The following is a 103,625-nucleotide window of genomic DNA, read 5'->3' as shown; positions in this document are numbered from 1 at the left end:
ACTCAAAATTAAAGTGGAAAACAACACTACAGGCTGATCCAACTTTGACGTAATGTCCTTAAAACAAGTCAAAATGAGGCTCAGTAGTGTGTGTGGCCTCCACGTGCCTGTATGACCTCCCTACAACGCCTGGGCATGCTCCTGATGAGGTGGCGGATGGTCTCCTGAGGGATCTCCTCCCAGACCTGGACTAAAGCATCCGCCAACTCCTGGACAGTCTGTGGTGCAACGTGGCGTTGGTGGATGGAGCGAGACATGAGGTCCCAGATGTGCTCAATTGGATTCAGGTCTGGGGAACGGGCGGGCCAGTCCATAGCATCAATGCCTTCCTCTTGCAGGAACTACTGACACACTCCAGCCACATGAGGTCTAGCATTGTCTTGCATTAGGAGGAACCCAGGGCCAACCACACCAGCATATGGTCTCACAAGGGGTCTGAGGATCTCATCTCTGAACCTAATGGCAGTCAGGCTACCTCTGGCGAGCACATGAAGTGCTGTGCGGCCCCCCAAAGAAATGCCACGCCACACCATGACTGACCCACCGCCAAACTGGTAATGCTGGAGGATGTTGCAGGCAGCAGAACATTCTCCACGGCGTCTCCAGAATGTCACGTCTGTCACATGTGCTCAGTGTGAACCTGCTTTCATCTGTGAAGAGCAAAGGGCGCCAGTGGCGAATTTGCCAATCTTGGTGTTCTCTGGCAAATGCCAAACGTCCTGCACGGTGTTGGGCTGTAAGCACAACCCCCACCTGTGGACGTCGGGCCCTCATACCACCCTCATGGAGTCTGTTTCTGACCGTTTGAGCAGACACATGCACATTTGTGGCCTGCTGGAGGTCATTTTGCAGGGCTCTGGCAGTGCTCCTCCTGCTCCTCCTTGCACAAAGGCGGAGATAGCGGTCCTGCTGCTGGGTTGTTGCCCTCCTACGGCCTCCTCCACGTCTCCTGATGTACTGGCCTGTCTCGTGGTAGCGCCTCCATGCTCTGGACACTACGCTGACAGACACAGCAAACCTTCTTGCCACAGCTCGCATTGATGTGCCATCCTGGATGAGCTGCACTACCTGAGCCACCTGTGTGGGTTGTAGACTCCGTCTCATGCTACCACTAGAGTGAAAGCACCGCCAGCATTCAAAAGTGACCAAAACATCAGCCAGGAAGCATAGGAACTGAGAAGTGGTCTGTGGTCACCACCTGCAGAACCACTCCTTTATTGGGGGTGTCTTGCTAATTGCCTATAATTTCCACCTGTTGTCTATTCCATTTTCACAACAGCATGTGAAATGTATTGTCAATCAGTGTTGCTTCCGAAGTGGACAGTTTGATTTCACAGAAGTGTGATTGACTTGGAGTTACATTGTGTTGTTTAAGTGTTCCCTTTATTGTTTTGAGCAGTGTATATAAGGTCCCACAGTTGACAGTGCACGTCAGAGCAGAAACTATACCATGAAGTCCAAGGAACTATTTGTCCGTAGAGCTCCAAGATAGAATTGTAATGAGGCATATATCTGGGGAGGGATATAAAACCATTTCTAGAGTGTTGAAAGTTTACAAGAGTACAGTGGTTGCCATCATTCAGAAATGTAAAAAAAATATGGAACTACTCAGACTCTGCCTAGAGCTGGCCGTTCAACCAAACTGAGCAACCGGGCAAGAGTGACCTTGGTCAGAGAGGTGACCAAGAACCCAATGACCACAGACAGAACTACAGAGCTCCCTTGGCTAAGATGGGAGAACATTCTCTATAGCACTCTGGACTTTGCAAAAAGGCACGTGAAAGACGCAGAGCATTAGGCAAAATATTCTGTGGTCTGACGAGACAAAAATTTAACTATTTTGCCTGAATGCAAAGCGCTATGTCTAGAGAAACCAGGCACAGCTCATAACCCGTCTAACACCATCCCTACTGGGAAGCATGATGTTGGCAGCATCATTCTATGGGAACAAGAATATGAAAGTCCTTGAGTAGCCCAGCCAAAGCCCAGACTTGAATCCCATTCAAATCTGTGGAAAGACCTGAAGATTGCTGTTCACAGCGGCTCCCCATCTAACTTAACAGAGCTTGAGAATCTGCAAGGAAGAATGGGAGAAAATCCTAAAATACAGATGTGCAAAGCTGATAGACATACCCAAGATGACTAAAAGCTTTAATCGACACCAAATGTGCTTCTACAAAGTATTGACACAGGGGTGTGAATACTTACTTTACCGTTCAAAAGTTTGGGGTCACTTAGAAATGTCGTTGATTTTTAAAGTTTTTTATTTAATTTTTACCATTAACATCAAATTGATCAGAAATGCAGTGTAGACATTGCTAATGTTGTAAATGACTATTGTAGCTGGAAACGGCTGATTTTTTAAATGGAATATCTACATAGGCGTACAGGGGCCCTTTATCAGCAAACATCACTCTTGCGTTCCAATGGCACGTTGTGTTAGCTAATCCAAGTTTATCATTAAAAGGCTAATTGATCATTAGAAAACACTTTTGCAATTATGTTAGCACAGCTGAAAACTGTTTTTCTAATTAAAGAAGCAATACAACTGGCCTTCTTTAGACTAGTTGAGTATCTGGAGCATCAGTATTTGTGGGTTCGATTACAGGCTCAAATGGCCAAAAACAAATACCTTTCTTCTGAAACTCATCAGTATATTCTTGTTCTGAGAAATGAAGGCATGCAAGAAATTGCCAAGAAACTGAGTAAGTTTGGGGTTACTTAGAAATGTCCTTGTTTTTATATTTTTATTTTGTCCATTAAAATAACATCAAATTGGTCAGAAATACAGTGTAGACGTTGTTAATGTTGTAAATGACTATTGTAGCTGGAAATGGCTGATTTTTTATGGAATATCTACAGAGGCGTACAGAGGCCCATTATCAGCAACCATCACTTCTGTGTTCCAATGTCACATTGTGTTAGCTAATCCAAGTTCATCATTTTAAAAGGCTAATTGATCATTAGAAAACCCTTTTGCAATTATGTTAGCACAGCTGAAAATGTTTTTTTCTGATTAAAGAAGCAATAAAACTGGCCTTCTTTAGACTAGTTGAGTATCTGGAGCATCAGCATTTGTGGGTTCGATTACAGGCTCAAAATGGCCAGAAACAAATAGCTTCCTTCTGAAACTCGTCAGTCTATTCTTGTTCTGAGAAATGAAGGCTATTCCATGCTAGAAATTGCCAAGATACTGAAGATCTCGTACAACGCTGTGTAGTACTCCCTTCACAGACAGCGCAAACTGTCTCTAACCAGAATAGAAAGAGGAGTGGGAGGCCCCGGTGTACAACTGAGCAAGAGGACAAGTACATTAGAGTGTCTAGTTTGAGAAAGAGATGCCTCAAAAGTCCTCAACTGGCAGCATCATTAAATAGTACCCGCAAAACACCCGTCTCAACATCAACAGTGAAGAGATGACTCCGGGATGCTGGCCTTCTAGGCAGAGTTCCTCTGTCCAGTGTCTGTGTTATTTTGCCCATCTTAATCTTTTAATTGGCCAGTCTGAGATATGGCTTTTTCTTTGCAACTCTGCCTAGAAGGCCAGCATCCTGGAGTCGCCTCTTCACTGTTGACGTTGAGACAGGTGTTAAGTGATAAAAAAAGCTAATAGATGTTTAAGCTTTCAGTTAAATGTGTACAGCATATGACAGCACTCTTAAAGAGTCATGCAGAAAGAGTGGCTTCTGTGCAAGGCAGAGATCAAAAAGAACCAGAGAGGGAGGGACAACAAACAGATCCAAAAATAGAGGGACAACAAACAGATCCAGAGAGGGAGGGACAACAAACAGATCCAGAAAGAGAGGGACAACAAACAGATCCAGAAAGAGAGGGACAACAAACAGATCCAGAAAGAGAGGGACAACAAACAGATCCAGAGAGGGAGGGACAACAAACAGATCCAGAAAGAGAGGGACAACAAACAGATCCAGAAAGAGAGGGACAACAAACAGATCCAGAAAGAGAGGGACAACAAACAGATCCAGAGAGGGAGGGACAACAAATAGATCCAGAAAGAGAGGGACAACAAACTGATCCAGAGTGAGAGGGACAACAAACAGATCCAGAATGAGAGGGACAACAAACAGATCCAGAGAGGGAGGGACATCAAACCGATCCAGAGAGAGGGACAACAAACAGATCCAGAGAGGGAGGGACAACAAATAGATCCAGAAAGAGAGGAACAGTGAACAGATCCAGAAAGAGAGGGACAACAAACTGATCCAGAGTGAGAGGGAAAACAAACAGATCCAGCGAGGGAGGGACAACAAACAGATCCAGAGAGGGAGGGACAACAAACAGATCCAGAGAGAGAGGGACAACAAACAGATCCAGAGAGAGAGAGAGGGACAACAAACAGATCCAGAATGAGAGGGACAACAAACAGATCCAGAGAGGGAGGGACAACAAACAGATCCAGAAAGAGAGGGACAACAAACAGATCCAGAGAGGGAGGGACAACAAACAGATCCAGAAAGAGAGGGACAACAAACAGATCCAGACAGGGAGGGACAACAAACAGATTCAGACAGGGAGGGACAACAAACAGATCCAGAGAGGGAGGGACAACAAACAGATCCAGAGAGAGAGGGACAACAAACAGATCCAGAGAGAGAGAGAGGGACAACAAACAGATCCAGAATGAGAGGGACAACAAACAGATCCAGAGAGGGAGGGACAACAAACAGATCCAGAAAGAGAGGAACAGTGAACAGATCCAGAAAGAGAGGGACAACAAACAGATCCAGAGAGGGAGGGACAACAAACAGATCCAGAAAGAGAGGGACAACAAACAGATCCAGACAGGGAGGGACAACAAACAGATTCAGACAGGGAGGGACAACAAACAGATCCAGAGAGAGAGAGAGGGACAACAAACAGATCCAGAATGAGAGGGACAACAAACAGATCCAGAGAGGGAGGGACAACAAACAGATCCAGAAAGAGAGGAACAGTGAACAGATCCAGAGAGGGAGGGACAACAAACAGATCCAGAATGAGAGGGACAACAAACCGATCCAGAGAGGGAGGGACATCAAACCGATCCAGAGAGAGGGACAACAAACAGATCCAGAGAGGGAGGGACAACAAACAGATCCAGAGAGAGCGGGACAACAAACAGATCCAGAGAGGGAGGGACAACAAACAGATCCAGAGAGGGAGGAACAACAAACAGATCCAGAAAGAGAGGGACAACAAACAGATCCAGAGAGAGAGGGTCAACAAACAGATCCAGAGAGAGAGGGACAACAAACAGATCCAGAGAGAGAGGGACAACAAACAGATCCAGAGAGAGAGGGTCAACAAACAGATCCAGAGAGAGAGGGACAACAAACAGATCCAGAGAGAGAGGGACAACAAACAGATCCAGAGAGGGAGGAACAACAAACAGATCCAGAGAGGGAGGGACAACAAACAGATCCAGAGAGAGGGGGACAACAAACAGATCCAGAGAGAGAGGAACAACAAACAGATCCAGAGAGGGAGGAACAACAAACAGATCCAGAGAGAGAGGGTCAACAAACAGATTCAGAAAGAGGGGGACAACAAACAGATCCAGAGAGGGAGGGACAACAAACAGATCCAGAGAGAGGGGGACAACAAACAGATCCAGAGAGAGGGGGACAACAAACAGATCCAGAGGGGGAGGGACAACAAATAGATCCAGAAAGAGAGGGACAACAAACTGATCCAGAGTGAGAAGGACAACAAACAGATCCAGAGAGGGAGGGACAACAAATAGATCCAGAAAGAGAGGAACAGTGAACAGATTCAGAAAGAGGGGGACAACAAACAGATCCAGAGAGGGAGGGACAACAAACAGATCCAGAGAGAGGGGGACAACAAACAGATCCAGAGAGAGGGGGACAACAAACAGATCCAGAGGGGGAGGGACAACAAACAGATCCAGAGAGAGGGACAACAAACAGATCCAGAGAGGGAGGGACAACAAATAGATCCAGAAAGAGAGGGACAACAAACTGATCCAGAGTGAGAAGGACAACAAACAGATCCAGAGAGGGAGGGACAACAAATAGATCCAGAAAGAGAGGAACAGTGAACAGATACAGAAAGAGAGGGACAAACAAACAGATCCAGAGAGAGGGGGACAACAAACAGATCCAGAGAGAGGGGGACAACAAACAGATCCAGAGGGGGAGGGACAACAAACAGATCCAGAGAGAGGGACAACAAACAGATCCAGAGAGGGAGGGACAACAAATAGATCCAGAGAGAGAGGGACAACAAACAGATCCAGAGAAGGAGGGACAACAATCAGATCCAGAGAGGGAGGGACAACAAACAGATCCAGAGAGGGAGGGACAACACACAGATCCAGAGAGAGAGGGACAACAAACAGATCCAGAGAGGGAGGGACAACAAACAGATCCAGAGAGGGAGGGACAACAAACAGATCCAGAGAGAGGGACAACAAACAGATCCAGAGAGAGAGGGACAACAAATAGATCCAGAGAGAGAGGGACAACAAACAGATCCAGAGAGGGAGGGACAACAAACAGATCCAGAGAGAGGGACAACAAACAGATCCAGAGAGAGAGGGACAACAAATAGATCCAGAGAGAGAGGGACAACAAACAGATCCAGAGAGGGAGGGACAACAAACAGATCCAGAGAAAGAAAGTAATCAAGCCGCTGCAGCAACCCACACAAAAGTTTTGGGACACAGAAAAGGCCATTTCAACACGACTGGTTTGTGAAATACATTTGGTAGTGTACTCTGTCCACAAAAACGCAGCTTTCTGCTTTCATGTCCAGTTTTTGGTAAAAACATTAAATGTAATTGTTTTGTCAGTAATGGCTGTAAAAATTGGAAAAAAGCTTTGTTTATCTTTGGTAAACATGAGATGGCACAAACACACAGAGACAGTATTGTGGCATGGCAAAGCTACCAGGCAAATAGCAATCACGGGAACATTGCTCAGATTTTAACATCTGCCCATGCTAGTGATACTGCAGAGAGAAGGGAGTATCTGATGAGAATTGTTGCGGTCACCTCAATGTTAGGAAGACAGGGACTCTTTCCGTGCCAATGTTGAATCTAGTGAAAGGACAAATAGAGGGAACTTTCTTGAATGTACGGAGCTTTTGAAGGAGTTTTACCCTTTGCAGGAAAGGTACAATACTCCATCAAATGCGATGTCTCTCTCTCCAGAATCTCAGAATGACATGATCGAATGCTGTGCTCAAGAGATTATGGACACCATGGCCTCTGAGATGTCAATGTCTGGAATGCATGCCATTATGGAGGATGAGGCCAGGGATGGGCAGTCTGAACAGTTGGCTCTGTGTGTTAGGTATGTGACAGAGGGGAGAGTTAACTAGCACTAGCAGAAATCAATTCATTTGATGCCCAATCGATAGCAAATTAGTTGCAACAGCAGCTCCAAATGAGAGGGGTAGCAGGCCTAAAGTGCGTTGCACAGACCTATGATGGTGCAGCTGTCATGAGTGGGTCCAATGGAGGTGTGCAAGCACAATTCAGAGTGTTGCATCCGGAGGCAATTTATGTACATTGCTATGCTTGTGAGCTTAATTTGGTGTTGAGTCATACATGCAGGGCTATTCTGGAGGCTGCTGAGTTTTCAGTTTCTTGGAGAATGTTTATTCATTTTTCACTACATCCCTAGTTAACCACCACAAGTTCAAAGAATCTCAGTCCAAACTTGGAATAGCATCAGCTGAACTTGGACAGCTCTCAAACACTCTCTGGGCATGCCAGCTGCGGTCCTTAAAAGCAGTCCTGGACACTAACTGCTATTTGTGATTGTCTTTCTGCCATTGGATCCCCCATGGCTGTTGGTCTGAGAGCAAAGCTTCATATGTTCTCCACCGTGTATTTGCTACTGATGTTTCAGTCTCTTCTTTCTATAACTGAGGGACTTCATAAGTTCCTCCAGAAAGAGACTGTAGACCAGGCAGAAGCTTGTTTCGGCAAATAAGCTGTATGTGACACACTGATAGGCAAACGCACAGATGCATTTGCCACAGAATGTTATGACAGAACCAAAGCGCTCTGTGAAATTCACAGTATTCCAGAGGCAGATGCAGCAGCAAAATGCAACCAAAGGAAAATGGGAGATTTTGTAGTGGAGACCTCCTTGGGTTTAGGCAGAGAATTGTCATGTTCCCAAACAATGAAAACAGGGTTGTTGCTCCCCTGCTTGAACAGGATGGTTTGTGAGCTTGACCAGAAATTCTCAACTGTAGACACAAGTCTGCTCAAAGGCATACAGGCATGCAGCCCCAACTCAAAAAACTTCCAAGATACATCATGCTTAACTGAGTTTGCTACGGTATTGATGTTAAAACAGAAGAGATGTTGGTGGCCAGAAACTTACTTGCCCTGAAAAGAGAGGTTGGATGTCCTTCCAAACACATGCTTGCTGTGCATAACCTCCTGGATGATGATATGTTTCCTTCTTTGAAGGAAATCATTCAGGTTGCCCTCACAATTCCAGTGAGCAGCTGCTCCTGTGAAAGGTCCTTTAGTGCACTGCGCCGGCTGCACTCCTGGTTGAGTAAGACAATGGGTCAGAAAAGACTTCCAGCCATGTCCATTGAGGGTGAACTTCTTGGGCAACTAAGCCAGTGTCATTGACTGCTTTGCCACCTTAAAAATACACTTTGATGAATAACACAAAAAAAACACTACATGTGTTATTCACCAGCACTGAGAAAGTGTAACAGCATCAGCTCGAATAAAGTGTTAATTAAGTTGGAATTTGCAACATCCACAGTGTTAGGGACCCAAAATTCTGGGGGTGTTAGTTTATCAACACATTGAGAAGTGTTAGTTTTAAACAAATCAAAATGTTATTTGTCACATGCGCCAAATACAACAGGTGAAACCTTACAGTGAAATGCTTACCTACAAGCCCTTAACCAACAATGCAGTTAAGAAAATTCCAACAAAAAGAAGTAAGAGAGGAGAATAACAAATAATTAAAGAGTAGCAGTAAATAACAATAGCGGGGCTATAAAGAGGGGGTACTGGTACAGAGTCAATGTGCGGGGGCACGGGTGTTGAGGTAATTGAGGTAATATGTACATGTAGGTAGAGTTATTAAAGTGAGTATGCATATATAATAACAGAGAGTAGCAACAGTGTAGAAGAGGGTTGAGGGGAGGGGGGGGGGAAATGCAAATAGTCTGGGTAGCCATTTGATTAGATGTTCAGGAGTCTTATGGCTTTGGGGTAGAAGCTGTTTAGAAGCCTCTTGGACCTAGACTTGGCGCTCCTGTTCTGCTTGCCATGAGGTAGCAGAGAGAACAGTCTATGACTAGGGTGGCTGGAGTCTGACCATTTTTAGGACCTTCCTCTGACATTGCCTGGTATAGAGGTCCTGGATGGCAGGAAGCTTGGCCCCAGTGATGTACTGGGGCCGTACACACTACCGTCTGTAGTACCTTGCTGTCGGAAGCCGAGCAGTTGCCATACCAGGCAGTGATGCAACCCGTTAGGATGCTCTCGATGGTACAACTGTAGAACCTTTTGAGGATTTGAGGACCCCTGCCAAATCTTGTCTCCTGAGGGGGAATAGGTTTCATCGTGCCCTTTTCACGACTGTCTTGGTGTGCTTAGACCATGTTTGTTTTTGGTGATGTGGACGCCAAAGAACTTGAAGCTCTCAACCTGCTCCACTACAGCCCCATTGATGGGAATGGGGGCATGCTCCGTCCTCCTTTTTCTGTAGTCCACAATCATTTCATTTGTCTTGATCACGTTGAGGAAGAGGATGCAGTCCTTGCACCAAACGGTCAGGTCTCTGACCTCCTCCCTGTAGGCTGTATCATCATTGTCGGTGACACTGTTGTGTCATCAGCAAACTTAATGATGGTGTTGGTGTCGTGCCTGGCCGTGCAGTCATGAGTGAACAGGGAGTACAGGAGGGGACTGAGCACACACCTCTGAAGGGCCCCTGTGTTGAGGATCAGCGTGGTGGATGTGTTGTTACCTACTCTTACCACCTTGGGGCGGCCTGTCAAGAAGTCCAGGTTCCAGTTGCAGAGGGAGGTGTCCCAGGGTCCTTAGCTTAGTGATGAGCTTTGAGGGTAATATGGTGTTGAACGCTGAGCTGTAGTCAATGAACAGCATTCTGACATAGGTGTTCCTTTTGTCCAGGTGGGAAAAGGCAGTGTGGAGTGCAATAGAGATTGCATAATCTGTGGATCTGTTGGTGCGGTATTCAAATTGGAGTGGGTCTAGGGTTTCTGGGATGATGTTGTTGATGTGAGCCATGACCAGCCTTTCAAAGCATTTCATGGCTACAGACGTGAGTGCTACGGGTCGGTAGTCATTTAGGCAGGTTACCTTAGCGTTCTTGGGCACAGGGTCTATGGTGGTCTTCCTGAAACATGTTGGTATTACAGACTCAGACAGGGAGAGGTTGAAAATGTCAGTGAAGACACTTGCCAGTTGGTCAGTGCATGCTCAGAGTACACGTCTTGGTAATCTGTCTGGCCTTGCGGCCTTGTGAATGTTGACTTGTTTTAAGGTCTTACTCACATCGGCTGTGGAGAGCGTCATCACACAATTGTCCGGAGCAGCTGATGCTCTCATGCATGTTTCAGTGTTACTTGCCTCGAAGAGAGCAAGTTATTTGGCTCGTCCGGTTGGCTCGTGTCACTGGGCAGCTCTCGGCTGTGCTTCCCTTTGTAGTCTGTAATAGTTTGCAAGCCCTGCCACATCTGATGAGTGTCTGAGCCGGTGTAGTACGATGCCTTTTTGATGGTTCGTCAGAGGGAATAGCGGGATTTCTTATAGGCTTCCAGGTTAGAGTCCCGCTCCTTGAAAGTGGCAGCTCTACCCTTTAGCTCAGTGCAAATGTTGCCTGTAATCCATGGCTTCTGGTTGGGGTATGTACATACAGTCCCTGTGGGGATGACGTCCTCGATGCACTTATTGATAAAGCCAGTGACTGATGTGGTGTTGAATGCTATCGGAAGAATCTCAGGACATATTCCAGTCTGTGCTAGCAAAACAGTCCTGTAGTTTAGCATCTGCTTCATCTGACCACTTTTTCATAGACGAGTCCCTGGTGCTTCCTGCTTTAAATTGAGCTTGTAAGCAGGAATCAGGAGGATATAATTATGGTCAGATTTGCCAAATGGAGGAAGGGAGAGGGAGACCTTAGAACATGTCTCTGTGTGTGGAGTAAAGGTGGTCTAGAATTTTTTTCCTTTGGTTGCACATTTAACATGCTGATAGAAATTTAAGTTTCCCTGCATTAAAGTCCCCAGGGGCCTTCTGAGTGGCGCTGTGATCTAGGCACTGCATCGCAGTGTTAGCTGTGCTAGAGATTCTGGGTTGGAGTCCAGGCTCTGTCGCAGCCGGCTGCGACCGCGAGACTCATGGGTGGCACACAATTAGCCCAGCGTCGTCCGGGTTAGGGTAGGGTTTGGCCGGCAGGGATGTCCTTGTCCCATCACGCACTAGCGACTCCTGTGGCGGACCGGGCGCAGTGCAAGCTGACACGGTCGCCAGTTCCTCCGACACATTGGTGCGGCTGGCTTCCGGGTTAAGTGGGCATTGTGTCAAGAAGCAGTGCGGCTTGGTTGGGTTGTGTTTTAGAGGACGCATGGCTCTCGACCTTCATCTCTCCCGAGTCCGTACAGGAGTTTCAGCGATGAGACAAGACTGTAACTACCAATTGGATACCGCAAAATTGGAGAGAAAAAGGGTAATAAAAAAAAGTCCCGACCACTAGGAGCGCTGCCACTGGATGAGCATTTTCCTTTTTGCTTATGGTGGTATACAGCTCATTGAGTGCGGTTTTAGTGCCGGCATAGGTCTGTGGTGGTATGTAGACAGCTACAAAAATACAGATGAATACTCTCTAGGTAGATAGTGTATCTCATGATAAGCTGTAGACCACACTACCTCATCCGAGCAAAACCTTGAGAATTCCTTAGACATCTTGCACCAGCTGTTTACATATCTGCATAAGCCCCCGCCCTGTGTCTTACCAGAGGCTGCTGTTCTATCCTGCCGATAGTGTGTATAACCCGCCAGCTGTATGTTCTTAATGTCGTCGTTCAGCCACGATTTGGTTAATTATAATACTTTTTAATGTCCTGCTGGTAGGATATACGTGCTTTTAATTCGTCCCATTTATTTTCAAGTGAAAAGCAGGACGGAAGGTAAAGGCAGATTAGCCACTCGTCGCCTGATCCTCACAAGGCACCCTGATCTTTTTCTCAGTTTCCTTCTCCGTTTAACACGATTTCGGTGGGTCACTATTTATGTTAAAATTCTGATCTCAAATTTGCTGTGTGGTGGTACTGAGGGCCTTGAACTGCAAGGCATCGTGAAATCAGCAGATTATCAGGTGCTTTGGAGTCCAATATTCAACCCAGTGTCCAAAAACTCAGTCTCTATTGAATGTTGTGGGTCTTCCAACAGGACAACAACCCCAAACACACGTCAAAAGGCACCCAGGAACGGTTCAAGAAGAAACACTGGACTGTTCTAGAGTGGCCAACGAAGAGGCCAGATCTGAATCACATCCAAAACCTATGACGAGAGCTGAAAATAGCAGTTGGTGGTGGGCACCCCTCAAACATTGACCAATTAGAGCAGTTGGCTGCTAAAGAGTGAACCAAATTGACAGCAGAAAGGTGCAGCAAGCTCACTGATGGCTACAAGAACCGTGGGTCTGCAGTTCTTGGCCAATGGTTGTGCGACCAAATACTAGCTCTGGGATGCCAATAATTTAGTACTTCCATTTCCTTAAATTAAAATTGTAAACTTAAGTTGACAGAAATAAAATTGAATCTGCAATGTTTAAAGTCCAATAACAAGGTGTGGAGGAGAACAACCATTTTTTTGTATTATTTTAGAAGAAATAGAGAATTGTTTCAGTGCAAGGGTGCATATACAGTTGTGGCCAAAAGTTTTGAAAATGACACAAATATTAATTTCCACAAAGTTTGCTGCTTCAGTGTCTTTAGATATTTTTGTCAGATGTTAGTATGGAATACTGAAGTATAACTTCACTAGGGTAGGGGGCACTATTTTCACTTCCAGATGAAAAGCATGCCCAAAGTAAACTCCCTGCTACTCAGGCCCAGAAGCTAGGATATGCATATAATTGGCAGATTTGGATAGAAAACACGCAAAGTTTCCAAAACTGTTAAAATAATGTCTGTGAGTATAACAAAACTGTTTTGGCAGGCGAAAACCTGAGAAAAATCCATTCAGGAAGTGGGATTTTTTTATGTTTCTAGTTTTCTATTGAATGCCATTACAGTATCCATTGACTTAGGACTCAAAATGCACTTCCTATGTCTTCCACTAGATGTCAACAGTCTTTGAACATTTTTCAGGCTTGTATTCTGAAAAATGAGGGCGTAAGACCACTCTGAATGAGTGGACCCTACAGTGTCCCAGAGGTTTTTCATGCGCACGACCGAGAGCGAGCCTTTCTTGTTTACCTTTTATATTGACAACGTTATTGTCCGGTTTAAATATTATCGATTATTTAGGCTAAAAACAACCTGAGGATTGATTATAAACATCGTTTGACATGTTTCTACGAACTTTACGGATACTATTTGGATTTTTCGTTTGCCTGTTGTGACTGCGTTTGAGTCTGTGGATTACTGAACAAAACGCACAAACAAAATGGAGGTTTTTGGATATAAAAAGGGACTTTATTGAACAAAGTGCAGCCATATGAGGATCATCAAAGGTAAGTGATTATTTTTATCGCTATTTCTGACGTGTAACTCCTCTACTTGACTGGTAACTGTTGTAATGATTTGTCTGCTGGGCGCTGTTCTCAGAATATCGCATGGTATGCTTTCGACGTAAAGCCTTCTTGAAATCTGACAGAGTGGTTGGATTAACAAGAAGTTAATCATTAAACCGATGTATAACACTTGTATATTTTATGAATTTTCATAATGAGTATTTCTGTTTTTGGCGCACTGCAATTTCACTGGATGTTGGCCAGGTGGGACGCTAGCATCTGTACCCTGTGAAGATTATTACAAGCATTTCAAGGCTTTTATTGACAATTACATGAAGTTGATGCAAAGAGTCAATATTTGCAGTGTTGACCCTTCTTTTTCAAGACCTCTGCAATCCTCCCTGGCATGCTGTCAATTAACTTCTGGGCCACTGATGGCAGCCCATTCTTGCATAATCAATGCTTGGAGTTTGTAAGAATTTGTGGGGTTTTGTTTGTCCACCCGCCTCTTGAGGATTGACCACAAAGTCCTCAATGGGATTAAGGTCTGGGGAGTTTCCTGGCCATGGACCCAAAATATCGATGTTTTGTTCCCCGAGCCACTTAGTTATCACTTTTGCCTTATGGCAAGGTGCTCCATCATGCTGGAAAAGGCATTGCTCGTCACCAAACTGTTCCTGGATGGTTGGTAGAAGTTGCTCTCGGAGGATGTGTTAGTACCATTCTTTATTCATGGCTGTATTCTTAGGCAAAATTGTGAGTGAGCCCACTCCCTTGGCTGAGAAGCAACCCCACACATGAAGGGTCTCAGGATGCTTTACTGTTGGCATGACACAGGACTGATGGTAGCGCTCACTTTGTCTTCTCCAGACAAGCTTTTTTCCGGATGCCCTAACAATCGGAAAGGGGATTCGTCAGAGAAAATGACTTTACCTCAGTCCTCAGCAATCCAATCCCTGTACCTTTTGCAGAATATCAGTCTGTCCCTGATGTTTTTCCTGGAGAGAAGTGGCTTCTTTGCTGCCCTTCTTGACACCAGGCCATCCTCCAAAAGTCTTTGCCTCACTGTGCGTACAGATGTACTCACACCTGCCTGCTGCCATTCCCGAGCAAGCTCTGTACTGGTGGTGCCCTGATCCCGCAGCTGAATCAACTTTAGGAGATGGTCCTGGCGCTTGCTGGACTTTCCTGGGCGCCCTGAAGCCTTCTTCACAACAATTGAACCGCAGCAATATTCTTGCCTGTGAAGCCCTTTTTGTGCAAAGCAATGATGACGGCACATGTTTCCTTGTAGGTAACAATGGCTGACAGTGGAAGAGCAATGATTCCAAGCACCACCCTCCTTTTGAAGCTTCCAGTCTGTTATTCGAACTCAATCAGCATGACAGAGTGATCTCCACCCTTGTCCTCGTCAACACTCACACCTGTGTTAACGAGAGAATCACTGACATGATGTCAGCTGGTCCTTTTGTGGCAGGGCTAAAATGCAGTGGAAATGATTTTGGGGGGGTTCAGTTCATTTGCATGGCAAAGAGGGACTTTGCAATTAATTGCAATTCATCTGATCACTGTTCATATCATTCTGGAGTATATGCAAATTGCCATCATACAAACTGAGGCAGCAGACTTTGTGAAAATTTATATTTGTGTCATTCTCAAAACTTTCGGCCACGACTGTACGTTTGGCTGCAACAGTACACAGAAACAATCCATGTGAACACATTTTTGCATGGTTTATATTCAAAATACTTGTTTCCATTAACCACAATCACATTAAGATATGTCAGCTGGATGGAATTGGGTTAGAGAGGCCCTCTACATGTTACTGTGGCCATCTCTCTCGCTCCACAGAACAATGCAAACAAACCAGCCTCATGGAGCATTAGGTAAATGCTTGTGAAGTGGCCACTTACTGTACCAACTGATCGTGTGTATGTGTGTGTCTATAGGGGAGAGAGGAGGCTTCATCAATAGAACAAATAGCAAAAGGATTATGTAAATGTGAGGAAGAGAGTCTGAAGTGTCTGGGTATGTAGTTACATCCGTTCCTTTCTATTGCTTTCATGACTCGCATCAAATAACCCTGAAAGGAAACAATTATTGACCACTTCAATATTGGAATAGTCTTTTTTTTTGAGTAACATCAAGTGCTACGATGATCAGAGCAGTAGCCACTAGTTTTACATCGGAGTGTCTGAAGTCAATGGAGAGAAATAATGAGACGCATGAAGTCGGGCAGGTTGGCTAGAATGTTCCAAAATTCATTTGAAGTAAATTACACCATTTTTCTTGAGATGGTAGAGGGAGAGTGGGCCTATTGTTGGTGCTGCTGCTGCCAAAAGCATCATCTTCTCTGTGTGCCTATGTAATGGCTCATTTCCTTGGCCCCCTCAGCCCCCTACAGCTGGGTGCCATTCCCTGGCCCTCTCCCACCCCCTGGCAGGCCAAAGAAGGATGGGCTCCAGCTGGCAGGACAGGACCGGCTGGGGGACAATTAGAGGAGTGTGGGTGAGACAACCATACCTTATGCCAATTAGCGTGCCTTGAGCCAGTCAGACATGTCATCCATAATGACCTCCAACACTGTGGAGCCAGGTGGGATTGTGTGTGCATGCACACATGTCTATGTTGAATGGGGAATAAAGTCACTCAAAAAGGTTGATAATCATATGATTTATTTTTGCTTATTAATATGAATATCAGTTGAAAGTATAGTCCAGAAGCAGTCACTGCAATAGAAAAGTAGGCATTTTCTTGTGTGGTGTTGCAAGCCATATACACAAACATGTGTAACAAAGCACAAGTGACTGCAGCCAGGTATTTACATAGTGTGGGACAACATAGCATTTCCTATCCCAAAAGTCAATCTAGAGGAGTGACCTAACCAAAAGGCGTGTACCTGCAGCAGTAACCATGACATCATCAGACTGATGCAACACTGTGTACCCATTTTTTTTAGCACAGTCAATTCCCTGTTTGAATATCCATCCTTTCTGCCTTTCTCCCTTCCATGAAATGACCACTAATCTGCCATAACTGGACAAGCTATGTGGTGGAACTTTCTATTTCACGTGCACAATCAACTTAGATGGGGATTATTAGGGAGAAGGGAAGGATGCAAGTTAATAGTATTGGAATAGGTCAAACAACAGTCTTGCCCATCACAGCAGTCCAGCCCATCAGGATGCTCTGTTGTTGTTTGACCTTGCCTTCCTGTGGCAGTGGTGGCAGACCCCTGTCTGCCCGGTCACCCTCGTACAGGAGCTGCTCGATGTAGCAGGAGCAGCCCAGGAGGACGTGGCCTGTGGCCTGCATGGAGAACAGGGTCCATCTCAGAGCCTCCCTACAGGAACAGGGAAACAGATGCAAGACAGACAGATACTAATACCTGGACTGTAGATCAGTGATCAGACAGGTGAGGGGCAAACCGATAGACATAAGCATATAGTAAGGCAAATGGAGAAACACCAACAAATTAGTGGCCTCCAGAGTCAGACAGATGGGAATCACAGTGGGATTAACGGTGCAGGGATGGAACCCGCATCTCCTTGATCTCTCCTAGATTAGATAAAACTTCCATTCTCTTTCCACTGACTTTTTATAGAGAACAATACAAGCAGAAAATAAAGGAGCCTAGAAAACATTATTTGTCGATTTTGCACAATTTAAATCCTCACTGTCACAACCACTCAGCTAAAACCGAAAATCGGCAGCGCTCAGTATGGATGACATAATCCTCCAAAATTAATCTGAACATATCAATAACCTCCTCCTACGTCTAACCGCCACACCTCTGTGTACACACATAAACAGACAGTGACACACACTTACAGATCACTCACTTTCAGCATCTTCTTGGCAGCGTAGCAGCGCACGTCGTAGGAGACAGAATAGATGCCATAAAGGGTGGCCTTCACATTCAGACAGCCAAAGAAATCCTGAGGGTTGTTCTTGTACAGGTCAAAGGTTATTTTAGCCACATCTTTCCTTGCCTGGGGTTTGAGCTCATTTCGCATTCTGCGAAGAGTGTTCTGGGAGCAGAAATATTGAGATGGGGAGAGAAAGAGAAACAAAAGCAAATCAATTTCCCCCAGGAATTAAGTCTGGTCTCCAACAGCTTATTTTCGATGGGAAACTCAAATTGAGTGTGAAGGAAAACTGCATTGATAACCTCTTATACTGGCTGTCAAACTAAGATAAATGAATGCAAGACTAGTTAGATCCTACATGCACACACCCCTCCACCCAAGGGCTTCAGTCATCTGCAAAAGAACATAACGAGCATTAGAATACAGATTAATTCATTCTGAACAGTGGATGGACAACGGGAGATTAAATGGCATTATGTTAATGAGAGACGCTCAGCATGACAGGAGCCAAGTAAACACACAGGGTGATGCCATTCAGGTGGCAGCTCATCATTTAATGAATATGAAAATTACCTGCTTTGGATAAACAAACACCACTCAACTCTTGCTCAAATGGTACTTTTATTATACCCAAAATTGTAGAGGTAACTAAATGAGGGGTTTATGATTTATCATATACACTGACTAGCCAGTTTATTAGTTACACCCATCTAAACTCAGCAAAAAAAGAAACGTCCCTTTTTCAGGACCCTGTCTTTCAAAGATAATTCGTAAAAATCCAAATAACTTCACAGATCTTCATTGTAAAGTGTTTAAACACGGTTTCCCATGCTTGTTCAATGAACCATAAACAATTAATGAACATGAAACTGTGGACGGTAGGCAACTAAGGTCACAGTTATGAAAACTTAGGACACTAACGAGACCTTTCTACTGAGTCTGAAAAACACCAAAAGAAAGATGCCCAGGGTCCCTGCTCATCTGTGTGAACGTGCCTTAGGCATGCTGCAAGGAGGCATGAGGACTGCAGATGTGGCCAGGGCAATAAATTGCAATGTCCGTACTGTGAGACGCCTAACACAGCGCTACAGGGAGACAGGATGGACAGCTGATCGTCCTCGCAGTGGCAGACCACATGTAACAACACCTGCACAGAATCGGTACATCACACCTGCGGGGCAGGTACAGGATGACAACTGCCCGAGTTACACCAGGAACGCACAATCCCTCCATCAGTGCTCAGACTCTCAGGCTATTGCGGACAGAGGCTGGACTGAGGGCTTGTAGGCCTGTTATAAGGCAGGTCTCCCCCCGACATCACTGGCAACAACGTCGCCTATGGGCACAAACCCACTGTCACTGGACCAGACAGGACTGGCAAAAAGTGCTCTTCACTGACGAGTCGCAGTTTTGTCTCACCAGGGGTGATGGTCGGATTTGCGTTTATCGTCGAAGGAATGAGCATTACACCAAGGCCTTTACTCCGCAACAGGATCGATTTGGAGGTGGAGGGTCTGTCATGGTCTGGGGCGGTGTATCACAGCATCATCGGACTGAGCTTGTTGTCAATGCAGGATATCTCAACGCTGTGCGTTACAGGGAAGACATCCTCCTCCCTCATGTGGTACCCTTCCTGCAGCCTCATCCTGACATTACCCTCCAGCATGACAATGCCACCAGCCATACTGCTCGTTCTGTGCTTGATTTCCTGCAAGACAGGAATGTCAGTGTTTGCCATGGCCAACGAAGAGCCCGGATCTCAATCCCATTGAGCACGTCTGGGACCTGTTGGATCGGAGGGCTAGGGCTAGGGCCATTCCCCCCAGGAATGTCAGAGAACATGCAGGTGCCACGTGCTTCTACACCTGCATTGCTTGCTGTTTGGGGTTTTAGGCTGGGTTTCTGTACAGCACTTTGAGATATCAGCTGATGTACGAAGGGCTATATAAATAAATTTGATTTGATTTGATTTGGGTAACATCTCACAGCAAGAACTGGCAAATCTGGTGCAGTCCATGAGGAGGAAATGCACTGCAGTACTTAATGCAGCTGGTGGCCACACCAGATACCGACTGTTACTTTTGATTTTGACACCCCCGGGATTCGTCAGACCAGGCAATGTTTTTCCACTCCTCAATTGTACAGTGTTGATGATTGCATGCCTACTTAAGCCACTTCTTATTGTTTTTAGCTGACGGGAATGGAACCCGGTGTTTATCTACTGCAATAGCCCATCCATGACAAGGATCTTCGCCGTTATTTGTCTGTTTGTGGCCCGCCTGTTAGCTTGCACAATTCGTGACATTTTCCTTCGACCTCTCATCAAAGAGCGGTTTTGCCCACAGGACTGCGCTGACTGGATGTTTTTAGATTGTCTCGCCATTTTTGGTAAACCCTAGAAACTGTCGTGTGTGAAAAGCCCAGGAGGGTGACCGTTTCTGAGACACTGGATCCGGCGCGCCTGGCACCGACAAAACATACCAAGCTCAAGTCGCATAGGTTACTAGTTTCGCGCATTCTAACATTCAATCTAACAGTAACAATGCCTTGGTGCCTGTCTGCATGCTTTATACAGCAAGTCATGGCCACGAGACTCACTGTCTGCAGGAGCAATCCATTTTCGTGAACGGGGTGGTGTACCTAATAAACTGACGGGTGAGTATGTCAGACAATTTCCCTCAACTCTTCGCCCAGAATAAGAATGCTTTTGCATTTATCTGAACGGAATACTTTCTGATATGCAATATGGGAGTAGATTCTCTCTTTTGTTCCATCTTATCTAAACGACTGGTTATACAACTGCATCTTCATCTGAGAACACATCAGCATTGATAGGTCTTACTGAAATATGTCTGGATGATAATGCTTATGCTGCGGCTGCTATGCACATAGTACTGGCAGATTTTCCATGCCGTGGCAGGATCGGACTGCGACGTCGGGAAATTCTAAAGGTGGAGTGTGTTTTTTCATAAATAACAACTGGTGTGCTGCTTCAAGTGTGAAGATAATCTGATCTAGAATACCTCATGGTAAACTGCAGACCCTTTTCTCTACCAAGACAGTTCTCATCACGTCTGCCTACATCCCTCCACATGCCAAGACCACTCTGTAGCTCAACGAACTGTATGGGGCCATAAACAAACAACAAACTGCTCACCCAGATGCAGCATTTCTGGTGGGTGGAGACTAACGCGGGGAGACTTAAAATTGTCCTACAGTGCATTTGGAAAGTATTCAGACCCATTTACTTTTTCAACATTTTGTTACGTTACAGCCTTATTCGGAGATATTTTTTCCTCAGCAATCTACACATAATACCCCATAATGCCAAAGCAAAAACAGGTGAAAAATAAACAGAAATACCTTATTTACATAAGTATTCAGACCTCTCTGACCAACAGGCTCAGAGAATCATGGTTCTCACCCTCTTCCATAGACTTGCACATAGACTTGCACAGTAATTATGATGACTTCCGGAGGACATCCTCCATCCTATCAGAGCTCTTGCAGCATGAACTGACATGTTGTCCACTCAATCAAAGGATCAGAGAATGAATCTAGTACTGAAAGCATAAGCAGTAGTTGAGTCTAAGAGAGTGAAAAACAGTTGGGACAGTTTTGAACAAATTTATTCAAAAATGAAGGAGAAGCAGCAGAGAGAGAGAGAGAGAGAGAGTGAGCTAGTTATATTTTTCTCACGTTCACAGCTAACTAACTAATGCAGCTTGCTAATTTAGCCTACTCAAAACACCCAGCTCAAACAAAGAGGAATGCCATTTATGTTAGCTAGCTGGCTACAGCTATCACAGGAACTCAAGGTAAGCTTTTGGTTTTATGAATTTATTGCCACCGGGTGTAACTACTAAACTGCACTGCATAATTGTAGCAGTTTACTAGCGCCTTAGTTCTAGTAGCAATGTTGACTATGACGTTAGGCCATATGGTGAAATTGACAACAATGTAGGCTGTGTGTAGTGGTTAGTGGTTATGGTATGAAGGATTGACTTGGAAAGGATTTTTTTCTCGTCTGGTCACAGACAGCTGTTGTGTTGTGCACTGAAGTCCATAATCGAAGGGAAAAGGTAAGTGGAGGAGAGTGCATAGATGTGAGAAGGAATTATATAATGAGCAAAGTGATGATGCTGTTTATATGTGGCTGCTATGAAAGTGAACTGTATGTGTGATTGATTCATTATTTTTCAGTTGAAAATAGTTTCTTAAACGGAAACAAAAGGAACAAAAACAGGGATAAACCTACTTAAATGTGTCCAATAGAAACTCTGGTCTGCAACTGTTAGGACTAATGTCTACACCCTAGATCAGCTAGACGCAGGCAAGATTGTATTGAAAGTGTCACTGTTTGTCATCTTGATTACTCCAATTTGTCTCTCAACCTGTGCTCATGTCTCCATCCTAACAATGGGAGTTTTGGTACCAAGGGCGGGGAAGCAGGTGACAAGTTTAACTCTGCATATTATGCCCATCGAAACACATAGGGCTCATTCTGGACAGATTCTCTATGTTATGAACTTTAAATTCGTAGGGTATGTTGTAGCAACCTCATGATGGGTATTTACATAGGGAACATTTGAGTATGTAATAGGCTAAACCTGTCAATGTTACATTGAGCTGGGTGAATGGAATATAAATGACAGTCATCCAATATGCTGTAATATAAATAAGGCCATATAATAAAAAATGTCCTATCTAATCTCAAAATGGTGCCAACCGCCACAGATATACACACACTACAAACCGCCATCAATAAAAGACAATACTGTGGAATCATCTTCATCGACCTGGCCAAGGCTTTCGACTCTGTCAATCATTGCATTCTTACCGGCAAACTCAACAGCCTTGGTTTCTCAATTGACCGCCTCGCCTGGTTCACCAACTACTTCTCAGAGTTCAGTGTGTCAAATCGGAGGGCCTGTTGTCCGGACCTCTGGCAGTCTCTATGGGGGTGCCGCAGGTTTCAATTCATGGGCCGACTCTCTGTACATATCAATGAGGTCGCTCTTGCTGCTGGTGATTCTCTGATCCCCCTCTACGCAGACGACACCATTCTGTATAGTACTGGCCCTTCTTTGGACACTGTGTTAACAACTCTCCAGGCGAGCTTCAATGCCATACAACACTCCTTCCATGGCCTCGAATTGGTCTTAAATGCTAGTAAAACTAAATGCATGCTTTTCAACCAATCGCTGCCCGCACCCGCCCGCCCGACTAGCATCACTACTCTCGAAGGTTCTGACTTAGAATATGTGGACAAAAACAAATACCTAGGTGTCTGGTTAGACTGTTAACTCTCCTTCCAGATCCAATTCAAAATTAAATCTAGAATCCGCTTCCTATTTCGCAATAAAGCATCCTTCACTCACGCTGCTAAACATACCCTTGTAAAACTGACCATCCTACCGATCCTTGACTTCGGCGATGTAATTTACAAAATAGCCTCCAACACTCTACTCAGCAAATTGGATGGAGTCTATCACAGTGCCATCCGTTTTGTCACCAAAGCCCCATATACTACCCACCACTGCGACCTGTATGCTCTCATTGGCTGGCCCTCGCTTCATATTCGTCACCAAACCCACTGGCTCCAGGTCATCTATAAGTCTTTGCTAGGTAAAGCCCCACCTTATCTCAGCTCACTGGTCACCATAACAACACCCACCAGATGCACACGCTCCAGCAGGTATATTTCACTGGTCACCCCCAAAGCCAACTCCACCTTCGGCCGCCTTTCCTTCAAGTTCTCTGCTGCCAATGACTGGAACAAATTGCAAAAATCACTGAAGCTGGAGACTCATATCTCCCTCACTAACTTTAAGCATCAGCTGTCAGAGCAGCTTACCGATCATTGCACCTGTACATAACCCATCTGTAAAATGCCCACCCAACTACCTCATCCCTATATTGTTATTTATTTTTGCACCCCAGTATCTCTACATGCTCATCATCATCTGCACATTTATCACTCCAGTGTAAATGCTAAATTGTAATTATTTCGCCAATATGGCCTATTTATTGCCTTATCTTACGACATTTGCACACACTGTATATAGATTTTTCTATTGTGTTATTGACTGTACGTTTGTTTATCCCATGTGTAACTCTGTGTTGTTTGTGTCGCACTACTTTGCTTTATCTTGGCCAGGTCGCAGTTGTAAATGAGAACTTGTTCTCAACTGGCCTACCTGGTTAAATAAAGGTGAAAAAAAAAAAAAAAACATTGACACTCCCACACACATTCACTACAGACGCACGAGCATACTGACAAAATATTACACACACACACTTTTATTTTCTGCCGCTACTCTGTTCTTTATTTGACTACTATTATTCATCCTGATGCCTAGTCACTTTACCTTGCCTTCATATACACATCTACCTCAGATACCTTGTACCTCTACCCATTGACCTGGTATTAGTACTCCCTGTATAGATCTCCATTCTTGGGTATTTTATTTTATTCCTTTATTCCTCCGTCACTTCATTTTTAAACTTTGCATCGTTGGGAAGGGCTTGTAAGCAAGCATTTCACAGTAATGTCTACACCAGTTGTATTCGGTGAATGTGACAAATAAAATGTGATGATAATACACAGAAGTGAGGCCTCTTCTCCATTCTACCTGGGTGACCCAGTGTAATGGCACCACCTAGTGGACTCTGTGAAGAAGGCTAAGAGGTTATATATACTGTACAGTGTCTTTGGAAAGTATTCAGACCTTCACTTTTTCACATTTTCTTAGGTTACAGCCTTATTCTAATAATTTATTAAATTGTTCTCTTCCCTCAATAATCTACACACAATGTAGAAAATAGTAAAAATAAAGAAAAACCCTGGAATGAGTAGGTGTGTCCAAACATTTGACTGGTACTGTATACACACACAGTGCCATCAGAAAGTATTCAGACCCCTTGACTTTTCCACATTGTTACGTTACAGCCTCATGCTAAATAAAATAAAAAATATAAAAAATTCTTAGCAATCTACACACAATACCCCATCATGACAAAGCTAAATGGGATTTTTAGACATTTTAGCAAACGTATTAAACATAACAGAAATACCTTATTTACATAAGTATTCAGAACCTTTGCTATGAGAATCAAAATTGAGCTTAGGTGCATCCTGTTTCCATTGATCACACTGATGTTTCTACAACTTGATTGGATTCCACCTATGGTAAATTCAATTGATTGGACATGATTTGGAAAGGAACACACGTCTATATAAGGTCCCACAGTTGACAGTGCATGTCAGAGCAAAATCCAAGCCATGAGGTCAAAGGAATTGTCCGTAGAGCTCCGAGACAGGATTGTGGGAGACTAGTCTGCATCGAGGCAAAGTTGAACGGAGCACAGAGAGATCCTTGATGAAAACCTGCTCCAGAGCACTCAGGACCTCAGACTGGGACGAAGGTTCACCTTCCAACAGGACAACAACCCTAAGCACACACCCAAGACAATGCAGGAGTAGCTTCAGGACAAGTCTCTGAATGTCCTTGAGTGTCCCAGCCAGAGCCCAGACTTGAACATCTCTGGAGAGACCTGAAGAGCTGTGCAGCGACGCTCCCCATCCAACCTGACAGAGCTTGAGGATCTGCAGAGAATGGGAGAAATTCCCCAAATGCAGGTGTTATTTATTTTTTATACATCTTTTACATTTGCAAACATTTCTACAAACGTGTTTTTGCTTTGTCATTATGGGGTATTGTGTGTAGATCGAGGAAAAAAAGTATTTAATTTTAGAATAAGGCTGTAACGTAACAAAATAAGCTATTTGTCAGATGCCTCTGGACGTTCAAGGCCATCTTACATCAAATCTAGTACTGTACATAAAAACTATTTCATTTAGGCCTATTATTTACCCCCCACCCCCCCAAAAAGCGTTAAAAAACAAACAAACATTGAACTTCAATCAATTTCAAAATAATGGGTGGTTCTGGCATGTGTCACTTCGCACAGATACCATATGCAGTAAACAGTAGCTATCGCTGTGTAGGCTAGGCTATGCAGTGTAGGCTACTCACCATTAACTAGCCAAGACTCAATAGCCAAAAATAAGTCCAATTGCCATTTTCAAGAGACTGTGCATAAAAGAGGATGTTAGCATGTTTGCCAAGTTAAATGATATCAGTGATTTTCACTGATTGCATTGATCTAATGGAGGGCCTTAAAGACAGTTTCAATACATGCAGAGACAAATACAGCGTTGTAGTGCTGATCATTTTTTCAACACGTTTTGAAATCATGAAACATGCTTCTCCACTTCAACTCGTACTCTCTTCCTCACTCCGCTGAAACATAACCATCAGTCTATTACCAGTGTCATCATATAGCCTAGCCTCAAGATTTGAGTCCATGTTATTTTTAATAAGAGGTAGGCCTACAAGGAGAAAATCAGACCTCTCTGCATGAAACAATATTTCCAGTCAATGTAAATTTCCTATCACACTTGATCTCCCGCGACCGACTGGGAATTGCACCCCCCTTGCATTTTGACTCAAAGTGATCTCGACTAAGTAAAGGTTGGTGACCACTGTTCTAGTCTATATAGGCTATGGCTGCCTATTGTGATTATTACTGATATAGCAGGGCATTATGTTCTAGTCCCATAGTCTATTAACTATAGGCCTATGGTTTATTATGTGTAGGTCTATGTGAGTCGCATGTTAACTGCAAGAGTCATTGATTTACAAGACTATTTGGTCTGTAATGTGAAATCACGTTAGATGGTTTGTTGTGTGCAATCGACTACATTAGTGTATAGGGTAGGTTTTTATGATAATTGAATGAATATTTTGAGTGCTCAAATTTTTGCCACACCAACATTTTTGCTGGCCCTGCCATCAGCGGATTTCTGCCTACACCACTGGCACGTACTGCAGCATACAAGCCTATGAGTTCTCTGCCAGTTCTCTGCTTCCATTCGAAAGTCTCTGACTCACCCATCCTTTCAGTCCTCCATTCTTTTAACCATCTGAGTCACATTGTTCCGTGGCTTAAATTTATGATGAAGAGGTAGTAACCTGACTCTTTCCTTCTCCTCCCTTACTGTCCATCACTCCACTCTTGCTCCATGGGAGGTTTCTGTCCTCCCTGAGCTCGCCTTAGGACACCTGCGTTACCGTTTGACAGGTGTACCACCCCAGTCAAACTCCCTACCTACCACTCTTCTCTCTTATTAAATGTGTACTCGTTCTCAAGCACCCTCTTCCTTCTCTTTCATCCCTTCCACATTTCTTCCTTTGTTCTCCTTACCTTGTTGAGTAGGTCTCGTAGCCCGTTAGCCATGATTCCCTTTCAACGTTGCGGTCAGCGCTGGTGACCCGGAAGGGCTTAGGACGACGAGACCTGACAGGACATGGCTCTCTCGGGATATGTTGTCGGAATCGGTCCAGCCACAGGGCTTCTCCATGCATCGTGACGACAGAGATAAACACCTCTCAGCGAAAAGGAAGGGCGGGTGTGTATGCTTTACGATTAACAACTCATGGTGTGATCATAACAACACCCAGGAACTCAAGTCCTTCTGCTCACCCGACCTAGAATTCCTCACAATCAAATGCCGGCCATTCTACCAACAAAGAGAATTCTCGTCAGCTGTGTACATCCCCCCCTCAAGCAAACACCAAGTACTTCACTCAACTTTATGTAAACTGGAAACTATATACCCCGAGGCTGCATTTATTGTAGCTGGGCATTTTAACAAAGCAAATTTGAGCTCAATGTTACCTCAATGTTATCATCATATTGATTTAGCGACACGTATTGGCTAATACTCTCGACCACTGCTACTCTAACTTCCGCGATGTATGCAAAGCCCTCCCCCGCCCTCCCTTCGGCAAATCCGAACACAACGCTCATGCCGGCTTATAGGCAGAAACTCAAACAGGATGTACCAGTGACGAGAACCATTCAACGCTGGACTGACAAATCAGAAGCCACACTCCAAGATTGTTTTGATCACGCGGACTGGAATATGTTCCAGAGAATGATATTGATCTATACGCTGACTCGGTGAGTGAGTTTATAAATAAGTGCATTGGAGATGTTGTAACCACTGTGACTATTAAAACCTACCCTAACCAGAAACTGTGTATGGATGTCAGCATTCGCAAAAAAACTGAAATCGGGATCCTCCGCATTTAACCATGGGAAGAGATCTGGCATTATGGCTGAATATAAACAGTCTACTTATTCCCTCCACAAGGCAATCAAACAAGCGAAATGCCGGTACAGGGACAAGGTGGAGTCGCAATTCAACGGCTCAGACATGAGAACGATGTGGCAGGGTCTAAAGGAAATCCCGGACTACAAAAACAGCCACATCATGGATGCCGACGTTACGCTTTCAGACAAACTAAACACCTTCTTTGCCCACTTTGAGGATAATACAGTGCCACCGTCGCGGCTCGCTAACAAAGTCTGCGGCCCCCCCTCTTCTTCTCAGTGGCTGACGTGAGTAAAACATTTAAACATGTTAACCCTCGCAAGGCTGCTGGCCCAGACGTCATCCTTAGCCGCCTCATCAGAGCATGTGCAGACCAGCTGGCTGGTGTGTTTACGGACATATTTAAAACGCTCCCTATCACAGTCTGTTGTCCTCAGATGCTTCAAGATGGCTACCATTGTTCCTGTACCCAAGAAGGCAAAGATACCTGAACTAAATGACTACCGCCCTGTAGCCCTCACTTCCATCACCATGGTGCTTTGAGGAGGCTAGTCAAAGATCATATCACCGTCACCTTACCGGCCACCCTAGACCCACTTCAGTTTGCATACCACCCCAACAGGTCCACAGATGATGCAATCGCCATCGCACTGCTCACTGCCCTATCCCATCTGCGGCATCAGGCACTTACTTGGAGAGAAAAGCAGAGGACAGGAGACTGAGGGACTTCATGGCATTATCCATCCTTTGGATCCACTGCTACCAGGATCCACCGCTAACAGCACCTGGGGATGAACAGGGAACAATTCACCAATGTAGTCTTTACACTGCAGTTACAACAACATCAGCAGCAGTGAAGGCTACCATCACACTGACTGAACACAATACTGGGGATCTTTTTACAAATATTTAAAACATTTGTATGAGAGAAACATGACTGACAAAGACAAGCAAACCATAATTACAGCTCCAATCAGCAATATTTCTGGATAGAAAAGGCAACCCTTGACAGCCCACTAACAGACAGAATACTTCTTGTCACATTCAATAGACACTTGAAATATCAGTATCCTAATGTCTCCGACCACAGACAACACTTCATTATAATAGTCTCGTGACTGTCTGTCCAAAAGGAATACATTTTTACAAAAATAATGTATGGTAATTATTCACTATATACACACAATTAAATAAAAATGGTGCTATTGAAAGCCATTTAACATTCATACATTCACAGCTATAAAGTTCTGTCATTAAATCTCCTGTCTACAGTCGTGGCCAAAAGTTTTGAGAATTACACAAATATTAATTTTCACAAAGTCTGCTGCCTCAGTTTGTATGATGGCAATTTGCATATACTCCAGAATGTTATGAAGAGTGATCAGATGAAGTCCCTCTTTGCCTTGAAAATGAACTGAACCCCGAAAAAACATTTCCACTGCATTTCAGCCCTGCCACAAAAGGACCAGCTGACATCATGTCACTGATTCTCTCATTAACACAAGGCTGGAGATCACTCTGTCATGTTGATTGAGTTCAAATAACAGACTGGAAGCTTCAAAAGGAGGGTGGTGCTTGGAATCATTGTTCTTCCTCTGTCAACCATGGTTACCTGCAAGGAAACATGTGCCATCACCATTGCTTTGCACAAAAAAAGGCTTCACATATTGCTGGAGTAAGATTGCACCTAAATCAACCATTTATCAGATCATCAAGAACTTCAAGGAGAGCTGTTCAATTGTTGTGAAGAAGGCTTCAGGGCGCCTAAGAAAGTCCAGCAAGCACCAGGACCGTCTCTTAAAGTTGATTCAGCTGCGGGATCGGGGCACCAACAGTACAGAGCTTGCTCAGGAATGGCAGCAGGCAGGTGTGAGAGTGAGGCGAAGACTTTTGGAGGATGGCCTGGTGTCAAGAAGGGCAGCAAAGAAGCCACTTCTCTCCAGGAAAAACATCAGGGACAGACTGATATTCTGCAAAAGGTACAGGGATTGGACTGCTGAGGACTGGGAAAAAGTCATTTTCTCTGATGAATCCCCTTTACGATTGTTTGGGGCATCCGGAAAAAAGCTTGTCCCGAGAAGACAAGGTGAGCACTACCATCAGTCCTGTGTCATGCCAACAGTAAAGCATCCTGAGACCATTCATGTGTGGGGTTGCTTCTCAGCCAAGGGAGTGGGCTCACTCACAATTTTGCCTAAGAACACAGCCATGAATAAAGAATGGTACTAACACATCCTCCGAGAGCAATTTCTCCCAACTATCCAGGAACAGTTTGGTGACAAACAATGCCTTTTCCAGCATGATGGCGCACCTTGCCATAAGGCAAGTGATAACTAAGTGGCTCGGGGAACAAAACACCAATATTTTGGGTCCATGGTCAGGAAACTCCCCAGACCTTAACCCCATTGAGAACTTGTGGTCAATCCTCAAAGAGGCGGGTGGACAAACAAAACCCCACAAATTCTGACAAACTCCAAGCATTGATTAAGCAAGAATGGGCTGCCATCTGTCAGGATGTGGCCCAGAAGTTAATTGACAGCGTGTCAGGGCGGATTGCAGAGGTCTTGAAAAAGAAGGCTCAACACTGCAAATATTGACTCTTTGCATCAACTTCATGTAATTGTCAATAAAAGCCTTTGACACTTATGAAACGCTTGTAATTATACCTCAGTATTCCATAGTAACATCTGACAAAAATATCTAAAGACGCTGAAGCAGCAAACTTTGTGGAAATTAATATTTGTGTCATTCTCAAATCTTTTGGCCACGACTGTATATTGAGTTTTGGTTACCTTTTTTGCCACGCTTCTCTGTCTCTGTGAAACACAGGTCCAATTTCTGATAATTTAATAATCGACGGATCCTTGATTTCACTGTCTCTTTTTTGCTCCCTCTCTTTCCTACATCACTGGTTCTTTTACTTTGGTTTTAATCTGTCGACTGTATACAGTCAGTTATATTCAGCAACTCTCTCAAACTACCAAAAATAAAATGTAACAAATCCCAGTGCTAAATCAATAGATGGCAATAGTAGTGGGCCTACTGATGTCAGTCCAACCGTGGTGTTGTTATCTGACCGATGTCTCATACACATCCCTTTAATAACACATCATAGAGTGGGAGTGCCTTTTAGCTTCTATCAGACGATCCACATTGCACAACCAGGATTATATTCACACCCTGATCATTGGTCTGTCCAGGCCTGAGCAAAAAATGTATCATCTTCAACTGAGAATAGCAGCACACTAGACACGGCCACCTTGGCTTTCACGTGTTACAGAATTGAAAAAATACATTTCACAGAGCACAGTGTCAAAACCTCCTGCAGTCCTTTAGTTTGGTGAGAATTTACTCTTTCACAATTTATTCTCTGTTGCCAGTTATTTCACACACCGTCTGTGACCCTCTAGCTTTGACACACATAAATGCCCCACAGCAATACAGAGCATTGACAAGCTCTCTGGACCACAGGAACATTAACAACATACACACTCAAATGAAAAACACAATTCAACTGCATCTCAAATCTAAAAGACAAGCAAACCACCCACCCACCCACACCCACCTCATCACGCAAGATTGAGGCGCATTATTAAGTGGCATTACAGGATCATCTTCACTATTAACCCTGACTCAGTAATACTGCTAGGGTAAATCGGATCAACCTCACAGTACCAGGTTACCACTTGCCTTCTTGCAGAGGGTCAAAAATAGGTCAAGTGCCAGGGTCAGGACAAGTCAGAGCTCGACAATGTAAGCTACAGTACATTAGAACGTGTGCAAATGGCATCATGGTTGTGTGCAGATGCACAATAAGACACATTTAATTATATACACACAAGGTCAAACTCAGGACAATGTCCAGTAGATTCATGTTTCAACTCACACCGTGTCCTAGTCACATAAAGTGGCAATGCCTTCAGTCGAGTAGGCAAAGCCACGCACATTTATTTACACAGAATAAACTAAACATCCCTTGTTTGTCACAAATGTTGAATACAATTATATTTGAACTTACTCTGTCGATTGATTGTCTGTGGTGTTGGTCAATCAGCTGTCACGAACCCCGCTTCCTGAGTCTGTGTTTGCCTGTGTTTCTGTCCTGGAGTGTGTTTCCGTCCTGGAGTGTGTTTCCGGTGTCCTGGAACGCACCCTGTCTGGTTGCCGGGCAGATTAGCTTGTTGGGAGATCGATGTTCACCCGCACCTGTATCCCATCAGTAATCTGCACACCTGTCCTGATCATCACCTCTCCCCTTCAAAAGCTCTGACCTGACATCCATTCCCTGCCGGATCGTTAGCCATGAACAGTATGTTGTGCCATAGTATCAGCCTCAAGTTGGATAGAATTTGTTTTGTTGTTTTGTACGTCTTGCTTGCCTTCAACTTACCTCCGTTTGTTCTGTCTTCAGTTACTCACCCGGATCATTTACCCCATTCCCGCCTGGTCATCGGAGGATTCCGCTTCCCCATTGGATCCACCTATTTACTCCCATCAACTCACCACCGCTGCCCGCTACGCCACCTGGATGTATCTACCCACTCACATTCACTTGTAAATAAATACTCACCTTCTTCCTACTCTCTGTCCTGGTCTGCTTCTGGGTTCGATTTTGAAGAAACGTGACATCAGCTGGTTGAACATTTTGTCAAACTATGCGCAGAAATGTATTAAACGGACTTCAAAACGCGGGTCTATGTGTGTGGCAATCAAAATGTTTGCTCATGACCGAAGGCACTTGGACAAGACTCGGAGTACACGCAAGCATACTAACAGGTGTTTACATGGTTTTGCTCATGTGCCAGGTCAACGTCAGTAGCAGCATTCTAAAAAGTCGGGTCAACAATAATTTTCGGTGTATATTTTGTCTTACATTTTGAGATTCTGAGGTGACCAAGCAAACAGACAATCGGTAGAGTAATTTTATTCAACATTTTGGCTTATAAAAAAGGTACAATTGCACGGTTTTGTAGTGGTTTGTTTCAGACTGTATACCAGTCAAAGTCTGATTTCTTAACTGGTGAAGTTAGCTTTATATTAAAGATTCGGATTTTGCTCTTCAATACCTCAACTGAACATGACAGGATGATGGAAATGTCATATTCTAAATCAGCTGACGATAACGAACAAGTTATACCCCTTGTTTTTCCAATTCCGTGCTATATTTACTTTTTGGAGGGGAAATGTAGCTTACACGTTGCGCTCCTAGTGTTTAATTAAAGGGCCATCTTAAAACTGCAACGCCTACTACCTGTTGGAGGTTACAAGGTTCAGCCATTGGAGATCTGGACATAGTTTGTGGAACTCCAGTGTAAGGAGTGGAGCTCCAGAAAGGGTGAGGCAGCAGTGAGGGCCAGACAGGGGTGGCTTGACTGGGGGAATAGGTCACCTGGTCAGTGGGGGACTTTCTGGTCCTCCAGAGAGGACCAAGGAGGGTGAGGCAGGACTGAGGCCCAGACAGTGGTGCCTCGAGTCACAGAGAGGTCACCAGGTCAGTGGGGGCCTGACTGGAGGTCAGGTAGGCCCCAAGGAGAAGGCTCATTTGAGAAGGTGTTATGAGTGACACTGTCCTTCCGGGGCAGCCTGGCGGCATTAAATTCTTCCGCTGCTTGGTCATTCGCTAGTTACTTTAGTCTGAGACTGCCATCATTGAAGTCAGTTGTGGTGACGTGGGGCATGAGGGATGTTGTACAAAACAAAGTCATCAGCGATTGGATAATCTCTAACCAATTAGAGTATCAAAGCCAATGACATTTTCAGAGTACAGATTTACCCATGTGTGTTCTGGCTCTGGCCCAACCCATCAGTTCCTGAACCAATCAGATGACCTTGAATGTGTTCGCATTCAGTGAAGGGTCAGGGAGATACTCCGAACCAGACTCATTGCGGAGAAAAAAACGAACGTCCTTGGGCATGGCATAGCGTTTGGCCGGAGCAAGGAGTCTGGGTAGCCAGGCAAGTGTGAAAGGGCTGGCTGAGGCCTACGGTAGGTGACGGACACTGTCCTTCTCGGGTGCAGAGCAGGGTTCCTTGGGTGGTCCCCCAGTGCTCCCTGGCACTTTCCCTGGGGCAGGGAGCTGGCTGGAATAGTGACCCTGGCATCCTTGGCTGTGAGTCGTCCCCTCCCCTCCCTGGGTGGCCCCAGCCCTCCCTGGCTCTCTCAATTTTTTTCATGTAAATTCAATTAAAATTCATTTTAAAAAATTGACAAAGTAAAAAAACACTCAAGTAATTGCCATTGATTAGCGATATGGTTGTATCCATGAAAGTATTATGGGGTTTAAGCTATTGAAGTTAAGTAAGTATTTTTCCTATTTAAAGTCAATTAAAATGATTGGCGTTGATTGGAGAGGACAGGTCCTTGAACTTATTAAAGTTGGTTTGAGAGTTCTCTCATGAGATTTCAAAACTGTTGAAATTTCAGTTAACAGTGGGTTCAAATTGCACCTTTAAGATGGTCCCTAAACTGTAGTACAAGGAGAATCTGCCATTGAAATGACTTTGAAGATCACTTTTTGTAAACAGAACTTGACTACTGGTGTAGCTTCTTCGCTATCGTCAGCCGATTCAAAATGTAATTTATACCATCCTGGCATGTTCTGTTGAAGAGGTATTGATGAGCAAAGTCTGAATCTTTATTATAAAGGTAACTTTACCATAGTGATTTACAGGGCAAACGAGGTCCCAGCTCCATTAGGCCTACTACTTAGAAATCTTCATTGAATGTCAGGGGCAAACGTAAATCTACCAATTTACAATGAAAACAAACTTACTTGTTGGTATACCTTTGAGTCAAAAAGCCTCTCCTTATGGCTGTCTGCTGAGTGTCATCCACCAAGCCATCATTGGCAGCACCTTTTTAAATCACGTAATAAAACATCATTCCTGTTCTGAACGCTATAAATGCTGAAATTCACTAAAGGTGTTCTTAGTATTTTTATAATCATGGTATTTTTGCATGGTTTATAAATTGCTTCAATGCTTCATCCATCTTTGTGTGAATAACGACATCATGTGGAAAAATGATGAATGACCTTGAGACACCCGTGAGGCTGCTGTCGGTCGGGCACTGCATCATCTGGGCAACGAATGAATCCCGCGGCGGTCAAGTATGACCTGTCACAGCACAGAAATTGCTCAATTCACTACTGCTCTGATGCACCTCAGACCCCTTTGGGGTAGTATACAAATGGTAGACCACATGATAAGCTGTCAACTGCGGCTTCGGTTATGCAGGAAAGTGCCCTAGAATTTGGCCCCAGGGTTCAGTGACTCATCTGTATTTTCTTTTCAAATATACATTTCTATTTCTTAAAATAGCTGTTAACTAACTTATGTTGTCTATGTTGGTGGTGTAGTAGTAGTAGACTACACATGACAACAGAAGCCAAATGGGGGAGTGAGACCTTAAATAGTTGGTTCATTAAAGGCATTTATTTTATTCTTCAGAAATGTATGATATGGGCCTGGCCAAAAGTAATCATACAGATTGTGCTGACACTATTTCTGTATAGCCTATGGTAGGCTATTATAGAAATAAATACACATATATACACTACCGATGTAAATGACTATTGTAGCTGGAAATGGCTGATTTTTAATGGAATATCTACCTAGGCATAAAGAGGCCCATTATCAGCAACCATCATTCCTGTGTTCCAATGTCGCGTTGTGTTAATTTTCAAAGGCTAATTGATCAGTAGAAAACACTTTTGCAATTATGTTAGCACAGCTGAAAACTGTTTTTCTAATTAAAGAAGCAATACAACTGGCCTTCTTTAGACTAGTTGAGTATCTGGAGCATCAGTATTTGTGGGTTCGATTACAGGCTCAAATGGCCAAAAACAAATACCTTTCTTCTGAAACTCATCAGTATATTCTTGTTCTGAGAAATGAAGGCATGCAAGAAATTGCCAAGAAACTGAGTAAGTTTGGGGTTACTTAGAAATGTCCTTGTTTTTATATTTTTATTTTGTCCATTAAAATAACATCAAATTGGTCAGAAATACAGTGTAGACGTTGTTAATGTTGTAAATGACTATTGTAGCTGGAAATGGCTGATTTTTAATGGAATATCTACAGAGGCCCATTATCAGCAACCATCACTTCTGTGTTCCAATGTCACGTTGTGTTAGCTAATCCAAGTTCATCATTTTCAAAGGCTAATTGATCAGTAGAAAACACTTTTGCAATTATGTTAGCACAGCTGAAAACTGTTTTTCTAATTAAAGAAGCAATACAACTGGCCTTCTTTAGACTAGTTGAGTATCTGGAGCATCAGTATTTGTGGGTTCGATTACAGGCTCAAATGGCCAAAAACAAATACCTTTCTTCTGAAACTCATCAGTATATTCTTGTTCTCAGAAATGAAGGCATGCAAGAAATTGCCAAGAAACTGAAGATCTCGTACAACGTTGTGTACTACCCCCTTCACAGAACAGCACAAACTGTCTCTAACCAGAATAGAAAGAGGAGTGGGAGGCCCCGGTGCACAACTGAGCAAGAGGACAAGTACATTAGAGTGTCTAGTTTGAGAAACAGACGCCTCATAGGTCCTCAACTGGCAGCCTCATTAAATAGTGAACAGGCGACTCCGGGGATGCTGGCCTTCTAGGCAGAGTTCCTCTGTCCAGTGTCTGTGTTCTTTTGCCCATCTTAATCTTTACTTTTTATTGGCCAGTCTGAGATATGGCTTTTTCTTCGCAACTCTGCCTAGAGTTGCAAAGGTTAGAGTCAGTTTGATCTGTTCTGTGAAGGGAGTAGTACACAACATTGTACGAGATCTTCAGTTTCTTGGCAATTTCTCACATGGATTTGATGTTATTTTAATGGACAAATGTGCTTTTCTTTCAACAACAAGGACATTTCTAAGTGACACCAAACTTTTGAATGGTTGTGTGTATGTGTTGTTGGATCCGGGCTAAACTTTGAACCTCTTTGGGCTAGGGGGCAGTATTGTGACTTCCGGATGAAAAGCGTACCCAAAGTAAACTGTCTGTTACTCAGGCCCAGAAGCTAGGATATGCATATAATTGGTAGATTTGGATAGAAAACACTCTACAGTTTCTACAACTGTTTCTAGATAATGTATGTGAGTATAACAGCACTGATATGGCAGGTGAAACCCAGAGGAAAAAACATTTTTTTTAAAATTCGGCCTACCACTGTTTCCATCGGCTGTCATGTTTATTATGAGGTGAAATCCTCCCAGATTGCAGTTCCTAGGGCTTCCACTAGATGTCAACAGTCGTTAGAAAGAGTTTCAGGCTTTTTTTTTGAAAAATTTGCTAGAATTTGTAGTTTTTCTAAGTGGCTCCCATTTTGGCTGTAGTGTTTTCATGTGCGTGGATGAGAGCTCGTTATTTGTTGTTTTGGTAAAGACAATAACGATTCTCCGTCTTACATTTTATCGTTTATTTACATTTTAGGGTACCTGAGGTTTGATTATAAACGTTGTTTGACTTATTTGGAGAAATTTATTGATAACGTTTGGGATTCATTTTGTATGCATTTTGAGGAGGGAAACCGGTGGATTATTGAATGAAGCGCGCCACCTAAACTGAGTTTTTGGGGTTATAAAGAAGGACTTTATTGAACAAAAGAACCATTTGTGATGTAGCTGGGACCTTTTGGAGTGCCATCAGAAGAAGATCTTCAAAGGTAACGCTTTTATTATACCACTATTTCTGACTTTCGTGGCGCACCTGCTTGGTTGAAAAATGTTTTTCACGCTTTTGTATGCGGGGCGCTGTCCTCAGATAAGGACAGCGCTTTCGGCGTAAAGCCTTTTTGAAATCTGACACAGCGACTGGATTAACAAGAAGTTAAGCTTTATTTTGATGTATGACACTTCTATTTCTGTCATTTGAATTTCGCGCTCTGCGATTTCACCAGATGTTGTCGAGGTGGGTTCCTAGCGGAATGCCTGCGCCAGAAAGGTTAAAGACATGATAGGTCAGACGCATAGTATATAAAGGAGAGATCTGTAGAAAGACAGATTGGCTATGGAATGTGCTGGGTGGACGGGAGAGAGTCACGGGAGTGCGATAGGTGATACGAGAGGACATCTGTGGATTAGGCAAAGGAGGGATTGAGGTCAGGAGGTCAGGTCAGATCCCCTGAAGGGAGAAATAATGGTTATACAGTATTATCCTGTTACCCTCTTCCTGTGGAACCATAAGATGTAAGGATTGGAGAGAAGGAGGAGTGTCCAAAGTGGGGCATACAGTTGATGTTGGAAGTTTATATACACCTTAGACAAATACATTTAAACAAATTTTTTCACAATTCCTGACATTTAATCCTAGTAAAAATTCCCTCTTTTTAGGTCAGTTAGGATCACCATCTTGTTTTAAGAATGTGAAATGTCAGAATAATAGTAGAGAGAGTGATTTATTTCAGCTTTTATTTCTTTTATTTTATTTCACATTCCCAGTGGATCAGAAGTTTACATACACTCAATTATTATTTGGTGACATTGCCTATAAATTGTTTAACTTGAGTCAAACATTTCAGGTAGCCTTCCACAAGCTTCCCACAATAAGTTGGGTGAATTTTGGCCCATTCCTCCTGACAGAGCTGGTGTAACTGAGTCAGGATTGTAGGCCTCCTTGCTCGCACACACTTTTTCAGTTCTGCCCACAAATTTTCTATAGGATTGAGGTCATATCTTTGTTTTGGCCACTCCAATACCTTGACTTTGTTGTCCTTATTAAGCCATTTTGCCACAACTTTGGAAGTATACTTGGGGTCATTGTCCATTTGGAAGACCCATTTGCGACCAAGCTTTAACTTCCTGCCTGACTGATGTCAGAGGACGTACTTTGGTGCAAAAAGTACAAAACAATCCTAGAACAACAACAAAGGACCTTGTGAAGATGCTGGAGGAAAGAGGTACAAAAGTATCTATATCCACAGAAAAACGAGTCCCTATATCGACATAACCTGAAAGGCCGCTCATCAAGGAATAAGCCACTGCTCCAAAACAGACCAAAAAAAGTCAGACTATGGTTTGCAAGCAACTGCACATATGGGGACAAAGATCGTACTTTTTGGAGAAATGTCGTCGCACCAAAGTACGTTAATCTCTAAGAGACAGAACGCGCCTCCTTCCTGAACGGTATGACGGCTGCATGGTCCCATGGTGTTTATACTTGCATACTATTGTTTGTACAGATGAACGTGGTCCCTTCAGGCGTTTGGAAATTGCTCCCAAGGATGAACCAGATTTATGGAGGTCTACAAAAATCTCTCTATATATATGTGTATATATATATGTATACCTTTATTGAACAATTGATAACAGGCTATATTTCCTTCATAAACATATTCTTTGATGAACATGATTGTTTTTGTACCATCATCTTAGGCATTTTGTAGGCCATATTACCTCACAAACTGCACCACCTGCACACCATCCAGTACTTCCAGGAGTCCAAACAAATGTTTATTTGTAATTTGCTTATGCATCTATCTGAGTTAAGTAATGGTCTGTGCTGTGACTAAAAATTACTCTCAGAATTGCTGCTTTAATTATCCAATTGACTTGGGATCAAGCATTAATCAACTAGATGGATGATCTCTAACAGGGACCTCTGTCTCGGGTCAATTTCCTCCCTGTGCCATAGTCCTGTTATCAGTCTTCTTGTTGGGAATGATGCAGGGTGATATTACTCATCCGTTAGTGCTTTATTGGTTACTGATGCTTGTATTTAATAAACGCCTCTGACGTCAATGCAGAAGAAATAAGCTGTACACAAAGAAATGAGGTTTTATTATCTGATTTTATTTTCCAACCTTTCCTTAGTTTGTTACACATATAAATAAAAGCAATAAACAGACTCCAAATGGTTCCCTGCCTATTACTATTTCAGAAGATTATCTGCCCACAAATTATACATTTTGCCCACTGTAGCGGAGACAAAAGACCAGCTTCATCTTATATTTGATGTGACATTTAATTAGCACAATTTGTTTTATCATTCTTTTTATAGAACGTTTCTGTACAGGCAGACAGTGCATCTTTATGGCATAAAATCAGGTAAGAATTATGCAATAGAAATATAAAACAGATAAAGGGCTAAACTAATTAAAGACTTCAAGATGTCTTTTCCTCTAATAACAACCCTTCCTTCCCATAACCTATCCATCCCTTAACCTGATTTTGAAAACCCACCCTGAGTTGAGGTGAGTTGAGAATTGCCCCCCTTAGCCTTTGCCCATACGACCCCATCCCTTATTTCCTTTTCCCAATGCGTGCCATCAGCTCTGCATTGGCAGCAGCCTTGGCTCTCATGTCGTGGTTCTTGGCAAGGTCTATGAGGACACTGAGGATGCTGGTGGGGACATCCAGGGACAGGGTGAAGCGGGACCCTTGCTGGGCTCTCTTGGATACCTGGGAGGCCGGATGTGGGGCTCTGGTCTGCCGGGGTGTTGGATGGAACTCTGGGGGGAGCAGAGGGCCCAGGATGCCACTGCGGTTTACGAGTTTGACAGCCAACAGGTCTCCTGTGTCTTCTTTTCCTAGCTTGGCACTGGTAGAGTCCGTTCTCTGGCACTGGTTGCACCATGGCAGCAGCAGAGCCAGACACAGACTTAGATGCATTCCTTGCATGGTAAGCACACTTGATCTGAGGGAGGAAAGGCAGAGAGGAAACTTTTTATAGTGAAAATCATACAATTTTGAAGCAGATTTGTTCATTTGCTCTAAATGTAGCATGGTTCCCTCATGGTCCTTGTAATGATGGCTTGGCACACCTTTAATGTTTCCTCATACGGTATTAAATTGCCATGACTAATGGTTACCCACTGTGATATATTTACATATCAGTGGTTCTAATAGATTACTTAACTCGCGAACATTCTTGACTTAGTACACTACTGGCCCAAAGTTTTAGAACACCTACTCATTCAAGAGTTTTTCTATTATTTCTACATTGTAGAATAATAGTGAAGACTTCAAAACTATGAAATAACACATATGGAATCATGTAGTAACCAAATCATAATATATTTTACCTTAATTTAACTAGGCAAGTCAATTAAGAACAAATTCTTATTTTCAATGACAGCCTAGGAGCAGTGGGTTACCTGACTTGTTCAGGGGCAGAATTACATATGTTTACTTTGTCAGCTCGGGTATTCAATCTTGGAACCTTTGGTTACTCGTCCAACGCTTTAACCACTAGGCTACCTGCCACCCCCAGATTCTTCAAATAGCCACCCTTTGCCTTGATGACAGCTTTGCACACTTTTGGCATTCTCTCAACCAGCTTCATGAGGTAGTCCCTTGGAATGCATTTCAATGAACTGAACAGGTGTGACTTCTTAAAAGTACATTTGTGGAATTTTCTTTCCATCTTAATGCGTTTGAGCCAATCAGTTGTGTTGTGACAAGGGGGGGGGATACAGAAGATGGCCCTATTTGGTAAAAGACCAAGTCCATATTATGGCAACAAGAGCTCAAATAAGCAAAGGGAAACGACAGTCCATCATTACTTTAAGACATGAAGGTCAGTCAATATGGAACATTTCAAGAACTTTTAAAGTTTCTTCAAGTGCAGTCGCAAAAAACCATCAAGCGCTATGATGAAAATGGCTCTCATGAGGACCGCCGCAGGAATGGGAGACCCAGAGTTACCTCTGCTGCAGAGGAGAAGTTCATTAGAGTTATCAGCCTCAGAGATTTCAGCCCAAATAAAAGCTTCACAGAGTTCAAGTGACACATCTCAACTTCAACTGTTCAGAGGAGACTGTGAATCAGGCCTTCATGGTTGAATTGCTGCAAAGAAACCACTACTAAAGGACATCAATAAGAAGAAGAGGGCCAAGAAACAAAAGCAATGGACATTAGACCGGTGGAAATTTGTCCTTTGGTATGGAGTCCAAATTTGAGATGTTTGGTTCCAACCACCGTGTCTTTGTGAGACGCGGTGAGGGTGAACGGATGATCTCCGCATGTGTATTTCCCCCCATAGAGCATGGAGGAGGGGGGGGTTATGGTGTGGGGGTGCTTTGCTGGTGACACTGTCTGTGATTTATTTAGAATTTAAGGCACACTTAACCAGCATGGCTACCACAACATTCTGCAGCGATACGCCATCCCATCTGGTTTGCCCTTAGTCCCACTATAATTGGTTTTTCCAACAGGACAATGACCCAACACACCTCCAGGCGGTGTAAAGGCAATTTGACCAAGAGGGAGAGTGATGAAGTGCTGCAACAGATGACCTGGCCTCCACAATCCCCCGACCCCAACCAAATTGAGATCGTTTGGGATGGTTAGAACGCAGAGTGAAGGAAAAGCAGCCAACAAGTGCTCAGCATATGTGGGAACTCCTTCAAGACTGTTGGAAAAGCATTCCAGGTGAAGCTGGTTGAGAGAATGCCAAGCGTATGCAAAGCTGTCATCAAGGCAAAGGATCGGTATTTGAAGAATCTCAAATATAAAACATTTTTTTCGTTACTACATGATTCCATTGTGCTATTTCATAGTTTTGACGTCTTCACTATTATTCTGCAATGTAGAAAATAGTAAAAACAAAGAAAACCCTTGAATGAGTAGGTGTTATACAACTTTTGACCTGTAGTGTATAAATGTTGCTTTGGTCTTCAAACTCTATTTCAGGCGTACATCTGACCATTCAACATTTGTGCAATTGATAATTAAAGACATTATGGTTCCTTAAAGTTTCTTTCACAATCACATTTACTATGAAAGTTGTGGATCATACTTGGTATAAAGTATAAAACATGTAATCATCAGTAATAAGGCCTTACCCAATGTCACAACTTAAGTAAGGTCCCCAAAAGGCACTTGTCCTGTTCCTCTTAGATGCAGGGTGGTGGCAAAGTATTTTTCTTCTGGTTCTCTCTGAATCTCTCAGTCAGTCTTTGCCTAGCAAGTAGAGAAGTGACCACTGTAATGCAAGCACAGATGTTCAACTGAACTTCTCTCTCGTTACCCAAGACTCTTATCGTCCTCCCTCTCTATCGTCCGAGTGTTACTGCACCGTCACATACAGCTCTCCCCTACTCTCTGTTTATCTTGTACATCTCTCCATCCCTTGCCCTCCCCTCTCATCTTGTCTCATTTCCCTTTCTGTCATTGTTTGCTATCACCCTCTTTGTCTAAAAATAACATGATGGTAAGTGCAATTTTGTCTCTGTCTAGATTGGATATTACCCCCATCTTCACTCACAAAGAGATAATAAATACATATTTTCCCATGCTTTAGACATGCTAGATTATTCACATGTATTTTGAGTTTTCTTGATCAGTATGAGAAAAACATAATGCAAAAAACATTAGGTCCACCTGTATCAAGTAACAACACTATGGTTGTGGTTGTAACATCTGGTTCAAATTGGTGTGCAGATCCCTATATCTGATTTTGAAGTTATCATGATTAACTTTTTGCCTATGTGATTGTCTAATTTTCAGAGTATTTATTATTTATTATACTCAGATCAGATTGACTTCACATGAAGGGCCATTCACCTGTCACAGCACTTTGCCTGCCACTCATGATCATCGTGTTGTTGAGTGCTGTGACCGCAAAGCCGTTCTATTGACAGATTCCGTCTGTCAGTCCTGCCAACAGTATACTGGAGGGTGTATGCAACTAGGGTTTCACTGTAGCTGAGTTAATCAATTTATCAATAAGATCAACTGAGCAATTACCAATGTCTTCGGTGTGTGTTCAGGACGTGTTGACCCATTTATCATCCTTGTCTTGAACTGCACCAGTACCGATAACACGTGAAGAAGAAAGAGGAGAAACAAAAAGGCAGTGGCTGCAAATACGAAGTTTTCATATTGTATTGGAGCAAAAATAATCAGTTTTATGTGATGAGTTAGTCTCATTTTTGTAGTTGCTACCATAGTGTAGCCATTAGCCAGAGTTGCTGAAAAGGAACATTATTACTTTGACTGCCTGTCTGCCTCCTGCTTAGCCATTGTGACGACTAGAAAATAACATTACATGGCTAATTAGACTGTCTTTGTCTTGTTTGTGTGTGATATGCTGCATGTAACTCCCCACTTGAGGTTTGTAATTAGGGTACGAACATGTTGATCATGTCTTTTGTGCACAACATATAAAATAAAGGTAACTGCCAAAATAATGGAAACGCTTGAAGTAAATGAGGGATAAAAAGTGTATAGAAAGCAGGTGCTTCCACACTGGTGTGGTTCCTGAGTTAATGAATCAATTAGCATCTCCTCATGCTTAGGGTCATGTATAGAAATGCTGGGCAGGCCATTATTTTGGCTCCACAGCTAAGCCCCCATAGGATGACAATGCCCCCATCCACAGGGCAGGAGTGGTCACTGAATGGTTTGATGAGCATTAAAACAATGTAAAACATATACTATGGCTATCTCAGTCACCAGATCTCAACCCAATTGAAGACTTATGGGAGATTCTGGAGTGGCGCCTGAGACAGTATCTTCCACGGCGGCACCACCATCGACAAAACACCAAATAATGGAATTTCTCGTGGAAGAATGGTGTCACATCCCTCCAACAGAGTTCCAGATGTGTAGAATCTTTGCCAAGGTGCATTGAAGCTATTCAGACTGATGGTGGCCCTATGCCCTATTAAGACACTTTATGTTGGTGTTTGCTTTATTTTGGCAGATACCTGTAACTGCATGTAACCTTTTTCCTGAAAAAAGAACATGAAATTGCGCTTATGCTTCATAGCCTACTGAGGTATAGAATGCAATAGTCTGAACATATCGTCCCTGTCCTTTGTGCACAGCATGAAGTTTGTAGGCTACACCAGACAAAGACGTTCATTGGCGAAGCAGCAGCAGCACCTGCATGCGCACATGAGCAGAAATCTATCTTTAGCCACGGCAAGTCGGTTTACAGAAAGTCCGGAACCACTCCAAACAAAAAAATAGGGATAGAGAGAAGAGCCGCTGGAGAGAAAGTCCTCAGGAAGAGGGAAAAGGGAAATTAGCTGTCTACCTCGGAAGGAAGAGAGGAAGACAAGCCTCTCTCGTTTCCTTTGTGACGTCTAGCCCATCAACCCATTATCCTCATCTGACTAATGATAACCATGGTCTTACTTACACAGCCTGAGCCAAGGGACTGGACCCTGAGGGCCACAGAGACAAGACCCCGCCTCAGTCAGTGACCCCTGTATGGGGGTCATGTACGCATCATACACCGTAGTCAGATAAGTGGAGGCGGTACATAAGCTAGCCCCTAGTCTCTGTACCTACAGAAAGGGACAGCCTGAAATAGAGACGACATTAACCTAATTCTAACACCCAGAAAGAATATCTTGAGTTCCACCAGCAGACCTAGTCATAGATCAGCGGTTCCCCACCTGAATGTAGTCAATTTTATCAGTGACTAAAACAGATTAAAGGTGTTTTATTATTATTATTAATATAAACTATAGTATTTGCATTGTAAAAAGGAAGGTAAAATTGCTTACACCGTTAATACTAATACTCCCAACTGTTATTGTTTGAAGAGACAAATTCTTCAAAATAAAACATTTCTAAAATAAATGATGGAGCACCTGTCGAACTCCGGTTGACCACAGATTGAAAACCACGGTCGCAGATAAGAGCATACTTTATGTCGCCCTCATAAGGATGTGAGATTATGTCACAATGTCCATATCATCCAGGAGCAGATTTGTGTGTCCTTACACAGCTCGGGGTTTGACAATGATGCTTTAAATGGGCTTTATTCATGGATATGCCAAACAAGATAACCCCAATGAGCTGTTTGCCTGCAATTTGTCCACAACTCATCAGTAATGAATTAATTTCTCTGACTAACCATCCAGACATGTTCTGTTCCTGGAGATGACTGATTTGAAGAACATGCTCACAGATTACATGCTGATATTTTTTTCTTTCGTGCATGGAATGGTTAGGTTGCGTTAAGGGTTCATTAAGTCACATTCTGTTAAAGGTCCCCAAAGCACACACGTCCCTGGGTCGCTCCTATTTTCAGTTTGCTGCAGCTAGCGACTGGAATGAGACTCAATCATGGACACTGTTACTGATAGTTGTGGCTGCTTTGTGTGATGTATTGTTGTCTCTACCTTCTTGCCCTTTGTGCTGTTGTCTGTGCCCAATAATGTTTGACCATGTTTTGTGCTGCTACCATGCTATGTTGTCATGTGTTGCTGCCTTGCTAAGTTGTTGTCTTAGGTCTCTCGTTACATAGTGTTGTGTTGTCTTTCTTGTTGTGATGTGTGTTTTGTCCTATATTTATATGGTATTTATTTTTCCTTTTTTCACACCAATTTCGTGGTATCCATTGGTAGTAGTTACAGTCTTGTCTCATCGCTGCAACTCCCGTACGGACTTGGGAGAGGCGAAGGTCGAGAGCCATGTGTCCTCTGAAACACAACCCAACCAAGCCACACTGCTTCTTGATACAATGCCCATCCAACCCGGAAGCCAGCCGCACCAATGTGTTGGAGGAAACACCGTACACCTGGCGATGGTGTCAGCGTGCACTGCGCCCGACCCGCCACTGGAGTCGCTAGTACGCGATGAGACAAGGATATCCCTGCCGGCCAAACCCTCTCTAACCCGGAGGACGCTGGGCCATTTGTGCACCGCCCCATGGGCCTCCTGGTCACGGCCGGCTGCGACAGAGCCTGTACTCGAAACCAGAATCTCTAGTGGCACAGCTAACACTGCAATGCAGTGCCTTAGACCACTGCGCAACTCGGGAGACCCCTATTTTTCATTTTTAATCCCAGGCCCCTGTACCCGCAGGAGGCCTTTTGCCTTTTGGTAGGCCGTCATTGTAAATAAGAATTTGTTCTTAACTGACTTGCCTAGTTAAATAAAGGTTCAATTAAATTAAATTAAAATAAATAGGGTTCAGGTTTGGTTTAGCCATACAGCCAGTCATGTCTGGACAGTGAGAACAGTAGATTTACTGTCTCAGGAGCAGGTAAATCATGGTCCAATAATGTTGACCTTACCTAGTGGTATGTACAGTATAAGGAAAAAGGGGATAAGGGAGATACAGTTAGGGAGGGGGAGTTGAAGCACACAAAGGGAGAGGAGATGAGGTTAAGAGAGCGTGTTTGTGCATCTGCATTTCAGTTTCCTCTTTTGTTTCGCCAGTAGCAATTGTGTAAAAAAACTATTTATACTGCATCGGGGGACATATCAAGGGATGTCGACATAGCCAACAATGGTCCTCTGTAAAGAAGTGTTGTACAACAGAAACATCTCCGGTCCTGACATGTCTCCATCCATCTGATCCTGCCCAAGCTGATGGTATTTGGGTGTTAAGTATACAGTGCATTTGGAAAATATTCAGACCCCTTAGCTTTTTCCACGTTGTTACATTACAGCCTTATTCTAAAATGGATTAAATAATATTTTTTCCTCATCAATCTACACACAATACCCCATAATGACATTTATAGAAATCATTTTATTGAATCCATTTTAGAATAAGCCTGTAATGTAACAAAATGTAGAAAAAGTGAAGGGATAATTTCTGAATCATTTCCAAATGCACTGTATATCAGTGGAGGTCGGTGCTGTTTAAAACCTGTTTGGGATAGGGGGCAGTATTTTCACGTTCGGATGAAAAGCGTGCCCAGAGTAAACTGCCTGCTACTCAGGCCCAGAAGCTAATATATGCATATTATTAGTAGATTTGGATAGAAAACACTCTGTAGTTTCTAAACCTGTTTGAATGATGTCTGTGAGTATAACAGAATTCACATGGCAGGCGAAAACCTGAGAAAAATCCAACCAGGAAGTGGGAAATCTGAGGTTTGTAGTTTTTCAAGTAATTTCCTTTCGAGTATATAGCGCAAATGGGGTCATTTTGCACTTCCTAAGGCTTCAACTAGATGTCAACAGTCTTTAGAACCTTGCTTCAGGCTTCTACTGTGAAGGGGGAGCGAATAAGAGCTGTTTGAATCAGGTGTCTGGCAGAATGCCTTGAGTTAATTCACGCGCGTGGCCGTGAGAGCGAGCTACGTTCCTTTTCATTTCTAAAGACAAAGGAATTGTCCGGTTGAAATATTATTCAAGATGCTATGATAAAAACATCCTAAAGATTGATTCTATACATCGTTTGACATGTTTCTACGAACTGTAATAGAACTGTTTTGACTTTTCGTCTGGACTTTCGTCTGGACTTGGTGAACCAAATGCGCTAACAAAAAGGAGGTATTTGGACATAAAGATGAAATCTATCGAACAAAACAAACATTTATTGTAGAACTGGGATTCCTGGAAGTGTATTCTGATGAATATCATCAAAGGTAAGTGAATATTTATTATGCTATTTCTGACTTTTACTGACTCCACAACATGGCGGGTATCTGTATGGCTTGTTTTTGTGGTTTAGCGCTGTACTCAGATTACTGCATGGTGTGCTTTTTCTGTAAAGCTTTTTGAAATCTGACACAGCGGTTGCATTAAGTAGAACTATATCAGTAATTCTATGCATAACACTTGTATCTTTTATCAAAGTTTATGATGAGTACTTCTGTAAATTGACGTGGATCTCTGCAAATTCGCCAGATGTTTTCTAGGCACAACATTACTGAACATAACGCGCCAATGTAAACTGAGATTTTTGGATGTAAATATGAACTTTATCGAACAAATCATACATGTATTGTGTAACATGAAGTCCTATGAGTACCATCTGATGAAGATCATCAAAGGTTAGTGATTAATTTTCTCTCTATTTCTGCTTTATGTGACTCCTCTCTTTGGCTGGAAAATGGCTGTATGTTTTTCTGTGACTAGGTGCTGACCTAACATAATCGTATGGTGTGCTTTCACTGTAAAGCCTTTTTGTAATCGGAAACGATGGCTAGATTAACAATAAGTTAAGCTTTAATTTGGTGTATTGTACTTGTGAATGTGTGAAAGTTAAATATTAAAAATATATATCTTTGAATTTTGCGCTCTGCCATTTCAGCGGATGTTGTCGAGGGGTTCCGCTAGCCTTAAGAAGTTCTTAAGATGAGAGAGGATATCTTTTGTTTATGAACATGGCCTTATTTCTATTATTTAACTTTAATACAGTATATTGGATGACTGTCATTCATATTCCATTCATCCAGCTCAATGTAACATCAATAGATTTAGGCTATTACATGACATTAAAAATGTTCCTATACCCATCATGAGGTTGCTACTGTACAACCTAGCCTACAAATGAAAGTTTACAATGTAGGTGCACAGGTTGAGAGAAATGTGAATAGTCAAGGTGACATACACTGACACATTCAATACCGCCTTGCACACTCTTGCCTGCATCTTGCTGATTTAGGGTGTAATCATTCGTCCAACAGTTTGAAACAAGAGTTTCTATTGGACAAATTCAGGTATGTTTATTCCCGTTTTGTTCCGTTTGCTTCTGTTTAAGAAACGTTTTTCAACAGAATCGGCAAAATTATATATATATATATATATATATATATATATATATATATATTTTATTCTACAATGTAGAAAATAGTAAACATTTAGAAAATTCTTGAATGAGTAAGTGTGTCCAAACTTTTGACTGGCACTGTATATATATATGTATACATTTTATTATCTATCTCTCGCTTCTCCTTAATTTTTTTGCCTCTAGACCAACTGTAGGTGCTGTTATGTGGAAACGTCTAGGTACAACAACTGCTCAGCAGCGAAGTTGTAGGCCACACAAGTTCAATGAACTGGACCACCAGTTGTATGAAGCGCATACCACGTAATAATCGTCTGTCCTATGTTGCAACACTCACTGCCGAGTTCCAAACTGCCTCTGGAAGCAATATCAGCACAATAATTGTTCGTCGGGAGCTTCATGAAATAGTTTTTCATGGCAGAGCAGCCGCACAGAAGCCTAAGATCACCATGCAAAATGCTAAGCATTGGCTGGAATGGTGTAAAGCTCGCCTCCATTGGATTCTGGAGCAGTAAAAACTCTGGAGTGATGAATCACGCTTCACCATCTGGCAGTCCAACGGACAAATCTGGGTTTAGCGGATGCCAGGAGAATGTTGCCTGTCCTAATTCATAGTGCTAACTGTAAAGTTTGGTGGAGGAGGAGTAATGGTCTGGGGCTTTTTTTCATGGTTCGGGCTAGGCCCCTTAGTTCCAGTGAAGGGAAATCTTAATGCTACAGCATACAATGACATTCTAGACGATTCTGTGCTAACACCTTTGGGATGAATTTCAACATCAACTGCAAGCCATGCCTAATCACCCAACATCAGTGCCTGATCTCACTAATGTTCTTGTGGCTGAATGGAAGCAAGTCCCTGCAGTAATGTTCCAACCTCTAGTGGAAAGCCTTCCCAGAAGAGTGGAGGATGTTATAGCAGCAAAGAGAGGGACCAACTTCATATGCCCATGATTTTGGAATGAGATGTTCAACGAGCAGGTGTCCACATACAAAATGCATAATATAATAACTGAAATCACATTTACATAAGTATTCAGAACATTTACTCAGTAGTTTGTTGAAGAACATTTTTGCAGCGATTACAGCCTTGAGTCTTCTTGGGTATAACGCTACAAGCTTGGCACACCTGTATTTGGGGAGTTTCTCCCATTCTTTTCTGCAGATCCTCTCAAGCTCTGGCAGTTTGGATGGGGAGCGTCACTGCACAGCTATTTTCAGGTCTCTCCAGAGATGTTAGATAGGGTTCAAGTCCAGGCTCTGGCTGGGGCACTCTGACATTCAGAGACTCGTCCCGAAGCTACTCCTGCGGTGTCAGGTTTCCTCCAGATGTGACGCTTGGCATTCAGGCCAAAGAAGTCAATCTTGGTTTCATAAGACCAGAGCAGCTTGTTTCTCATGGTCTGAGAGCCCTTTAGGTGCCTTTTGGTAATCTCCAAACGGGAGGAGTGGCTTCCGTCTAGCCACTCTACCATAAAGGCCTGATTGGTGGAGTGCTGCAGAGGTGGTTGTCCTTCTGGTAGATTGTCCCATCTCCGGAGCTCTGTGACCATCAGGTTCTTGGTAAATGTAATACATTCTAGAATAAGGCTGTAACGTAACAAAATGTGAAAAAGGCAAAGGGTCTGAATACTTTCCAAAGGCACAGTATGGAGGTAGTTTTGTACCTACCCCCCCAAAAAAAGAGGTAAAATGTGTGTAAATATATAAACTCAGCAAAACAAAAATCCCTTTATTAGGACCCGGTCTTTCAAAGATAATTTGTAAAAATCCAAATAACTTCACAGATCTTCATTGGGTTTAAACACTGTTCCCCATGCTTGTCCAATGAACCATAAACAATTAATGAACATCCACCTGTGAAACGGTCGTTAAGACACTAACAGCTTACAGACGGTAGGCATTTAAGGTCACAGTTATGAAAACTTAGGACACTAAAGAGGCCTTTCTACTGACTCTGAAAAACACCAAAAGAAAGATGCCCAGGGTCCCTGCTCATCTGCATGAACGTGCCTTAGGAATGCTGCAAGGAGGCATGAGGACTGCAGATGTGGCCAGGGCAATAAATTGCAATGTCCGTCCTGTGAGACGCCTAAGACTGGGATACAGGGAGACAGGATGGACAGCTGATCGTACTCGCAGTGGCAGACCACATGTAACAACACTTGCACAGAATCGGTACATCCGAACATCACACCTGCGGGACAGGTACAGGATGACAACTGCCCGAGTTACACCAGGAACGCACAATCCCTCCATCAGTGCTCAGACTGTCCGCAATAAGCTGAGAGAGGCTGGACTGAGGGCTTGTAAGCCTGTTGTAAGGCAGGTCCTCACCAGACATCACCGGCAACAACATTGCCAATGGGCACAAACCCACCATCTCTGGACCAGACAGGACTGGCAAAAAGTGCTCTTCACTGACGAGTCGCGGTTTTGTCTCACCAGGGATGATGGTCGGATTTGCGTTTATCGCTGAAGGAATGAGCGTTACGCCGAGATCTGTACTATGGAGTGGGATCAATTTTGAAGTGGAGGGTCCGTCATGGTCTGGGGCGGTGTGTCACAGCATCATCGGACTGAGCTTGTCATTGCAGGCAATCTCAACGCTCCCCCTCATGTGGTACCCTTCCTGCAGGCTCATCCTGACATGACCCTCCAGCATGACAATGCCACCAGCCATACTGCTCATTCTGTGTGTGATTTCCTACAAGACAGGAATGTCAGTGTTCTGCCACGGCCAGCGAAGTACTCGGATCTCACTCCCATTGAGCACGTCTGGGACCTGTTGGATCGGAGGGTGAGGGCTAGGGCCATTCCCCCCAGAAATGTCCGGGAACTTGCAGGTTCCTTGGTGGAAGAGTGGGGTAATATCTCACAGCAAGAACTGGCAAATCTGGTGCAGTCCACGAGGAGATGTTCTGCCGTACTTAATGCAGCTGGTGGCCACACCAGATAGTTACTTTTAACCCCTCCCCCTTTGTTCAGGGACACATTATTCAATTTCTGTTAGTCACATGTCTGTGGAACTTGTTCAGTTTATGTCTGTTGTTGAATCTTATGTTCATACAAATATTTACATGTTAAGTTCGCTGAAAATAAATGCAGTTGAGAGGACATTTTTATTTTTGCTGAGTTAATATTTCCTGAGCTTTCTTATCTTTCTTTCACTTAAACCTTAATCAAAAAATAAAATGGTATTTTCATGTTATTCAATGCGTTTGAGGGATTTGGTTCAAAAGGCCAATTTCAATATTGTATCTGATGTTTCATATATTTTTTACACCAAAAGGGGTTGTAAAATGTAAAATCAAATAGCTAAATGATGCATGGTTTGACAATCTGAAAGCAATTCTGTCAGTTTATAATCCCTTCCCCCCCCTTTTTAAATGTAATGTTCCAAAGTGGCGCATTGGTGGCTTGTAGGCCTGGAGATGCTAAACATGTTTGTCAATTACAAAACAAGGATATAACATATTAAGTCTTACTAATCTAATTCTGTGTGTGGGACAATACCTCAAAAACAAAGTGTTTTACAATGTTTTATTTCAATTTGTCGGAATGAGAGCTTCTGTTATGTACAATAGGACAGAAACAAAATACTACATCAATTCATAAATACTTCTGCTCTACATTAACTGGTTGTACAGTGCCCTGATTTTACTGTATATGTATGTATCACTGAATGTCTTCAGGTGTTCCCCTCTTCCCCAGAACAGTACCAGGTGCATGAAAAGGCTCAGCGACATTAACAAAAATCTTCTGTTTTACAATCTTTCTCGATAAGTAATTATTGATAATTACAGGGAAACAGAACACTCAGAACTTATTCACCCCCTCAACAGTGGTTCTCTCCCTCATAACCAACTAAAACTAACATAGCAGGAATAGAGCGGTGAGAGCGAGAGATGGAGGGGGAACTTTGATGGAGCCGATACAGATCTGTGCTGATGAGCTGAGGCAGTCCTCAGTTCCTCAATCTTGCAGTGAGGGGAGAAGTAAGGGAGTGGAGGAGAGTGAAAGGAAGAGTAGACATTGGACACGCAGAGAGCAACACTATTGGGTTCTTAGAAGCGGAGCCAGTACATGGCACTGCGAATTCTGTTGTAGTCAGGCAGCTGCTCAACGGGGCCTGTGGAACAGAGAGAAAGACAGTAAGACGAGATGAGAGAAGGATTGAGGAATCAGAACATTATCAAGCTAGGTAGCCACTAGCTGGACTTTCAGACTATATGCTATCTTTATCCTGGACAAGAGGACTAAGGTGCAAAGGCTGCTTGGAAGGAATACTGATGTATGGTAACTTACCAACAGCAGACACAGCGGGACACTTGTCATAGATATATTTGGAGCAGACGTCACGCACCATCCTGGGCGTCACAGCCTGAGGGAGAGAGGTGGTGAGAAATGTGGGGTGAATGCAGTAAGGGGTGGGGGGGAGAACAACGAGTGAGATCAGAGAGAGACAGAAAAAGCACCCTCTAGATCAGTGGTATTCAAAGTCGGGTCTGGGGGAACTGTCTGTAATAAAGCCCTTTTTGGGGGGAAAACATATTCTTATTGGCTGTGTCTGGCTCTCCAGTGGGTGGGCCTATGCCCTCCCACGGCTGCGTCCCTGTCCAGTCATGTGAAATCCATAGATTAGGGCCAAACTGTTTTTCTTTGATTGATTGATTTCCTTCTATGAATTGTAACTCAGTAAAATCTTTGAAATTGTTGCATGTTGCGTTTATATTTTTGTTCAGAATCTGTTTTAATATAAAAATTAACCGTACAGACAATATACTAACGTTGAGAAAGATGATTATAAAAATAGCATTTTACTGAATATAAGTATTTATTTGTGAAAACACTTTTTTAAGAGATGAAAATGTAATGAATTAAAGGTTAATTGTTGTTAATTGGGGGGGTTGAATACCTCTGCTCTAGGTGGTAGAGGAGGGTGTAACAGCTGTATGTGTGGTGCATGGAAGGCGGTTGTACTCACATCGATGCGGGCGTCCCACTCAGCCAGGGGGATACGGCGGCCGTAGTTCAGGACGTGCCTGCCAATGTCATCACATATCGGTGTCGTTCCTACACAAGAGCAGTACGGCAGTGTTAGTGTTGAACAGGGAGGGGTATTTGTGTGTGTGTTTAAGTGTCTGACAGGCCACATGAGGAGATAGAGCTCTTACCGTCGAGCTGTCCCACCAAGCTGGCCTTGAGGGCGTTCTTGGCTCTGGCAACATCACTCTCTGTCACTGTGGTGCACAAGTTCATCCTTCAGGGAAAGAGAAAGAAAACGAGGGAGGTCAATACTATCAAATGAAATATGTAAAATGACACAGGCTGAGGATAAGTGTTGGACCAGGAGTGTATCAAGTGTATGTATTGGAAATTGGAAACTAACCATGCGTTCTGTGACCAGTGCATCATGTCATCGATGTGGTGTTTGTCGGTGACAAAGTAGATGCCAAGCAGACCAGTATCGCTATAAGATGAGTGGAAGGCCTGAAAGCTGTGGCACAGACTCTCCTCTGAGGCCAGACGAGCAAGGCGGCTGCTCAGGTGCTTTCCACCACCAAAAGTGATGTCATAGCTGCCAATGATGGAGTTGGCCACCATGAGAGGCACAATGTCTGGGCTGGTGGCACTGGCACCCTCCACTGCGATAGCAATATGTGCAAGGGGGATATCATCATCACGCATGCGGATCTACAGAAGTCGAGAGGAGACGACAACAGGGTTAACCATATTAACATTCCAAATAAAAAGAAAAGTTCTGATGTTCAAACATCTGTCAATTAGGACACACACTGAAACAGGGGCGCTCCTCACCTCGCTGCCAGAGAAGCGGCAGGGGGACAGAACAGGCACGGCATCATCCTCGTACTCAAAGGAAACTCCGCTAAAGTGCTGTTTGGCCAACCCAACCAGTTCCTCATGAGTCACACCTACACAGGAGACAGGTAGTGAGCCATTACAAACAGACAACAATTACACTCACATAAAATACAAAAAACATTCAGGGCCAGTTGGTATTGGCATGTAATACCTCTATATACAGCCTTAACATGCCAGTGCTAATGTACCTCCAGCAGCTGCCAGCACCATGCGGGGGGCCTTGTAGTGGCTCCTGATGAAATCTACCAGATCCTGTCGACTCAAAGTCCTGAAGGGAAGAGACAGACCTTTACTGCTCAACTAACTGGGAGTGCTGTGAAATGTAACAGGATTCTATAACATGTATGAGTTTCCCTGGTGTTTTGGTTTAGCCTAGCTTGCTCTGACCCAATAGGATTCCCTGGTAGGATCTGTGTGTGTGTGTGTGTGTGTACCTGGCGTTTTGGGATGGTCCCAGCACACTGTGTCCCAGGGGGGTACCCTGAAAAGCTGTGGCGTGCAGCAGGTCCAAACAGACGTCCTGTAGACTGCCCTCTACCTCCTCCAGCTCTCTCAGCACCACATTCCTCTGCTGCTCAATGTCAGCCTCGCTCAGGGCATTGCTCTGCACTACCTCTGACAACAGCTCCACCGCTGGAGAGCGTGAGAGGGGCACTTCAGTATACATAGCAATTGACAAGAACTACTGGAGACCATGGGAATGGAAGTTCAACAAAGGCATGAGAAACTAATTCACCAAAAGGAAACAGGAGCTTTACAACTAGATACATAAACACTCACTCAACCTCTGTGGAATTAGAAGGGCTTATTAGACCCCAACCCATTGTACACACACTTGAATTGTCATATCACCTTATAAACAGTCTCCATGCCTTATTCCTGCCTCATTGAAGTGTCTGCTATGCTGGGTAGGTGGTTTGGTTGGCTCACCTTTGGGCAGATCTTTGGCCAGGGTCTTCATGTAGTAGGCAGTGTGCTCCCGGGAAGTGTATGCACTCAGGTGAGCACCCATGGACTCCACCTGCTGCTCCAGGGCCATCTGGGTGTGCTTTTTTGTCCCCTGGGGAAAATAAACATGGGGAAAAAGGGGGGTGGAAGAGAAACCATGTTGGGCCAGTCTGGTGCAGTAGTAAAGTAAGTGTGAAGTCCTTTATGAGACTGAAGGTAGGTTGCATAGATGTCAGGGCTGTTGTGTACCTTGAAAGCCATGTGCTCCAGGAAGAACCCAGCTCCATTGTTCTTCTCAGTCTCATAGCGACTTCCACAGCCGATCCACAGCCCAACCTGAGAGACAGAGGTGGAACTTAGCAAGATACCATGACGCACCAAACAAAGTCAGGTTCATCTGAAATGTGACTAAGTGAAAGTCTGCACTAGGCAATTTTTCCCAAATCCATCAAGATGACTGCTTGGATTGTATGATCAATGACACAGCAGGTCCTTACAGTGCATGTGCTGTGTCCGGTCTCCTCCGATGCGATCCTCAGGCCATTGTCCAGGGCAGTGAGACGGGTCTCAGGAGCTCCCAGAAGGCTCTGGGCGTAGGTCACCGTAGCCTGACCACGCCGCAGAGACAGCAGGATGGGCTGGAGAGAGAGGGAGAGGATAGTTAGCCTACAACACTGTGACAACACTTGCACAGAATCGGTACATCCGAACATCACACCTGCGGGAAAGGTACAGGATGACAACTGCCCGAGTTACACCAGGAACGCACAATCCCTCCATCAGTGTTCAGACTGTCCGCAATAGGCTGAGAGAGGCTGAACTGAGGGCTTGTAAGCCGCCTGTTGTAAGGCAGGTCCTCACCAGACATCACCGGCAACAATGGGCACAAACCCACCGTCGCTGGACCAGACAGGACTGGCAAAAAGTGCTCTTCACTGATGAGTAGCGGTTGTGTCTCACCAGGGGTGATGGTCGGATTCGCGTTTATCGTCGAAGGAATGAGCGTTACACCAAGGCCTGTACTCTGGAGGGGGGTCGATTTGGAGTTGGAGGGTCCGTCATGGTCTGGGGCGGTGTATCACAGCATCATCGGACTGAGCTTGTCGTCATTGCAGGCAATCTCAACGCTGTGTGTTACAGGGAAGACATCCTCCTCCCTCATGTGGTACCATTCCTGCAGGCTCAACCTGACATGACCTTCCAGCATGACAATTAGAGGTCGACCGATTATGATTTTTCACCTCCGATACGATTATTGGAGGACCGAAAAAAGCCGATACTGATTAATCGGACGGTTTTTAAAAATGTATTAGTAATAATGACAATTACAACAATACTGAATGAACACTTATTTTAATTTAATATAATACATCAATAAATATCAATTTAGTCTCAAATAAATAATGAAACATTCAACGTTCAATTTGGTTTAAATAATGCAAAAACAAAAACAAAGTGTTTTTCTTACATGTGCCATGTAAAAAAGCTAACGTTCAAGTTCCTTGCTCAGAACATATGAAAGTTGGTGGTTCCTTTTAACATGAGACTTCAATATTCCAAGGTAAGAGGTTTGAGGTTGTAGTTAATATGGTATTTATAGGACTATTTCTCTCTATACCATTTGTATTTCATATACCTTTGACTATTGGATGTTCTTGTAGGCACTTTAGTATTGCCAGTGTAACAGTATAGCTTCCGTCCCTCTCCTCGCCTCTACCTGGGCTCGAACCAGGAACACATCGACAACAGCCACACTCGAAGCAGAGCTACCCATCGCTCCACAAAAGCCGCGGCCCTTGCAGAGCAAGGGGAATAACTACTCCAAGTCTCAGAGCGAGTGACGTTTGAAACTCTATTAGCGCGCACCCCGCTAACTAGCTAGCCATTTCACATCGGTTACACCAGCCATTAGGCTTGACGCCATAAACAGCGCTGTGCTTGCGAAGAGCTGCTGGCAAAACGCATGAAAGTGCTGTTTGAATGAATGCTTACGAGCCTGCTACTGCCTACCATCGCTCAGTCAGACTGCTCTATCAAATCATAGACTTGATTATAACATAACACACAGAAATACGAGCCTTTGGTCATTAATATGGTTGAATCCAGAAACTATCATTTCGAAAACAAAATGTTTATTATTTCAGTATAATACGGAACCGCTCTGTATTTTACGGGTGGCATAATTACATAAAATTCTGGCAAATTAGATCACAATGAGCCAGGCTGCCCAAACGGTTGCATATACCCTGACTCTGCGTGCAATGAACGCAAGAGAAATTACACAATTTCACCTGGTTAATATTGCCTGCTAACCTGGATTTCTCTTAGTTAAATATGCAGGTTTAATAATATATACTTCTGTGTATTGTCCAACGATTGTGCTTTTTTCGCAAAAGCGCTTTTGTTAAATCATCCCCCAGCGTTGCATCGATTATATGCAACGCAGGACACGCTAGATAAACTAGTAATATCATCAACCATATCATCAACCATGTGTAGTTATAACTAGTGATTGATTATTTTTTACAAGATAAGTTTAATGCTAGCTAGCAACTTACCTTGGCTTCTACTGCATTCGAGTAACAGGCAGGCTCCTTGTGGAGTGCAATGAGAGGCAGGTGGTTAGAGCGCTGGACTAGTTAACTGTAAGGTTGCAAGCTGACAAGGTGAAAATCTGTCATTCTGCCCCTGAACAAGGCAGTTAACCCACCGTTCCTAGGCCATCATTGAAAATAAGAATGTGTTCTTAAGTTTGCTGAAAATAACCATAGTTGACAGTGAGAGGACGTTTCTTTTTTTCTGAGTTTGGTTGATTTTGTTGTGTTGATAGTTCTGGTGTTAGGATATGTATGAAATTGACAAAATAATCTGTAGTAATGGAACGAAGAGACATTTAGCAAAATATTATGCATTTTAGCCATTTATGATCGCCTCAATGTCATTGTTAGGAGCTAGTATTTCACTGCATCCACTATATCATCTGTTAAACTGTGTACGTGGAAGCGAAAGAAAAGCCCACCTGTTTAGGCGAGGTGCTGGCTAGCAGAGTAAAATACTTGGAAAAGAAAAGGGAGAGCCGCACACTAGGAGCTCAGATACAATAATTGAATAACCTCATAACCAACGTTTCGACAGACAAGCTGTCTTCATCTGGGTATAATGACAAACACTGCGGGTCACTAGTTTATATACTGTCAAAGGACACACACAGGTGTCTAATCATGGCCAGGTGTGGCCTGATATCATTGGTTAATTCTCAGATATAAACAGAACACAGAAAAAACCTGAATGGATAGCATTTCATCATAGATACAATTTGGCTACATAGGTCTACAAACATCCTGAGTGGTGCAGCAGTCCAAGGCACTGCGTCGCAGAGCTAGAGGTGTCACTAATGACCGGGGTTCGAACCCAGGCTGTATCACAACCAGCCATGTTCGGGAGTCCCATAGGGCAATGCACAATTGGGCCAGCATCGTCCGGGTTAGGCCGTCATTGTAAATAAGAATTTGTTCTTAACTTCTTTGGGGCTGGGGGGGCAGTATTGAGTAGCTTGGATAAAAAGGTGCCCAGGGTAAATTGCCTGCAACTCAGGCCAAAAAGCAAGAATATGCATATAATTCATATATTTGGATAGAAAACACAAGTTTCTAAAACTGTTTGAATGATGTCTGTGAGTATAACAGAACTCATATGGCAGGCAAAGACCTGAGAAAAAAATCCACCAGGAAGTGGGAAATCTGAGGTTTGTAGTTTTTCAAGTCATTGCCTATCGAATATATAGAGTGCCTGTGGGGTCATATTGAACTTCCTACGGCTTCCACTAGATGTCAACAGTCTTTAGAACCTTGTTTGAGGCTTCTACTGTTAAGTGGGGGCGAATGAGAGCTGATTCAACCAGAGGTCTGCCAGAGTGGCATGAGCGCAGACATGACAACGACCTGCTTTCCATTGCATTTCTGATCATTCTCCGGTTGGAACATTCTTGAAGATTTATGTTAAAATTGGTTAAAAACATCCTATACATTGTTGACATGTTTCTACGGACTGTAACATAACTTTTTCACTTTGTCTGGACCTAATGCTCGCTCCTCATGAATTTGGATTACTGGGCTAAACGCGCAAACAAAAAGGAGGTATTTGGACAAAAATTGACTTTATCGAACAAAACAAACATTTATTGTGGAACTGGGATTCCTGGGAGTGCATTCTGATGAAGATCAAAGGTAAGTGAATATTTAAAATGCTATTTCTGACTTCTGTTGACTCCACCACATGGCGGATATCTGTATGGCTTGTTTTTGTGTCTGAGCTCTGTACTCAGATTATTGCATGGTGTGCTTTTTCCACAAAGTTTTTTTGAAATGTGGCACAGCGGTTGCATTAAGAAGAAGTGGATCTATGCATAACACTTGTATCTTTTAGCAATGTTCATTATGAGTATTTCTGTAAATTGCGGATGTTTTGGAACTACTGAACATAACGCACCAATGTAAACTGAGATTTTTGGATATAAATATGAACTTTATCAAACAAAACATACATGTATTATGTAACATGAAGTCCTATGAGTGTCATCTGATGAAGATCAAAGGTTAGTGATGAATTCTCTCTCTTTCTGCTTTTTGTGATTCCTCTCTTTGGCTGGAAAAATGGCTGTGTTTTTCTGTGACTAGATGCTGACCTAACAATCGTTTGGTGTGCTTTCGTCGTAAAGCCTTCTTGACATCGGACCCTGTGGTTGGATTTACAACAAGTTTATCTTTAAAATGGTGTAAAATACTTGTATGTTTGAGGAATTTTAATTATGGGATTTCTGTTGTTTTGAATTTGGCGCCCTGCAATTTCACTGGCTGTTGTCGAGGTGGTAAAATAACAATAGCGAGACTATATACAGAGGGTATCGGTACATAGTCAATGTGCGGGGGCACCGGTTAGTCGAGATAATATGTACATGTAGGTAGAGTGTCCAAGTACATCACTGGGGCCTAGCTTCCTCCCATCCATCTTACCCATTTGATAAGATGTTCAGCAGTCTTATGGCTTGGTGGTAGAAGCTGTTTAGAAGCCTCTTGGACCTAGACTTGGCGTTCCGGTACCGCTTGCCGTGCGGTAGCAGAGAGAACAGTCTATGACTAGGGTGGCTTGAGTCTTTGACCATTTTTAGGGCCTTCCTCTGACACCGCCTGGTGTAGAGGTCCTGGATGGGAGGAAGCTAGGCCCCAGTGATGTACTTGGACACTGTGCCAACCCGTCCGACGAGCTTCACTACTCTGGACGGTACCGACTTAAAATGTAATTATTTCACCTCCATGGCCTATTTATTGCCTTACCTCCCTACTCTTCTACATTTGCACACACTGTACATATATTTCTCTATTGTGTTATTGACTGTACGTTTGTTTATGTGTAACTCTGTTGTTTTGTCGCACTGCTTGCGTTATCTTGGCCAGGTCACAGTTGTAAATGAGAACTTGTTCTCAACTGGCCTACCTGGTTAATTAAAGGTGAAATAAAATAACATTTAAAAACTGGGCCGTACGCACTATCCTCTGTAGTCCGAGCAGTTGCCATACCAGACAGTGCTGCAACCCGTCATGATGCTCTCAACGGTAAAGCTGTTGACTTTGAGGATCTGAGGACCCATAAATCTTTTCAGTCTCCTGAGGGGGAAGAGGTTTTGTCGTGCCATCTTCACGACTATCTTGGTGTGCTTGGACCATGTTAGTTTGTTGGTGATGTGGACATCAAGGAACTTGAAGCTCTCAACCTGCTCCACTACAGCCCCGTCGATGAGAATGGGGGCGTACTTGGTCCTTTTCCTGTAGTCCACAATCATCTTTGTCTTGATCACATTGAGGGAGAGATTGTTCTCCTGGCACCACACAGCCAGGTGTCTGACCTCCTCCCTATAGGCTGGCTCGTTGTCGGTGATCAGGCCTACCACCGTTGTGTCATTGGCATTGGCCGTGCCATCATGAGTGATCAGGGAGTACAGGAGGAGACTGAGCACGCACCCCTGAAGGGCCCCTGTGTTGAGGATCAGCACGTTGAATGTGTTGTTACCTACCCTTACCACCTGGGGGCGGCCCGTTAGGAAGTCCAGGATCCAGCTGCAGAGGGAGGTGTTTAGGCCCCGGGTCCTAAGCTTATTGATGAGCTTTGAGGGCACTATGGTGTTGAACACTGAGCTGTAGTCAATGAATAGCATTCTCACATAGGTGTTCCTTTTGTCCGGACGGGAATGAGCAGTGTGGAGTGCAATAGAGATTAGAAGTCGACCGATTAATTGGAATGGCCAATTAATTAACTTGACATCAGCCCTTTCATAACAATCGGAAATCGGTATTTATGGACACCCATTTGGCCGATTATTTTTATTTTTTTACACCTTTATTTAACTAGGCAAGTCAGTTAAGAACACATTCTTATTTTCAATGACGGCCTAGGAACGGTGGGTTAACTGCCTTGTTCAGGGGCAGAATGACAGATTTTTACTTTGTCAGCTCGGGGGATTCAATCTTGCAACCTTACAGTTAACTAGTCCAATGCTCTATCCACCTGATTACATTGCACTCCACGAGGAGCCTGCCTGTTACGCGAAAGCAGTAGAAGCCAAGGTAAGTTGCTAGCTAGCATTAAACTTATCTTATAAAAAACAATCAATCATAATCATGAGTTAACTACACATGGTTGATGATATTACTAGTTTATCTAGCGTGTCCTGTGTTGCATATAATCGATGCAGTGCGTATCGTTGCTCCAGTGTGTACCTAACTATAAACATCAATGCCTTTCTTAAAATCAATACACAGAAGTATGTATTTTTAAGCCTGCATATTTAGCTAAAAGGAAATTCAGGTTAGCAGGCAATATTAACCAGGTGAAATCGTGTCACTTCTCTTGCGTTCATTGCACGCAGTCAGTGCATATGCAACAGCATATGCAACGTAATTATTGAATGTTGTGCAATGTAACAGGAATATTTAGACTTATGGATGCCACACGTTAGATAAAATACATAACGGTTCCGTATTTCACTGAAAGAATAAACGTCTTGTTTTCGAAATGACAGTTTCCGGATTCAACCATATTACTGACCTAAGGCTCTTATTTCTGTGTGTTATTATGTTATAACTAAGTCTATGATAAGATAGAGCAGTCTGACTGAGCGATGGTAGGCAGCAGCAGGCTCATAAGCATTCATTCAAACAGCACTTTTGTGCGTTTTGCCAGCAGCTCTGCTGTTTATGACTTCAATCCTATCAACTCCCGAGATTAGGCTGGTGTAACAGATGTGAAATGGCTAGCTAGTTAGCGGGGTGCACGCTAATAGGGTTTCAAAAGTCACTCACTCTGAGACTTGGAGTGGTTGTTACCCTTGCTCTGCATGGGTAACGCTGCTTCGAGGGTGGCTGTTGTCATTGTGTTCCTGGTTCGAGCCCAGGTAGGAGCGAGGAGAGGGACGGAAGCTATACTGTTACACTGGCAATACTAAAGTGCCTACAAGAACTTCCAAAAGTCAAAGGTTAATGAAATACAAATGGTAGAGAGAGAAATAGTCCTATAATTCCTATAATAACTACAACCTAAAACTTCTTACTTGGGAATATTGAAGACTCCTGTTAAAAGGAACCACCAGCGTTCAAATGTTCTGAGCAAGGAACTGAAACGTTAGCTTTCTTACATGGCACATATTGCACTTTTACTTTCTTCTCCAAAACTTTATTTTTGCATTATTTAAAACAAATTGAACATGTTTCATTATTTATTTGAGGCTAAAATGATTTTATTTATGTATTATAGTATGTTAAAATAAGTGTTTGAGTTTATTTTATTTTTACAGGGACAGTGCACATTAATCAACGTTTCAGTAAAAGTGCAAGTTTTTGCCAGCCGGCTAATTTTCAACCGCAGTCCCTGGGCAGGTTATTAAAAACAATTACAATATAGACAATAGCAACATAGGACAAGCAAGACATAGCATACAGACAGAGCAACATTGGACAAGCAAGACGTAGCATACAGATATAGAACAAAAAGCAGCAAGACAAAATTCATAAAAGCAACAAAGTGTTTCCACACCTCACAAGCTACAGACAAAATGGAAAGCGGCAAGACACAGCTAGGGACCATGTTCACAAATCTGATTGACCTTTAGCCAGGTCTTCAAGCATTTTGTGAAAGTGTGAAATGTGGTGCAGTTTTGTGTCTGATGGCAGTGTATTCCAGACATGGGAAGCTCTCACAGAGAAAACGGATTTACTAAAGGTGCTTTTCCTTAAGGAAACTATACAGTCACCTCTCATGGCAGACCTTGTGAATCTTCTGCCATATGTTTGGGTTTTCTGTTTAACAAAAATACTGAGTGGAGGGGGAGCCAGGCCATTTAGGATCTTGAATACAAGACATGCGTCGGTGTATTGCACAAGATTGTCCCAACTCAGGAGCTCATGCTTTCTGAGGATGTAACAGTGATGATGGCTATTGGGATTCCTATCAAGCACTTTGAGAGCCTGTTTATAGACAGACTGAATAGGTCTTAATGTTGTACAGCAAGCCTGGGCCCAACTAGTCAAGCAGTATGTTAAGTGGGAGAGTATCATAGATTTGAGGTACAGTTTTGCTACCTCTGTAGTCAAACAATTTCGTATAAATCGGAAATTAGCTAGGTTGAATTTGGTTATTTGAATTACCCTTTTCACGTGCTTTTTAAAAGAGAGGTTGGAATCAAGTATGATGCCAAGGTACTTAAAATCAGATACCACCTGGAGCTTCTCCCCTGACACATAGACATCCAGCTCAGTAGCATCTGTTGCCCACTTTGTGAAGAACATGCAAACAGTTTTTTTCACATTGAGATGCAAACACGAGTCACTGAGCCACTTTGTAACCTGGACCATTACAGTAGTGAGTTCTTGTGCAACTTGTTGTTTGCTCTTTGCATGCACATATATCGCTGTTGCATACATTTGAACTTCAGACCCAGTTCAGACAGAAGGCAGGTCATTAATGTACAGGCTGAACAGGAGGGGCCCCAGTATTGACCCTTGGGGCACACCCATATCATAGCTAAGAGTGGGCGACAGCTCATTGCTCACTCTGACACACTGAGTTCTGCCTTCAAGGTAGGATTTCATCCATCTCAAGGCATCAGGGGAAAAGTTGAACTTGGACAATTTTGTGATGAGAATCTCATGGTTAACAGTATCAAAAGCCATCCTTAGGTCCAGAAACACAGCCCCAACAACGCCCTCTTTGTCCATCTTGGACTTCACATTTTCCAGAAGAAAGCAGTTGGCCGTTTCTGTGGAGTGTTTCGCTCTGAAGCCAAACTGCATGGAGTGTAATGTGAAGGGGCTATTGTTGAGGTGGGCAATCAGTTGTTCTGCTACACACTTTTCAACAACCTTTGACACCACAGGTAGTATACTAATGGGCCTGTAGTTACACCCCGAGACCAATAGATGTGTTGGTGACCTTAGTAATTGGGCCAATGAGTGACTCTGTAGTTTTAAGAAAGGTAGAGTCCAGCCCAAACACATCTTTGGCTTTAGAGTTCTTTAGTGAGCTAATCACCTTGTTCACCTTTGACTCAGAAACCTCCCTTAGGTTTTGCATCATCTACTAGCACTGAGCCCAAGAAACCAGTGGAGGGGTTGTGTCAGTACCCTGACAGAGTCAATAAAGTAGGAATTGAAGGCTATTGCTATTTCGACTGCATCCTGAGTTAGATTGTTTTTCACCATGATTTCTAGTCTTTTTGCAGTGTTACTATGGTCTTTCCCTGTTAACTTTTTTAGATTCTCCCAGATCAGCTTAGAATTTCCCTTTGCTTCACCAATTATGTTAATAAAAAAGTTTGCCTTGGCCTGTCTGATTTCTTTCATCACCTTATTTCTCAACATGGTAAACCTACGTCTGTCATGCTCTAATTTGGATCTTATGGCTATTTTTAGAGTATAATCTCGTTCTTTCATCAATTTCCAGATTTCTCCATTTAGCCAAGGAAGAGTGCTCTTTTGGCCAGGTTTGGATTTTCTTTTCTTTAGGAAACCCTTTATTGTAGTCTGGATTGTGGATAGAAAAACTTGACTATCAGCTTCCAAGTCTGTATAGGACAAGAGATCGTTCCAGTTAATTCCCTTAATTGCATTTTCAAAATAGCTTAATTCATTCAGTATTGTTGTAATTGTCATTATTAAAAATAAATTGGACGATTAATCGGTATCGGCGTTGAAAAACCATAATCGGTCGACCTCTAATAGAGATTGCATTGTCTGTGGATCTGTTAGGGCGATAAGCAAATTGGAGTGGGTCTAGGATTTCTAGGATAATGGTGTTGTGAGCCATGACCAACCTTTCAAAGCACATCATGGCTACATATGCGAGTGCTACGGGTCGGTAGTTATTTAAGCAGGTTACCATAGTGTTCTTGGGAACAGGGACTATGAAGGTCTACTTGAATGATGTTGGTATTACAGACAGGGAGAGGTTGAAAATGTCAGTGAAGTCACTTGCCAGTTGGTCAGCGCATGCATATAAGGAGTTTTGCTCGTCTGTTAGGCTCGTGTCACATGCAGGGATATAAACTGGTGAGGGCCCAAAAAGGTGACACTTTTTTTTGTGTGCACTGAAACATGCAAATAAATCCCTGCTAGGGGGAAATGCAGGTTAACGAATTAAACAAAGAATATGATCTACATGATCAGTCTCTATATAAAATAAAAAGCGGTTAATAATGTGAACCTAACTCACAGCTAAAAAAAATGTAAAGAAAGCAAACCAATGTTATTTGTTGCCTAGACTTTACTGCAAATGACAAGTCTTGAGAAAAAAAACAATACACTAATATTGCAGTTAGCCATGACAGCCTTTATAATATAACGCTTGTGACCACACACAAATATTGCACTTGGGGAAATATTCTTCTTACGGATCATTGGACGCTACCGTCCCACCTGGCCAACATCTGGTGAAATTGCAGAGCGCCAAAGTCAAATTACAGAAATCGTAATATTAAACATTCATGAAACTTTTATATTCCCATTTCCAGCCATTGTAATAAGAGGTGAGCTGAAGAAAAAAAAACATTCCCTGATGTTTTGTCCTCGGGTTTTCACCTGCCATATCAGTTCTGTTATACTCACAGACATTATTTTTAACAGTTGGAAACTTTTGAGTGTTTTCTATCCAATACTACCAATTATATGCCTGAGTAACAGGCAGTTTACTTTGGGCACTTCATTCATCCAAACTTCTGAATACTGCCCCCTAACCCAAAGAAGTTAAAGTAGAAATAGAATAAAACAAACAGGCATTCTATTTTTTGCTCTATTATAGTGGCTACTATAGACAACGATCAAGTACACAAGGCTGCATGTGTGCAAAAATAACACTCACCGAGTAAAATATATAAATCCCCCCCTCACACACATTACTGTCAAGTTCAACACAACAAAAATCATGTATTTCGACTACACATTATTACATTGTACACTTTCTGCCCATAGACATGTACAAGCAATGTGCCAGCAAAAGTGAGAAAGATAGAAAGTGTGTGGTGTTCCTTTCACCTCTATAGGCATCCAGTTTAAGCTTGGCCCATCTCCAGCTACACTTGATCCCTGAATTCACTTGTTTAACACCTCATTTTAATCTTAATTCTCTCATTCTGAAAAATAACCACATACTATAGAGGGAAAACATGAGTTAACATAGTGGTTAGTTCGTTAGCTAGTTATCATTTAACACAGATTTCCAGGGTCCAGTAAGCAACTAACGTGTTATATTTTGCGAAACGGTGCTGTGTCGAAAAACTCCCCCTGTCAGAATACTAACCGTTCTAATTTCCTTAATTTTGTGGCTAGAGTCAAATACGTTCTGTGGCACACATCAGAGACAAATACTTTCTATATAACAAACTTCACGCTAGGAAACCAAAATTAATCATTAATGTATGTGTGTAGATGTATGTATAGACTAATACAAATCAGTATCAGGTACGGGCGTTGCAGGGGGGTTCGCACAGGGCGCCAGACAAAAATGCTTTCTGCTACTAAGTTCAGTGAAATGTAGGCTAAACTGATAACGGAGTGAAGAGCAGACATCTCAACCTTCATGCAAGTCGCAGCAATGAAGGCGGCGAATGTGGGGATAATTCTGACAGGGGGAGATTTAGAGTCGTATAATAGCGAATTGGTTAGGTTACTAATGTTAGCTCACCTGGTGTTGTAACGTTTGATAGCTAATGTTTGCTGTCTGACTATTAAGCAAGCTAATTTTCACACCATAAACTAAATTATTTGATCAGATAAGTTGGCTAATGTTGCTCAGCATTTCTCTGGCTGGCCACGGATAATTCGATCTAGCTAACAAGACAGTTAACAATGCTAATACTTTCTCCCTCCCCTCAAACTTTCCGAATGCCAGTAGTTTTTCGGTTACAGCTCATGAAGTACGCTTCATCACCTTCTCACCCCCGTCTCCGTTGTCAGGCTTCTCACCTAACGTTACCTCTTCGTTATCGTTCAGGGGACGCGCTGCTGTAACTGGCAAGTTGCCTTTCCAGAGCGCGCGCTGAGGCTGTAACTAGTACATCGGTTGTCTCTTCTCTCTTCAGTCGCGTGCTGCACTGCATTCTGTTTTGTAAACGATTGGCTGAGCCTTGGATACAGCAGCCAGCACTGCTCCAAACGCGTGTCACTTGTTTGTTTACAGCCAGTAGTGATCCAATCACCCCGCCTCTCCCAAACTTTTTTCATCGGATCTACACGAATCACGCGAAATTTGACTAGTTTGCATCCCTGTACTGGGAGAGGATCAGGGAGATGATCAAGATATTCAATAATAGAGTTCATACTGCTGGTGTCCTTTACAAAACTGTGTATGTGACCAATAAACTTTGATTTGATATCATGACCAAGAAAAGGAGAGACAGTGGTTGTGGGGTGATCTGCTGACTGTTGATCCCACACAACAACAGTGACAGCCACCAATTCACACATACCACCAGTCGACCTTAGCTAGCTAATAAGTTGGAGGTAAGGAGGGGCTATTTTTATCTTTACTGAGGGTCCATCAACAACACTTCACCAGCTAGCCAAGCAGCCCAACACCACAGTTTGAAGTCAAACGACTCAAAGGAAACACACTTTCAAGTTAACTGAGGTCACACAATTAACGACTAACTATGTAGCGAGTTCAATTTAACATAGCTACGCATCCAGTTGGACAAGACAGAGGTAGGTAGCTAACCAGTTACCTAGCTAGCTAACGTTAACGTTAGGGCAAATAGAACGCGGAAGTATGGTCAAAATGACCTTGTTAGTTTTAAAAAGCGAATAAGGCAACGCAGATAGAGGTTGACTAAAGTGTTAAACATGGATGTCAAAATGCCCACTCATGTCACGGTTTTTTACAGTGAGACATTGCGCCTTTGCTGACAGTGAGTTGACCTTGCGCTAACTCCAAGCTAATGCTAACCGCCTAGCCATCACTGTGCTCTGGTTACATAACGTTACCAGTGTTAGCTACATACCAATAAGATAGCTAGCACTACTAGCTAACGAACTACAGAGGCCTGCTTCTCGATAAAAGTTGAAGGAAAGGAAATGCAGATCCCAAACAACAACCTAATTATTCTTACAGACCCCTGAAATACCAATATGTTGCTGAATACTTACGCTACGGGATTTGGCGAGGGCTCGACCCACAGAGCTCCCGACTCGGCACATGGACGCTGCCATCTTTTCCTGTCGAATACAGAAAACTCAGCTGCGCGCACGTTCCCTAACGTGGATGCCCAAGACGTACATAAAAATGTGACGTCAGCGCATGCCACCCTTCACTCATGCAGCAATACCAACAAGTTCAGCCTGGTCTCATAGACGTAACATAGTAAAATCAGGACACTCAAATTAGTATGGTGTGTTATGTTTGGTATATTACACAAGACAGATGGTTACTTAAGGCAAGTGTGAAAGTAGGGCGTTTGGTCGCGGTACAAAAACGAACATCTAGCAAGCCAAAGGTTGCTAGTCATCATGGACAACTTTAGCATTTTAACTACTTTGCAACAGCTTAGCATTAGCTAACCCTTTACCTAACCCTATCCTTAACCTAACTCCTAACCTGAAAAGAGGAGCGACCCAGGGATGTGTGTGCTTTGGGGACCTCTTGAAGCTAGGGGGCACTATTTTTATTTTTGGAAAAATAACATTCCCAAAGTAAACTGCCTATTTCTCAGGACCAGATGCTAGAATATGCATATAATTGACAGCTTAGGATAGAAAACACTCTGAAGTTTCCAAAACTGTAAAAAATATTGTCTGTGAGTATAACAGAACTGATACTGCAGGCGAAATCCTGAGAAAAATCCAATCAGGAAGTGACTCTTATTTTGAAACCCCTGTCGTTCTATGCATCCCTATTGCCCATTGAAAGGGATATCAACCAGATTCCTTTTTCTGTGGCTTCCCTAAGGTGTCTACAGCCTTTAGACGTAGTTTCGGGCCTTTATTTTGAAGAATGAGCGTAAACGTCCACATTGCGTAAGTGGTCAGTTGTTGGCTCTGTGTGATTTTTGCGCTAAACAGAGAGGTAGCCATTTTTCCTCCCGGTCCTGGTGAAAACCCAACTGTCCTGGTTGATATACACTGCTCAAAAAAATAAAGGGAACACTTAAACAACACAATGTAACTCCAAGTCAATCACACTTCTGTGAAATCAAACTGTTCACTTAGGAAGCAACACTGATTGACAATACATTTCACATGCTGTTGTGCAAATGGAATATACAACAGGTGGAAATTATAGGCAATTAGCAAGACACCCCCAATAAAGGAGTGGTTCTGCAGGTGGTGACCACAGACCACTTCTCAGTTCCTATACTTCCTGGCTGATGTTTTGGTCACTTTTGAATGCTGGCGGTGCTTTCACTCTAGTGGTAGCATGAGATGGAGTATACAACCCACACAAGTGGCTCAGGTAGTGCAGCTCATGCAGGATGGAACATCAATGCGAGCTGTGGCAAGAAGGTTTGCTGTGTCTGTCAGCGTAGTGTCCAGAGCATGGAGGCGCTACCAGGAAACAGGCCAGTACATCAGGAGATGTGGAGGAGGCCGTAGGAGGGCAACAACCCAGCAGCAGGACCGCTACCTCCGCCTTTGTGCAAGGAGGAGCAGGAGGAGCACTGCCAGAGCCCTGCAAAATGACCTCTAGCAGGCCACAAATGTGTCTGCTCAAACGGTCAGAAACAGACTCCATGAGGGTGGTATGAGGGCCCGACGTCCACAGGTGGGGGTTTTGCTTACTGCCCAACACCGTGCAGGATGTTTGGCATTTGCCAGAGAACACCAAGATTGGCAAATTCGCCACTGGCCCGCCCGTTCCCCAGAACTGAATCCAATTGAGCACATCTAGGACATCATGTCTCGCTCCATCCACCACCAACGCCACGTTGCACCACAGACTGTCCAGGAGTTGGCGGATGCTTTAGTCCAGGTCTGGGAGGAGATCCCTCAGGAGACCATCCGCCACCTCATCAGGAGCATGCCCAGGCGTTGTAGGGAGGTCATACAGGCATGTGGAGGCCACACACTACTGAGCCTCATTTTGACTTGTTTTAAGGACATTACATCAAAGTTGGATCAGCCTGTAGTGTGGTTTTCACTTTAATTTTGAGTGTGACTCCAAATCCAGACCTCCATGGGTTGATACATTTGATTTCCATTGATAACAAAATCACACAAATTGTCAGCACATTCAACTATGTAAAGAAAAAAGTATTTAATAAGAATATTTCATTCATTCAGATCTAGGATGTGTTATTTTAGTGTTCCCTTTATTTTTTTGAGCAGTGTATTATCGAATAGATATTTGAAAAACACCTTGAGGATTGATTATAAAAAACGTTTGCCATGTTTCTGTCGATATTATCGATATAATTTGTCATTTTTGTCTGCGTTGTCGTGACCGCTATTTCCGGTGGATTCCTAGGCATAACGCATCAAACTGAGGTATTTGGATAAAAAAATATCTTTATGGAACAAAAGGAATATTTGCTGTCTAACTGGGAGTCCCGTGAGTGAAAACATCCAAAGCCCATCAAAGGTAAACGATTAATTTGATTGCTTTTCTGATTTTCGTGACCAAGTTACCTGCCGCTAGGTGTACATAATGTTTTGTTAGTATATCGATAAACTTACACAAACGCTTGTATTGTTTTCGCTGTAAAGCGAGGTTAATAGAATGTAACTGGCAGAATGGGTGTTGTATGTGGAGGATGAGGGCTGCAGTCGGTATCTCAGGGGAGAAAGAGGGCAAAGAGAGTTTTATAAATAAGCATCAACCAGTGGGTCTTGCAACGGATATACAGAGATGACCAGTTTACAGAGGAGTATAGAGTGCAGTGATGTGTCCTATAAGGAGCATTGGTGGCAAATCTGACGGCCGAATGGTAAAGAACATCTAGCCGCTTGAGAGCACCCTTACCTGCTGATCTATAAATGATGTCTCCGTAATCTAGCATGGATGGGTAGGATGGTTACCTGAATCAGGGTTAGTTTGGCAGCTGGGGTGAAAGAGGAGTGAGTACGATAGAGAAAACCAAGTCTAGATTTAACTTCATCCTGCAGCTTTGATATGTGCTAAGAGAAGGACAGTGCACCGTCTAGCCATACTCACAAGTACTTGTATGAGGTCAAGCTCTAAACCCTCAGAGTTAGTAATCACACCTGTGGGGAGAGGGGCATTCTTCTTACCAAACCACATGCCCTTTATTTGGAGGTGTTCAGAACAAGGTTAAGGGTAGAGAAAGCTTTTTGAACACTAAGAAATATTTGTTGTAGAGCATTAACACAACATCCAGGGAGGGGCCAGCTGAGTATAAAAGACTATCATCTGCATATAAATGGTTGAGAGAGCTTCCTACTGCTTGAGCTATGTTGTTGATGTAAATTGAGAAGAGTGTGGGGCCTAGGATCGAGCCTTGAGGTACTCCCTTGGTGACAGGCAGTAGCTGAGACAGCAGATTTTCTGACTTTATACACTGCACTCTTTGAGGTAGTTAGCAAACCAGGCCAAATTAGCCGGCTCACAAGAATGTAATGGTCTACATATCAATAGCTTTGGCAAAGTCAATAAAAATAGCATCACAACATTGCTTAGAATCAAGGGCAATGGTGACATCATTTAAGACCTTTAAGGTTTCAGTGACATCCAGATTGTTTTTCCAACACATGCCTATAACAGTCAGGTTCAGCTTGATCTCCCCCTTCAAATAAAAGGATGAACCGTGGCTGCCTTCCAAGCAATGGGAACCTCCCCAGAGAGGAGAGACAGGTTAAAAAGGTTGGGGATAGGCTTGGCGATGATAGGGGCAGCAACCTTAAAGAAGAAAGGGTCTAAACCATCTGTCCCAGATTTTTTTTTTTTGTCAAGTTTCAGGAGATCCTTTAGCACCTCGGACTCAGTGACTGCCTGCAGGGAGAAACTTTGTAGCGGGGCAGGGGAAAAAGAGGGAAAAGCATCGGGGAAAGTCGCATGAGAAGGGGTGGAAGATGAGGAAATGTTGGAAGGGCAAGGAGGCATGGCTGGGTCAAATAGGAATCCTGACTTAATGAAGTGGTGATTAAAGAGCTCAGCCAAGTGCTTCTTGTCAGTAACAACCACATCATCAACATTAAGGGACATGGGCAGCTGTGAGGTTTTATTCTCCAGGTCTTTAACCGTTTTCCAGAACTTTTTGGGGTTAGACCCACAGAGAGAGAACCGCTCCTTAAAGTAACTAACTATGGCCTTCCGGATAGCCTGAGTGCACTTATTTCTCATTTGCCTGAACGAGAGCCAGTCAGCATGAGTATGCGTGTGCTGAGCCTTTCTTCAAATGCAATTCTTGAGGTGGAGTAACTCTGCAAGATCACGGTCGAACCAGGGACTGAACCTGTTTTTAATTCTCATTTTCTTTATGGGTGCTAATACCCATACCCTTTATGTTTGTTAATACCACTGAAAATATAAAAAATAGACGGTCTGAGCCTCTTCGACAGAGGGGATCAAGCTGATTCTATACCATTTTACAGAGGCCAGTTCATGAAGGAAGGCTTGCTCATTAAAGTTTTTAAAAAAGCATTATGACAAATCAGGACAGGTCATTTAAATGAGCAGCCATTATGTACACAGGCTGTAAAACAGTGATCAATAAGGTCATAAAAAAAAACACCAGACTGATACCTATCAGGATTATTTGTGAGGATAACATCAAGGAGAATAGCCTTTTCTGGCTGTTTGTAGTCATACCTTTTGGGATTGGTAATAATCTGAGATATATTATGCATACAATATGATAACCATCTCAGATTTCAGTACAGAATAATACAAAATGCTCTGAGACCAGGTTGCCAAGTTGGACAAAAAGACTACAGCACACAGTTATCTAAATAAATCAGTATAAAGGGAATAACATACCAAGACTGAAAATCTAAGTGGATACAATACTGACTTTATTATGATGAGGTAGGCCTACAATGGCTGAGTGCAAAAAGACAGCTTTCAAAATCAGGCAGCAGTCAGTGAATGGTTCAATAACCGATCCATGTCACGAGCTCTTGTGAGTTCCTCTCCCTACACATGTGGTCCTGATCACCCTACGATGGAGGTTCTGTTGCCTGAAAAACTTCTGGAACCTGAACTCAGCATGTTGGACCAGAGGAGTGGGCACAAGCAGGGCACTGGGCTCCCTGTCTGGGTCTTGAAGGCTGATGACCTCCAAGGGAAGGACAGGGCCTTTGTAGATATCAGGGGTAGCAAAGGGGCGTGCTCGCCCTGACCAGGGCACAATAACCTGGGGTCTCCGCCAGCAGTCCATAGAGCGGGACTGGGCCCTGGGGGGCAGCTGGAGGGAGTCAACCAGGCCCAGACGCTGCAGCCTCCAGGGCTCCCCGGCCAGGGGCCTCTCAGTAGAAAGTGGGGTCTGGACTCTGAAGCCAGAGAAGGTAAGGTGTCGTACCTCAGACTTCAGACCCTTCTTAGAGGGGGCCAGCTTGGGTTTCTCTGCCACAGCCTCGTACTCCTGGCTTTGAGGAGGGCGTCTGGGCGCTGGTTGGTTGGTACGACCCTTAGAGGGTTTGGAGGCTTTTTGAGGAGGAGGGCGGGGCCGTCTGATCTGGGAGCCCTCAACAAGCAGGTTGACCCCTACATACTGAGGCACCTCCACTGCTGCCTATAGACAGAGACAGAGAGATGACATCTGTACAATCTCTTATTCAGGGGTACATTAAACTTCCCTTTCCTAACTTGAAGGCATACACAAACACACCTCACCTGTTTGTATATAAGCTGAAAGCCCCCAGTGTGTGCCCCTCGGTCCAACCGACGGTCCAGGACCACCCGTAGAGTGTCCTCCTGCACGGCTGCACACAGGCGTGTTGTCACTGCTGTAGAGGGGGCCATGGTGGGGCTGGCATTGATCTCTATCAGCCATGGCCTCAGGTCACGACCTTTGGAACAGAAGATGTCCCACCATATTAGTATCTACCTATTTATCCTGCTACTGGTCACTATTACTCCTGTTTACATGTACAGTGCCTTGCAAAAGTATTCAGACCCCTTGGATTTCTTCATTTTATTGTTACAAAGCGTGATTAATTTGTCTTTTTTTTTGTCAACAACAAAATACTCTGACAAAGTGGAAGAAAAATTTGTTTTTGTAAAAATATTTTTTTAATGAATAACTAAAGATTTTCAAGCAGATTAACTCATCCACTCAGGAACATTCATTGTCTTCTTTGTAAGCAACTCCTGTGTAGATTTGTGCTTTAAGTTATTGTCCTGCTGAAAGATGAATTCATCTCCCAGTGTCTGGTGGAAAGCAGACTGAACTTGGTTTTCCTCTAGGATTTTGCCAGTGCCCCTCACCATCCCATTCATTTTTTATTCTGAAAAATTAACGATTACAAGCATAACCATAACATGATGCCGCCACCACTATGCTTGAAAATATGGAGAGTGGTACTCAGTAACGTGTTGTATTGGACTTGCCCCAACACTTTGCATTGCCACATTTGTTGCAGTATTACTTTAGTGCCATGTTGCAAACAGGATGCATGTTTTAGAATATTTGTTATTCTGTTCAGGCTTCCTTCTTTTCACTCTGTCATTTAGTTTAGTAATGTGGAGTAACTACAATGTTGTTGATCCAACTCTGTAACTGTTTTAAAGTCACCATTGGCCTCATGGTGAAATCCCTGAGCAATTTCCTTCCTCTCCGGCAACTGAGTTAGGAAAGACGCTTGTATCTTTGTAGTGACTGGGTGTACTGATACACCATCCAAAGTGGAATTAAAAACTTCTCTATGCTTAAAAAGGGATCTTTTTTTTTTTACCCATCTACCAATAGGTGTTCTTCTTTGCGAAGCATTGGAAAACCTCTCTGGTCTTTGTTTGAATCTGTGTTTGAAATTCACTGCTTGACAGAGGGACCTTACAGATAATTGTATGTGTGGGCTACAGAGAGGAGGTAGTCATTCAACAATCAATGTTAAACACCATTATTGCACACAGAGTGAGTACATTGCAACTTATGTGACTTGTTAAGCAAATTTGTACTGAACTTATTTAGGCTTGCCATAATAAAGAGGCTGAATATTTATGACTCAATTAGAAAATGAAAAGCTGAAATGTCTTAAGACATACATATCTACCTCAAATACTCAAGTATCCCTGTACATTGTAAATGTGGTATTGGCACTGACCCTGTATTTAGCTTCCTCTCTTATCTTTGTTTTCTTTACCTTTGGAAAGTATTCACACCCCTTGACATTTCCACATTTTATTGTGTTACAGCCTGAATTTAAAATGGATTAAATTGTGATTTTTTTTGTCACTGGCTTACACAATACCCCATAATGTCAAATTGGAATGATTTTTTTTTCAAACAAATTCATTCAAATTGAAAAGCTGAAATAACTTCAGCCAATAAGTATTCAACCCCTTTGTTTGTGTTTTAGTTTGTTTTTCCAATGCCTCACAAAGAAGGGCACCTATTGTTAGATGGGTAAAAAACAAAAACAACATTGAGCATGGTGAAGTTATAAATTGAACACGTTGTATGGTGTATCAACACACCCAGTCACTACAAAGATACAGGCGTCCTTCCTAACTCAGTTGCCGGAGAGGAAGGAAATCGCTCAGGGATTTCACCATGAGGCCAATGGTGACTTTAAAACAGTTACAGAGTTTAATGACTGTGATAGGAGAAAACTGAGAATGGATCAACAACATTGTCAATTAGGTTACTATTGTGGAGTAACCACAGAGTGAAGAGAAACATGAATCATGTTTGCAACAAGACACTAAAGTAATACTGCAAAAATAATTGGCAAGGCAATTCACTTTTTGTCCTGAATTCAAAGTGGTACAGTGCATTCGGAAAGTATTCAGACTCCTTGACTTTTTCCACAATGTGTTACATTACAGCATTATTCTAAAATTGTTAAAATATATATTTTTACTCATCAATCTACACACAATACCCCATAATGACAAAGGGAATAGTTTTTTTGACATTTTTGCTGTTTCCGTTGATCATCCTTGAGATGTTTCTACAACTTGGAGTCCATCTGTGGTAAATTCAATTGAATGGACATTATTTGGAAAGGCACACACCTGTCTATATAAGGTCCCACAGTTGGCAGTGCATGTCAGAGCAAAATCAAGCCATGAGGTTGAAGGAATTGTCCGTAGAGCTTTGAGACAGGATTGTGTCGAGGCACATATCTGCGGAAGCACCCCACCAGTCAGGCCTTTATGGGGGAGTTTCCAGACGGATGCCACTCCTCAGTAAAAAGCACATGACAGCCTGCTTGGAGCTGGCCAGAAGGCACCTAAAGGACTCTGACCATGAGAAACAAGATTCTCTGGTCTGATGAAACCAAGATTGAACTCTTTGGCATGAATGCCAAGCGTCACGTCTGGAGGAAACCTGGCACCATCCCATCGGTGAAGCATGGAGGTGGCAGCATCATACTGTGGGGATGTTTTTCAGTGGCAGGGACTGGGAGACAAGTCAGGATTGAGAGAAAGATGAACGGAGCAAAGTACAGAGATCCTTGATGAAAACCTGCTCCGGAGCGCTCAGGACCTCAGACTGGGGACAACACAGGAGTGGCTTCGGGAAAAGACTCTGGATGTCCTTGAGTGGCCCAGCCAGAGCCCGGACTTGAACCCAATTCGAAATCTCTGGAGAGATCTGAAAATAGTTGTGCAGCAATGTTCCCCGTCCAACCTGACAGAGCTTGAGAGGATCTGCCGAGAAGAATGGAATAAACTCCCCAAATACAGGTTTGTCAAGCTTGTAGTGCCATACCCAAGAACATTTCAGGCTGTAATCGCTGACAAAGGTGCTTCAACTAAGTAATGAGTAAACGGTCTGAATACTTACAGTTGAAGTCAGAAGTTTACAAACACTTAGGTTGGAGTCATTAACTTGTTTTTTGACCACTCCACACATGTCCTGTTAAAAACTAGTCTACTTTGAGTAGTTTTGGAGGTGTACCTGTGGATGTATTTCAAGGCCTACCTTCAAACTCTGTGCCTCCTTGCTTGAAGGTACCACGTTCATCTGCACAAACAATAGTATGCAAGTATAAACACCATGGGACCATGCAGCAGTCATACCGCTCAGGAAGGAGACGCATTCTGTCTCCTAGAGATGAACGCACTTTGGTGAGAAAAGTGCAAATCAATCAGAACAACAGCAAAAGACCCTGTGAAGATACTGGAGGAAACCGGTACAAAAGTATCTATATCCACAGTAAAACGAGTCCTATATCGACATAACCTGAAAGGCCGCTCAGCAAGGAAGAAGTCACTGCGCCAACACCGCCATAAAAAAGTCAGACTACGGTTTGAAACTGCACATGGGGACAAAGATCGTATTTTGGGGGGGGAAATGTCCTCTGGTCTGATGAGACATCAGTCAGGAAGTTAAAGCTTGGTCGCAAATGGGTCTTCCAAATGGACAATGACCCCAAGCACACTTCCACATTTGTGGAAAAATGGCTTAAGGACAACAAAGTCAAGGTATTGGAGTGTCCAACACAAAGCCCTGACCTCAATCCTATAGAAAATGTGTGGGCAGAACTGAAAAATTGTGTGCGAGCAAGGAGGCCTATAAACCTGACTCAGTTACACCAGCTGTCAGAAGGAATGGGCCAAAATTCACCCAACTTAATGTGGGAAGCTTGTGGAAGGATGCCCGAAACGTTTGACCTAGGCAATGCTACCAAATACTAATTGAGTGTATGTATACTTCTAATCCACTGAGAATGTGATGAAAGAAATAAAAGCTGAAATAAATCATTCTACTATTATTCTGACATTTCACATTCTTAAAATAAAGTGGTGATCCTAACTGACCTAAAACAGGGAATTTTGAATAGGATTAAATGTCAGGAATTGTGAAAAACTAAGTTAGGATCACCACTTTAGTTTAAATGTATTTGGCTCAGGTGTATGTAAATCAGTTTTTATTTTAAATAAATGAACAAAAATGTCTAAACTCATTTTTGCTTTGTCATTATGGGTAATTGTGTGAAGTTTGAGGGGGAAAAAAAACTTTCATCCATTTTAGAGGCTGTAACGTAACAAAATGTGGAAAAAGTAAAGGGGTCTGAATACTTTCAGAATGCACTGTATGTTTGAGGCAAATCCAATACAACACATTACTGAGTACCACTCTCCATATTTTCAAGCATAGGGGTGGCTGCATGATGGGTATGCTTGTAATCGTTAAGGACTGGGGTATTTTTCATGATAAAAAAGAAACGGAATGGAGATAAAGCACAGGTAAAATCCTAGTGGAAAACCAGGTTCAGTCTGCTTTCCACCAGACACTGGGAAATTAATTCACCTTTCAGCAGGACAATTATCTAAAACACAAGGCCAAATCTACACTGGAGTTGCTTACCTAGAAGACCGTGAATGTTCCTGAGTGGTCACAGTTACAGTTTTGACTTAAATCTATGACAATACCTGAAAATGGTTGTTTAATAATGATCAACAACCAATTTGCCAGAGCTTAAAGAATTCTTAAAAGAATAATGGGGAAATGTTGCACAATGTGTGGAATGCTCTTAGAGACTTACCCAGAGAGACTCACAGCTGTAAGGTTCTTCTATAAAGTATTGACTCAGGGGTGTGAATACTTATGTAAATTAGATCTTTTTTTGTATTTAATTTTCAATAAATTTGCTAACATTTTGAAAAACATGTTGTCACTGCCATTATGGGGTATTATGAGTAGATGGGTGAGATTTAAAAAAAATATTTAATCCATTTAGAATTCAGGCTGTAACACAACAAAATGTGGAATAAGTCAATGGGTATGAATACTTTCCGAAGGCACCGTGTATATATATATATATATATATATATATAAATAAATACAATTTTATTTTTATTTTGTATTTTTTAAATAAGTTATACTATTTTGATATTAATTGATTACTGCACTTTTGGGTAGAGCTTGCAAGTTAAGCATTTCACTGTACTTGTGGATGTGACAATAAAACTTGAACTTCACTGCCATTAACAACAAATACTGATGCCACTGACATCATTCACACCTAGCATGAAGTCGGCTCCGTAGAGTTCAAAGCTCCCTCGGCGTGACTCCACCAGGTCTTGGGCAGTCTGCAGGGCGTGGACCACAGCCTTCTTCATCCCTGGGACCACCACAGACCACCACTGTGCTGCTCGGCCCTGTCCAGACAGGAAGGCCCGGAACTGGTCACATGACCACATGTTGTCCTCAGGCACCTCTGGGTGACGCTGCTGGGAGGGCTGAAAGTGCTTCTGTATGGAGTTGTTACACAGGTGGATAGAACTGGAAGAAGGGGGATATAGAGGGGAACAAGAGAGATAAGACCATAGGAAATTAGCAACAAGGTGAAATGTGGAATCAACATGGTAAAATGCCAATAACAACAGGGTAAAAATGTCCCCCTTACCTGTCTAGTGTCTCAACTGAGTATGGCTGGGTGGAGAAGCGTAGGTAGCACTTCTTATAAAACCAGACAGTGAGAGGGTTCCAGTCAGTCACCAGGAACCACTGGCGGAGGTCGAACTTGGTACCGTGGACCAGCAGGGGGCGCTCCAGGTACTTCTGCACCACCCACTTACTGTCCTTGATCAGGGCTGGGTCACTGTCCACCAGCCTCAGGATGTCATCCAGCCGCTTGGCACACATGATGCCTACACAGGTGGAGGGACATGGAAGAGACACAAAAACAAAGTTAGTGTAAGCCTACACTATAAGCAGCATTAAATAAATATTATAGGTAAATACAGCATGAGGATAGAGTTAAATAAATTACTACTACACTTGTCTCTTTTTCCCCCTCTTGGAACTCACCTCTGCCCCGGGACTTGGCCCCAGGTTTGACTATCCAGATGTTGTGGATGCCATCTGTGTCTAGCTGTGGATTGACATCACGAAGCTTCCGCAACATAGCCTGACAGCTGTTCAAATAGTGAAAAGTCTCCTCTATCTCTACACCATCACTGAGAGAGAGGGAGAGAGTGAAAAGTGCCACTGAGATACACTGACAAAGAGATGCGTGTACTGACATGACAGAGACACAAAATGATCATACTATATGGAGTACTCACTGGACAACCAGGTAGTAATTGTGGATGAACTCCAGCCACTCTTGTTCTGTTAGGGATGGTGGTGTTTCCAAGGCAATGTCTATGTCATTGTGTTCCAAGCTGTCCAGGAAGTCCTGGCAAACTTTTAGTGCACTGTCAATCATTCTGGAGGCCACCAATGACATGGCTCGACGCTTGCATGCTTTTTTCTGACCTAAGGGATTGGACAAGACAATGAAGCCTGTAGCTCTGTTTGACCTAAATTGGGGGGATTGAGGGGGTATGCCTCTTTTTGTGAGGAATACCTTACTTTGACATGATTGGTGAGTTGATCCAGCTGTGCCACCTCCCTCTCCCTCACCTCGCTCACCCCGAATCCTCTCCACAACACACTGTATAAGGCTGGTGCATGCTGTCCTCCTGTAGTCCTCTATAGAGAGAGACAGAGAGGGAGAAATAAAGCAAGTCAGATAGAGGTTGCCACAGGAAGGTTGCCCCCCCACACCTAAAAGTATGGAAAATGAAAGGGAAGGAGAGGCAGTACTGTAAATCCCCCTAAGACTATAGAAGTGAGGCATTCCGATAGAGGGGGGGAGGAAATAGGCAGATCAGAACGCGTGGTGCGGAAAGAGACTGGTGAGGATTCTGACCGATAAAGGCATGTTTCTCATCCTCTGCCCCCAGCCTATAGCAGCGTGGGAAGAAGGAGTCAAGGTCTGCAGCATCAAACCAACGCAGGTTCCTTAGGTTCACACACAACCCAACCTGAGACAGAAATGAGAGAGAAGACAGGCATAGCCTGTGGTGAGTATAAAAATGATCAAAGACTGTGAAAAGGTAGAGTTCGTTAATTTCAGGGTCTCCCATGTGAAAGCCATCAAACCTTGGTGGTGAAGGTGCCTGCTTTGGCATAGTGATTGGTCATCTGTTCCTTTCGCAATGAGCGGTTGTCCACTGTCTCTCTACGCGTCGTCCAATAGAAATATGACGTTTCGTTCCTCACCATGCGAGACTGTAAGATAGATGGGCAGGGGAAAGACATAAAAACTGTGCCCCCCCCCCCCACCACACACACACACACACACTTCCGTTCTATTACCATTAGGTCATACATGTCATCTGGGTCTTCCTCTCTGTCGTCTGGGCTGTCTAAGCAGAGCATAGAGGGAGATTACAATCTAGGATTTAGGTTAATGGTCAATGATAGTTAGAATCAATTACTACAAGATTTGCAGTGGCCTTCCTGTCTCACCATTGTCATCATCACTGTCATCAGCATCATTCCCATCATCTCCACGGCACCGGCTCCAGTGCTGGTTTGGCCGAGGCAGGCGGCGCTCTACCCAACCCCTCGCCTTCAGGGCAGCCCGAACCACAGGGTATGGACCCTGTATGGAGAACACCATACGCATCTGAGAGAAAAAGACACACAGAGAGAGATATATATAAAATAGTATCTACATGACCTTAAGTATAACATATATAGAGGGTTGTCCTATTTTAGATTCTTACCTTTACAGCTTTGTCGACCAGTACTTTTGCTGTCCGCAGCCTCTCTGGGTTGATGATGGGCAGGTTGAGCAAGCTGCGCCTCACTCTTCCCTCACCTGGTGGTGCTGATATACACACATACATAAACACACAGCTCAGATACAGCGGTGGTAATAACCACTTTATAAGCTACGCATTCAAGTCAAACTGTATTCTCATCTACTGTTAGTTGATGGTACTGTTATAAGTGGTACCAAAGCCAAGTCCATGTTTAGTATGACTGGTTAGTCAGTGTTAAGTGTCTGAAGGTTTTGCTTACATGGTATTTGCTGTAGGCCCTTCTCTGTGGTGAGGTTCAGGAACATTTGAGTGTGTTGTTGGCATAGGGCTTTGCTCTGCTGGTCTTTACTGGGGTCTCTCTCTCCTAGAGGTTCTGAATATGAGGAGCGAAAACACAACTACATCCATCTACATGGGGTTTGGGGTACATATAGTAATACAGTGTTCTAGCAAAGGTGAGCAATGTTCTGTATTCAGTCACACCAATACACGTTGCTGTGACAATGACGTTGAACAGTTAGCAGAATCTACTAACAAGTAAGTAACATGACATACTAGACGCATTTAAGGGGAAAAACATAAGAACATCATTACATCCCCATGTAGGCCTAATGCAGATAAATATGCCATGAAGTTCACAAACCCTTGGGAGTGTAATTGAAGCCTATACCTTGACTTCTTCTGCCCAGCATCGAAAGAGCAAACACACTGCATTTTAATGCCTGGCCTCTGTATTCAAACATTTGATAATCTAACATTTAACGTGGGACCTCATGACTTATTCAACACTCTTCATACACTACCGTTCAAAAGTTTGGGGTCACTTAAAAATGCCCTTGTTTTTGAAAGAAAAGCTATTTTTTTGTCCATTAAAATAACATCAAATTGATCAGAAATACAGTGTAGACATTGCTAATGTTGTAAATGACTATTGTAGCTGTAAACCGCTTGTTTTTTCTGGAATATCTACATAGGCGTACAGAGGCCCATTATCAGCGACCATCACTCCTGTGTTCCAATGGCATGTTTGTGTTAGCTAATCCAAGTTTATCATTTTAAAAGGCTAATTGATCATTAGAAAACACTTTTGCAATTATGTTAGCACAGCTGAAAACTGATTTCTGGTTAAATAAGCAATTAAACTGGCCTTCTTTAAACTAGTTGAGTATCTGGAGCATCAGCATTTGTGGGTTCAATTACAGGCTCAAAATGGCCAGAAACAAATAGCCTCCTGAAACTCGTCAGTCTATTCTTGTTCTGAGAAATGAAGGCTATTCCATGTGAGAAATTGCCAAGAAACTGAAGATCTCGTACAACGCTGTGTACTACTCGTTTCACAGAACAACGCAAACTGACACTAACCAGAATAGAAAGAGGAGTGGGAGGCCCCGGTGCACAACTGAGCAAGAGGACAAGTACATCAGAGTGTCTAGTTTGAGAAACAGACGCCTCACAGGTCCTCAACTGGCAGCTTCATTAAATAGTACCAGCAAAACACCAGTCTCAACATCAACAGTGAAGAGGTGATTGCTGGCCTTCCAGGCAGAGTTGCAAAGAAAATGCCATTTTGAGCCTGTAATTGAACCTAGAAATGCTGATGCTCCAGACACACAACCATTCTAAAGAAGGCCAGTTTTATTGCCTCTTTAATCAGAAAAACAGTTTTCATCTGTACTAACATAATTGCAAAAGGGTTTTCTAATGATCAATTAGCCTTTTAAAATGATAAACTTGGATTAGCTAACACAACGTGCCATTGGAACACAGGAGTGATGGTTGCTGATAATGGGCCTCTGTACGCCTATGTAGATATTCCTTCTTTTTTAAATTTGCCGTTTCCAGCTACAATGGTCATATACAACATTACAATGTCTACACTGTACTTCTGATCAATGTTATGTTATTTTAAATGGACAAATGTGCTTTTCTTTAAAAAACAAGGACATTTCTAAGTGACCCCAAACTTTTGAACGGTAGTGTATATACATTCGTTCCTTGTCTTTGGCTGACAGATGATTACAGCTGGCTTCCCTCACCACTGTCAATGCACGGTGTTGGGCTTCCATCAGCTCCCCGATCTCCCTCCTCACTCTGCCCCGGCTGGACACACTTTGGGGGCTTGGGGGCCTCCATAGAGACACTGGCCTTCACTGGCCAAGGGACCCCTGATCTCTACTCCCTATATCATGTCTCTAGCTGTGCTCTTCTTTTAAGTTGTTGCTGTTTGGCTTGATCAGTTCACCATAGTAACTGTAAAAATTATTCACAAGTTATTGTGAGGTTTCAATTAAGGATAACTATAATATCCAATGCATGATTACAAGCACATGTCATATCTGTGCAAATGTTTACATTCACCGTTTATCCTAATGCTAGACCGTTTATTGTAGCATGCACTGTGTGTCCTGTTAGTGCTGTGGGTTGTTATTAGATGCAGTGAACTATAAAGTGGATCAAATAGCTGAGCAGAGACAGCTTGGCTACACCTGTCACGTTTCTTACACCCTGGACAGGGCAGTGTTACACCTAACTTGCTACCTTCTTCAGACAGTGGAGCACTGGCCTCGTTCTAAATAGCTTAGCTATAGGATATCTGTGACATTCACAGAACAACACAACAGGAGGATACTTTAGCTAAGGGACTGACCAAAAATCCTCAATGACAAAAAATAACATTGCCATTGACCAGGCAAACACAAAAATAGACTACCTCTTTCTCATACCAACACTTCCGTATTCGTGATTTTGCTGTTCGTTTACAAGACACCCACGCTTCTAAATACACCTGCATCGACTGCACTGACTGTGACGCCACAATGATCAAAGTGATTGCACGACTGCGCATAACATTTTCCCAGGAATACATTTCGCAAGTTCTCTGCTTATGCGGTGGGGGGACTGTTTGTCATACAGCGATTTCTAGGGTATAGGTCTAATTCACTCACCTCATCGGATGTGGTGCGTTCTCCAGTTTGCAGGGTCGCACCTGCGCAATCTTCACATTGCCATTTCTCTCTGCTGCCTGTTTAGTGTCTCCATACCAACGGTGAATAGGACCGAAATGTGAAGAGTTTTGACTAGAAGGGATACATTTTATGTCAGAATTGACCAGAATTGACTTTTAGTTGCAGGTTAAGAGAATTTACGCTGCAGGCTAGGATAATTAAGTTTAGGAAAATTATTAGGGTTAGCTAAAATGAACAAAAATGCAACTGTAGACGTCAATTTGACATAAACTGTAGCCCTTCTAGCCATGGCCCACGCTAAGGCAGTGGGAGGGCTAGGTTACATAGGCAAACGTTTTGCGCAAAGCAAAATACATGCAGTGTATTTTGGATATTTCATTCATTCAGATGAAATTACCTCAATACATCATTAAATTAAATGTACTGCACGACCCTGCTTGTCTCATCACGAGTGGTTAATTAATCTATGGAAATCTAGAAAGTAAGAACTGATATTTCTGATGCGTAGCATTCTGCTCTTGAAAGGTTGTTGGATTGTCTATAGTGAACAAAAAACCGCTTGTTACAATGTTGCACTATTTTAAACTGTAGAAAAACGTGTCAGATTTTGATGTATGCTTATGACCACTAGGTGGCGGTCAATGCCCGTATATGAAAAAAAGCGCAACGGAATAGAATCTGGTTCAAAGAAACAAGCACTACAAACATGTTTTATTTCTGTTTTTTTGTACACCATGCATTGATATCTATCCATATCTCAACCATGTTTAACGGATATTTATTTAATCAGGAGAATCCCACTCCCACGGCCAATTGCTCCCTGTGGGATATGTCATATGACTGTGCAAGGTCATGGTTCTCATCCTATGGATCCAGGGACATGTCAGGGCCTAACTCCCATAATGCAGCTGGTGAAGTAGTATTTAGATTTTTACCATAACATGAGATACTGCAAAATACTAACTATTTAAAATACAGCATTGGCAGTAGATCTACTGTATCTACTTGTATATGAGGCAACTGGTAGCCTACCTGGAGACCAGGAGGGTAGAGAAACTCAAATCTAGCCTTATGGCCTCTATTACCTAACCACCATCATGTAAAGCTTGTAAATCTGCTATCTGGGTAGTCCTGTGTTCTATAAGAAAATGCAGAATGCTAACGACCATCATGTAAGCTTTAAAAACAGATGGAGTCATTGAATCCTATTCATTGAATTAGATGGCTTTTCATCACAAAACCATTTGATGTTGTAGGTGAATGAGAGCCTGAATAGATATTGGAGGCCATAAGCACAGAGTTTCTAAACCTAGAGGTGCAAACCTAGAGGCACGACACTTCCGGGAATGCTTGCGAAACAGACCAAACAGACCAGGCCTGGGTTTGGGGTTTGAGAAGTCAATGAGAGAAGTAAAAAATTATTTATTAGTTCTCTAAATCTAAAGGCACAACCTAGATTCAAGCCATTTCCTGAAATAGTTGAACCTGTTATTACTTCAACCTCGTGAAAGTGCCAAACTGACATGTTTTGATTATCCTCAAAAACAACTTTATATAGGAGTGCCTTTGATTTGACGGCCTGCACATGCGCAGTTCAGCACGAGAGACGACCGTTAGAACCGATAATGTGTTTCTACGTATGAACTTAGCTAGCCAACGTCACCATGACATCACCTACAGGGATTTCTATTGGAGAAGCAGTTTTAGCCTATGTTCATACTCTAGTCTTTGCCCTAAGCCTGGGTGGATTGTACCATAGAAATAGAATGAATAGGAAGGGGATTTCCATTCAATTCAATGATGGCATAATGGATAGACTGGCAGCCATTTTGAGTGTAAAAACTGGTTGAATTGTTTCCACGTCATTTCAACAACAACAAAAAATCAATGTGATGACGTTGAATCAATGTGGAAAACTGATTGGATTTGAAAAAATGTATCAACGTAAGGGAATTTTGTCTTTTTTTCACGCAACTTTTAACCTAAATCCAATGACATGGTGACATTTTTTGTTGATTTCACCATTAGTTGACAACTCAACCAAATGTAAATCAAAACTAGACGTTGTACTGATGTCTGTGCCCAGTGGGTTTCAATCTGTGCTGTGATTTGCTGAGTCAACCAAAATCCACACTTAGAAAAAAGAGTTATTTGGCTGTCCCCATAGGATAACCTCCAGAACCCTTTTTGGTTCCAAGTCAAATCCTTTTGGGTTCCATATAGGACCTTCTGTGGAAAGGGTTTTACATGGAACCCAAAAGGGTTTTTATCTGTAACCAAAAAGGGTTCTTCAAAGGGTTCTCCTATGGGAAAGCCGAAGAACCCGTTTAGGTTTTAGTTAGCACCTTTGTGTGTACCATGGAAATTATTGCACCACAATACCAGGCAGCCATTGCTGTGTACCCATGAGTTTATCAGTCAGGGTTAGACCTTCCAAGCCCGTTCTATTCATTCTATTTCTATGATTGTACTGTGTGCTTTTGTCCCGTTTTTTCTCATTAAACATGAACAGAAGGCAGGTGGGCTTTGTGTTGATTCAGATCTCAACTCATACACATTTAATGATGCACATCCACTGTTTGCACAATCACTTATTGAGTTGCTTTAAATGCTGGTCAAACTCATTTTTCTACACAGGTGGTTGTACCATGTCATGAATCTTCATGGCCATAAGTTTACCATCCCTCACACCAGAACAGATATCCCTTCTTCTCAATGTGTTTGTGAAATTCAGATTAGTAGTGAGTGTATCCCCTCCTCTCTGTTATGGCCAGTAAACCTTTATGGGTGTTTGAAGAGTATAGCACTCCATATGTAGAGTAAACACTGATCAGCTCCAGATTATATGGTAAAAAAGGAAAGGAGGTTCATATGGAGGGTAGAGTAAACACTGATCAGCTCCAGAGGTTTATATGGTAAAAAAGGAAAGGAGGTTCATATGGCAAGGAAGGGAAGGAAGCAAACAGTGGGTACAGTGTGTGAGGGTAGTGGGGGTGTTGAAGAAAGGATGAATATATTATGTACTGTGTCTGTGTGTGTGTGTGTGTGTGTGTCAACATGTGCCTGCATGTGTCTCTATAGAGAGAGGGGCTCTCTGTCCATTGGGCCATTGTCTTTGAGTCTGTGCAAGCCATCTCTTTCTCTCGGTCTCTCTTCCTACTCCACCTCCATCCCTGCGTTCCAGAGTTTGTGGCAAACAGAGAGAGGGAATGGGGCGAAGGCAGTGAGACACACAGCGGTTCAGACAGCTGCTGTGGTCCTTCCAGTGTGAGGAGCCTCTGTCCAGCTAGGCCACGCCCCCGCTTCTCTGCCTCACAGAGCTCCATTGTCCCCACCATGACTGCCTCTACTATTGTGATGTCATAGTTTATCATTCCCATAGCTGTGCGGCTGCTGCTAGGGTAAACTGCAATTCACATTTTATTCGGGAGAGAATAATCACTATTACACATGTTGACACACACGTGCACACACGCACACACACACACACACACACACACACACACACACACACACACACACACACACACACACACACACACACACACACACACACACACACACACACACACATACACACACACACACACACACACACACACACACACACACACACACACACACACACACACACACACACACACACACACACACATACTTGTTTTCTTGTCTTTCTTTCTAACTAAGAGGAGATCCAGGTTCTCATATCAACTAGTACTCTCTGGTTCAGAATATTTTCATGTGGATGAATCTCTGACTCATATGTCATGGCAGACATAAACATACTTTCTGTAACCTCACCCTTTGACCCACACTTTATCATCCCTCATTTGAATCCATTTGCATGGCAGTTGGAGCTCCCTTTGTACCCCTGCTGAGTTTGACAGCACATGCAAATCAAAGTTTTTCTTTCTCATCCAGCCCAGGTGACTCTGGCTCATCTTAAACCAGGGTTGTTAAAAAAATGTGGGGCAGTAGGGGTCTCCCCCACTTCCCCTCATTGGGTGCCTAAAGCCATTAGGGGGTCCGGGGGCATTCTCCCCTGCAAAAAAAAAGAAGGAATTTCAACAGCTAAATGCATGAATTTGGTACACTTTGAGTAGAACATTGAGAGATATTTTTTCAGGTAACTTCCCACCTGCCACAGCAGACACTGCCAGCACTTAATTACAGTTGCCACTGTGGGTTTCTCTACTCTGAAACACTCTCTACTCTGGAACAGAGCATTGCCAAAAAAAACACTCAACAACTTCAAACATAGACTCTGACCTGTCCAATGAGCCAAACTGATTAAAGAATGCCACAGTATCCAAACACCCTCTCTATATCTCTCTCTCTCTCTCTCTCTCTTGCGCTCTCTCTGTCTCTGTCTGTCTCTCTCTCACATACACACACACACATACACACACACACACACACATTAATTCTGTGCAACGTCTGGCACGCGTTTACCGTGAACACGGGGTCTGTACTCACTTGAAGTTACACTTTTAACAGTGGCTGTCACGCCCTGACCTTAGATATCCTTTTTATGTCTCTATTTGGTTTGGTCAGGGTCTGATTTGGGGTGGTTATTCTATGTTCTATTATGTATTTGTATTTCTATGTTTTGGCCGGGTAGGGTTCTCAATCAGGGACAGCTGTCTATCGTTGTCTCTGATTGAGAACCATACTTAGGTAGCCCTTTTCCCACCTGTCTTTGTGAGAAGTTGACTTTGTTTAGGGCATATAGCCTTTGAGCTTCACGGTTTGTTTTTGTAGTGTTTATTGTTTTGTTCGTCGTCATTTGGATTGGAGCCTGTAATTTTCATCATAGGTACACTTCAACAAGTTTTTACCAAAAAGTTATATTTTGATTTCATCTGACCATATGACATTCTCTCAATCTTTTTCTGGATCATCCAAATGCTCTCTAGCAAACTTCAGACGGGCCTGGACATGTACTGGCTTAAGCAGGGGGACACATCTGGCACTGCAGGATTTGAGTCCCTGGTGGCGTAGTGTGTTACTGATGGTAGGCTTTGTTACTTTGGTCCCAGCTCTCTGCAGGTCATTCACTAGGTCCCGCCTTGTGGTTCTAGGATTTTTGCTCACCGTTCTTGTGATCATTTTGACCCCACGGGGTGAGATCTTGTGTGGAGCCCCAGATCGAGGGAGATTATCAGTGGTCTTGTATGTCTTCCATTTCCTAATAATTGCTCCCACAGTTGATTTCTTCAAACCAACCTGCTTACCTATTGCAGATTCAGTCTTCTCAGCCAGGTGCAGGTCTACAATTTTGTTTCTGGTTTCCTTTGACAGCTCTTTGGTCTTGGCCATAGTGGAGTTTGGAGTGTGACTGTTTAAGGTTGTGGACAGGTGTCTTTTATACTGATAATAAGTTCAAACAGGTGCCATTAATACAGGTAACGAGTGGAGGACAGAGGAGCCTCTTAAAGAAGAAGTTACAGGTCTGTGAGAGCCAGAAATCTTGCTTGTTTGTAGGTGACCAAATACTTATTTTCCACCATAATTTGCAAATAAATTCATTAAAAATCCTACAATGAGATTTTCTGGATTTTTTTCCCTCATTTTGCCTGTCATAGTTGAAGTGTACCTATGATGAAAATTACTGGCCTCTCTCATCTTTTTAAGTGGGAGAACTTGCACAATTGGTGGCTGACTAAATACTTTTTTGCCCCACTGCATATGGGGCTTTGGTGACAAATGGCCCTGTGATAGACTACATCCAATTTGCTAAGTAGAGTGTTGGAGGCTAATTTGTAAATTACATCGAAGTGAAGGATCGGTAGGATAGTTGGTTTTACGAGGGTATGTTTTCCAGTATGAGCGAAGGATGCTTTGTTGCAAAATAGGAAGCCGATCCTAGATTTAATTTGGATTGGAGATGCTTAATGTGAGTCTTGTAGGAGAGTTTACTGTCTAACCAGACACCTAGGTATTTGTTGTTGTCCACATATTCTAAGTCAGAACCGTCAAGAGTAGTGATGATAGACGGGCGGACGGATGTGGGCAGAGATCGGTTGAAGAGCATGCATTTAGCTTTACTTGCATTTAAGAGCAGTTGGAGACCACGGAAGGAGTGTCGTATGGCATCGTCTGGAGGTTTGTTAACACAGCGTCCAAAGAAGGGCCAGAAGTATACAGAATGATGTTGTCTGCGTAGAGGTGGATGAGAGAATCACCAGCAGCAAGAGCGACATCATTGATGTATACAGAGAAAAGAGTCGGCCTGAGAATTGAACTGAGGTTGATGAAGACGGCTGCACAGTATTGTCTTTTATCAATGGCGGTTATGATATCGTTTAGGATCTTGAGCATGGCTGAGGTGCACCCATGACCAGCTCGGAAACCAGATTGCATAGTGGAGAAGGTACGGTGGGATTCAAAATGGTCGGTGATCTGTTTGTTAGCTTGGCTTTCGAAGACTTTAGAAAGGCAGGGTAGGATAGATATAGGTCTGTAACAGTTTGGGTCTAGAGTGTCTCCCCCTTTGAAGAGGGTGATGACCACGAAAGCTTTCCAATCTTTAGGGATCTTTAGGGAAAGAGAGGTTGAACAGGCTAGTAATAGGGGTTGCAACAATTGCGGCGGATAATTTTAGAATGAAAGGGTCCAGATTGTCTAGCCCAGGTGACTTGTAGGGGTCCAGATTTTGCAGCTCTTTCAGAACATCAGCTATTTGGGTGAAGGAGAAATGGGGAGAATTGGGCAAGTTGCTGTGGGGGGTGCAGAGCTGTTGACCGTAGTAGCAGCCTACAGTAGCAGCCAATGTGTGGTGTTCAATGTATGTCTACATTCCATGAGTCTTTTGAAATAAATATGCAGGATTTGACATAAACCTGTCTATACACTTGTCCTTCAGACAAGGAGGTGACTGAAAATGTTGTTGTTTGATGCAAGAAACCACTTTACTCAAGATTATGCTAACCTCTATGGACGCAAGCCGACCATCTCAAAATACAACACTGCCACTTCAAGAAATAAAATAAAGCTCTTTACCTGACTCGCTTTTTAAAGATGGCTAGAAATGCACACATTTTTTGCTCTTGTAGGAAGCAATCACTCCTCCATTGTTGATGAGAAATTAGTTATAACTGGGCTAACAACTCAGTAACTAGCAAAGAATATGAACAAATGTGCACAGGTGGCTTCATGCAGCTCTCGCTCTGATCTTAAAACAAGCCAACAACCCCTCATCCTGTAAACAAAGTCCAGTTCAAAGTGAATGTCACAGATCCAAATTTGGCAATGGCTATTTGCATATAGGTCTACTGCAACTCTGTTTGGTTATAGTGCACCGGTCTGTGTAGAGCAGGTATTCCCAAACTGGGTATACACAATGCCGTTGGGGGTATGCCAAATAAAAATGGGATTCACATTAAAAAAATATATGTAAAATATATATATATTAAAAACAATTATAATAATCTTCACATTTTCAAACAGTCAATTTATATTTTCCAACGGGGCTATACATTTGGGTGAGGTTATTTTCTTGCCTGAGTAGTCTCATTTCACTGCCAAAAATAAAAATAAACCATCTGGTGTTCAGCAAAATAAAAACACAATGTCAAATACAGGTAGCCTAGTCAAATAACATCCAATCACATTAACCGTTACTCTCTAACGGACCATGTGTAGCTAAACGTAGCTGCTGCTCATTCCATTTGCTCGAAAATGGATAAATGGTTAAAAAAAGTAAGGCTTGCGTCCATAGAGACACATACCAGCTCTACTGGTAATACAGCTAATACCAGCAGTACTACACCTGCACCTGTCGACGACACAAGTTGTTCTCCTTCCACAAGCACATCCAATGCTAGCATCAGTAATTCTACATTTGTTGTTAGCCCAGCTAGCATGGACACTGACAGTTGTGAATCTGATGCAGCCAAAGAGCTACTGCCCCCTTACCCGGGAAAGCACCGAACAACAGACAGGGACGTTGTACAATCGAAACTGCGCAATATGATGAGAACTACATTGATTTGGGGTTCACTTATATTGGGAGTAATGCCTTTCCTCAGTCACAACTCGATGAAACCTTCACTCTTGCACAGACATTTAGAAACAAAACATGCCAATTTGAAAAATAAGCCACAGGAGTTTTTTGAGTGAGAATTAAGATGACTTCCGAGGAGTAAGACATGTACAAAACCAACAGATACCATTAATAAGAAGGGTCTAGAAGCATCTTACATGGTGAGCTACCGAGTGGCTAGGACAGGCAAGCCCCATACTATTGTGGAGGACTTAATTCTTCCTGCTGCTGCGGATATGGCTGGGACAATTCTGTGGGAAAAGGCCCAAAAAACTATACAGACAATTACTTCATCAAACAACACTGTTTCACAACGTATTGGTGACATGGCAGGAGATGTTTTGAAACAATTACTGCAATTACTGTTTTGAATTTGTTACCCTGCAATTTCACTGGCTGTTGGCGAGGTGGAACGCTACCGTCCCACATATCCCAGAGAGGTTTAGGTAAGGCCCCTTGAACTCTTGTGTATTTTCTGCACTATGCAATGATATGGGCAGCGACCATGTAACGCTTTTACAACATACAGAAGTGCGCTGGTTATCAAGGGGGGACAAAAATTGAGAGACGAGCTTAAGGTTTTCTTAACTGACGATCATTTTCACTTGTCTGACCGCTTGCATGATGACGAGTTTCTCACACGACTGGCCTATCAGGGTGATGCTTTTTCTTGCCTGAATGATCTGAATCTAGGATTACAGGGACTCTTCGCAACTATATTCAATGCGTGAGACAAAATTGAGGCTATTATTAAGAACTTGGAGCTCTTCTCTGCCTGCATTATTAACAAAGACAACACACAGGTCTTTCCATCATCATAGCAGGATTTGAACTCAATCTTACGGACAATGTCAAATGTGATATAGCAAAGCACCTGAGTGAATTGGGTGAGCAATTACACAGGTACTTTCCCGAAACGGATGGCATTAACAACTGGGCTAGTTATCCCTGTCATGCCCTGCCTCCAGTCCACTTACCGATATCTGAACAAGAGAGCCTCATCGAAATTGCAACAAGCGTTTCTGTGAAAATTGAATTTGAATCGCGCTGTTAAGACACTGATGCCCTTTGCAACCACGCTCTTATGTGAGAGTGGATTCTCTGCTCTTTCTAGCACGAAAACTAAATACAGGCACAGACTGTGTGTGGAAAATGATTTAAGACTGAGACTCTCTCCAATACAATCCAACATTGCAGAGTTATGAGCATCCTTTCGGGCGCACCCTTCTCATTAACCTGTGGTGAGTTATTCACAATTTTCTATTAACAAATAAGGTTTTATATGTAACATGGTTAAATAAAGAGCAAAATTATTGATTATTATGATATTATTATTTGTGCCCTGGTCCTATAAGAGCTCTTTATCACTTCCCATGAGCCGGGTTGTGACAAAAACTCATTCTTATGTTTATAAATGTATCGTATAGTGTGTGTGTGTGGCATGCTTACAATAATGGCGAAAAACAACATTTGAAAGTACGCTGACCCTGGTACTAGAGGAGGTTTGCAGCTGGAGGTTGAATGTTTGAAGGGGTATAGGACTATAAAAGGTTTTTGAACCACTAGTGTAAAGTATGGGCCTGGGTTGTGCCTGTCAATGAAATAGAATCCAACTCCAATGTGCACTGCCTACAAAATAATCTCTTGCACAATTAGTTTTGTTTCGGTATTTTGACTAAAATTACTTTGATTCAATCACAATTCCCACAGAGCAAAACGTTGATAGTGTTAACTAAAGGGGAAAACTCTAGAAAGTTGATTGATCATTTTTCTTCTGTGCGGCTGTCCAAGGGGGGCTGAGCACCCGCATGCCTGCAGCTTAGAGGGAACATTGCTCACCCATCCTCTGCCTCTCCATCGCTTTCTCTGTGTCATCTGTTGCTGACTCTTAGTATTCTATGTTGCTGTCAATTGTTTTAATAGTAATTTTACAGGACTTTTCACCTCACCTGCATATTCTTTGTAAAACATGTTTTACTTTTTCACTGTCTGTATTTCACCTCTTATAATTTGTGCAAATTAATAAAACAAATTATAATCTATAGAGCAGCTTGAAGTGATACAGTCGACTGTGTGTTCAACCCACCTCTGTTCTCTTTCCATCTGCCCTCTTCTACATCACTTTCTCTGTCTTGTCTGTTGCTGTCTGTGTCTTGTCTGTTACAGTCTCAGGTTCTTGTTTGTTACTGTCTCCTTGTCTGTTACTGTCTATCTTCTTCTGTTATGGCCTGTTCTGTTCTTCCAGTGTCTCTCTCCATCATATCCTATTCTTCTGTTGCGGTCTCTGTGTTTTGTCTGGTATGTCTCTCTCCATCATATCCTATTCTTCTGTTGCTGCCTATGTCTTGTCTGGTGTCTCTCTCTCTCCATCATATCCTAAATAATAGGTTACACTTGATTTAGGGTACATTATTACATGCTAAATGTTTCTGATTAGTGAACAAATAAATGAGCTAGCACTTCCACTTATCCAGCCAGAGATCAATTAACCAAATATACAGACAGAGATTCAGTGAAACAAAATCAAATTGATTAATGATCAGACAAATCACAGGCTTTTGGTCAGGAGTAGGCCAGGCTACTACGTGAGTGAAGAGCAAAATTCACTTGTATAACTAGCATGCCTGGATCATCTAAATCATCCTCTTCCCTACCATTTGCCCCTGGCTGCTGCGGTACTAAGTTCTCCACTGGCCTGCTGTTCTCATCTGTCCTCCTCCTTGGCCCATCTGAAAGGTAGCAAGGTAGAGGTGCAACATGTTATTTATTCAATGTTTCCCAAACTAAGGATCGTGACCACATGTAGGGTCTCTTGAATTGAAAATGGGTTCGTGAGAGAAACAAAAACAAAGTGTAATAATAATTGCGCTTGGTTCATAGAACCGGGGTTACGCCAGTTGTAATAAACAGAGCGGATTCTCTTTTCTTCCTACAAATGTGTCTCTTTCTTTCGAACCGTTTAAGCTAAAAAATATTATGACACCATCACTGAAAGATAAGACTCTCAGGAACATGTACGCTAGAGGCGTTACTACAGATGGTGGGGCTTTACTTTACTTTACGTGGGGCTATACTTGGTTCATTGCGCTCTAGCGACTCCTTGTGGTGGGCTGGGTGCCTGCAGGCTGACCCCGGTTACAATTTGAACGGTGTTACCTCTGACACATTGGTGCGGCTGACTTCCGGGTTAAGCTGGCGCGGTTAGGCGGGTCATGTTTCGGGGGACGCATAACTCCACCTTCGCCTCTCCCGAGCCCATTAAGGAGTTGTAGAAATGAGACAAGATTGAGAAAAGGGGGTCAAATACAAAAAAAGTACATAAAAAATAAAACAGATTGGACAAGACCGGGCACTAAATCAGACTGGGGAAAAATAACAGAAATTAGCTTCAGACGACTGGTGGGCAATCTGACTTAGACTTTGGATAGCCTATTTTTGGAGCTAGTTAGGGACCATCAATAAATTACACAATGTAAATGAGACAATATTTCATCTTGCACACCTTTTAGTTTTCTCATTGACATAAAAAAGGAACTAAGGTCAGGACGTGACAGCAGTTATGACCACAAGTCTCACAAAACTCTGTTTTGGACGAGACTGACTTTATGACAAAAATTATTATTTTTACACTTTGTAGTCAGTTTTTATTCATATGGATGCCACATGGCTTGAGAAGTTGCTTTTATAGGGGAAGTTGCTTTTTAAAGTTACTGTATGCTGACACGAACAAGGCAACATAGCCCCTAGGCTATATAAATATAAAGAGACATGAGCCCATCAATGTATAATGGAATAAGTTAGAAGATCTTTATGATTCATTTAATTTCGTCAGTTCTACCAGCTAATGTGAGATTTTTAGATTACATAACATTTGAGGACACATCATTTAAGGGCTTATGTATTTTCTATGTTTTGTTCACTTACAATCTAACCACAAAGCTGACCATATTTTCCCCTCTCTTTCTGGCTGCCCTCCCCCTCCCCTTCTAAGTTCAAGTTTGTTTATTTGTGATATGCACATGATATACAGTGCCGTGAACAAGTATTTGCCACTTTCTGACTTTCTCTATTTTTAAATATTTTTGATACTCAATGTTATCAGTTATTCAACCAAAACAGAATATTAGATAAAGAGAACCTGAGTTTACAAATAGCAACAACAAAAAAATGGACATTTATTTTATTTAATTAACAAAGTTATGCAGCACACCATTCCCCTGTGTGAAAAAGTAATTACCCTCTTACACTCAATAACTGATTGTGCCACCTTTTGCGGCAATGACTGCAACCAAATGATTCCTGTAGTTGTTAATCAGTCTCTCACATCGCTGTGGAGGAATTGTGGCCCACTCTTGCATGCAGAAATGCTTTAACTCAGCAACATTTGTGGGTTTTCAAGCATGAATAACATCTCAATTGAGATTAGGTTTGGACTTTGACTAGGCCATTCCAAAACTTTAAATTTGTTGCTTTTTAACCATTTTCATGTAGACTTGAATGTGTGTTTTCGATCATTGTCTTGCTGTATGACCCAGCTGAGCTTCAGCTTCAGCTCAGACAGATGGCTTGACATTCTCCTGTAGAATTCTCTACAGAGCAGAATTCATGGTTCCTTCTATTAAAAGCAAATCAAATCAAATTGTATTGGTCACATACACATATTTAGTAGATGTTATTGTGGGTGTAGCGAAATGCTTGTGTTCCTAGCTCCCACAGTGCAGTAGTATCTAACAATTCACAAGAAAAGAGAATGATGGTCAAAAGATAAAGGAGAAAAAAAAAGTCCAAATGAAACATCATAAAAGTACATTTGAATGACACGAAGTGGCAGTGTTTTTACAACCAATGCCGGTTTGCCTGAGGCTGTTTGTACACATGCATATACACACACTCTCATTCAAATAAACACATACAAGAACACACACATACATGTAATAGTGCCAGACATGCACAAAAACATATAAAGTAGGCATTGCTGTTATGATTTCAGTTGTCCTTGATGTCATTTGTTTTAAATGTATTATTATTTTAAAAAATGTTTTTGCATTGTTGTTTGCTGTTTTCTTCCGTCTTTTCCTTTTTTCCCGCTTTGTTGCAGAAAGACTGATACATGTTTGATAGTGTCTTGTATTGTTTGTCTTTCATGTTCTAATACTTTAATGTTACCCCTTCCTTGTGTTTTTTGTAATAAATAATTATAAAAATAAGTAAATAATTAAATAAATAAAAACCAATTCACAACAATACACAAATCTAAAAAGTAAAATAATGGAATTAGGAAATATATAAATATTAGGACAGGCAATGTCGGAGTAGCATTGACTAAAGTACAGTAGAATAGAATACAGTATATACATATGAGATGAGTAAAGCAGTATGTAAACATGATTAAAGTGACTAGAGTTCCTTTACTAAGGTGGCCGGTGATTCCATATCTATTTATATAGGGCAGTAGCCTCTAAGGTGCAGGGTTGAGTAACCGGGTGGTAGCCGGCTAGTGATGGCTATTTAACAGTCTGATGGCCTTGAGATAAAAGCTTTTTTTACAGTCTCTCGGTCCCAGCCTTGATGCATCTGTACTGACCTCGCCTTCTGGATGATAGCAGGGTGAGCAGGCCCGTGGGAAGTCGTCCAGGACCAGAGGCAGCAAAGCATCCCAAAACCATTACACTACCACCATGTTTGACCGTTGGCATGAGGATCTTACTGTGGAATGCAGTGGTTGGTTTTTGCTAGACATAATGGGACCCATCTCGTCCAAAACGTTGAGTCAAGTTTGCTAAAAAGCACCTGGAAGCACCTGGATGATCACCAAGACTCCTGGAAAAATGTTCTACTGACAGATTAGTCAAAAGTATAACTTTTTGGACGACTGAATCAGAGAGGTGCGTCATCAGCGCCCGGGGAACAGTGGGTTAAATACCTTGCTCAGGGGCAGAACAACAGATTTTTACCTTGTCAGGTCAGGGATTCGATCCAGAAACCTTTTGGTTACAGGTCCAATGGTCCTACCTGCCAGGCTACCTGCCAGGCTACCTGCCGCCCCAGGTACTACATAATCATATTTGATGAAAAATAACCTACACTACATGTCCAAAAGTATGTTCATTGAACTCATTCCAAAATCATGGGCATTAATACAGATTTGGTCCTCCCTTTGCTGCTATAACAGCCTCCACTCTTCTGGGAAGGCTTTCTACTAGATGTTGGAACATTGCTGCGGGGACTTGCTTCCATTCAGCCACAAGAGCATTAGTGAGGTCAGACACTAATGTTGGGCGATTAGGCCTGGCTCATGGGGTTGTTCGATGGGGTTGGGGTTCAAGTTCTTCCACACCGATCTCGACAAACCATTTCTGTATGGACCTCGCTTTGTGCACGGGGTCATCGTCATGCTAAAACAGGAAAGGGCATTCCCGAAACTGTTGCCACAAAGTTGGAAGCACAGAATCATCTAGAATGTCATTGTATACTGTAGCATTAAGATTTCCCTTCACTGGAACTAAGGGGCCTAGCCGAAACCATGAAAAATAGCCCCAGACCATTATTCCTCCTCCACCAAACTTCACAGTTGGCACTATGCATTGGGTCAGGTAGCGTTCTCCTGGTATCCGCCAATCCAGATTAGTCCGTCGGACCACCAGATGGTAAAGCGTGATTCATCACTCCAGAGAACGTGTTTACACTGCTTCATAGTCCAATGGCGGCAAACTTTACACGAGCCAACACATGGCATTGCACATGGTGATCTTATGCTTGTGTGCAGCTGCTTGACCATGGAAACCCATTTCATAAAGCTCCAGACGAACAGTTCTTGTGCTGACGTTACTTTCAGAGGCAGTTCGGAACTCGATAGTGAGTGTTGCAGATGATTTTTACACATTACGCACTTCAGCACACGGCAGTCCTGTTCTGTGAGCTTGTGTGGCCTACCACTTCGCTGCTGAGCTGTTGTTTCTCCTAGACGTTTCCACTTCACAATAACAGCACTTACAGTTGACTGGGGCAGCTCTAGCAGCGCAGAATTTTGATAAACTGACATGTTTGAAAGGTGGCATCCTATGACGGTACCGCATTGAAAGTCACTGAGCACTTCAGTATGGGCCATTCTACTGACAATGTTTGTCTATGGCGATTGCATGGCTGTGTGTGCTTGATTGTATACACCTGTCAGCAATGGGTGTGGCTGAAATAACCGAATTCACTCATTTGAAGGGGTGTCCACAAACTTTTGTAAATATAGTGTAGCTATGGCAGCTACTAGTCTACTATAGCGTGAGTCAGCTTGGTTGGTTGCTGTCTCTCGTCTCTCCCTCCCTCCTCCTTGCTTACCTGTCACTCTCCACAATACGGCCCTTCCCCTAGCCTGCTAGGGTGACACCTCTCTCTCCCTTCTCTCACACTTTATCAGCTCCGGTTAAAACCTCTCTGGGATAGGGGGCGGTGTTTTCACGTCCAGATGAAAAGTAAACTGCCTGCTACTCAGGGCCAGGAGCTAGGATATGCATATTATTAGTCGATTTGGATAGAAAACACTGAAGTTTCTAAAACGGTTTGAATAATGACTGTGAGTATAACAGAACTGATTTGGTAGGCAAAAACCCAGAGCACAATCCCTTCAGGGAAAGTTGTTTTTGAGGTCAATCTGTTTTCCATTGGTTTCCTATGGCAAGCCATTTTTTATAGAAATATGCTTGCATTTCCTATGGCTTCCACCAGATGTCAACAGTCTTTAGAAATTGGTTGATGTTTTTCCTTTGAGTAGTGAAGAAGTAGCCCTTTCCTTTCTGGGTGTATAGCCAAGTGTACTGTTTTGTTTGGGGAGCATGACCTGAAGCTCGCTCCACTTTCATTTTATCCTCTATTGAGCACAGTTTATCCCGTCTTAAATTTGATCGATTATTTATGTTTTGAAATACTGAAAGTTGGATTAGGAAAGTTTTTTGAAATGTTTGGACAAAGTTTACAGGTAACTTTATTCGATATTTTTGTAGTCATGCTGAGCGAGTAGGAACCAGTGTTTTTCTGAATCAAACGCGCCATATAAATTGACATTTTGGGGATATAACGACGGAATTAAACGAACAATGTTTATGGGGATATTGGAGTGCCAACAGAAGAAGCTCTTCAAAGGTAAGGCATGAATTATATTGTTATTTCTGAGTTTTGTGTCGAGCCTGGCCGGTTGAAATATGATTGTCTGTGTTTGTTTGATGGGGTGCTGTCCTCAGATAATCGCATGGTTTGCTTTCGCCGTAAAGCCTTTTAAAATCTGACACAGGGGCTAGATTAACAAGAAGTTAAGCTTTCATTTGGTGTATTGCACTTGTGAATGTATGAAAGTTTAAATATTTCAATTTTTTATTTTTTTATTTCACGGTCTGCCTTTTCACCGGATGTTGTCAAATCGATCCCGCTAACGGGATTTGATCCATTTTTTAAAAGTTTTAATGAGGTAACTTAGCCATTTTTTTTATTTCCCTCACTTGGATCGGACCTGTTCTGGATCTGACCAGGTCTATACAGAACTGGTCTAGTTGTCCTCTGGTCAACTTTGATGCTGTTGCACTTTGGCTTTCTGGCTGTTCTGCCCTCTCCACCTCATTCACTGATGCCTCAAACTGCTTAACATTCTTGCTTTTTTTATACTCTTTCAGAAGTTTCAAACATTCATATTTGCTCTGTGCTATGCTGCAAACTCTGATGGAGTGACAGACATTTGACTGAATGATTACATTGACATCCCACAGGTGCTGTTGGGGTGGTGTCAAGGGAATGAAAGCGGTTCACTGGGTGGTGAAATATCGACCAATCACAGCAGGCACCACTTTACTCCAGGGGCTTTTTGCAGTGCCTATTACTGCCTAGCACATCATATTGTCTTTTAATTTTTTTGGTCATAAAATGTGCCAGTAAACTTATTTAAAAAAATACTGCATAGTGCAAGTGATGTGTGGTTATTGAAACCTATATCAGACTGACCATTAAGAGGTTCGGGCTGGATCAAAAACACCCCGGCCTAATGACATCCTCCTCAGGACCAGGTAACACCAGAGGCTATTCACTCTTACAGGATCAGGCGAGGAAACAAGAGTTGACATGAGAACAAGACAAAGCACTCCTGTTTCCTTTGTAGGCTGTTGTTGGTGCTTTTATCAACAGCAACTAAGACTGTTTATTGAACTGTCTGCTGTAGATATGGATAGAATAAACAGTGTCTGGAACTTTTGCTGCACTATGCGTTACATCATTCCACACTTCATGGTGACACATTGTTGGACACACCTTGAGAATACATGGATGTTGCTCTGGCAACGGATACAAGAGAGAGAATCTTTTTTTAATTTTTAATTTGTATTATTTTTATTTCACCTTTATTTAACCAGGTAGGCTAGTTGAG

At 42.9% G+C, this 103,625-nt stretch overlaps 3 protein-coding genes and 1 pseudogene across 8 annotated transcripts; all 4 read right to left on the bottom strand.

The window, feature by feature from the left end:
* Positions 1 to 16,442: 16,442 nt before the first annotated feature.
* On the bottom strand, positions 16,443 to 27,724 carry LOC109876564 (cell death activator CIDE-3 pseudogene; annotated as a pseudogene).
* An 11,809-nt stretch (positions 27,725 to 39,533) lies between these two features.
* Positions 39,534 to 42,771, bottom strand: LOC109876671 (urocortin-3-like). The gene is made up of 2 exons (XM_031802474.1): positions 42,543 to 42,771; positions 39,534 to 40,393 (listed from the first exon to the last, which is right to left on the bottom strand). The coding sequence occupies exon 2, from the start codon at positions 40,375 to 40,377 to the stop codon at positions 40,000 to 40,002; it is 378 nt and encodes a 125-aa protein (XP_031658334.1). The 5' UTR covers positions 40,378 to 40,393; positions 42,543 to 42,771; the 3' UTR covers positions 39,534 to 39,999.
* A 9,938-nt stretch (positions 42,772 to 52,709) lies between these two features.
* On the bottom strand, positions 52,710 to 69,900 carry LOC109897383 (cytochrome b-c1 complex subunit 1, mitochondrial). The gene is made up of 12 exons (XM_020491892.2): positions 69,700 to 69,900; positions 56,512 to 56,652; positions 56,264 to 56,350; positions 55,997 to 56,126; positions 55,501 to 55,699; positions 55,255 to 55,334; positions 55,001 to 55,116; positions 54,573 to 54,877; positions 54,358 to 54,443; positions 54,168 to 54,256; positions 53,489 to 53,564; positions 52,710 to 53,312 (listed from the first exon to the last, which is right to left on the bottom strand). Exons 1-12 carry the CDS (start codon positions 69,760 to 69,762, stop codon positions 53,248 to 53,250), a joined length of 1,437 nt encoding a protein of 478 aa, XP_020347481.1. The 5' UTR covers positions 69,763 to 69,900; the 3' UTR covers positions 52,710 to 53,247.
* A 4,596-nt stretch (positions 69,901 to 74,496) lies between these two features.
* LOC109897401 (tubulin monoglycylase TTLL3) lies at positions 74,497 to 86,304 on the bottom strand. Of its 6 annotated transcripts, none has more exons than XM_031802265.1 (15): positions 86,161 to 86,303; positions 85,252 to 85,465; positions 83,475 to 83,588; positions 83,177 to 83,280; positions 82,917 to 83,076; positions 82,764 to 82,813; positions 82,548 to 82,676; positions 82,315 to 82,429; positions 82,026 to 82,094; positions 81,686 to 81,878; positions 81,429 to 81,577; positions 81,025 to 81,268; positions 80,641 to 80,900; positions 75,338 to 75,513; positions 74,497 to 75,236 (listed from the first exon to the last, which is right to left on the bottom strand). In XM_031802265.1, exons 2-15 carry the CDS (start codon positions 85,346 to 85,348, stop codon positions 74,613 to 74,615), a joined length of 2,484 nt encoding a protein of 827 aa, XP_031658125.1. In that variant the 5' UTR covers positions 85,349 to 85,465; positions 86,161 to 86,303; the 3' UTR covers positions 74,497 to 74,612. The 6 variants fall into 6 exon arrangements, with proteins under 6 accessions (XP_031658125.1, XP_020347490.1, XP_031658060.1 ...); XM_020491901.2 differs by having other exon boundaries at positions 81,975 to 82,094; positions 86,161 to 86,299; XM_031802200.1 differs by having other exon boundaries at positions 81,975 to 82,094; positions 82,548 to 82,813; positions 86,161 to 86,304.
* Positions 86,305 to 103,625: the final 17,321 nt, after the last annotated feature.

Source organism: Oncorhynchus kisutch, linkage group LG1 (genome assembly GCF_002021735.2).
Source record: "Oncorhynchus kisutch isolate 150728-3 linkage group LG1, Okis_V2, whole genome shotgun sequence".
In the NCBI taxonomy this organism is placed as follows: Eukaryota; Metazoa; Chordata; class Actinopteri; order Salmoniformes; family Salmonidae; genus Oncorhynchus; species Oncorhynchus kisutch.
This window is presented reverse-complemented; position numbering and strand designations above follow the sequence as displayed.

Excerpts from the sequence above, each read along its gene's own strand:
- LOC109876671 (XM_031802474.1), bottom strand. The coding sequence starts at position 40,377 with ATGCAAGGAATGCATCTAAGTCTGTGTCTGGCTCTGCTGCTGCCATGG.
- LOC109897383 (XM_020491892.2), bottom strand. The coding sequence starts at position 69,762 with ATGGCAGCGTCCATGTGCCGAGTCGGGAGCTCTGTGGGTCGAGCCCTC. Across the intron at positions 54,878-55,000 it reads GCCGCTTCTCTGGCAGCGAG|ATCCGCATGCGTGATGATGA; the intron begins GTGAGGAGCGCC and ends CGACTTCTGTAG. Across the intron at positions 53,565-54,167 it reads AGTGGGACGCCCGCATCGAT|GCTGTGACGCCCAGGATGGT; the intron begins GTGAGTACAACC and ends TCTCTCCCTCAG.
- LOC109897401 (XM_031802200.1), bottom strand. The coding sequence starts at position 85,348 with ATGGAGGCCCCCAAGCCCCCAAAGTGTGTCCAGCCGGGGCAGAGTGAG. Across the intron at positions 83,281-83,474 it reads GGGCCTACAGCAAATACCAT|CACCACCAGGTGAGGGAAGA; the intron begins GTAAGCAAAACC and ends TGTGTATATCAG. Across the intron at positions 81,269-81,428 it reads GGCCAAGTCCCGGGGCAGAG|GCATCATGTGTGCCAAGCGG; the intron begins GTGAGTTCCAAG and ends CCACCTGTGTAG.